This window comes from Corvus hawaiiensis, chromosome 1 (genome assembly GCF_020740725.1).
Source record: "Corvus hawaiiensis isolate bCorHaw1 chromosome 1, bCorHaw1.pri.cur, whole genome shotgun sequence".
NCBI classification, from domain to species: Eukaryota; Metazoa; Chordata; class Aves; order Passeriformes; family Corvidae; genus Corvus; species Corvus hawaiiensis.
This window is the reverse complement of record NC_063213.1, coordinates 53,508,416-53,652,594: the sequence shown is the minus strand read 5'-3', so window position 1 is coordinate 53,652,594 and position 144,179 is coordinate 53,508,416.

The window sequence follows — 144,179 nt, the reverse complement described above, 5'->3', positions numbered from 1 at the left end:
TAGATAATTTTAGAAATCCTTCTCCCAAAAGGCAGAAATTTGCCTCATCAGTGTGCAGGTGAATTAATTTTCTCACTACACAGTCTCTAGCAATTGAAACAGTACTTACCTGTAGATTTAATGATTTACCATTTTGTGTGAAATATTCCTTGCAAAACAGCTGAGTGGTTTTAAAACTTAGTATTCTTTATACATTGAAAGATGTACACACTTTCAAACTGACAGTCCCACTTGTATCTAAAAGAGTTAGATATTTGTCCATCAATATTAGCTCCAAACAAAAAACAGATATGATGCTAAAGAAAGAGCAGCCCATTCACTAGGAAGCCTATGTGTTACAGGCCCTTAGAAGATAAATTTCTGTAAGAGAGGCTTTGTGGACTGATTTCTAGAAGGGCAGACCAGAGTCTAATTACACAAACACAGGAATTGAAAGATCATCAAAATACAGCTATCTACAATTTAATTGTCTAGACTAAGCTTGAGGCCTAGGATGTCTGCATAGACAATGTAGAAACAATAAGGAGAGCTATCTCTATAGATTTTTGAATACAGAAAAAAATCACTAAAAATGGAGGCAAAAAGAGCTGCAGATTGTTGTCTGGAGATGCTGTCTTCCCAGAATGTTTACAGAGATTAAAAGTCTATCATTTAGGTACCTATATTTAAGTAAAGTAAATCCCATCTTCATTGTCTCAAAACTTTGAAATTTCTCCTTTAACACATCTCCAAAATCTCCACTTGAAGTATCACTCTGTTGATAGCCTTTGAAGTCAGTATTCCACAGCACTGAACCTATCACTTTAATTATAAAACTGTACTCTTGAAAGTATATTGGTTTATTACAGTAAAACCCAGTGAGTCGGTGCTAACTTGTTTTGAATGCTCTAAATTTTCCATGGACTCAGAACTTTTAAAATCTTTTTTTAAAATACCTCTGAGGCAAACTGCAAAAACCTCCTCCTACTGAGGAGCTGGTCACTCCTTGGCATTCTAAACTCTGAAAACTGTAAATGATAGTTCTGCTATTGAATGTGTTTGCATTTTCCACAGCAGGATAATACATTTTCCTATTTATAAACTCAAAAATTTCTTCAGTACCTACCATAACCTGCCTACACAAGTGAAAGCTTATTTCTTTGTGCTCACCATGGTGTAGCTCATTTCTTGATGCACAGAGAAGGACATTGTAAATAACATTTTAACACCCACTTCCCATTTCATATCGAACAAACAATGTATGGCTAGCCCATTTAAAGTAGAATAAGGTCAATAAATACATAGGAACTGTTAGTCATGTCTGTAATCTGCCACATACAGCAAAAAGAATCACCATTAAAGAGGTAAAAAAGCTGATGTAACAGGGCTTGCTTTAGCTTCACTAACTCTAAAAAACTGGGCCTGCTGTTATTTCTCCTCCTTTCTATGCTTCCTGCTTTTACCTGCATTAAAAAATCAGCACTGTGATCAACACACTGATTTTGACCAGAGGAGAGCTGAGCTGAAGGCACACAAGATGCAAGCTGTGCCTTTCACTTACTTCTTCTGTGAGCACATATGATTTACTATAGAACATGTTTCACAGCACCAATCACAGGTAACTCTAGAAGAAAAAATTCTAAGTGAATTAGGAGAGGAAGTGAGATGAAGGTTACAGGATCAGACAAAGCAACCACCTCCACTGCTCAGGATTTAAAGGAGAGAGGGGTAAAATGAAAGAATTGTTTTGTGATGATTGAGTATCAATTCCAATACTGAAGATAGCTTTAGTTTCAACTAACATTTTAAACTTTTGCAGTAAAAAAAAGAGGAAAACTACCAGCTGAATTCACATTCTTAATAGCAATTCTCCATGGACTTAAGCAATGGTAGTGTTTAAATGAAATTATGCTTCATATTTAGAAGCTGAGATAATTACTGAAAGCTTAACTTGCGTACTGGCGTTGAGCTTGGTCCAGTTTCCAGGCCTCACGTTTTTTTTTTTGCTGCTGACTTCTTGAAGGAATAACCCATGCTAATTAATTAATATTTATACTCCTCATGTCAACCAATTATCAGGGTAAGTTTTAGTTCCTTTCATTTCCCTTGAACTGAAGAAAATAAAAGCTAAGGCAGTCCACCGATTGGTAAGCACGAAGAAAGAGAATCTTAAAACACACCTGGTCCAGGAACATTATAAATTAACTGCAAGAAGGCAGTTGTAAAAACTTAAAAGTGAAATAAAATCATGGTATTATGTAAGCTTTTCTAACCCTGAGAGAGCTGACTTTTTACAAAATAATTTATTTTTTGATATCAAAGCACTTCAATCTCAACTTTCTTTTAATAGATGGCTTTAGTGACTGTATTTGTGATGGCAGGAACCTTAGAGAACACATTGCACCAATGCTGTAGCTCATGAAGGAACAGACGCAGTGTAGTGTATCATGACAGGCTGAAATGGAATTCCAGCCGTGTGAAGGTAAATTTTCCAGCTGTGCTAGCACAGATTGGAATAACTCACTCATGACTGCTGCAGAAGAAAGTGTCAGTCTATATCTCAAACTATAGCTATCAACCACTTTGTACCACTGCCTTCAGCAGAAAGGGAAAAATTCAAAAGTAACAATGTGAGATTGATCCATTTCTGGGAAGTAACTCACAGTATTATAATATTTTTGCAACCTTTATTTTTCTATTTAAATATTTTCTGCTCTGAGTTTATGAACTTTCAGATATTTTTTAAGTGGGTATACTACTTATAGCCATAATGTTCTTTTTTTCCTTTAGAGTGGCTGCTTTGTTACACATATTCAATGTGCTAGTGAAGATTATTCTACTATCATGAGTAATTAATAAAGTTAGTTATGTCCACACATAACTGTAAAATGGGAATAGAACTACAAGAAGAATATATACATGGAAGATAATGCAGAATGATTGCAGGAGGACCTGGGGCATTACAAAATGGACTCTTAAAAACATCAGTCACTAAATCAAAAATGTATTAGGTTTTCTTTGAAAAAGAATAGGTGAATTTTGAGCAAGTGAACTTGTAGAATCAACAACACTGATTTTAACTAAGCACATTTTTTTCCTATTCAACAGTTCAGAAGTCACACTGAGTCTCTCAGGTCTTATTTCTGTGATTAAAATTCATCAGACATCCAGCTATTTGGCTTGTGCTTACAGGAAATGGGATTTCTAAATTGGTTTCCTATCTAATGCAGGCTTGGAGTAGTTTGGACTTCAAGATCAGACAAATACAAGTCTTTGAACAGGGACATAGGAACCTAAAATGTGCAAAAATAGCAACAGAAGATACATATTAACATCACTGAGTTTAGATAATGCTTCTCTCTCCTTGCTTTATTCCTGGCCTCATGATATGTTACAATACACAGAATGCGAGACAAAACCTTCAAAAGGAAAACACAGCATAAAAACAAACAAGACAACTGAAGATAGGAAGGATGAAGAATGCCAAAATTCTAATGGCAGTTGGTGTCTGGTCTCACTATCACTGATTTCAGACATAAAAAAATCATCAGAAAAAGCAATCCTGTATTAAAATGGTGAGAAAATAGTTGGAATATAGAAATGTTCTCATTAAAAATTTCTTTCTTTTTATATGACAATTTAGTAGCTTCTGTGCCCATAGAAGTGCAAGTATATCAGGGACAGTCTGTAATTATCATCTATACACTTGCTCAGTTGTATATTTCTACCTATAAATCAAAACAGAACATTGTATTGAATGTGAAGGGAAAGGAAAATCTTCCTCTGCTCTTATGCAAGAAATACATAGAGAGCAGACATGACCCTTAGTGCTTCACAGCCACTCACACTTCTCTCCTTATTACATACACATCTGGATGTTTTATGTGACTGAGTGAAAACTTACTGTTCCTTGGTGGTTCATACCTGTCAGTTTGCCTGAAATGAACGGAAAATGCCTCTTCAGGTGATACAGTGCCTTTTGTGCTCTCATCCTTTTTCCAGCACGCATTTCACGTACCACTAATCTCATAATTTCTGACTTTTGTCTTGTCTCATAGTGACTTTCTGTAGGAGTTTAAATCCTCTCAGAAAAACTGTGCAGCCACTCAAAAATATCACTCCTTCCTGAGCCAACCAAACCTTTCAAACACCTAGAAAAGGCCCTAGAACAAGTAACTACTAAACCTCTGAAAACTGGAGTCCATACCTATCTCTGAAATAGCATTTAAAATCGTTGAACTGTGTCTGTTTAAACAACATTTATTTCAGTGAAAATCTTCATTAGCTGTTTGGCAAATTCACTCAACTTCTGCCAGCTGTGGGACTGGATAGAAAATGAACGCTAATTGGACTTTGAGGTAGCAAGTTTGACACTCTACAGAAAAAGAACTATCTGAAAATTTGCAGCTGGGGTTTAGGTTTGTTTTGGTTTGCTTAATTTTGATACTTCTTTCACCACAGATGTCAAAATCTTACAAGGCTTTGAAACAGATGAAAATGATTTATTCCAGACCCAACCAGCTTTTCACCAGCTGTAGAAAAGTCAAACTGGGTGGGAGAGGAGATACTCATTTTAGTATTTCTCTATTTAAATTTGACTCAAGCATCCATGACAAATATTAGGCTCCATTCACAGACTATTTATAAAAAGCAGAAGGGAAATTGTACTGAACTGCCAGAAAGAAGGTTCATGTCTGCAGAACTCAAAGCAGTGATTTAAGAGTGATTTACAGCACCTGGTGACAGCAAAAGTGAATAACCATGTCCTGTCTCACTCCTTTGTACTGCTATGCATTATCATGCGACATGGAAACAAACACCACAGAGAAGGAAACAATTCTTGAAAGCTTAGCCACAGGTTCAGTTACACAGAATTGATGTAACTACTGTGCACCCAGGTTAAAGTAGCCTGGCCGTCTTGGAAGAGGAAACATTAGGAAACCTAATTCCTGATGAGATGCTGCAAACCCACCCCCTAAAGCAAAAAACCCAACCAACCAACCAAAAAACAAGAAAAACAAAAAACCTACAAAAAAAACCCCAAACCAAACCAAACCAAACCCCCTGAAAAGCGAAAACTTATATATGAAAGTAGGAAAACTTGTAGGAAAATGAGCTGGATGTAAATACACATTCTTGCACACAAGACACGTAGAATTTGTACAACAACAAGAAGGAAATAAAACATTTATAAGATTCCCAGGTGCCATGGGTTTCTAGAGCTGAAACACACTTTTGTATACTCCTGATAATCCTTGCTGCTCTATTCCCTGCTTTTTAATGTTTCATCATGACCGTCCTGAAATGGCAGTGGAAGATACAGTATATATATTCAATATATATACTCACTCTAATGTGTAATGTGGTGGCACAATAATGTTTTCCTGGTTTAATTTTTGGCTTTTGTTTATTTTGACAAAATTTATCACTCTTTGAGTGCATTTCAGAGGATTCCCACAGAGATGCCGAGATCTCTTACATGGAAATAACCCATTTGGAAAATAATGCCAAGTATACAGAGTAACCTGGAGATCATTATTCTTTATCTGGCCTACTTTGCCCAGTTTGGTCCTCCTCAGTAGAATACACTGACGTAGTGTGGTGTGAGCGCAGTAAAGGACCACCAAGATGACTAAGACATTGCAGCACATAGCGTCTGAGGAGAGGCTGGGATAACTGGGTTCATTCAGTCTAAAAAAGAGAGGATGAAAAGAGGTCTGGTTACTATCTATGTCTGATGTGAAAACACTGAGAGAACAAAACCAGACTTTTCCTGAAGGTTCACGGTGACAGGACAAAAGACTGTAGACACAAAATCTACTGAAGGAAATTCCAGGCAAATGTTAGGAAAAACTTTTATATTATTGGAATAGGTTCCCCTGAGAGGTTATATAATCTGCATCCTTGGACATATGTTCTAAACACAGCACTGAGAAAAGTCAGCTACCTGGTCCTTCTTTTAGCAGGTCAGTGCACTTAATGACTCTCATATAACCCTCCCAACCAAAATTGTTTTATGACTCTTTGATTGAGGTAAGGGCAATTCTCTGTTTAGCTGTTCTATAATGTTAGGAAATATTCACAGCTTTTTCTATTCATTTTACTGAAGGATGAATTTCAGTGAAATGGAGATAGGGTCACCTTCACAGCAATGTCCAATATAGAATTATTACTGCATTCACTCTGCTAAAGGCAAAGTACAGGGAGAGGTAAAAAGAAGCACAGTTGATTATAAGTATTTTTTAATATATGAAAATGATTTATTTATTTTGCTGTCTTTCTGGAACAAAATAATCTGTTCCGGATGCAGTATGCATGTCAACACATTCACAAGAAAAAATGGTACAGTTTTGTCCATAACGTTTATATTTTTCTAACCCAAACTAACATCATGTATTTGCAATCATGTTGTAACTCCTCTGAACAGTTTTTCTCTCAATGGCTCAGTTCTACCTTTTCACATGTGTCATAACAATGTTTGTATTGTTCTCTAATGAGCCAGATCAAGGAAGCTGAAGACAAATCAAGATGAAAACCCAACAGTTTGCAGCCAGGTTATTTGCATGAACTGGACCACTGCATGGGCACATGAAGAAGGTTTTGGGAGAAAAAACGAGACTCCTTCATGTCTTATTAAAGCAATGACAGAGGTGGTCCTGATGATGTAAACAATGAAGATACCATACATTAGTAATGTCAGAACCTAGCACGATACTTAGTCAGGAGAAAACTTTTTTACTGCTGTATTGTATTTTTTTGCTTCAGAGAGAGGAATAGCTGGAGTTATAATAATCCCTAAGCAATATGGTGGAGGCTAATTTCTGATAAAGAATCTGACTTTTGTACACTGCTCACTTTCTCCTTTCCTTCCTTTTTTTTTTCCTGATGTTTGAATCTTCTCCATGTATTTAGCTTGATTGCACAATCAGCATTCTGAAAAATTCCATTTTCTCTCTCTATTCCCTTTCATCTTTTTACTGTCCATAAATAGAGACAAGCCAGGAAGGGGAGATAAGTATATATCTATAATTGTAGCAGTATAAAAACAACCCTCGAAACATATTAATCACTGACTAATCTTCCATACTAATTTATCCCACTTGTCTGACAGCAGCTCTTTCCTCCTCTGATCTTTCCTATTCTGAGACCAAGACTTCATGATCATATTCCTGGCTAGCGGATGCAGCAAATTGGTATTATCATTTGACTACAGCTTCCTGTTTCCCGTTATATGACAACTGTCAACTTTCTGCACAGTCAGGAAAATAAAAATTCTCATTTGGGAAAAGAGAAGAGAAGAGAAGAGAAGAGAAGAGAAGAGAAGAGAAGAGAAGAGAAGAGAAGAGAAGAGAAGAGAAGAGAAGAGAAGAGAAGAGAAGAGAAGAGAAGAGAGAAGAGAAGAGAAGAGAAGAGAAGAGAAGAGAAGAGAAGAGAAGAGAAGAGAAGAGAAGAGGAGAAGAGAGAAGAGTATTTTTCCTAAATGTGTTAACAATGTGAAAATGAAATTTTTTGCACTGTTATTATATATTTTGAGAAGCATGAGAAAGAGACAAAGGAGACATAAATGAGGTAGGATAGAAAAAGAGCAAGTCTTGAACATGAATATTCTCCCCTTTAAGGCAGCTAAGAACACAAAAGACCAGATCCTAGGACCCCTATGCCCAGTCCTACTTCCTGCAATGAGAGTTTCAGCCACATAAATTTTGGTGGAACTAAGGAAATCAGTACTTGATTGTAAATCCAGAAATGATTTGACATCAAAAAATAAGTTCTATCTGTTGCTTATCCTGAACCTATATTAAGCAAATGAGTCAAGGTTAGCTACTAACAAGTGTTAATAATAGATGCAAGTGCCTGGCATAGCCAGCCCTTAGTTTCTAAGTTACCTTCCTCTTTCTTTACTTTGAAGTCAGGGAAGCATTTCTCCTATATACTTTCTACTTGGTAGCTTCAGAAACAAAAGAAAAGATTGGGTGACCCACTGTTCTCTACAATGGCCTATAAGTCAAATGGTTTTGACCCTTCTCCACTGCTTTTTGGTTTGTTGTTCATTCATCTTGGTTGTCAGGGCTCTGTATTTCTTGGTGATGATGTGAAATGTGAAAATGCCTCCTCTTCTGTGGCTACTTTTTATTTTTTAAAGGATAAAAATAGATTGAATCTCCAGACTCTTCCAGAAGAAAAGAAATAGAAAGAAATAGAACAAAATGATCTGCTGAGCTTTATCAACAGGATATGCCTTTCCCATTGCCTCCCTCCAAAAATGCCTAGAAAAATAGTGGAAAAATAATTTAACAAAAAATTTATGTGTTCCATTTTCTAGTAGTGTGCACTGGTTCAGGTTTTTTTTTTTCTTTAAATTCAGGTTATTAAAATGCTAAAGGAATATATATTACTATACTATATGTATTTTAAAGTAAACTCTTGCCTTTGGTCATTTTGGGTACTACCTTTCCATATTGACTTTTTCAATAATAAATTTGTTCTACTGTGTTATTTCCCTCTTAAAAGTAGTTCATTGAATAGTTTCAGCTCCACTCCAGTAACTCAGGATATTGGCATTGTTTTGTATATTTTTCTGATGAGGAGAAATATGAAATAATAGACATTGTAATTTCTCAGTACTTCCTATCTGGAGGCACAAGTCTGACTTGTTACTTCTGAAACAGTGTTTAACAAAATACAGCATGTGATGTGTTAAATACAGAATGCAATGTGTTAAACACACTTTAGTATGTACTTTAAAAAATAGTTGGCAGATGCTGAAATTTCATTCAGAAGAGTAGCATGAATTTTTTACTCAGAAAAGAAAAATATCTTGGTAGTCAGCTGTACAGAGTTAATAGACCAAATTATAGCCTCATTTAAGCTATTATAAATCCATAGCCACTGCTAGTGAATTTAAATTTAGACTAAGCTTAATGACAGGAAAATTTGGGTAATACAGCAAGGGGAGATGCAGTTCACATCCTAATCAACAGAGCAGGGAGATTTTGATGACAACTGGTTACGTGAAAAAGATGACATCTATAAAGGACTGGAACTGTGGCAGGACAGGCTACCTGCTCAAGATCCAAGGATCTGTGCACATATCCAGCTTTTGAGGGGATACTTATGAACTGCTCATCTGCTCTGGGTGTGAGCTATGGAAGTCTCTTCTTACTCCCTTCTCCCCCAGTTTTATGGTCACATTCCTGGGTAGTTACAATTTTTGAACCATCCAAATTTTCTTGAAATAAAGAAAACAGCTCTCACTCAGTTAACCTACAGACAAAGTGTTGATTAACTTTCCACCTAGTCTTTACTCAAGTGTCTAGTTTTTGCAGCTGATTTTATGCAGACACTTAAGCAGTTGTCCGGACATATCTCACCGTAACATAAATGAGTCTCTCTACTTCATGTCTCATAACATGAAATACATCAAATGCATGTTTCTTGGTTCTGTCATTGCTGATTTTAACACTTTCTTCATAGAAAAAGGGAAGTGTGAAAATAAAGGTAGTCTTTGTAATAGGTTTATCAGATACATATATTCACATCCACATCCAAACTAAAGAATGCAAGAGAGAGAGGTAAAAATTTAAAAATCTCATTTAAACTGTAAAGGCATTGATATTCCTTTTACATGGATATTATTAATTTTCAATGTCTTCTGCGAGTTCAACAGGCACAATGCAAAACCACATCAATCTTTTTTTCTGTCTTTTTCAGTCAGGTGAGTTCACAAGTTTCACAAGCTCATTTTCAGATGGAACAGGTGGGTGTACAAACACTGTGTAAACAACAAATTCTTGGCAAGGCTGTGTGTTACCATTATCTCTTCTAGACACCAGACAGAGAGGACAACCAGCTCCAGCTTCTCTTAGTGCCAGACACCTGTTCATTTTTCTTCCATTGCATCTGCTTCACCTTCTGGTGCTGTATCAATTGCTCTTTGGCTGTGGCATAACTCTCCTCAGCAGAAATTATTCCAGAGGGTCTGGAATGTCTCTGGGTTTGCAATCAAATGTACCTGTGTCATAAGAATGATCTTCAACTAAAGATTCATAATAAGAAGATGCCCAAGGAGAAAAGTCTTACTGGCTTTCTAGGAGCAACACTGCTAATCATATTGTAACAAATCAGAACCCTTAGCCAGACAGAGAGCTGAGAGTACATTCTACTAGTAACAAAAGATTTCACGGAATATTTAGAATTCCATGTAGAGAACAGCTTCTAATTGGACAGAAGGAAAAAGACCCATAAGACAGCTGCGGTAAAGCAATTGTTCTGCCTTGTCACTTGGTTGTTGAGGCAGGCAATGCATACACATTAATGGCAGGAAGTTCTGTGGTTCTGAATTGCTATATATTCCCTTCAATAAAACAGTTCTATTTCTAATTTATCAGTCTGGTAGCAGAATCCCAAATCTTATCTTAGTTAAGATGATTCCAAAAATCTCAGATTTTGAGCAGATGGTGACAACTTGATGAGGCTATGTTGGAGTTAGGGAAAAGGAAGTTAATATTTCAGTTTTGTTCTTTACAAATGTACAACATGACATAATTATGTACTCGACTTATTAAGGAAGACATTCCATCAAGTTGGCATTTTTGCACACTTTTAAAATGGTTGTTTAAATAATTTCAATGAAATTGCCTCAAACACGGAATCAAGATCTCTACTTCAGGTTTACTGATAGTTAATATTTCCCAGCTATGCAACACAGCTATAAAGATTATTTTATTAATCAGTGGGGGGGGGGGGGTGTTCAATCAATGTTAATTATTTTCTACTGATATCTGATGGACAATTACTTCTTGATTTAAGTAAAAAGAACTCCTTCATACAAAAGAAAGACTAATCATGTCATTCTTGAGGTAACTACCATTCACAATATTTAACAATCTCTGGTATGTTATTAGGGTACTTAAAAATGGGTATAAAGCTGGAGATAAATTCAAACTACACTTTATATCATCCTAAAAGCAACCTAATGTGTTCAGTAAAATGCCTTTTCAAAAATTGCTCTACCTGTTTAATAAAGGTATGAAAATTAAACTTGTCTATTTGTTCTATTCTGCAAGAGGAAATGCTTTTATTTCCATGAGATCTTTCATATTTTGGTGTGTTTTAAACTGTTTTAAAACAGTTCTTAACTAATGATTGCATCAGCTCACTAGAGGAAAGAACTTTCATGTAATTTTGTACTTGATATAATGGAAATTTTATCATGCTTGTGGGTTTTTTTTCCTATGCAGAGATGCTCTTTAAAAATCTATCTATTTTTAATTTTCCTTTCTCCTGGGTTCTTGTGGCTGTACAGCTGTTGGACTGATAGCTTCTTTTTTTAAACTGGCTGTTGTTTGATTTTTTTTTTAATAAAAAAAGACCAAAATCTTCCAGCTTAATTTTTCTCATTTAAATTTGCCTAAGTATATTCAAGCCCACCACAGAAAAAAAATGCCACCATAAAATAAAAGCCAATAAAAAAACAGGATGAGTAAAAACCAGCAATCCTTTATAGAGCAAATGGACTCACTCTATCTTGTGCCACAAGAGCCACTATTCCATCTGTAATTGTCCAAGTAGGAGCCACTGCAGCGCCAAGTAAAGACACTGGGCATCATATCCAAATACACAATATTCAGTGTTTATTTGCCCTCCATTCTTTTGCTTTTCTGCCACCTTTCCTAAGCATCTTTACTCTGCAGTGTAGGCAATCTGGAGGAGAGAAAGCTTACTTCTAGTTGTGAGGTACCAAGTACAAGACCCTGGACAGGTGGGCATAGCAGGGCAGGGTGTGAATTCGTTACATGAACATAGAGTGAAAAGCACAAATTGTATAATAGAGCAAAGAAAAGTGAAGCAAAGTAGAACAAAACAAAAATAGCCCAAATTCCCAGAAATATTCCAAGTAGCCTCATTTTTCTCATTTGTAAACCATTTTTCTTTCCTTCTTGCATATGTATCCAACAGGAAAAAAAGTTTTCTGAAGGTAAAATCGATAGTGTTTGTTCAGCATTAGCTGAATTATGAGTTACAACTGTCATAACAATAATTAAGTTCATAAAGGTCCAGTGCTGGGTGGCACAAGGTTCATGAACTGCACAAGGCTTACAAGATGTCTATTTGTGATGCAGGAGGTTTTAGGTAAAAGATATTTATATTTAAAGATAAAGAGTGAATCAAAGATGTAGAACAGCCTTAATCTTGGCATTTCTAAATTTTCAGATTTTTAAATTTCCAAATTTCACAATGTTTTTTAACAAACTTTTGAGTTTTCTGTACAATGCTTAGCAGCTCTAGCATCTCTGGAAATCATTTCATTAACATTGCTCTATCTAAGTGTTGGAACAACAAGATGGTAAAAAATCCTAAACAATAAAAGATATAAAGCTTGGCCTTCATTATAGAAATCTTTTCTTTTCACAGGAATTTCAAAATTTGCAGTAAAATAAGAAAAAACTGATAGTATTTATCAAATTAAAAATATCAATTAAGAAGAGCTGACATAGAGAGCTCCAGTCTTGCTTGTATTCAAAACTTGACTGGCCAAGGCTCAGTGACCTAGTCCATGTTAGTCTGCTTGAAGTCAGAACCTGAACCAGATGAAACATGTTATTCTTTAAGATTGTGAAATAGATTCTTCCCTAACAAGCAACTTGTATCCAGTCACTATTTATAAATACACTCAGGTAGTGAAGACCAACCCTTAAATATTTTACTAGATACCTAAAATATCATGTTGATGGATGTTTCCATAAGTCTTAAAGATAAATCCATGTTTCTAAACCTTCTATTTCATAATTAGTTCATAATTACAATGCAATGATGATTTACATTGATTTTCTTCCCTTTCGATGGAACACAACAGACTAAGAATACTGGACTATGAGGACTGAGCCATTCCACTCTGTTAACAAAGATGTTAAAAATAAACACACAGAGCAAAACACTTCATGTCGAGGACTCCATGTCCATGCTGTACAAACTGTTGGGGATTCTACTTCAGACTACTTCTAGTCTGACCTTGTAAACTGAATGCTCCTTAGCAGTTGCACTGCTTACAGTGCACTTTGAGATCAGACCTTCCCATTTCTTTTCATCCAATACCAGTTCATGCTCACAAAAATACAGTGAGCAGAGGTATCAGGACATTCATTTCAGAAGGACATGCATAGTCTGACCTAACACAGTAACACAGATGTAACCAGAAGCTATGCAAGCATCGTTAGTATGGAACTTTGCCCAAGTAACAGCCCCTACAATCAGGGAGCTTTATTAGTGTAGGTTCTGGCTCAACACTATGCTAATCACATCCTCCTGGCTTCTGGCCAGCACAAAGTGCAGGCAGAGGTCATTTGCCTCTGCCTACAAAGGACCACATACACATTACCTAAATATGCATTTGTCCTTCATAAGGCACAATTATGTTTATTGCATTACTGAATGAAAATTTTGCAAGAGTTTAGTATTGCCTGGAGGATGCTGCTTCAATTTTACAGCAACTTTAAAAGGTTTAAATGTATTCTTTGTCCTGCATTAAAATTGAATTCATTTAAACATCTGTTTCCAGCTTGAAAAGAGGAGATGACAGATCTGAATGATACAGATTATCTGTGGGAGTTAAATCTGGAATGTGGATGTCAAAGGTCCCTGCTCTCTTCTGTGAAGAGCTGCCTTGCTGATTAGGCAGAGACATTTCTTGAACTTGACCCTTCAATACTTCAGCCACATACTCTAAGCTGACAGTAGTTTGTGGGATTTGCTATTTCTCTCTATACCCAAAAATCTTACTAAGAAGTTATTGAAATGTTAAATAGCAGTGAAATTCATAGCATAATTAATGAAAATAATTGGTATAAATTTTCCCAATCAATTTTAAAAGAAGCCGTCCTTAACAGGCAACCTACTGTTTTAATGCACTGTCCAAAACTATCTCCAAAAAGCTGAGTACACTACTGCTCTGTCTTCATTAACAGAGAACATATGTTGGCAGTCAACGTTTTCGTAGCTCCCTTGAGTGGTTCTGTGAGTCAGATTTCACTGATAATTGCTTTAATAAAATCTATTTTAACATAAAGGGCTTGATTTCAGAGGTGGCCTACATTTATTTGTGTTGTGCCTTATACTGGCAAATATATGTACAGGCACTCAAAGCACTAATGGGACTGCCCTCCTGGTTAAACAGATGCGTAAGTGCTTTATTGGGTCAAGGTCCAATATCTAGATATATAGGTAAAAGATCTTAAATGTGTTTCAATTCTGTATGTGAACAAAAGAAGGAATGACTACCTGAATTTTCAGAAAATAACTGTAGTCATGTCTGTCAGTGTACAAGGACTAAGCATGTACCTATAGATAGAGTCTACACTTCAATACTGACATAACCTCTCAGCTCTTTATATTCACCATCTGCAGCAGTCTGGTAGATAAAAAAAATTTAAATGAACTCTGACTGAGCTTCTGATATGTCAGTAACACAAGAATTAACTGTTCCCACATAGACTGTTCACCTCTGTGGCATGCTGAGCTCTCATGAGAAGACAAATGAAGGATTTTAAGTGTCTGTGACTGTTGAGCCTGATGAATAAATAAACTTTTAATCTTTCTTTCTGTTAACAGCTGAAAAAAAAAAAAAAGCTTAAAACACAAGCATAAAAGACTGGTTATTAAATCCATTATCCTAATGTGAATATAATTTTTGTTTAGGAGCCAAGAGGGAATCTTAACAGCAAATTGAAATCTCTCTGTCAGCTGACCTCTTTTTCTGGTGAATTGACCAAAGTTTTCTATTGCTCTTACTTGTCCCCATCATGACTTGTCAAAAAGAAGACAGCCTTCCCATCAAAACCTGCAGTCAACAGGTGGAAGAAAATAGTTTCAGTCCTCTGTCCAAAACCTTTGATATCACGGGATAAAACAGGGAAACTGCATGAAATCAAATGTTCCTGAGACAGTGTACAGAAGAAAAAAGAGAGATATCTCAAGACCCTTACTGAAGTTGGACAGTGCAGGCCCTAATGACTTTCCCTGTAGAGAGCCTGAGGTAAAGAAGTGATCATGGGAGAATGAATCTGGCCAGGAAGGAAGAATCAAGATCGCAGCTAAGATGTGGAAACATGTATTTTCTTTTTGTGATTCAACATACTGCAGGAGCTTTATTGCATTTCAGTGAGGCAATCATAAAGGAACACCCAATGCATCCTCTCTAATCTGCTGTCAGTTGCCTGGGGAGAGAACACACCGTGATTTACAATCCACAGACTTCATGGACAGAATGAAGACCTTGATTTTAAAAATCTCTTTCCTCCAAAAGTATTTTAAAGCCACATACACTTCACATAAACAGGTTTATTCCAGAAGAAAGCTTTCTGTTAATTGCAGAGGCTTTATTTTAATAGTTAAAAAGTGTAAATAGCTCATTTATGTTATTGCTTACTTCATCCCTCCCTGCTGTTCACAGATTACTGCCTTTCCCCTTTTCCTACTCTCCTCTCCTCTCTTGGTGTACTCTTTGCTAGCCAAATAGAGCTAAATAACTTGTTCCATGCCAAGAAACCCCTTTGGTGAGCACATTGTTGGTCTGTAATTTGTTCAGAAGTGGGGGATTGCTGAGTCCCTTTCAAGCAAACTGCATGAAAATCTTCACAAATGAGCCTATGCCATTAGTAACAAGAGCACTAAGGGAGCCATTGTAGTGACTGAATGAATATTATGGATCACTCTCTGTAATTTAATTCTGGAACCGGGAATGTTCTGTAGTGTGTGAAGAGCTGAAGTACTGCCCCACCACCCCCGCCTCTCTTGCTCACACTCACACATGGAAGGAAATCAATGGGACAAATATTCTTGCAGTACTGAATTCATATGCACATTGGTATTTATGATAACTTGTGCTCCCTGTGGGGTGAAGAATGTGTCTTAGAGGAAATTAGAACAGCCTGACACTGGTGCAGTCTCCCACCCTGCCATACAGGTCATAATTGACAAAAATAGAGAATTCAAGGAGGAGGTTTTTCAAATTATATATAAGATGGCTGAAATGACATTTAAAATGCCAATTTAAGCAAGAATGAGTTTTCTGAATTATTCCCTTCATAATGTGTCTTTGCACCTTTGCTGCATTTCCAGGACACTCATTTTAAGCCTCATCCAGTGGCTCATTTAAGAAAATATGGGGAACTATTTAATATGGGGAAGTATTTAATATATATATATATATATATATTAATATATATATAATGGATTTGCATACATAAGAACAGTTATTTACAAAGTACTGAACTGCAAAACAAATGTACATTAATACTGGATTAAATCTTTTCAGAATGCTTTTATATGTAAATGTAACTTGCAAAGTGCAGAGCTACAGTACAAAAGAGAAAATGCCATACCATATAACTATAAAACTGACCTGGAGAACTTCTCAGTGTTGAAATGGAAGGTTTCCTAAACTATGAAATGATAGCAGAAGCAAATAAAAACTATAAGAACAAATGGGATTAATTCCAGCAAAGATGTCAGATATTCTGTGTGAGAAAGTTAATCTCCCCTGGACTGACAACATTTTTGTTTATTGTGTTTGCAGTCAGAGCAAATAAAGCCAATTTTGATTTGTGGTAGAGATCAGTTACCTCATTCATAAGAACAAAAAAAATCCTGCATCCACATTTGCATAGAACACAATGAATCGATATCAAATTTGGAGGGCATATGTTACAGCTTTCATAGCAGTTATGCCTCAAAAGGTGATTTTTCTATTGTGTGCATGTAGATTTAGAATTCTAATGTATCTATCTCAGAGTACAGGTTTCTCTTCACTTGTCCCACTGGACAAACACTTGTTTAAGGGATGCAGACCAGAACTACAGCAATATGGAGACCAGTAATTTTGTTTGGAATAAATTACATATTAGTAAGCCTATTTTTTTTTCTTTTGAAAGAATTGTATTGAATACCTCTTGATAAAATAGCTGTTGGAAGAATTTTTTCCAAATTAGGAGTCTGTTTCATGTTGAAAGACCTTAGATGTTATGGTCTTCAACACAGTGAGTCTAAGACAGGTCCCAATTAAACTTATTTTGCTCATGTCTTTTCCCCTGCAAAATCAATGTGTGTCATGAATGATGTAAGACAGCTCAGATTTAGGTACGTTACTAATAAAGTTATTGGAAAGAAAACATGTAAACTCTGTTTGCAAAATTTGAATGCAGCCCAAAAGAATGTCCTCAGAGCCACCACGGGGCTGGCTGGTCTTCACAACATTTGGTCTGGTCCCTCAGTCCCCGTGATGTGATCTGGACTGTAAGATCCTCCAGAGTTTCTTTCCTGACCTTCTCTCTCTTATTCTTGATGCAGCTGGCATGTTCTGCTCCACAGCTGCTTTTGCTCTGATTCCCCATAGCAAGCTGACACATGCACAGAGTAAAGGGAACAGAAGAAAGTCACTGAAATGAGATGGGCCTGACAGCTTCAGGAGGAACAGCCAAAGAGCATGATTGGAGAGGTTCTTGCCATCTACATCAGGCAAGCAGTTTGGATTCAAAGGCAAGGGGCAGACAGAAGCTGTCAGCTTATACACACAGGCATTTGAGATTAGTAACTCATTTGCTTGCTGTTTTCACTTTAAAAGCACTTCATGTCAAGTTTTGACAGTACTTTTGAAAGCACTTTACAAACCACTTCTGTATTTCAGCCTTCCTACCCTCCTCTCTACAGTGAACAGAAAGATCTGATCCTTATAAAATAAAGACATGGGACAATGTGATCCACTTAAGATATGCAAGAAGAGACTTCCAACTAAGACAAGGTTAGCACAACGCTCTCATGGTTGGTTGGAAGGACTTTTCACTTTACTGTGTGTCTTTTGACCAGGATCAAGGATGCTGTCTGGTATTAAGTCTAATCACTAAAAACAGACATGGCATAAACTGGCTATCTGGAACTAACTCATTTTTTACTTGTTAATATTGCAAGATTCATAAATTAAATCCTGTTTCATTATAAACATATCTATTTTTTGTCTTAATAAAAGCACAATTATCTTTTTGCAACACTTGGAATAATATAAATAAAAGATGATTATAATTATTTGTTTTAGTATTATTCTTGCTTTGGCTGTACTGCACACATTTTTCCAAAGGATTTCTACAGAATACTTTATTGATTGTTATTTTAATCTTAACTTTTTGCCCAGATGCCCAGATTAAGATCATAGATTTCTCATGATAGACATGCTATGATCACATGCGAAAATGTAATTCTTTCCTCAAATGGAACAGTGTAGAGACATAGGTAAGTAAGGGAAAAAAGGGTAATATTCAACCTGCTTTCATGAGCATTTTTTCAGATAATTTTATTTTTCAGATCTTAAAGTAAATATCAACTATTTAATTGATTCCTCTGGATAATATTTATTAGCTGATTTATTTTTCTCATGGGCATTTTTTTCGGGAGGAATCATCCTTTTTCAGAGTAAAGTAAGACCTTTATTTCTCATGGAATTTATCCAGTTACTACTTTATAAGATAAATTCAGTTCCAAGAATAACATCACTTTGTACACTGACTTGGTTCTATAAAAAGCAGATTGGGAAGTGCAAACATATTGTAAATCAAGAATCTACATCCTTTTTTTCCCCAATTGTTTGGAAGCATGAGCCTGAACTTTTTCATTTTGTTGCAGGTAAATGGGGGAAGTGCTAGAAAGTTAAAACGTGTACTTTCTGCTAACATTTATCTGTGGAAAGAAAACTTGTAACAGCTGTGTGTTTTTACTGGCTCAGAATTTCTCTAAGGCAGGGGATGCTAAAAGCAGGAGAAAAATCTGGAAGTGATAGCTCCAAAAAACTGTACTGCAATTGAAGTCGTGTGTAACAAGACAGGCAATACAAGAAACTTGAAGAATGAAATCTAAAATATAAGGGTGGATACAGAAGACTATTGAAGGTGTCATCCTAAGTCTGACAGAATGTGAGCATTTGGGCCAAGTGCTAAGTGAAAAAGGATTTGGAGCTGTGAAAAGGAAGCTGCTCCCTGTTTAACCAGAATGTAATCTGGACTTAGAAAGATCTTTAAAAAAAAATAGAAGTATTTTGAAGATCACATTTAACTGTCCCCAAAATGGCTCACATGTTAACTTCCCCTATCAAGAACGCATAAAAGGACATGAAAGTGTCATAAAGTTATATTTGTGCTCTGTCAAGTTATTTTGATTTATTTCCCATTACAATATAATAGTGGAAATTCCAGTACAATTTGTCATCATAAGATTCTAGAACACTTCAAGTTACAGCATATCATGGCAATGTTTTGCATGTCTTCATCTCAAGAAAGGATTATCTTTATGCTCACTCTTCACTACACTACAAAATAAGATAACTTAAAAAATCCAAAACTGTGTTCCATTTAGATCATTAAACAAAAGCATTGCCTATTGGATAAATACTATAGCCTAATTTACATTTGATGTGTTTGGGCAAAATCTGTGAAAGCTCAATCTATTCCATCTAATTGCTAGTTAAGGTAGTAATTGTATGCTATTTGGCCAAGCCCCACAGACTTGCTTGGTATGCTTTTTAATCACATTTTGGTAACTTACTCACTTACTCTTCCACTGATTTTCTTGATTTCTGCTTTCCTCTTAGGTGGGTGGTTTGTGAAAATTTTTGGACAGCCTGCTAAATTATTTTTCCTGCATTCTTCCACTTGTGCAACAGCTGGTTGTCTTTCCTGGATTCTTCTATTCTTTTTTTTTTTTTCAGTAGGAGAGAGTAATATTGTCTTTCCAGTCTTTTGTCTGAAACATGTTTACTCATTTTTAAATTCTTTTGTAAAAAAGATTTTATAATCTTTTTACAATTTTATAACTGTAGAAGTATTTTATAAGAGCATGGATACAACCATATTTATTCAGAACAAATGCTAACCTACTGCCCTATACCTGCCTGTGGCCAACTACAAAGAGATATGAGAAAAAAAGCGGGGAAACATTGTGCACAATTTATCTCTTCAGCTTCAACACGAGTTCCATAGCTTAAGTGCTTGATTAGGTACACTTTAAATCTACTAACTCCACCTGATGCCCTTTATTTCTTGAATTGTTCCCCTTAATCTTCTTCATGCTCCTTCCTATATTGCAACCTGTTTCATATTCCACTCAGCTGTCTGTTGTTCAAACTAAAGATGATAGGTCAGTTAACCTCTCCACTCATGGAGAGAGATTAAATCAATCTCATCACTTAATTACCTTTGTTGACTTTCCTTTCACCTTTTGCAGTCCTACCACATTTTTTTTTAATTGAGGGAACAATAGTTTTACTGTATTGAGAATGTTTGAATGTTTATGAGACAGTTGAGGTTTTATTTTTGTTCTATAATCTTTCCTTATTAATCCAAATTATATATATATATATATATATATTTAACTGCTATTGAGCAGTGAGAGGAATACAAGGTATCTTTTTGGTGTTTAAATCAGTAAGGAACATTACACTGTGTACTCTAATTGTTCCATGCGATCCACCTAATTTTAGACTTCTCCAGGCCCCACTACCATATGCTCTCTTGGTTCATATTATTTTGTGCTGTTTGCCTTTGTTTTAAAGGTCATTTGTGAAATATTTTATTAGAACCCATGTAAAAGCTACAGAAATCATTGGAATTGAAAATTACTTGGAATTGGGCCCTTATATTTTAATAAGAAAATCAGGTATTTTATCATGACCACATTGAGTGAAGTTGAGGCTGACTTACTTCACCTTGCAGTACTCCAGTTCTGAAAGTCAGATTTGACATACAGGGAAGTAGGACTGCCACAGTGAATACAAAAGATGATAGAAAAATTGCAGTATTGGAAAACTTAAGTTATGACTATAGTATATATATATATATATAAGGAATAGCTACTGAACTACTGCCATAAATGGCTGCAACCCAAAATACTGAAAAACATACTGCATTAAGGAATGTATGATTGGCACTCATTTTTTAAAGCTAAATGCTGGTGGTGCCTTTTTGCTAGCCTCACTGCCGCTGATTGATTTCAAATAAAGCAACAACCTAAAAATATACCATTCTTTAATTTAATTTCCAAGCAATTTGTTTCTTGTTGCTCCAACTTTCACAGTTCAGCTCTGCCAGATTTCTTCATAGTTTTCTGAATCTCAGACGAGTTTCTTAATTCTCATCCAATCTTGCCTACATGTCTCCTAGGTGTTGTTGCCTTATTTATCTTCCTTTTCACTGAAGCAGTGCAACCAGGAACCGTCACACCCACCAATAAATCTAGCCATAATTGTGAAGTGTTAAAACCCCTGGAACATAACTTCTTGCCTAGAAAGAATCTTGGTCCTTCCCTTTTCTTTTTTTTTTTCTTCTCCTTGCCCCTCTTTCTGATAACTTCTTTCCCTTTGGAAAAATTACTGACAAGGATCTCCAGAAAACATTACAAAGATGAGAAACATGCCATTTTTCTCTCAAAACCCACCGAATTCTCAAAAGATTTGCAATGAAGTTTAAGCCTACTTATGACCGTGATTAGAAATTAGAGATTAATAATGATTGACATGAACATGCCACAAAGAATCTGTAATTATGGCTGCACAATTGAACAGGGGAAAAATACAAAGGAACTATGTACTCAGGAAAGGAACAATGCCACTCAGACCTCTCCTTTTTTATAAAATTAATGAAATGTTTGCAATTTCATTTTCTGATCAGAAAAGTATTCTGCTGGAAAGAAACCAAATGATGGCAAGTATGCAGGATTTCTAATAAAATAGTTGCATTTTAACAGTAACATTCTCCATTCTGATTGCATGCATTTTATTTTCTTTTTTTATATAGTTCGGGTCAAAAAGAGATGTCATGAAGCATAAAAAGGCAAAAATGTATGAATAATAGCTACATAATCAGTGCAATTCATCAAGTGAGCAGAAGTAACCTTGACAAGTGTGTGATATAGATACAGAGCACATTTTATGTATATATAAGAAATAAATATTTTTTTAATGTTTTGATAATCTTCATATTCATTGTCCTCCATAAGCTTTCCATGAGATGTTGATTCATCTACAGCTGTTTGAACTCACACATTTACTACAGTCTCAAGACAGTAAACCTCAATGTGAATAGAAATGATCCTTTACAATCCTAATTCGCAACTCTCCATTGCCTGCAAGGATAAGATGCCAGTGAGGATTAGCAATAATAAATAGCATTTTTCCTTACAGAAGACAAAAGAAAGAGAAACTAGACAAAGCTACTCACATTATTTGCTCTAAGCCTCACTGTTTCCAAGTGGGTAAATACAGTTACAGCCTGAGAACTGTGCTTATGATCAAGCTGAACATCTCAGACTGAGTGACTCCAGGTGACTGAATCTCTGCAATCCTTTGGAGTAGAAATCAGTGTGAACCTTTGAGTCCTTTGCCTGGGTTTCCTGACCTGGGGAGAGAGATGACTCGCATCAGTTAGACTCAACATGACAGCAAATGTGTAGATGATGTGGAGACCTGGATAATTGCCTGAAGGATGATCTCAATACCGTCAACTGAAGACTGTCAATATAGTCTTCAATCTCTTCTAAGCAAAAATATCCACCCTGAGTCATTAAATACCCATCTAACCCAAGACAGAACCAAGAACCCAGAACCCCTCTCCCCACAAAAACCTCAAAATTTAGTAATCCTGGGAATAATTTCTTTTGGCCAGTGGAATCTTTCATATCTATATCATTTTGCAAAATCACAAACAAGGAAGTATGCTGGAACTCCAGATACATTGTTATAGAAGAAATGCAGGGACCTCATCTCAAAAACAGAGGAATTAAAACAAATTTCACAAAATGGTTAAAGATTATTTATGTTTTTGTAGCTCTGACAGCAACTGCCATGGAAACTGTAAACATAAATTATATGATTTTTAATGAAGACTCTCTTATCCTCTAGAAAACTATTGTGTATACAAGTACAGAAACACCTGAGCAGTCCTTGAGAGAATGTCTTCATGGTGTTCTATATTACAGTGAATGACAAGTTTGTCACTGATGACAGCAGGTATTCAAACAGGTTCATACAGGAGAGAGAGAGAGAGAATGACATGCACTTTAAGAGGCCTCAGCATTACGTCTGATGTAATTTATATGACATTATTTTTACTGATTAAATGAAAATAACTATCATTTACAATAAATGGACAGACATTCTATTTTATATGCACTTATAATAAATACCTCTAAAAATTATGGCAATCTTTTTTAATGCTTTTAAAAGACTGACATTTTCAGATTTTGCTTTGTTTTGTTAGCGCATTTATAAAAATGCTTAAAAAAGAATTGTTCTTTTTAAAATACAACTTTAAATCACTGGAATATTTGAGTAGCAATAAAAACTTACTGCTGGGTACCCAACTACCTGTGCTGCTTACTGCAGGCCACTGAAATTAATAATGTAATGGCTTATAGGTAATAAAATATTGGTATTGTTAAGAGACAAATTACTGCCAAAAGAAAAATGATTTGTCTTGTAAACATAGCTTGTATAATAGTTTACATATTAGGTAGGGCAAAAACCTATTCAATGCCAAAAGATTTCCACCTTATTATATTTTCTCCTTCAGGACAACTTTAAATGTATTTTCAGCCATTCTTACATGTATTTTTCAAAATAACATCACCACTTTTATTATTTTTATAGTGCCAGAGGGAATTACTCCTTCTTTTGATTGTATGTATTTATTAAACCAGCTTGTTTTTATGATTAGGAGAATTATCTTCTTGATAGCATAGCACAATCTTTAACCAAAGTTACACAGGCAGCCTCCTTGGCTGTGTTACATCTTTTCTCCCTTCCTCTTTTTTTTCTTGTTCTTTGTTTCCTTCACATTTCTTTACCTTTACTGAGACAGCCCCCAAATATGTCTTTTGTGGCTTAAGTTTATGTCATCTCCCCAGTCCAGACATACTGGCAACAACATAGACAGATGTATATTTCTATGATTTTTAGTAATTCTTCCTTCTTCCCTTTCTCTTTTGCATTGTGAGGATGTCAGCCTCTGTAGTCCTGACATCTCCCCACATCCTCATGAGGTGCTTTTTTCATTATTTCCATAATAACGAGATATGATCCATGGCTCAAATGCAAGCTCAAGAGCAAGACATCTTATTTAGAGAATAGCAGGATGAAAGAAGCACCTTTCTCTCTCTAAGCATATGAACACACAATCCTGGAAGTCTTGGGGCTGACCCACTGGTAGTGCATGCCAACCAGAGAGCTCTAAATGCACATGTATGTGCACATGTATCACAAATATATGCATATTTAGGCACACACATAATAGATAAATATAGATGTTTACAAAAACTCTCTTGATGATATGATGTTGTCTAATTTTAATTTGATTTTAATCTGATTGTAATCTGATTCATGTTGATGCTATGTGGATACTCGCATGATAAATAAAGAAACTCAAGAACAATGACTGACAATAAAATCACAAAAAATCAGACAAAACAAACACAAAATACAATATTTAGTCCATAAAATGGAGAATCTGCCAGAGCTTGTCAATATTCTGTTAAGAAATCCTTTAGCATAGTATGTCAGAAGCTCACTGAAATGAAGAGGCCTCTCTGAGGGTTTACCAGTCCATCCATACACTCTACACTGCCCAATCAATAGGTGATGAATTCTTACAAAGTGACACTATCCACAAGGGAAGTGTTTGTATTAATGAAGAAAAAAGGGGACTAAGAGAAGGAAATCCTCACACTGTTGCTTCATATCAGCTTAAAATTCTTAAAGGAACTGAGACTAGACTGTTACTGTGTGGGGAATATTGCATGTGAAAGCTCAAAGGACAAGTTTAGTAAGAAGAAACTTGACAGCATATGCATTCTGGAGCATTCAATGTTATCTCATTAAGAGGGATTTTTGTTAACAGCTTTTATTATTTTTGAAATACCAACCTTTTTTTAGCAGTACAGCACTATCTGGGGACTTTATTCTAGCATAAAGTCTGATTAATTTTGAGACCACACATACACAGAATAAAAAGGACAGATCCTGCACGGAAAACATAAAGCTTAGAAAACTGAACCCAGTAAGTGCTTCAACAGTGTAAGTGCTCAGGCAATCATCTGGGACTGTTACCAAGAAAGCAATACAACTGATTTTACTCACTTGTGGTTGTTATATATTTACTGCATCAAAGTGAAATGTCAAAGCTCCTGTACTGTAAAACTGTAGTGAATAGCAGCATTACAGAGCTGAGCAGCTGCTCTGTGGTGCGCTTGCTGAGGAGACACAGAGAAAAGTACGTCTCCACTCTACCTCTGTAAAGCTTATAACAAAAAGCAGAAGAGAACCTTGAACAGAGGCCCCATATGATTACCTACTGATTTGAATGGACATCTGGGTTTGCAGCTCACTCCCAGTCTTAGGGTTATACTTCATTCCTCAGCTCATCTGCACTTTTTTTTCCTATGGAACCTGAGTGTGGTATTTCTACCTGCATGTCCTGCTGATTTAAACTTGCACTCTAGTATTTAAACATCCACAGTAGAAGCATTCATGGTCATAGCTGGAAATGATTTTCACCTGGAGAAAACTAATCTGTAAAAGTACTTTATGGAGGAATAACTAGAAATATTCAGTGACTTTTTCAGGCAGAACTGACATATATTTATGGTCATTTATTTTAGTTCAGTCATGGATATTTACCCTCATTCTCAGCAGAATGTCGGTTTTTTGTATGGGGTTTTTCTGTGTTGCTTGTAATTATCAGCTGATAATGCCAAGTCAAGAAGCTTGTATCACATAAATTATTTTCAACAAGAACACAAAACTTAGTAGAGCTTCTGGAAGTTAAGTTTATGCAGCTCTAATGCACAATACACTCCTGTTCAAGGTGGCTTACTTATTTTGCACCCACTAAGAAAATGACCTTGGTTAAGAATCTCTGCAATTTTCTTATCCTGGTCATTTGACATTTGCTTTTTGTAGGTGGTTAAAACTGAACTCAGACAAGAATTGACATCAGTTCCAAAACTCTATTTTTCTCTACAGGAAATCTTCTACAAGGTTCTCATGTTCAAAGTGGGTAAAAGCACTATCATTTAAGTAATGGGCAGTACGTTTCTTTTAGTGGAAAATACTTTGGGTGCCTATTGCCTTGGGAAACAAGCAGAGAAGCCACAACTGAGAATCAGACGCTACTGCTGTGAAGAAGAATATGTTTTGTGCTCCTTTTTTTCTTTCTTAAACTACTAGGGAGATGAAGCTTTTAGCAAAAAATGGACATCAGTCTTAGTAAGAGCTACGAGATTTTACTGCAAGCCTCTGTTACCTCAGATGCAAAGAACAATAGTTAACAATCAAGTTCTCCATTAGTCCTTCAAAAAAATGCTAGAAATATAAGCAGACAAAAAGAAAAAACAAACAAACAAAAAAAAGCAATTCTTAAAACAAAAAGGCCTCGTAAAAGATAGGTGACAGGACATAGATAAGTTTATTAAAGAGTCAACTTATTAGCAAATATTAGCAATTTCTTTTTGTATTTCTAAGGTGCAAAACCTGCATTGACTTCTTGACTGACTCTGCAGAAACAGGAGGATCTGAAATCAGAGGATTTCTGAAACTGCTACATGAACCAGATCTATAAAACCACATCAAGAAACATTAAAGGTTAAAATTTTTATATGCTTCGGTATTCTCAACCAGTACATAACTACTTATCTGAACGTAATTTAATGTGTGCACAGTTGCCTAATTTAAAGAATGCAAGACATATTTTAGGGGAGTTGGTTTTTATTTTATCTTTTATGATATCAGGGAAAGAATATGTATTTTTGCTTAAACTAGCCAAAGAGGAAAATTGTTCTTTGCTCTGTTCTTCACTGAATTTTGAACAGTGGCAGTGAGTTACTCAAGTTATCTGGGTTACATGTGTGTCAGGTAAACTTTTGGCTTTGTAAAATAATCTACAGACAGTTTTACACTACTTAGTTTACAGAATTTTACCATATTGTGTATCTTGAATCGAGCACCATAGGTAGTAAAAAAAAAGTTGATGGCTGATCTTCTGTGTAGTCTTCAGTAATTTTTGTAACTTTTTGAAGTTTATAAGGCAAAGATAAACCCCTTTCACTCTGAGTGACATGAAAAATAATAATTACAGTCTTAACTGGTAGACATTGTTTAAAAAATAGCAATTAGTTGTAGTGGTATACTTATGTATCTATAAAAACTTTCAATGCACTCTTCAAATGTGAATTTAAATTGTTTTGTTTTCCTTGTATTTGCCCTTTCTGACAACTGCAGATGTTTTTTTATTTTCTAATTGTGACTGTATCAATTAGCAAACATAAAACCCACTCAATTTTTGACAAATGTTTATTTGTAAGCTAGTAAATGTACAGATTTCTAGCTTTGCAGTTCACTTTGTAACTGCTTATTTAAATCTGAGCCATTTGCTTTTGTGAACTCTGAAATCATGTGAGCAAAACTGTTAAATCAGTGGTTTCCACACAAAATTACCTGGGAGGATAGGTCCTGGGATTTGTGCTTATACAAAAGGTTGTGAAAATATTTCTGTTGCTTTTATGTGCTCTGATGAGCCTTGTTTAAGACAACAATGTACAACTTTTGGAGTGGGCTACTGTCATCTTGGAGAAAAAGTGGTTTCTCTTTTAGTACTCTTTGTTGGGCATATTTAAACTTGTATATTTGTTAGTCATGGTGGTGTGTTTTGCTATATTGATACACCTCCAATCACACATAATTTTTATTACTCAACCTCACTCAAATCAGTAATGAGCAAGAAGTCATTACCCATCCATTCAGTATCTGTCTTTTGTTAGTGGCCCACAATTAAAAGCCTTTTTAAATTTCACTTATCTCAGATATAATGCATTTTGATACACTTTAAAAAGAAGTTATTTATCTTTTTTTTTTTAATTCTTGCGATATTGCTTGGTATTATTAGGAGAATACTCAAACTGTTTTATCTCTGTATGTCATTGGATCATCCTTCACTGTAGTACATCAATATTTTGACACGCAACATGGAGTATGTAGGGAACAAATTAAGGAGGAAAAAGAAAATCCCCCAACAACCCCCAAACAAAATTCTTTCTTCATTTAATTTGTGACCTTTGCAGACTTAAAAAAAGAAGTGGTCTGAACCAACTTGGGCCTTGTTCAGCATTCAGATGTGGCTCTATATCTCTGATTTGAAAAAGCCATTTGGAATCCAATTCATGACTGTGCTATACTGCAGAAATGTCTTTGCCTGAACGATATGCAGGTCTCACTTCACAAAGAGGCCCACACACAAAAGAGCAGTGATTAAAAACATTAAAGATACAGAAGATTCTTGTGAGAGAATTGAATATTTCACATAAAGAAAGCCAGAGCTTGATGAAATACTCAGTTCCTTTGTATCTTTACTCATTCATGTGGCAGAAAATTAAGAACAAAAGGGACTTCTTGATTGATGGCCTTTGTTAATCATTCCAGTAGAATACACAGAGACATTTTTTATTTGATTCCACTACCAAATTAAGTTTGCGTTAATCACAAATGTCACTTGCACAAAAATCACGCATAAATATTCAGAGTGATCTATATTTTATCAGTTATAACAGAATGCTTGGCAGCCAGCATAGGTTTAAACAAGCAATTAGTGAATAAGTTATTAAACATTTTAAACAAATGTGATGCATGAAACCTGAATTAGAGGACTTCAAAGAGACTTAACGGTGTCTTGATTATACAGGTGCCTGAGCTGGAGAGAGATTTACTGAAAAAAAAAGAATATTCATTAGAACCTAAAATGCTACAGAATTTTCTTTCCTTACTTTTTTTTCAATCTCTCTGATAAAGACTTTTGAAAATCCCTTTGGTAAATCCCAGAAAAGCAATTTCCGAGTCTTTTTGTTAGATTTGAATTTGTATAGGTTTTCCTTATGCCTCCTCTCTTTGCTGTAAATTGCCATTTTTCAATCCTGTTTATGACCATAAATTTCATGGAAAACAATGTCCAGAGAAAAATCTCTTAACACAGTATATATATTTTTTAATTATGCTTTTCAGTATTCACAAAAAATCTGCCTTCATGTTAATTTATCAAGGCACAATATAAACAATGGAGGGAATTTTTTCATATTTTGGCTCCCATGGGCTAATTCTTTCCTCTTTTAATAGGATTATTGTTTAGAGATTCCTAATTAGGCTTTGTGGAAATCTGTTGTTACCTAGTGTGAATAAGAGCTACAAAGCTTGATGCTCTGTCATTTATCTGAGCAAACTCCAAAAAAAGGTCATGCACAAATTGATAAAAATTGAGTCTGGAAGAATAAAACAAAAGCAAGAGGTTACCCTGTAGAACCTCACCCCTGAGCTATTAGCAGTTAAGATCAATACAATAGCATACAATAGAGAAAGGCCTTCAATTGTATGCGGAATGAGTGTTCTGGTATTTAACCTGGAGGTGAAATATTGTCTCTTTACACCTGAGAGACTTTGTGTCTGGGACAGGTACTATATATTACTTTTGTGTGTGGGTGTGTTTGTGTGTGTATAACACATGTACATATAAGTTACACTGGATGGTTACATGAGATATCAGGGTTTTAAGGCTTACAAAAAGCCTGTGGGTGGAAGAACTGCAATTGTTTCTGTTAAGAACATCACACATGGTTAAGACTTTTCTTCAATTCTCAGTTAATTTCTCAAAGATTAATATTAATCTCAGACTAGGGCATTTCCTGGGGTTTAATTATTGACTAGGGTTTATAACCCAAAATATAATTTTTATCTATACGCCACTCCCAGGCATTCATTAACCTCCCGACAGTGCCTCAATGTGTGTTGCTTAATTAACATTACGTTAAATATGATAGTTTAGAGACATTTCATTATCAGAATTGAGTAAAAATTTCTCCTTTCACTTTCCTGTATCTGGCACACTTATGGTTTTGTAAAATTGAAAGTCTACAAGCTGTGACATAGTCTGGATCTCATAGGCTGATAGGTACTTTCTTCATATTTGCATTGTACCAAAGTGGTTCCCCTGCTAGCCCAAAGGCTGCAGTGAGGCAACTAGATTCTAAAATATAGACTCTAGACTACAGGGTCTTCAGACCTGCAGCTAACAAGAAATAGGATTCTGAGATTCCACATCGCTGCTCTTATGCCCATCCCTTTAGTAGATGGTCAAGGCAGTCTGTATACTTCTTATCCATTAAGCAAAATTCATTAACAATTTCCCATTCCATTCTTAAAATTAAGATGTAATCAGCAGTGCAAATGAACTTGTGGGATGTTGGTTGGTTTTCAGCTCTGAAACTGCATGAATTTAGCTTCCACTGTTCTCTTTGTTGGTCAAATAAGATTGGTTAAATTTGTTGGTGAACCTCACTCATCCGCAACATTTAGTTTTATATCTCCTATTTTTAAAAAAAAAGTTCACTCATAAATTAAATGAAAACTTTACTGCTTTCTTCCTTGGCTATTCAAATTATTTACAGAAATTGAATGTGTGAATATTCAGTCTTCCATTTATGTTTAATTCAGCCTACAGCCAAGAGGATGAGATAGCATTAAAGCATACTGATTGGGAAGGATTCTAGGAAAAAAAATTGATTTACAAACCTCGACTAGACAAATTTTTATCATTTTAACTCTTTCTGGTTCATACTCAGCTTAGCACTGCTATTTGATAGCCTTAACCTGTGAATTCATATTTTGTCCTGTTATTGTGGTTTTTATTGCATAGTATTTTAGGATACTATGGGTGGGAAGCAGTAGCATGCCAGATACTCACCAGTACAGGGGAAAAAAAAAAAAAGACTCTTACTGCTTTCTACTGCTTTCTAAAATAACCTATGAGATGAGATAAGGCACAAAAATCAATACAGGGGAATACTGAAGAGCTAGTAGTCCACAAAATACCTGACTGTTTAGCTATTATCAATACGTTGTAGGCAGCATTATAAATTCAATTCTTAAAGTGAAGAGAAGATCATGAAATAACCTTTTAAATAAAGAGGAAGTGACACCATGAAAGAAGTAATAAGGTGTTTGGATAATTTAATAGAATAACTATGATAATTGCTTGAAATTTGGTTTATTTATTGTAGTGTTTGTTCAGTTTTAATGTTAATATAAATTCAGATTGTCCATGAAGGAAATCTTGTCCATAACTGTGAGACAACAGGAAAGTTTCTTAGTCTCTTCTTACATATTAATATTGTATATGGTTTGTTATATACCTTGGAAAAACATAATTAATGTTGCTCCTGTCAAAGACCTTGAAAACTGTCTCAATAAGGATGGGGATAATAAAAAGTAATAATATCAGAGCCATAATTAAAATAGTAATTCATTGATATTTCCCTTCATTTATCAGATTAGGATGATGTAATTAAATGCCAGGTAATTGTCTCCTTCATCTACTTATCTTGAAGACTGGAAAATGGCTTATTTGCTTGTTATTTAGTCCATAAAATTTTACCTCTGCCAAAAACTTTTATTCATTCGAAAAAGGAAATTTTAGTGTTCATTAAGTTAAAATTTATATCAAAGAATATTGCCTTCTAGTTCAGACCAAAATTAGAATTAAGTATCTATGAATATTAGAAGAAATGCAAACTTTCATATGGGCAATTCAGGGATCATTTCTCATATTTGTTATTTCACTATAAATAATTCCTCAAAGACTTGCTCTTATAAAGGCCCAATCCACAGAAGACATTGCCTGATTTTCTATAGTGACCATATATATGTTTTTCTGCAGAATATTTTTTTGCAAGTTTCTCTTGTATTTGCAGACCAGACATATCAATAAATAGTCATTCTGAACTATCATGCTAAACTCCGAAAATTTTAAATGCAAAATCTTTGTTGCTACAAGAATACAGAAACACTTCATAATTTTTTCTGTACAGATTTTTCTACCAAAATTACTAATGTGAACTAAAAAATAGGAATACAAAAATGGGGTAGTGTCTCAAATAATTATAAATACCTAAGAGTCTTATTATTTCCTCATGTAAAGTTTATATTTTGCTAGAACTATACCTGACTGACTTAGCTGTGAAAACAAATAAGAAAACCAATAGCATAACCAATGGACTGCATTAAGAATATTGTATTGCAGCACTTCAGCGAACAAGTAGCTGCATTTTTATTATCTGATACATCTAAATTATTAGGTTGAAACGATCAAAATAATTCCTTTGGATTGAAACAATATTTATTTAGAGTTCTGATGTGTGTTGGAAGTTAAAACACACTTTGGTCTAGCTGAATAATACGAAGTGTCATTATATGTGAATTTTGTAAAACATTTACCTCAGGTTTCAATAAAATTATTCTATTCAAAGTTAAAGACTAAGAAGAAGGCATACTGGAAGAATATAGAACTCTATAACTTGTAAAGTATTTCCATTATCTACACCTATTTCAGCATTTTTAGAACCAAATAATGTGTATTCCCAGACTTCAGCTGAAAGCAAGTTTCCCTACCATTCCCAGTCAAGGTAAATTTGGTTCCAGTGTAGTCTCCAGGCAGCACAAACCCACTAGTAGGTGAATGTGCACATATTTTAGCAGAATAAAGAGCAAAACAAAAGCAAGCAAGGCAGTGGATAGATAATCCTGTAATAAAAACAATATGTTACAGAAAAAATAATGTGCAGCTTTTCCTCACTTCATAAAATGATCATTGTTTTCCAACAATTTTTCCAATACATTTTATGGATGCTGCTTACACAAATCTTGGGAAGCTAATCTGGATAAAGTTATAACTAAGCTTTTCTGGCCCTCAGGCACCTAAGCCTTGGCAGTCTCCTGCTGTTTGCTATCAATGCAAAAACCTGCATTACTTCTGTATCCCATGAGAACTATTTAGTATTCAGTATTGTGCCTTTTTATTCTGCCTTCAAAGGTTTTCATTTCATTTTATGTAGTTAGACTGTACTGTAAGGGGCTGATATCACAACTTTGCTCATCTTAGATGTTTTTTTCAACACACAATAAAGCTTCACCCACAAGCAACACCATAGCTAATATCTGCTAATATTGCCATGTTAAGCTCCTACACTCAATATTTAACAACACAGCTGAAAAAATCTCAGGGGTGAAAGCTGACATTGAAAATGAGTTAATAGGCAAGAAAAGTTTGATGGTTTCTCTGAAAATACATTATATCCAATGCCACTCTGCAGGCTTATATGTATTAGTTTTCTGACTGCCTTTTTTGCTGAAGTACATCTGGGAAAGGTTATTTACAACTGTCACTTGAGCTTTATGAGTACTGTAGCCTCCTCTTTTATATTTTTTTGTTATTGTACAGAACTTCTAAATTATATTAAATGTTGATACACCTTATGTATGTGCTTTGTTTCCTAAGTCGAATGAAAAATGATTTGCCATACTAATGATAAATACATAGTTTACGATATTACCTGGTTTTATAAATCAATTAAAACTTAGAATTAGGGTTTTGCTTCTATATAACACACATACACATCCAAAGATGGTTGTCTCCATTAAGAAATTAGCACTTATCAATGGTAGCTGCATCACAGTACCTTAGAAATATAAATTAATATTTTCTATTAGAGCAAAATTCTGCGGAATCTCAGAATTCCTGGGGATAACATTTATCGAACTCTGACTTTTCACTGCTATCTTGTGTTATTGCACACCATCTGGGGAGGACAAACAAAAATCTTTAAAATTGATAATAAAAGAAGATCAGATTTTTTTTCTAGTTTATCCAGACTGAATTACTAGTTGAGGAATGGGAACTCAAAAATGTATTCCACCTCTCTCTTACTTCTGATTATGCATCTAGATTTGCATAGCCTCTTGGAATTTGTGTAAATAAATAATGCTTTGTAATTTAATTCTGTATTTAAGTTAAAACTAGGAGAAACTAAGATACCTTCTTTCCAGCTATGCCTTCCCTTCTTTCTCTGTAAGTTCGAGTTTAAAATTTTTTCAGGTCATCCAAGAGATTAAGGACACAATTCAAAATGAGTCTCCCAAGAGGCTTCATTTTAGTGTTCAATAATTTCACTTTCATCTTAAATTGTTAAGTCAAAACTGACACTAAGTAGGTGGGTGAAATAACCATTAAATTTTGCTGTTTTCAACTTTAAGAAAACCTATCAATTAATTTCGTGTCTGCATGGTGTTGATTTTTAGGGACTAATAAAAGAGAATTAAAAAAGCAGATGTCAAAATGTAAACTAAAGACTTCACACTTCAATTCTTGCCAACTTCACTGCATGTTTTTCATATTCTTTATTCTCAAATAGTGAAGGTTTGACTGAACTCCGGTAAAGTTATCTTTAATAAATATTGGTTAATGATATCACCAGCACATTCTCTCCAGGGGTGTATTTATTTCATTCTGATTCCTTCAGTAATTGCTCAAAGTCATTTCAGCAACTTTATCCTGTAGATGGCAAGAAGTTTTTCCTAATGAATATTTGGTCTTAGTGTTGGAGTTTTAAGATACCACAAACTGCTTTTCTATTTTAGCTGTCAGTTCATGTCATAGCAGGCAGTTACAGAAAGAACCAACTTTGCAAGTCTTCTTTCAGAAAAGAAGTCACTCACAAAATGCTTTACAGTAAAAGCTAAGGTGTTCCAGAGCTTTAGGGCCAGCTTGCAGGCAGGGGTAGTTTTTGTGTCCTTTTCACTGGAGAGCAAAATTGTTGACATGTGGAGTGCTGTGGTTTACCAATTTATCTGCAAGACAAATTCTAGAGGCACAGACTGTTGGACTATATCAAAGTTGGTTTCACTTTACGTTAGTTAAACGTTAGACTGTAAAATAAAGGTAAAGTTGGTAAGGCAAGTTACTGACAGGTTTTCAAAGAGCTGCAGAAAAAATTATTAAAAGCATATGGTCATCATTCTGGTACATATATGAAAATTTCACCTCATTTAAATTGAGTATCATGGCATTGAATATCCAAATGCATCAACTGAATTCTCAGATTTACAAGGTACCAATCATTTTAAGGTAAGTACATTGGGATAGTGAACTATTAAGGACAAAATTTCAAATTTAGTTTTTGATAATTTTAAATGTTTATATGTATAATCAGTAGACTGCTGCCAAGATAAAGGATAAATTCTTTCCTTATGTTGAATGCATAGTCCCAACAGTAAGAATTTTAGACCAGGTGCTGAAATAAGAAGAGTCTATTACATGGCTGCTAGTGTTTCTTAAGCATATTTGTAAAAGAGTCTAAGAATGAAAGAAAAAAAAATTAAGCAGTGCCAAATCTTCAGTCATTCAGCAAAATAGTGGAACTGAGCTGTCAGTTAATGTGTCCTGTTCTTAAAACCATAATTGTTGCTTTCCACGCATGGCTTTGCAGTGCCGGAGCCTGATGCAGCGACCTTCCAAAAGCGTCTCATTAGCAAAGCCGCTCGGCAGGATCAGCCACACACTCACACACGCGTGCACACACACACGCACGGGTCGCTTCAGTAATATGGGTCAACAGCAAAGAGGCAGGAAGGGTCTCTGTATAGAGTTCCATGGACAGAGGTTTATTGCAGCCACAGCTTAAAGGGATGCAGGGACAAAGATAAAAGACAATGAAGGGTCCACGTTTAAGTACGGGAAGGGGGCGACCACTAGGGACCAATGATCTGAGGGCATGAGGGCGGTACAAAGGTGGGACTAGGGAATGGGAGCCAGTGGGGAAGCTCTGGGGGAGAGGTGAGGGGCAAAGGCCAATGGGGTGAACCTGGAATGGAGAACTTTCTAGGGCGTGGGACATATAAGGTAGCAAGTGGGTGGAGGGGCCACGGGCCAACTAGGGGAGCAGAACTGGGGTACATTAACATAGCAGGGCAAAGCATCCTGGAGGAAGCTTTTTCTGTTCACCCTAACTTGGGGAGGATCTCTGATACCAGGAACTGTCTCACCAGGGGACTCTCTTTGTCCCTTATATGGTAGGCTCACCGGCCACCACACATAATATTTTGGAAACCTCTTCCTTTTCAGAGACTACCCAGTAGTTATTTCACTTCACTGGAAGAAACTACTTTTGAGTAGAACTGTGAATATATTGGAAATTCTAATAAATGTTTTATTCCTTTTTCCTGTTATTTTTAGTTTAAGGTTTTGCAGTTTTAACTATTTAATTGTACTTCATAAAAACTGAGATTGTGATCTAATTTCAAAACAAAAGGGAAAACACGAAGGATCTCCTTTAAATACATTTACTTAAAAAAAAAAATTGGATTTATTAATTTCCTTATTGATTTGGTGCAACCAGGGGATTTCACTGCAATTATTTTATTTTATTAGTTTCCTCCAATGAATTTTTGATAAACAAATTATTAATCTAACTCTGGGGGGAGAGGGAGGATGTATCTATGCCCCAAACCTCAATATAAATGGAATGATCTGCCATGAAAAAGAGAATTATTTTATTCTAAAAATGTCAGAGCAGTAAATTTTGACATTAGTGAATTAGTATTTCCACCCATATGTTTCTCTCCAACAACATTCTGGTATGCTGGCATTCACAGCCTATTCTGTTTATGATGTGATCACAGGCTGAGCAAATATGCTTGCTTCAAAGTGTCACTGCCTGGATTCTTTCCAGGTTCAGTGGTTCCAGCAGAGAAGCAGACCCTACAGGGACCCTGAACAGGGCTGCAGCTAAGTGCCAAGCCTTTGCCCAAAGGATAGTGAAGTGTTCTTTTGATCCAATTTCTGCATGAACTTAGAAAAACGGACACGTGATTGACTTAGTGGGTTTCCTGTCATCCACTATGGGATTCACCTTCATGTCGTTTCCTAAATCTTTGATGTAAATAACATAGGGCTAGTTTCAATCTGCGGTTTTGCAAATAGATTTTGAAACTTGATTTCTAATGGCAAAATGAAGTCACATAGTATGAAACAATGGATCCATTTCACATGCACATTTTTATTTTAAGAAAATGGAATGTTTCATTTGTACAAATAGCAATTTGGACTGCTTCTTCACATACTTTTGAATACACTTGTGTTGAAGTTTTTTAAGCTACTGATAAACAGTTGTAAGAAACAAGCATAAGTTAAATGATCACATCCAAAAGGCCAAGGTAATACTAACAGCCTATCAGGAAGTGAAATACATGACAGCTCTGAAAGCAAATGCAAAGCTGCCAATATTATCTGGGGAGCGAGCCAAGAAGCCAGATGCTACCAAAAAAAATATCTTCTGTTGTTTGGCATTATGAGGTCTCATGGGTGCCATCGAAAGACAAAAGGATCCAGTGCATATTATAAAACAATATGGTAGACCTCAAATGCCCCTACTGTTCTTGAGGACAACTTCATGCTGAACAGCAATGGTGTTAAAAAACCACACAAGAATAATATCTCTTAGAACATGGAAAGCATGTGAAAAATAAAAGCAATTTTCAAATTCATCTTCTTTGTTATATTATATTTCGGAGTCAGAGAAGTCCAGGTATAGCTCAGGATCCTGAGGGGAGGATGAGCTAAGCTAAAAGCAGAGTTTCATTAAATCCAGCCTCCAATACTAGCTTTGAATTGGCTTGCTCTTGCATCAGATAAATTTTAAAGACAAAGAATTATATAGAGAAGGGTCCTGCAAATAAAAAGAAATCTAACAAATTTTATTTACCTTTTATTTAGAGCTGAGAGATAAGACCTGGACTAAATATTCTTTTAATCAAAAATTCATAAGATTGACCTTGATTCATGTTATTTATCTGGGGTTTTTTAAAATTTTTTTCTCCCTTCATTTTTAGGATTGATCGTAATAATACATTTATTCTGCTTAATATTCAGTTGCATTAGTAACTTTAGTAGACTATTTCCTGTGCTTTTTATCCAAATATTTATTTCCTTAAAATTAATATCCATGTACTCTTAAAGTGCTGATGCCCTGTATATTAGAGGTGAATTTTGTTCAGAAGTATTAGCAGAATTTACCAGAGAGGTGTTTTAAAAGTTCTTTAAATTTATTCCACTTTTATGGATAAAGAGTGGAATAGAAGAATATAACCTATAGAAAATTATCATAAATATCTGAGACTATTCACACTGTGCTGGAAGAACACTTGGGAGGTATGAACCAGTACAGATAAAAGTGAATTTCTGAGTCTGCATTTTATTTTAACGTATCTTACAACACTATGCCTCCTAGTGTCATATTCTCTCTTGAGGGGCTAATGGAATTTTTCCAATGGTTTTGTGTAAAGATTATTATTGTGATAACTTATTTTCATTTGAATACGTTTTTTGAGGAGTATAAAGATATTTTTAATGGCCTTTTAGAAATTTCTGTATAGTACCCATTCTTTAAAATCAGGGATGTTTTTTGAATTTTAGGTAGATGATGAACAGAATTGAGTAGAAGTGGAAACAGGGAGAGGGCAAATAGTACTGCTCCTTGTTACGTGACACAAAAACACATTTCCAAAGACAAATACTCTCTTAGCAAACTGTGCTTCCTAGAAAACTACCATACTCCTTTGAATACCAAGGTTAGAGTGCAGACAAGATTTCCAGCTAGCAAAGTGTAAGACATTGAAAGAAGCAGTGATGTTTTGAAGGAGAAAGATCTTACTTTTCAGCAAAGGAAATCTCCCTCACCTACACAAGAATTACTCAGTGAGCTTTGTTACAGGAAAATCACATCTTAAACAATGATGCACTTTAAACTTATGCTAATTCTCTGATACAGAGAAAAGTCTTTAAAATGCTTATTTATTCTCAATGCATGAATTATTTTTCTTCAGGGACCAGTGTCTTAAACATCACAGTGATTAATTATTTCATTATCATGAACATCAACAGGGCCATTTTGAATTCTTACAGTTTTAAAACATTATCTTCAGAGACCAGAAGAACTGGTTTACCTCCATTAGTTAAGAAGGGAAATTTTTATGTTTCACCATAATTTTCCACTTTTTTATGTCTCTGTCATCTAAAATAGCGGAAATTAAATAATGCTGGTATCAATTTCAGTAGGGAAGTATGAATCCAGAAAGTGAGTTTATAAGTAGTGGGAAAAACTGGTACAGAAAACTGTAGCACATCCCACTGTGAGTAATGACTTGTGAAAAATATGTTCAGTTACAGTTGAACATCAGCCAGTTACAATTTAAGTCTCTTCATAGTACTGGCCTCTTCTCTTCCTCATTGCATTCTTTCTACCTTGAAAGAAATTGTATGATTTGCTATTGCTTTCCTGAACTGCACAATTTTGCAGTAATGCAAAACCAAGCTCCAAGCCTACATTTTAGTTTAACTTACTGATAGCATTAAACTGGTGCTGGCACTGCTAAAATCTCCCCTTTAAATCAATTTAAAAAAACAGTGTGACTGTGTTGGATGTGTTATGTATAACACTTTATGTACCTGTTAAAGTGATTTTTTCTGTCTGAGAGATGGTCTTCTGATAAAAAGATGCAATTTCAAAAGGATAAGATTTTATGTTTCTTTCCAAAATTTCTAAATCAAATAGTTCAGTCAAGAGCCTCCCTTAGTGTCCACACAGAAGTCAGGACCTGTTGCAGTGGGGATACTGCAACACGCATATATCAAACCAGGAGTCCCGTGGAAAGGAAATATATATGGACAGACAGATTCTTGATAGCTGTTTCAGAGATGTTTATTTCTCCAGCCGCATGGCCGGAGCTCTGCCCAGGAACTGTTCCAGTCACGGGACCAAGGGTCCTTCTGCCCGCGCAGGGAACACAAACCAACCAATGGGAACGAGGCTGAGCAGGGACAGGGAAACCCCGTGTCTGTGCCCTCAGGGCCCCTCTCCCAGGGCTACACGGCGGGGGAGGGACCCCAACACCTCACCCGTTTTATTTTAATAAAAGGAGAATGAAAACAACTGGATAAACATAACAAGAACAGTTTCAAAACAAAACAAGCCACCCTCCTGAGTCTTTAAATGTCCAAACAGATTCTCTGGAACATCTTAGGGCTGACAGAAGGGAGACAGAACTCTGAGCATGCTTTGTGGGGAAACTGAGGCAGGAGAGGATTTAACTTCTTCCCTCCCCCTTTTCATCCCCCACTCGGCATTGGAAAGGGATTTTTGGGGACACAATTGGCAAAAGCATGGTTTTGTGAGGGAAACCATGGATGAAAAAACGGATTGGGAATACACTGGGGGTAATAGGACATAGGGTAAAAGGGAAAGGTGGGATTAGGAAAGGGACACTGTAGGGGGGGCTTACAATGGAGATATTGTCTAACATGACTACGATTTTTTGCATATATACTGCCTTTTACAGAAACACCATCAGGCCCAGTGACCTGCGATGCTTGTAACCCTTTTCTCCCTAGTACAATATTAAATTCCACCACCTCTCCATCTCCCAAGCTTGGGATGCATTTTTCAGGGTTATTCTTTTTAATAGCAGTTCTATGCACGAATATGTCTTGCTGGTTGTCACACCTTGTTATAAAACCATAATTTTGCTTAACATTATACCATTTTACTATCCCTAAGGTCTTAGTTACTATGATCTTTTCCTTTTTCCGAGTGGCTGCTGTTTTCTGTCTCGCTGCGTCTTTGCTCTCTCCTTCGGTCGCTCCCGTGTTGGAATTGTCGGGGCTGCTGGTGCCTGCGCGCTCTTCCCGGGGTCGCGTTCGGGGCTGTGCGGGCCGGGCCGGGCCACGCCGCTCAGTTCTCCGTGTGTCGCCTCCCCTGGTCACAGCTTCGCTGCCGCTGTCGGGCGCTGCACCCACGTCTCGGCCGGGCCCCCGAGCGACGACCCCCCCCGCGCCCCACTCCAGCGCGCGTCTCGGCTGGGCGCGGCTCCGTTCCATCGCCACCGCCGCCAGCCGCCGCCCGCGTGCCGCCCCTCTCGGCCGGGCGTTCCCGGGGCTCGCTCCACCACGCGCTGCGCTGGGCCGGGCGGGCACTGCCGGGTCCCGCCGCTCCCCGCTCCGCCACCGACACTGCGGCTCGTGTGGCTCCGCCCGCGCGCGGGAACTGCCTCGCTGCTGCTCGCAGAGCGCTCGGCGCACGTGGCCTGGGCCGCACGGTCCCTGCGCCAGGATTCCCTTCGCCAGGACACAGCTGACATTGCTCAACAGTCTCGGTAACTAAATAATATTCACGAAAATATTCTTCCATCGGCATATATTTTGACTCCAGTATTAACTGTGTCCAAACGGTTTTCCAAAAGCCCTTGGTAAGAATTAAATCCCAAGAAACATAGAAAAAGTTCTTAAACAACCATGCCAGGAAGTGTTTCAGTTCTTTTTGAGCTTGAATCAAGCTAAAATTTACAAATTGTTGTTCAAGAATCATTTTAAGTTTAAGATAAATGTCCATATGCGGCTCTGAGAGCCAAGAGTCTTCCCACGGTTCCTCCATAGTTTAGATATGGAATAGCAAAGCAAAACCAAGAAGAGGAATCCAAAGTTTCCAGGGTTTACTCACACAAATCAGTCGCTTAGGGATCGGGGATCGTTCTGCTCTCAATTCACCACCATTTGTTGCAGTGGGGATACTGCAACACGCATATATCAAACCAGGAGTCCCGTGGAAAGGAAATATATATGGACAGACAGATTCTTGATAGCTGTTTCAGAGATGTTTATTTCTCCAGCCGCATGGCCGGAGCTCTGCCCAGGAACTGTTCCAGTCACGGGACCAAGGGTCCTTCTGCCCGCGCAGGGAACACAAACCAACCAATGGGAACGAGGCTGAGCAGGGACAGGGAAACCCCGTGTCTGTGCCCTCAGGGCCCCTCTCCCAGGGCTACACGGCGGGGGAGGGACCCCAACAAGGACCTATGAAGATCCACTGTGACACCCATGTCATAGGTTGCAGCTTCTCTGAATGAGTAAGGGAAATGATCAAGAACAAGAGTGGCCACTGACACAACAAAGAGCAAAAAACCCAACAAAAAGAAAACAACCCACGAAAAGAAACCGCAAAAAAGTCTCCTAAAAATATGGGATTATCTTTCCTTTGGAAGAAAGGAGAAACTTGTCTTCTTGTTTTTATCTTGTGAATAGTAAGGGAATATTTCCTCAACTTTGATGGAGACTGAAGCCTTTCTAATAGAATGATATTTCAAAAGGTGCACAGCCATCTCCTGGTTTACCAAGATCTATAGTTGACTGTATTTAATTCATACTTGGAAGTGGCAAGAGAAAAAAACACAAACAGTATGAATGGGCATGCAATCAGTGCTTAATATTGCCTGGACTCTGCTTTAAAGCAACCTTGAGCCTTACAGCTAGTTGCAATGAGTGGAATGGAGAGAGACAAACGTAAGGACAGGAAGATTTAGCAGGGTGTGGAATTTCAAGTAAGTAGGTAATCATAATCAAATAAATATTTATCTAAGAGTTCAAAATCTCAGGAGGTGGTTACTGTTTAACAATTTGGCTTAACAGTGTCTTTGAAGAAGGACTGCTTTCCTGAACTGACTATATATATATATATAAGACCATGGCATTTTAATATTCTCTGAGATTGAAGGAAACACACAGGCTTATTTCAAGTTTTGAAGTGTTAGAAAAGTGTCTATGACCAACATGAGAAAACAGTTTCTTCATGCTTTTCTGTGTTCAAAACATATTCTAATGTAAAAATCCAATAATTTAATTTCAGTAACAAAATCACTGATGCGTGTTTATCTTTCTTTTACACACAGGGATTTGCTAAAAATCACCTTATGGAAAAGTAGTGTTCTGTGCTAAAATCCAAACTCAATGGAGCACTACACATAAAAGTTATTAAAATCAAATGGTTCCTTTAAACTTTAAATTCAAACTCAGAGCAGCAGCTAATCCAAAAGGAAATTAAGTGAAATGCCCCTCTGGGAAATGGTAAAACTAGTGCACTCAGGAAAAGAGTTAAATGATGAATCAAACTAAGAACAATGAAATTCCTTGGAAAATGCACATTTTCACAACACATACGCATGCCTTTGTGCACATATCCAAACATTTAACACTCAAATTGCTTAATTACTGTAAAAAAATACAGTTCTAAAAATCATGTGAGCACCTTCTAGTCTCTTCCTTTGTATTGACTTGTCTAAATTCAAAGACAAATAGCTCTTTTAAACTTTTTGCTTATTGATATTTTCTTTTTGTACAAAATATAAATGTCAAACCTTTAACAATCATATTACCAATATATAATTCTGATTTATGTTTTCTAACCCCAAGGTCAAGTGTTAGGAAAAATCGTCCTGCTTCTGACAACTTTTGTAGAACCCACACTCAATCAAAGCCACTTTCGTAATTTATATGACATGATGATTAGCCCATAGTTTCTCCACAAAATCTGAGAGCAAATCTAGTCTTCACAATGTCCAGTTTTGTTCTTGAAGAGCGACAAATAATAGGCAGATTTTGTTTAATAGGAATAACCCAATACAGGTAAGCACATATGGTGCTCTAAAGGGCTTGGTAGACTTCCTGGCCATCCATAGAAAGCACCCATCGTGTTTTCAGTAGCTATGAAAACTAGGCTATGTCCCAACAGGTTTTGGATACCTGGACATCTGACTATACCTTCAGCTGGTGTGTGGCTTTAGACAGCTATCAGCTACATACATCCCCCACCACACCTGATTCTTCACCTGAGAGCTTGTTTGTTTTTCTTAGGAAAATCAGATGCTCTAAAGAATTTCCTCACCATACAAACCATTTTCTCACTTACTGCTTTAGTCCAGCATAGGTGCAACAGCATTACTTTTACTTAAGATGTTGCTGTTCAGTATGAATGGGCACCTCTCTAAATGCAAGCTTCACTCCAGAAACACAGAGTTGCAATCATATATGTTTTTGCTCTTTCAAAGCTGGATATTTAATAAATTAATCTAGGGGTTTTTTCATTAAGAAATCATATATTCATTGTCCTAAAACAGATTTTACTTTCTGTATGATCTTTTTACATAAAGATATTGTGCTAGAAATTTTGCCAATGAGTAAAGGAAGTGGGTAAATTTAAAGATTCATTTCCTCTTTAAGGGAACTCGTCAAATACTAGTACTTGTAAAGTCCTGCAAAGTACATCTAATGCATCCTATAAAATCAGATCTCCACAATATGTTATTGAGTACTTAGTGCTTAAACCAGAAGTTCTACCTCTTATTAGTCATCTTTATGCTCAGACTGCATAAGCTAAATTGATTGCTTAAGGATCCACAAATACCATAATCACAAATTTTATGGTTTTATGTAGGATATTAGGAAAAAATTGCCTCATTGTCTTCAATGTGAAACAAGATTACTTTTCCCTAAGCAATGCAGTAGAAGGTACATAAAATCAAATATGTGAAATCATTGGTTCCCTAATGCCACTGTTCTCAGTAGAGATAATTGCTTCATTCAGTTCATAAATTCTCTTGCTTGTTTGCATTTGTAGCTCTCCCACAGAACCTCACTCTACTGATCTAATGTTAGATGTTGGTTCAGCTCTGTTATCTCTGATTGAAATACAGTAAATTGACAGCAGCAAAAGATGGATCCAATATCATTATTACTGGCTTTTGCACAGAGATCAATGGAGATCCAACAGGATTTCAGTAATTTATTTGCTCTCTGGTAATTTCTTAATACTCTCTCACCCTTTCAGAGAGCTTGTCTGATTTCTCATTATGTCATAAATGAAATGCCCTGTTTTCCTATGTATATATATTTATTTCTTCTCAAGAGACAGAAGATATTAATTCTGAGGGAAGCTCTGGATAAAAATTGGAAGAATCAGTCATTTCTTCTTATTATTTTATTATATTATGGCTTATATATATGATTATGGCTCAAATATGATTATATATTTGAGAAGCCCCAACCATATAACTGATACAATGGTAGAATTAACAGAAAGAACTTGGAACATTTTGCAAATAAGAATTATGATTACCACCCATTTGTCTAACAGGTATTTAATCATGTTTTGGGGTGACTTTATGATGTGTATCCCCTATCACCACTCTATGCCCAGACATGATTCCTGTGCCTTTCTGCGTCTTTAAAACTGTGTGCGAGAGAAAGAAAAAAAAGCCAGATGAACTTTTCAAAGCAGTTTGTGCTCCAAGGTCACTCTATCTCTCTGTGCACTTCTGTGGCAGCAAGAGCGAAGGAAGCACCCTTTGCTGCTTTTCAGCCAGCTTTCAGCTCTATTTCTCCAGAGAGAAACGGAGAGTTAAACTTTTTTTCTCCCTCGGGTTTTGGCTTTTTCTTCTTCTCTTCTGGAACTGTTCAGAACTTTCCACCGAGGCCCAGAGGGGGCCCAGGCCGACCCAGCTCTGAAGAGGCGAGAGAGAGAGAGAGAGAGACCACACCCAAAGAAAGGACTCTAAAATCTTACCAGGTTCTCCCCACAGGGAGAGGTTGTATTATTTAGCATTATTCTTCTCCCATTGTACATTGTGTCTGTTAAATAAATAATTTTTTTCCCTTTCACTTTCCTCCGAGGAAAATTCTTTCTGAACCTGGTGGGGGAGGGGGGACTGAAACCTGCCTTCTATCAGAGGACATTCATTTTGGACGTTCCTCTGAATTTTGTCTCAAACCAGGACAAATCATTGCCTGCTCCAGCAACAGGACTAGCTCTTACTTTGTAATCAGTCAACTATATATATTTATTTTTTAACTTCAGAATGATTAATAATTTATACTTTGAACTACTTTTTCTTTGGCTTACTAGTAACAAAAAATATCTATCAGCTACTCAGAATTTTGGAGGCCACTTATAAGCTCAGTTGTATTCCTTCTTCATTGCTGCTGTAATTTTCATGCCCATAGAAGAATTTATATATTAGTAAAGGACTTACTTGCTTTCACTAAGCCTTGTATTTGTGAACTTTTCAGAAGCTTGACAAATAATCCCATTTGCCTTTTTGTGATCAAGCTGTCATCAAAATAATGCTTATTACTAATTTATTTTTTTATTTTTTAAATCAATTGAACTGTTTACAGCTTATGCTATCATCCATATATCAAAACCACTTATTTAGCTACAACAAAGAAACTCCTCAGGAATCTCCTTTTATGCTGGGGTTTTATTGGTTTCAGTAAACTTCACCTTTTTTTCACTGTTTTAGAACACACATATATCAAATTTTTGACCTTTGTGATCTGTCTACATTGGAAAAACACTTTAAATTTCTCTGCGTCACAGAGAACTGCTCAGACCATTTGATTCACAATGGAATAAAATGGTCATAGTAGTTCCTCTTTGATCTTTTGATCTTCTTGATATTTTTTCTGGGAAAAGAAAAGTAGAAAGTTTTAGGAACATGAATAGAATACAACTTAAAATATAAGTGTTTAGTTTTCACATCTCTCTTCTAAATAAATTATATTTGGAGGTCTTTCTCAATGGTAAGAAGGATTCAAAATCAATAAAACCTGTTCAGCCAAGTTCTGCAGTCTAAAGAAGAGTTGTCTTTATCACAATAAACAGCAATGTAGCACCTTATTATTTTATAATGCCTGTTAGGTTTCTTTAAATTATTATGTCTTCTGATTTGTTTTCTTCTCCCAAGTTATTAATTTTATGTCAGTAGAACAATTATGCAATTTCATATTTGTAGATTTTAGAGTTTCAGTGATGCTATTATCCCTGTATCACTTTCCGTAATTTCATTTGTATTAATTCAATATAGTTGTTCTTACTTTTCTTCATTTCCTGTTTGATAAATGGTGATATTCAACCAAACTGCAGGGCTCATCATTCACAGGCATAGGTTTTGAGAAGGGCTTCATCAAAGTCAAGTATCTAGTCCAATGTATCAAAAGTGTAAGCATTCGTGATTTTTCTTGTAAGTTTTCTTTTTGCTGCTCTATGACACAAACTAGCCTGCCCGATGGAAGCACAAGAAGCAGCACTTCCCTAAACAGTGCTATTTCACCAAGCTTGCAATGAGCCATCCAGTTTTCTTTGAAGAATGATGTCTACAAATCTGGCTGCTTTTCTAGACAAAATGTTCCTTGCATTACTCAAGAATCTTCCCTAATTTGAAAAAAGACAAATGTTGAACTTGTGGATTGATTTCCAACAGACGCTTTTTATACTTTTGCTCTTTAAATTGAAATGGTTTTTTGCTAATATTGATTTGAATCCAATGCTTCTCTAGATCAAGTTCAAACAAGATAAGAAAAAAAGCCCTCAACTCTAGAAAAACTGAATAAGACATGCTAATTTGGATGAAAAACAAATACCATATTTCATTTAAACTGTTGTGATTTTCTTCTTACTCAGAATATCTTGGGGTTTGTTTTGGTCTGATTTGTGTGTGTTTGTGTGTGTTGGGGGAGTGTGGTTTTTGGAGGTTTTTTCCCAAATTAAAGAAAATAATATTGCTTGGTTTTGTTTTATATTTTCAATAATTATGGAACTAAAGCCCTAATTATTTAAATATCTCTATATGGGTTTCTTTACTTAAATTTAGATTGTTGGTATGTGGAATGAAACTAAAAGTTCTGACATAAACTGCTTCTACTATTTTGCAACTAAGAGGATGATTTTTCACTTGATGGATATTCATCCAACATTCATCACAGACCACTTTTTTGTTTTTCATCAACCCTTATGTGACCATATACACTAAAGATTCTTCAATTTTCTATATCTATTATTCTTCCTTTGATTTTGATATATATTTCCATTTCTTTTCTCTAATTTAAATTAGACTGTCTTTAAAAACTTGCAAAACAAATATCCAAAATAGATTTTTGGAAACGAAACCAAAAATAAAAAAAAAAAATCTAGAATTTTTAATAATTCGAACTGTAATAGAGACTGGTCATCTCATGGAATCTTTCTTCTGGAAAAGGTACAGGAGGTTTTACTAAACTCCTCTGAGAGTGGTGGTGACATGCAGTCAAGAAATAAGAGTATCTCCATTAGGGGTGGCTCCTTTTAAAATTGAGTGTGGTAGGTAACTGAGTGTAGTCCAGGTTTTCTTTCTTTACAGCACCATCTTCAGAGTAATATATCATCTCAGCACCTTGTGATGATGTATTACTCACATACATCATCAGCCTGAACAGTGTTTCAAATGATTTATAGACGTGGTAAATCTTTGAAGTGAGGCACACCGATGTATTATTCAAAGATGGCACCATATGGGTAAGAAGGCTTAAAATGCACAGTCAACACAATAACAGAACACAGCATAAAGAACAAACAAATTCATACCATGTGGAAGGCAACTGTCCTGAGCTTGCAAACGAAGGTTAATACCAAATGAGCTGCAACAATGACACAGGCTTCTTCTCCTCTCCTCTCATGAATCATGACAGGACAAGTGGAAATGGCCTCAAGCCAGGGTAGGTTTGGGTTGGACATCAGGAGGAAGTTTTTCACTGTAAGGGTGGTTAAGTGTTGGAAATCACCATCCCTAGAAGTGTCAAAAAATGACTGGACATGGCACTTGGTGTTATGGTTTAGTTGACAATGGTGGTGTTTGCTTGGAAGTTGAACCTTAATGATTCTATGAATCTGAACACCATTGGATAATGGATCTCTACAGGAAATACTTTGAAATAAGAGAGATACATATGAGAAGTCTCCCAAATGGAATAATGGGCAATGGGATCCCGATACTTATCCTTACTAAAATTTGTGTAGGGAGATGTGCACTTATCTCAATGCAACACATCTTAAATACCCACCTTCAACACAAGGAAAGAGGGAATATGTTTGCGCTTGTGCACAGGTGTAGGTGGGTAGAAGTGTGTGAGGAGTGCAGTAATGAGCTGTGTTCTGTTGATTTCGAACATAGTTCTGGGTCATTCTTTTAAATGGAAGCAGAATCAGCACACTAAAAATTTTCTCACCTCTGCTTGTGGTTACATGAACAAGCCAAAGCCTTTCAGCACTTAGCGCAATATACGAGTCTGAAAAGAATCTTGTCCATAAAACTTGACTGCAGCTGGAAAAACTAGAAGTAATTTTAATAACACATTTTATAGCTTTTTATTTCTTGCTATTGTAAATTACTTCCTACCCTACAACAGGCAGACAATACAGATCTAGTTCTCTTACAAAAAATGCTATCAAAGAAAGAAAAATGAGGAAGCTTGGTATGACTAACACTGACATTTTAGTTACACTTGAATGTAGCAGTTTCTCTATACACAGCTATGCCCTATTAGGTGTTTCATAGCTTCTCTCCTTCACTATCCATCTATATTCTGTGGAAATATTTATTTCCACAGAGTATGTGAGCAGGCCTATTTCCTTCCAATCCTCCAGTTTGACCTTGAAATTTGCTTTCAAGTGATTTGTTGCATCTTTAACAATGGTCCAGCACTGTGTAAAGGTGGTAGAAAATAGCAAGCCAACTCTTTGTGCACATGTATCTCAAACTTCACGGGTGCTTGCACTCATGCAATATTTCTGCAACAAAGACAATAATTAAAAGCAAAGAGAATCGACTTCAAATGTTTTCAATGCCAAAAAGCCCACTGGACTAGGTCAAAAGTTGATGGGAAAGAAACTTCTAGTTCATCAAAAGATAATCACAAAACTAACTTTCCTTCAGTCATCCAGCGGTAGGGCTCCACATTTTTAACACACAAACACAGCAAAAGAAAACCAGTAGTTTGGGGTTTTTTTTTTTATGTTTAGGTTTTGAGAAGAGAAGGTGCCTTTTTAGTTTTGATTATATTTGGGAAATATGTGAATTTTCTCAGTTTATCTTCTCTTTTGTCGTCTCTCTGATGGCACCTTTTAAAATCGATTGATTAGTGATATTCCTCCATTTTAAAAAAATTTGCTTGTCCAAGTATGTGCATTTTGTGTAAAGGAGGTCTAAATACATCTTCAACACACCAGAATCTTTGAGCATGTGCTGCATCATATATGATTATGAATATCTGCCTAGGAAATTTGGGAAAGAGATAAAGGAATCTTAATAAAGGTATTTGGTAGGTCAAATCCATGGTTGCAAGATGAGGTTTTGCAGATGGATTCTCAGATTAAAAGGAGGAAAAAGTAGAAAAAGAGCTGGATAATATGGGTTTCAAACACCTTATATATCACCTGAGCAAACAGTGAGTGCAAAAGTCTTCTAACATAATAAAAAATTCGCATTCAAAGTTTAACTGTGCCAGGTTTTCAATTTCAAAAAGCCAGATATTTAGCATTTGTTGAAATTCGTGATTTCTTTCAGGAAAGACATTTTTTCCCATGAGACCTGTTTTCTGAAGCTACTCTAATTTCTGGTGATATTTCTTATCTCACCCTCAAACTCCCAGCTAATTTAAAGTTCCATCATTTATCTTTGTGAGATAACATCCAAAGCCTTTTAAGCACCCCTTAGCATGACTAATGTATAGATAGCAAATATGTTACTGTAGGAAAATGTGGCTCTGTGGCTCATATTTAATTATATAGAGCTGGCTCTGTGGCTCATATTTAATTATATAGAGCTAATTATTGTAAGAAAAAAAAATAGCTTTCTATTGAACCTTTTACTCATAACATATAGGACATATGGAAATACAGAAATCTTACAAGAAATAATTGAAGCACATATATTTTGTCTCCTGAACATGAACAACTCTATTAAGAGTCCTATTTTAGTGTGGAAAGAAAAGTGAAATAAAGACATATCCTGATATCAATCCATAATTTTCCTATTTTGTTTGAGTTTGGATTAAATTATTTGATTCGTCTAGTCACAAAACAGCAGGAATAACCTGATTTTCTTAAAATCTAACGCTTTTATTTACTTTGCAATAGCAGCACCTTTCAGGACCATTACATTGATGTGTCATTATATAACTAAAAATACCTTAAACTATATTGGTCCCTGACCAGTAATTGCTTTTTTTCTGGAGTTGCTCACATTCTGATTTACAAAACCTGGCTTCTTGTAAACACTGAGACTCTAAAAAATCTATAGGCATATAGATATGTGTTTATATATAAGTGGAACTTTAATCTCAAAGTCTATCACTTTAATCTCAAAGTCTATCTGTTCATATACCTTCGACAGACCTAATGGAAAGAAAAGTATTGTATTTCTACATCAGAAGATTCCCTGTCTTCTGCAGATTCTCAGAGATAAAGGTGATCTCATATTACTTATATAAACTTTTAGAGGGGATTCTGAAAATATCACTATATTTTTAATTGTTTTATTTAGTTTAATTTTTTTATAGCAATAATAGACTATACTGGTGCATAGGAACTCTGATCTACTGAAGATTAAGAGGCAAGAATGTAGAAGATGAAAATCAGAAAAAGTAGTTGGGACAAATTTGAAAAAAAAGTCAGAAGTCAAAATTGTGAAGTATGAGGAACAAAAGGAGTTGCATTTAGCAAATGACAGAATTGTCATGAGAAGAATCACTTTACAAGATGCCTAATTGTTGGAGGAAAACTGCAGGTAGAACTTATCCTTTCCTGAACCAGGAGAACAGAAATGTCAGATGCTTTCCTGCTTAACAGTTCCCTGAAATGGAAAGAGATCATTCGTTAATAAAAACATCAGAGACATGGAACCTTAGCTTAGAATAAATTGCTGTGTGTTTGATGATTTCAGATTTCTCATATTCTAAGAAACTTGAGCTGAGGTGTTTAGACGGCTCTCAGGGCATTTGACAATTATTTCATAGATTCATAGAATATCGCAAGTTGAAAGGGACCTATTATTTTTCTCCGTTTCCAACTCAGTCCTCACACGTTGGGTGCCAATTGTTAATTTTCTCTTTTATTGTTTCTTTTCTTCTTTGCCTTTGTTTTGTGAGTTCTTTTACTCAGAGTTCGAATTAAAATACAGGAGACCGGGAGTTTATCTTTGGACTGATATGTTTATTATATCTTATCTGTAATACAGCTGCACAGAGTGTGCCTCCCAGTTAACAAGGTGAAAATGGTCATGAGTTCTAACTTCCAAGGCCTTTTAAGGTCCAAATTACCCAACTATGGAATGCCAACTAATTTGTTTTTACTTATAATCCAATAACTAACTATTCATGATCCACACTGTGGGTTTTTTGACCCAGTACCAGAACACCCAGATTTGTGAAGAAGGAGAAAAGAAGAGCTAATCCACACCCAAAATCCTCCATATTGTTACATATATCCTATAAACCTAATTTTTCTGCATCTCTACATATTCCACCCAGTGATATAACTTTTAATTAGACAGCAACAACATCAGTATTATCACACAATTTGGGAAGCCTTTCCCAAGGACTCAGGTCAAATGCAGTGTGCTTCTGAGGATCACTGTCTGTCAGCACTGAAAGGCTGAAGTTCTCAGAACTCAGGGTTCCAATAGGGACCCATAAGAATCACCAAATCCAACTCTCAGCTCCTTGCAGGACTACCTAAAACTAAGCACTCCTTGTTTAGACTTGCCCTTGAGACTTTTCACCACCTTGGTTACCATCCAGCCTCTTGTCCCCTCGTTGGTATATATAACCCATATTACCAGGTCTGAGTTGGAGAATCCAGCACTTGCTGGTGTTAAATTTCAAAACACTAGTGGCATACAACTGGCACTATTACAGTTTGAGGAACAGTCTAACATTGAGTCCGTTGTTAAAGAGAATAAAAATGGTTATAATAAAATTCCTAAAAGGGAATTTTAGACTAAAACAGCCTAAGAGTAACTCTTTCAAAATAAATGGCTGACTTTCTCATGGCACAATTTGCTATGAATATAAAGGGAACAGAAGATTCAAGTAACAGCCAATGTGGAATCTTCAGTAAGAAGTCATATTGACTAAATTGGACTAATTTTTATTTCCAATAAGAATAATGAAGCAGTTGTTATATTTCTTGATTTGAGTAAGAGCTGGTTTACTTAGAAGGCACTATTTTTATGGCATTCTATAGCTAAGTGGACAAGACAGCCTAGATGAAACTTTACTTGGATAGGGAAAAACATGTTGGAAAAAGTACTCACAGAGTAAAAGATGCATTGGAAGACGCCTCTGAAAGAATCACTCAGTAGGTTTCTGCAAGGGTATGTCTGTGTTTGATGCTATTCGATGGTTACATCTATAGTGTGTGCACATTGCCTCATTACTATCACCATGAGAAGACAGCATTAAGCTGGAAGAAATATCATGTTTGAGTACACGATTGGATTCAGAATTTTACAAAAAATAAGATGAACCTGAACATAACGAGTGAGAAATTCTGTTAGCGAAATATAACCTGGTTAAACATTTTGATTGCAGGATGCAGAGATAAGAAATCACAGGCAGAGCAGAGCAGAGCATGAGTGAAACCATCACAGAGTTCCGTGAGAGGGCAGACATTACATTGTGAGACTTAAAGGTATTTGTCACTCTCTATGAGCACAGTTTTCACATTTGGGTTTAGAAGTCCAGGGTTCCAAGCCCCTAGACTGAAAGCAAGAACTGATGTTATTTGCCTGCATACAGAATAATTTATGATGAACAATATCCCACTTACTGCAAATATAAAGCTGATTTGCAGATAAACAATCTCACAAGTACTGTCTATCAAGTACAAGCTGCAGCCATGGTCTTCTGAACTCTGACAGCAGCTTATTCTATAAGACACAGAAAGGAATCCTTGAACTGTAAGGGCTCAGCTGGAGTACTTACATTCAAATTCTGGCAGTAAGTTTCATAATCATTTGAAAAGAAAAAAAAGAGTTAGTGGAGGAATAGAAATATTCAAAATGTCAGAAAGAATCATGTAAAAGGAAAATCATAGAGGCTTGGAGTTTATTCAAGAGAGAACAACACTGACAAGAGTCTTAAGTGATTTTTGCAAAGACATTGTCTACTATGCATAGAACAAGACTTAATGGGCTTAAATGTTATCAAGGGAGATTTAAGTTATACATTTAAAAAAAATGCTAATGGGGAGAAGAGATAAGCAGTAAAATAGGTTGCCTAGGGAGATTTTAGAATCTCTATCATTACCCAAATAATTATTGGCAATAACTTAAATATGGTTGGTCCTACCCTGCGGCAAGTTAACAGATGAAATGCTCTCTTCAGGTCCCATCTCATATTTTCTGTGAGTCTGTGCTTCTCTCTACATCCCACAATACATACATTGCTCACTGTATGTCTGTCATACCATCCTTGAATTTCTATCCTGCTCCCAGCTTTATTTATCCTTTTTACACTGCAAGGCTTATCAGAAAGTTTCAATCCATTAATAATAATAAAAAAGAAGTATAAAATAAGGCAAAAAAGAAAAGGATAAAGAACAACACAGTCTTTCAAGAAGGACAAACCACAAGTACTTCCATAGGTTATCTCTACAAATCTTTGGATTCTTTCCAAGAATTAATTTTATTTTCAGGAAAAAAATGAAATAATATTATTACTTACTACTGTTTGTAGAGTGTAAAGACAGAGACATTTGCAATACATAGAATTTTTTTCTTATTTACAAATTAAATATATCAAAACCTACAGGGAAGAGCACATGGTTGGAGCACTGATTTTCTGTAGTTCTCTGTTAACTGTTACTGCGCAGGGTGCATTATATTTATGCAACTTTAAGAAGACCAATTCTACCCAAATTCTCTTTCAAGAGCTTTAGTGAACTGTATTCTTCATATTTCCTGAGTTTATTGCATTTTTTGTGTGATATTTCCTAATGTGGTAATGAATCCAGGCATGATATTTTCTATTGCTCATGCATAAAACCAAAGTACTGATAAAAGAAATTAAAAAAAATCCCACTTTTAAAATTAGCATTTTTAAAAAAGGTATTATTTTTGTCAACATATATAATTCATGTATGCCTCATGTTATTAAAGAGGATCACAGGAACCATCATTTTGGTTTTCTACACACTGACAGTTCTTCCCCCCTCATTTTAAAAAATGAAATATTTTAAAATATATTCATCAAAATTTTATTGAAAAGATGAGAAAATAGCTCATGCATTCAAACTGTTTCTATATAGAAGACAGAAGATATCCTGTATAATAAGAAAAACATATGTTTTTTAAGACAAAATAGAAAGTAATGTGCATTAAAACTGCATATTCCCTTTGTTTTAAAATACTCTTTTCTAGAGACTTCTCTTTGAAAGGCATTTTGACTGTATATGGCTTTGTTAACACATATATTAATGATAAAAAATAATTTTTTTTGTTTATGTTTTTGGATTTTTTGATCTAGTAAGATTGAGTTTTGCTGAAAACTTCATCAATATCAAGATTTCACAGCATGTAAGGCGTTTGTAACATTTTTTGTAACGTTTGTAAGAAGTTTGTAACACTGGCTAATGACTCTTCATCTCAAATGTTCACACCAAGAGATAAAGTTTTGAGGTATGAATTTGATGAACATTTTTTTAGAAGATGCTTTGAAACTTTACAGAAGCTTAGGGAGAATTCTAACCGAATTTGATTAACGAGGGGGAACCAAGATGGGGAAGGAAAAATGTCCCATTTAAACATTTTCTAATGTTTCAATTTTTCAATTTAAATTTTTATTTTTGATTTGAAGATTTCATCTTAAACTTGAAGATATTTTTTAAATGCAAGAAGGCAGTGTTGGGGAAGATGAAACAGGAAAGCCTTGGAAATATGATTGCCTGACAAAAGATTTTGGGAATATGAAAACTACAGGCAACATCGAAATGAAAGCCACTTTTGAAATACCAGGTCTTAGTTACTGAACAACTAGAAAACAATGGTATGGCCACTGAAGTAATCCCCTCTTGATGGAACAATACCCTCTGCTTGCAGGCAGGTCCAAGGGTCAGAGCAGACCCTACTAGCTCAGCAGAAGGGGTCCAAAGAGTAGTTTTTAGAAGTTAAGATGTAACACTCTATGGTAATATAAGAACTCTTATAGGCTGTATGTAAATGCTATAGGATTTGTATCTTGTATTAGATTGGTTAGTGACAATTAGAATATTCAGTACAGAAGATGATTTATTGTATTGTAACCAGGACTTCAGACATTCTCACTTCTATTCATTCTCTCTCTCTTCCACTTCTATTCTTGCTCTTACTTTTGCTCTTACACTCTCTCTCTCACCCGTTTACTCTCTTGCTCTCTTGGGCCTGCTCAGAGCTGAGTCTACCAGCTCTGAGCAGTGCCCCAATACCCACGCCTTTTACAATAAACCGACTGTGTCCCGAGACCTGCCTATAGAGATCTCTCGTCTCCATCCGTCACCGTCTACGTCCGACCGTCCCGACCTGGACTCCGAACCCCGTAACCTACAAGGCAGAAAGACTTCTATTAGTACCCAGCAAAAATTTGACAAATAGAATATAATGGAATATAAGTAAGATATAATTATACTGCATACTCTTTTCCTGAACATTAGTTTTACTCTCTACTTCAATCATGCTTTTGGGGTGGCCATAACGATTTTTAAGAAGAAAAGGTGAAAAGATGAAGCCCTATATTAAAACTTCAAACGTTTTAGAGCCACATTATGACACACCACATTTGCTTCTGGTCTTTTCCAGATTGGGATATTGTACTCAGATAGGTAGATGAAATAATAAAGAGAATAGACAGCTTCACTGAAATGTGAGAGAACATGCAGGTTAGAGGGATATCTGCCTTTAGGGTTATTGATGGAGACGGAGTTTTTATAAATTAGGCCTATTCATTTATTATAAAAGTTATGGTGTACTGAAAGATTACTGAGATTACAAACATGGCCCATAAGGCAAATAAGAAAGTCTTTTAAATTCTGTAATAATTTACTGTAAGTATTAATATATTATTTTGAAAAGATTCATCCTAAAATTAAGAATGCTTTAATGTACTTGTCACTTTGACACATTTTCTGCCAGATTATTATTTAAATTTTGCTTTTTTCCATAACCTCAGTAAGATTTTTATTCTATTGTGAAAAACTGTAAATTCTAGCCATGAGTAACTTCTTCTAGCAGAGACCTATCTAATTTGTCTGTAAAGTCCCATGAATATCCTTCATGTTAATGAAAACATAAATATTCCTCATAAGAAATAACTGAACAAACTCAGGACCTGATGTAAAGGAAACTGTAAATGGTTGGATAGAAAAATGATTGCATGAGCAAAGGCCTATATCTCAGAGGAAAAAAGTAAGGGGACAGTTTCATGAACCTGAAATTAACATCAAATACTAGCACTGAAGGGTAAACATTGCAGGAGACATTGATAGGTTGAATTTTTGGGAAGCTGGAAAATACTTCCAGACCTGCACTGACCAGATATCCTCTTTTATTTTTTGCATGTATAGTTCCCAGAAACTGCTCCTCCACCCAGTTTATAGCTGAATGGATTCCTATTCCCTTACACTGAACATAAAAAGTTTTTCTATTCATAGACAGTTTTATGCATAAATAAATCTGAGCGTATCTTTTCTTTAATTCCAGATTTGTCTCAGTAGCCTAGATATGACTCTATGAATCAGTAGTATTCTTCTGCACACCTTTCTTAAAAAAGATTAGTCTCCAATGACTCATTCCACTTTGAAATGTAATCACCATGGTAGGGATTATGGGGGTTCTTTGCAAAAGAAAATTATTCTCTCTGGTCTACTTTGGTAGTTCAACCATTTAAGTTCCATGGTCTTAAAAAGATGATTTTGTGGTCAAGACAGAGACATGGTCCAAGGACTTGCCACCTTGGGCAACATTTTATTTTATTTTTTTTTCATATTAGATGTCATAATAGTTTTCCTAATATGGGGTACAGAGATGATAGAAAGACATCACTGTAACCTCCAAAACTGCTGCTTTGGGGTCCTTGGAGAGGAAGGAAAAATTTTTACGTATATTTTTTCATCATTTCTGGACCTATGTACACATGTCTGAAGATATGCAATCATATTTGAGTTTAAAAATCCATCAATATGCTCTTTCCTTGAAATAAACTTTACTCAACAGAGGAATTTTGTTTTCCTAACAGAAAGGTTACTCTCACAGTTTACCTGACTTAGTTTCTGAAAATTCATTCCTTCTCTTTCCTCACTGAATAGTGTTTCTTTCTCTCTGATCTGCTTCTTTCACTCAAGCATAGACTGATTTTTTAGTAATGTGCCACAAAAAGCTCATTACCTCTGAAGAGTGATAGTTTTCATTTTATGGTCCCATATTATGGCACACTTTTCCCATTCCCATCTGCTCACCTAAATTTTCTGATAAATTAATGCCTCTGCCAGAGAGAAGTTATTTACCTGATCTTTTGGTTAAGTAATTGTTGCCTCACTAAAGAGTTCACACTGTTTTCTCTCACAAACAGTTTTTCTCAGGAAGTCTGGGTTGCTATTAATTACAGGAGTACTTCCAGGTGTCTATGGAAACTTAAGCTCTGTTTAGAAAACAGCAACTGTTTTATATACCCTGTAAGAAGTTCTCTCTATGGAGCTTGAAAGGAGCTTCTGTACAAGACGTTTTATCTCTTAGCCTTGGTAATGTTCAGCTATCACTTTTCATCAAGATAACCATTTGGAAAAGCTCCTTCTTTTTTGAAATGACCTAGAAAACACCACAATGCACAGCACAGGAAAATGTGCATTTAAACAGCTTGTAGTATTTTTTTCTTTCAGGATAGAGAACAACTAGCAAGGAGAAGTTGGATTACAAAGACAGCCTGTGATTCATATAAGGTACTAAGCAGCACTAAGGACTATGGCACTTGTAGCACAAATCCTGGACTCTCAGAAGTTACATGAAAAATGTAACACTTCTCATAGCAGTGTGCTGTGATCACATCTTTCAGAACTCTTTTGTCTACCATCAATGAAATCCTGGAAACAGAGAACTTGAAGAAATATTCTGTCCTACTCCTGGATTAACCATTTTCTTTTATGAGTTTATTTAGGTGGAGAGCTTTTTCTTCTCTTTTAAGTAATCCTTTCATTCATAAAGCTAACCTGCTAAACACTCCCCAAAAGCTTATTCACTACTGTCCCAGAAGTCTAACAGAATTAGTAAGGTAAAATTGAATCTCAGAGGTGGGAATTCAGGCTGCATCAACTTTTGACTGGAATATGTTAACCTTTTGTGCTTCTGATGAGAAAGAATAAAAATATATTGGTAGCCAATTAAACTCTAAAAATACCAGATTAAAGGTTAAATATTAGTGTTTTCAAAATTAGTCCAAAAGATTCACACCTAAGCAGTGAACTGAAAATCAGGAAAGCATTACAGATTCACTTTGTGTAAACTCTAGCAACATTCTGTGTCTGCGGATTATTGAATGTTTAACCAAGATAAGTTACAGTGACTCTCTTATGTAAGTCAAAATGACAGATTTCTACCAAATTAATTCATTATGATCAGTGAATGAATAGCTAATGAATTTGATATTGAGGATGCCTTAAATTGATAGTAAATCCATAGGGAAATATCCAAGTAGAGTCTTGTAAAGATTTTACTCAAAATGCAAATCAAATAAAAAAGACTAAGCAGGCTAAGCAGACTAAATGCATTGTCAGTTCCTTGAGAGGCAGGGCTAGATATAAGAAAAGGAAGAGGAGAGTCTTTGGAATTCTTTGATACATAAACAACAGAATACAATAACCTTTCTTTATGAGAAGTGAAATGGGAAAGAAAGTGAGCAGCTAATCCGTTTGATTACAAGATATGAAGAAGTATCAAATCAGTTGTAAGCCTTGGCTTTAGTAAAGATTAAATATAAGTAGAAGATCTGTGACCTGGCTCTCAAAGGTCAGAGTTTAACAGTGGAAATCCGGCAAGATTATGCATTAAGGAGCTCAATAACTGTGTTTGTTCAGGTTGGTTGACAGAGATGAAGGTGAAGAATTCAATTTCTTTCTTCAGTAGTGGTGTCAGGACCAAAAATCAGGACTTCCCTTGAAAATGAGACTATAACAAACCATTTAGGCCAACCATTCACATCTGTCAGTCTATGATAAGGAATTTCCTGAAGAGGCAAATTAACAAGCAGCTTTGATAGGCTCACTCAAGAAAAGAATGAACAGACTAAACTCACACTAAATGCCTAAGACAAAGGGAAAATATCTTCTCCAGATACTAAAAACAGAAAAAACCCATAAAATTTGCATGTTTGGTGACCTTGCCCAACCACACACAACAGAAAAGCCTGAAAACAAGTCATTAAGCCTTCCATTCCTGTCTGTGCATCAACTTTCAAGATCATGATTAGATCTTCCTCCAGTGAAAATTGCTAATATATCAGTACTGACCAAACCAATTCAGGGCTCAGTGGAAACAATGGTGATGAAAGTCTTTACACCCCAAAACTAGTGATTATTCAGAAGTAAAAACAAAATGCTATGTCTTGTTAAATTTATCTTCTTTCAAATTTAGAATCCAAATATTATGTTTAAAGAAAAATAAACACAACATATTAATGTTTCTCAAAATCAGACTGTGATTTTCCAGTGCACAGATATAAGAATTTTTACCAATCCAGAATTGTTTGAAATCTCATCTTGAGGAATACTTTTAGTATTTGCTTTCTTTATTTTTTTTCCTTAGGAACATAGGACTTAAAAGAACCTCATAAATAGTAGTCACTTCATCATATGTGAAAAATGCTCCCCAGTAAAACTAGAGAGATTGTTTTTTCCCATTTTTTCAGATTCTGGCAGAATTAGAATATCATTGCTTTGTTCTAAACCTTCTCTTAACTCTTTGGCTAAAGTTTATTCAATATTTATTTGTATCCAGATGCTATTGCACCTGCACCATTATCAGACCATACCTCTGGGGAAACAAAAAAAAGAGCAGGGTTACAAAAAAAAAATTGTATTCAGTATTTTAAAACATATTTAGAATAAAGATAACATATTCTGGAGATGCCAATCAATTAGGAAAGGTAAAAGGACCATATGAAGACCTGAAAGAAAATCTTAAGAAAGAGAAGGTGCCCCTAATGTTTAGCTAAGTGACATTGAATGGTGAAATTTACCATCATCTGCTTTTCACAAGCAAGTTGGTTGTTTTTTTAAGTCTCAATTTATTCTTTCTTTTATTAAAGCAAATAATTACATCTTCCACCATAACTTTCCATGTATCCACAAGCAAGTCTCACAACATTTTTCGTTTTCTGCCTGAGAAGCTCAAACAATAATGTGGGACCCAACAAAACAGCTCATCCATTGCAGGAGTCTCAGATGACCGTGCTGATGGTTGTGGCATTTCTTGGACTGAAATTCATTACATTGTCACAACAGTTCAATAAATCAAAAGAAACATATATACCCCAAAGGGTAGAGAGGTTCTTTTGAATACTGTTCCAACTATGCTCTCTGCATTAGAGCCAAAGGTCAAGTTTTCCTCCTCCTCCCCCAGACTCAAATGGTAAAATGTGCCATTTGAAATGAGGAATGAAAAGCTACAAGCTGTGAGAATGCAGCAAGACACCATACAAATAGAGGGCACAGGGAAAAGTACTTAGCGATACTTTAGCACTGGAAAATCTCCAGCTGAAAATAGAGGCAACTTTGTGATTCACTACATAAAACACAAAGTCCACCAGTGTCCCTGGACTTTACAACGGATCCAGATGCATGGAAATCCACAGAAAACATTTCCTGGAAACCATTTTTCAAGTTTGCTATCTTGTGTCATGCTTCTTCTATAAGGAAACTCAGAGCTGTTAAGAAGCCAAAAATACCAAGTGTATTTAGATCTTTAAGGACTAGGGTATGCTTGGACTGAAATGATAGATTCCTCTCTGCATTTCAAATCTCCAGAAAAGCTTTAATCCAAAACATAAATAAAGGAAAGTAAGCAGAAGTTAGTACACCTGGGGGCAAAACCAAAACATCCTTCTGAAGTAGTTGAATGAAGTATGTAGAATGTAATATATTTTGATCATATTCATTTCAAGAGCTGAAACTTTGAGTCTCTTTTTGGCATAAAATCTAAAATATCTAATACCAGTTAAACACACCAGAATATTCCATCAGCTTGGCACAGATAAGAACATGTATAATGCGGAGAATACTTGGGATGTTGGCTCATGGGAATTTGTAAAAAGATTTTGCAGATTCAGCCAAGAAAGAGCTCTCAGAGGCTTTAGCTGCCTAAGTATAGTAATCATCTATATGAATATGCAGGCTGAAATTTTTAGGGATCTAGTAGTTCTCAGGATTTAGACAGATTTTTAAGATAACTGGATGGTTCATTCTTTACAGTTCTTTCAAGTATATTTCACAAAAAAAAAGGTGGTAGAATTTTGTAACTATAGACTTGTGTGTCTTATACTGACATAATCTCTCTAGTCCTGTATTTGGAAACAATTGACCTATCACAGAGCTTTAAAAAAGAAGAGGAAAAAATAAGCCTGAGGCAAGCACCTGCTGCAACAAATTTCAACACATAGGAGCAAAACTTGACAAAGATATAAGCAACTTAATACCAGATTTTTAATGGGAAGTGTCAGTCAAGTTTAATTTTATGTGTTGTTATCAGGTCCACCTGTAATTAACAGTATTCCACTCTGTTCTTCAGCTACATAATCTTTTCCCACATTTATTTAGAATGACTCATATAGGAAGCATCCTACATCAATATTCTCAAAGAAGAGGATTGATATATGAGGGCAAATGTCTCTCTGTATTTCCCTGTACTGAAAGATCTAATTTTGACTTGCTCAGCAGTCTCTATTCTCATTTGACCCTTACAACTTGTCTGAAATGTATATAACATTTAATGGAAGAATCAAAGTACGTTTCTGAACTTTCCTGGAGAGCATGAAGCAGAACCTTTCGTGTACATATTGTGTTAGACCTGCTGTATATTGGCTAGTACAAACTAATTAAAAAAAAAAAAGAATCATAAATTTCAGCTAGTTGTCTGAACCTTGCATTTAGGAGAGATGCAGGAATTTGTGATTACTGTTGTTGAAGCTCATGAGGTTTCCGTTCCTTATCTCATCAGCATGTTAAAGTCTTCCATGCACACAAGCAAATTAAAACAAGGAGTTAATTCACTCCTTGCCACGTGCAGGCAGGTGTTCAGCCATCCCCAGGAGAGCAGGGCCCCATCACATTTAATGGGTATTTGGAAAGACAAATGCCATCACTCCAAACATCCTCCCAGTTCCTCCTTCTTCCCCCCACTTTGTATACTGAGCATGATGTCACATGGTCTGAAATACCCCTTTGGTCAGATGGGGTCACCTATCCTGCTGTGTCTCCTCCCAACCTCCCATGCACCCCCAGTATCATCACCAATTTGGCACCACAAAAAAGCAAAAAAGACCTTAAGTTTTGTAAGCCCTGCTCAGCAATAACTAAAATATCTCTATATTAATAACCCTGTTTTCAGCAGAAATCCAAAACACAGCCCCATACCAGCCACTATGAAGAAAATTAACTCTACCCCAGCTCAAACCAGCAAGCACACTATCATGAATCCTGTACATGTCCACTCCTCAGTTACCTGGAGACACTGTTGGGCTAGAGAAATGGATTTCCTTCCATAGATTTAGCCTGACCTATGTATGTATTTGCCACTTGCCAACTCATTCATGACTAGGTTGTCTGATGTACAGTACTTTTTCTTGTATGTAATTAAAAACTGTATCACTTAAAGTAATATTCAACTCTCTTTTGCAAAAGATTAAGGAATTGTGTAGGATCTAAGCCACTGCACTATTACTATATTAAACATTCTCCTCCATATTTTTTTCAAGGCTGAATCTAAAACTGAAATGTATGATTAAAAAAAAACAAACCATAAAAAATCATTGGAAGGTACTAACACACTCTGTTTTGAAACTCGTAATTAGATGCTTCTGTGCATACTATCTGTTTCTCCATCATTGCTTGCAGTCAAAATTATGTTGATTTTCTCCATATACATTTGTCTGGAAGCTCTAATTATGCCTTACCATGTTACCTTTGGGGAAAGCATAAATTATCTGCATCATATTCTGTGTTGGAATTATGCTGCTAACTTGGTTATTTAAGAGGACTCAGGACAGCCCTCACTTCAGTGCCTCTTAAAACATAACTAAAGTGTAATAAATTTTGAGTTTCTAGGAATTTTTGTGACATCATCACAAATTGTAATGATGTGATTATTCATCATCTGCTAGAGTCATAATTACGTTCTAATTATGCAAGGAGAAGTATTTATACTAAAACAGGCAATTAGGTGTAATTACACTAATGATGTAAATATGCAAGAATTAACTGAAATTGATTTGAAAAGGAACTAGGGAAATGTATACAAATAAAACACATTTGATAGCTAAAAAAAAAGTAAGCCTCTTTATTATATGTTGAGTCTTAATTATGTACTGGGAACATCATGTAAGGAAATGCCCCAAGGTCATTTTTCCCCCCAGAGCTCCTACTAAATGTTGCTATTCTCAATCCTTTAAGGAGAGTGAGATATTACTCTGGGTTTTTTCCAGATTTTTTGAGACATGGACAGGAATTTCATAGGAATCTCCTATGAAATGCTCTCCAAAAGAAGTATCTGTGGCTATCTATGTGGTTAGTTATTACATAGTGCAATTATATTAATGTATTTAATATTTTGCACTCCAAAAATCAGATTTGCTGAATACAGGTACCCGGAATGTAAATTCTTACTTTGTCAATATTTGCTCTCTAGCCTGACCACTTTCTTATTCTGAGATCCTTGTCTTATGCCCTTCCTTCCTTGTTTACCACAGGGCACTAGCTAAATCAAAATTTCAAGAAAATCCTGGCCTTAACTGCTTCGCCCTGCCATTCCCACATGACCTGTAGTAAACCTTTCAGAATTTGCTTCTACTTGATATTATTTGGATTTACGTGACAAATCATGCATGTTTTCAGCACAGGTTTGTTCGTGTGAATCAGTTTAAACCAAATGTGCTTGTGTGAAGTGCCCCTTAAGAAAGCAAATGAATAATTTCTTAATCATCATAAAAAGAGTCTATAAAAAAGTAAGTTATTTCTGGACAAAGTTTTCAGTGTTCCACACCTATGGGTAAATTGTACATTTAGTGCACACATTGAGAAGTGTATAGCAGCTACATAAGTGTCTGAAAACATGGTGTATATAAATGTACAAATATATTTCATACACATATACATGAACACTCAGAGAGTTCCTACTAAGCAAGTCAGCACTTTCACTCTTATTAAAGTTGTTGATTTCAGGCAGACATGCTCTGCAGAGAGATCTTGACAAATTATAGACCTAGGCAATCACCAATTGTATGAAGTTTAACAAGGGAAAGTGCTGGATTCTGCACCTGGGATGGGGCAACCCTGGATGTACAGACAGACTGGGGAATGAGAGGCTGGAGAGCAGCGCCATGGAAAGGGACCTGGGGGTCTTGGTTGGCAGAAAGTCGAACATGAGTCAGCAGCGTCCTGGCAGCCAGGAGGGCCAATGGTGTCCTGGGGGCATCAGGCATAACATTGCCGGCCGGGCAAGGGAGGGGATTGTCCTGCTCTGCTCTGCACTCACCTCGAGTGCTGGGGGCAGTTTTGGGTGCCACAATATAAGAAAGACATTAAACTGTTAGAAAGGGCCCAAAGGAGAGCTACAAAGATGGTGAAGAGCCTTGAGGAGAAGCCATTTAAGGAGTGGCTGAGGTCACTTGGTCTGTTCAGCCTGGAGAAGAGGACACGGAGGGAAGACCTCATTGCAGTTACAACTTCCTGGTGAAGGGAAGAGGAGGGGCAGGCACTGATCTCTTCTCTGTGGTGACCAGTCATAGAACCAGAGGGAATGGCCTGAAGCTGTGTCAGGGAAGGTTTAAGTTGGATGTCAGGAAAAGTTTCTTCACCCAGAGGATGATCGGACCCTGAAACAGGCTCCCCAGGGCATTGGTCACGCCACCAGACTGACAGAGCTCAAGAAGAGTTAGAAGTGTTTGGACAATGCTCTCAGACACATGACATGATTCTTGGGAATGTTCTGTGCAGGCACAGGAGCTGGTATCAATGATCCTTGTGTGGATACCTTCCAACTCAGCATATTCTGTGGTTCTGTGATTCTGTCAATTATCAAAACTCTTTTTGGCTCACTAGAATGAATGGATTGTCCAGAAATACTGCTTACAAGTATTCTCCTGGAGGAACATAATTTCTATTATTCTTTTGTGCTCTAGGTCAGCTATGGGCCCAATGAAATGCTATTAAATATTGTAAACTATTACAAAGAAAAATAACTTCAAGCTTTTCCATTTTTACATTATTCTAGTCACACAATAAGTTTATGAAGTTGTGACATGATCATCAATTCAAAAACATTTTTAAATCTCAGCATGAATCTTTATCAGTCATTACTCTAGAAAAGGGCAATTACATCTGTCTCTGAGAAGGGTAACACTAAGAGAAATGATCTCTCAGCACAATTTTCAGATCATGACCTGGGCTGTCCTGACACAAAATTGAAAACTTATGCTGCTAGTCCAGCCCTGATCTCCTTTGCTGTCTGTTTCTCAAACGTGAGAAACAACAGATGCATTGTGGTAGACGGATGGCTGACCCCTCTTCTGCACCTTTGTATTTCTCTTGTACGTCTGCACTGCATCATTCTGCTCTATATCTTGTAGCTGTAATACAATCTTTATTCCCACCAGGTACTTTGCTAAATCTCAGGGAAGAACAGGGAGGTTGCTGTCAAAGCTCTTCTCTTGTACTTAAAATACAAGTCTTTTTAAAGTGGTAAATTGATATTTACATAATATAATAGCATCTATTGCAAAAAGCAGCTGAACTTGGGCTCAGCAAGAATTGTTGAATTAGAAGTCCAGTTTCTTAAGGAGGCTGTCTATTCATTGCCCATCTGTGAACCCTTTCTCTCTACCCACCTCTGAGCATAGTAATGAATTTCAGTGATTTGTGAAAATACATAAGTTACAAAGGTAGTTAAATTGTCTCAGAAGGTTTTTCAGCTGGGCTGGTGCAGGACTCAAAACTCACCTCCTTATTGAATTACAGGCAGTAAACTTCTCTATAAGTAATTATTCTCAGGACAGATACCTTACTACTGCCCTTAACAATAAAAGAGAAGGGGGAGGCTAAATGGAAAGAGGCTCAAATCTATAGAAATCCAGGTTTCTTCAGTGCCTGTAGTGTTTCACTGCTGCTTGTGACTCATGGTTTTCAACTTACTGTTACCTATTACCCTTTCCACAGGATTCTACCATTTCAACTGTCAGATATGTAAACCTACATCTTCATGGTAAGGTTTCAATTCCAGGGCAAAAATTTTTCTGCATGCATAAAAATGTTGTGGATAAGTCCACAGCTGAAACATTACAGACTGAAGGAATTTGCTCAATAGTGCAAAGTTAAGACACATAAGGGAATATATATCATGACAGACCAACTATATTCCCAAACCATGTAAAAGTTTAACCTGATACAGAGGGGATTTTTGTTTGGTTGGTTTTTTATATATATATACTGGCTTTCTTTTTCTTTTGCTTTAAAAATTGTGATTACAAAAAAGGGTTCTTATCTACTTCTGCTTTACTAATTACCAGCAGCAAAATTATGTTTCTAAGAAGTTACTCCCTGGGAGAGGAAAAGGGCAAGTATTTTCTAAAGGGTTCCTCTTATTCAAATTTCTTTAATTCAGGAATAATACTTAGCAGTAGAAAAATGAAAAGCAATTTTGATAACAGAAACTAAAGACAAAGAAAATTACTGCATAAATGTAAGTGGATTTGAATTTGAAATAACGCTTCTTATTTCAAAACTGAAAATGTTCTACCTCAAAGGTTTTCTTTTTCAATGTATTATACAGCCAGATTATGGGGAGGTGAAGAATATATGATGGGAAATCAAGGGCACATAGAAGAAGGAATAAAAAAAGTGCTGTATTTTGCCATAGGAGCTTTTTCTTCATGAAGCCAGTAGTGACAAAATTTGCATTTTTAAAAAATATGACAATTCAAATATTAGACTTACTGTTACATTTTTGAAACAACAGGATACAACCAACACAAGCCATCAAATACAAGCCAAGAACCTAAAAATATACATTATTTTCCTCTTTAAATGCCATTAACGTCTCTTAGAGCAAAAAGATACTTAAAACAACATTACTTATGCTTTAATTTTTGATTGGCATACGTGTCTCAGTCTTGCTTATACAGACACAAAATTGACACTGGACTAAAGACCTTGAGGGATGACACTCATGATATGCAAAGCTAGATCATATTACAGATGGATCTCAACAGTTCTGGTTGAAATTGTTTTACCAGTATGTTCCACTTATTTTCTAGTCTTTTCCAAGTCAATGCCCTAAAAGACTTCATTAGAGGAAGAACAAACAGAAAGTAGTTACTTCCTTGAGGCTTTGCAGCAGCTAGGTCTAATGTATCCTGTAGAATTCTTTACTATTTACAATGTTGGCAATCTTTCAACCTTAAGGAATTCACTACTATGATGTTGGCAGGAGATAAGGCGTGGAAACAAAAGGGCAAGAACATCTTCATCAGAACATTTGAACAAAAGCTATTTGGGAGCAGAGTGTGCTTCAATAGCTGATTAGCTAGAATGGCTTCCCAGGAGGTTAGATGATTTGGTTTTCTGTTTTTTAATGCTTGAGCAGACTATAGATTAGCTACAGTGAATGCCAATTTATTGGCTACTGTAATTTCATGACTTCTGTCAAAACCTAATAAATCAATTTGGGAAAAAGCCTGAGTTGAAATCACATCCATCCCAGGAACATTCTATGTGCACTTGAGTTAAAGGAGAAAGAAAAGCAGAAACATTTCTTTCAGAAATTCACTTTCTAAAGAAAGAGTGAAATGCGGAGAGCACCCACAGCTGTGATTCACAAGCAGAAATGGAGTTTCACCTTCTAACCAATCACTTGGAATTATTTTGTGGAATGCAGTTGAAGCATATTTTTTCCTCTGCATTTCTTATGGGGTAACTTATGAAGATTCTTTCTGTCCTCCCAGTGTATGATGTTCCTGGTTTAAGTGGTTTATTTCCTAGTCATGGAGGGACCTCAAAATCTAAATTTGCATCCTGCAAGGTGCTAAGAATATGAAAAGCTGCAAAACAGCATTTTGTCACTTCTTTCTTTTTTTTATGAGCTGAGACCAGGTGTTTAAATGTGATTGATATTATTTTTTTTTTTCACCAGAAACATACCAGCTACAGGGCAACCCTCTCTTTCAACATCTGTTCAGCATATTACTCATATATTCAGAATTTCCTGCTCACTCAGCATGTTACAGCTCATTACAATACATTAAACATTCTTCTGCAATGAGCAGAAGGGGTTCACAGGCCTCAAGTCTGCTGGTTCCAGCTACAGATGATCCTAAATCCAAGACTCAGTTTTGGCCACTGTGACTTCAGTTGTGGTTTCTCTCATATATAGTTTTTCACTGCAGTCTTAGTACCAAGATAAAATGACAAATTGCAAAGGTCCCTTAAATCATGCCACAGTACATGTGGCTCAAGATGAATGAGGTACAAACTCCATGCAAAGCATCATTATTCTGTTGAGATACTCAACATTCAAACTGGCAGGATGATAATTTTTAGACAATCTTTATATCAGTATGAGAACATCAATTCAAAGGATTTTTCAGAAATTATTAGTTTGATTTCATGAGAAGACAAGATCTGTCTCTGTCTAGTCTTTTCTTGCTTCTCCTATATTTTACATAAACTATTGTTCAGTCTTGATCAAATCTTGAAAATAAGAAAGGAGGAATGGTCTGAAAAGTAAGTTCTCGCAATGTAGGTTGTGAAATCTACTTCGAAAGAACTAGCTAGCCAAAAACCTTAGACAGACAGCCATCTCGTTAACATGAGTCACTCAAGACAAAATACATAGCATCTCTTTCCTTTATATCTATTGCAGAGAAATTTTGTAACAGTTTTTTATGCCACAGAAGTTTTTTGTGTGGAAAGCACACTTGAAATTGGAGGAGTTTTGTTCTCATTATTTCTTTTATATGTAGAATGGTTTTATTTCTTCAGTCTCACCTGTACTGCTAATATAGCTCTGGATTCAACATTGCCTACTTGCCGGCATAGTTGAGATGCAAGTGTATTAAAATACTCTAGTGGTAGACTACTATTTGTAGAATTTTGTACTGTTTTTGTCTTTGTAGTAGCTGATAAAAGGCTGTTTTGGATTTGAGTTAAAAACAGTATTGGCAGCACAGGGGTGTTTTAGTTATGGCTGAGCTGCGCTGACAAAACATCAAGAGCTTTCTGCTTCTCACCCCAGCCCAGCAGTGAGTGAGCTGTGGGTGTACAAGGGGACCCAGCTGTCCCCAGCTGACCTAGGGTATATTCTATACAATACGACTTCATTCTCAGCAATAAAAGCTGGGGTATGAGGGGAGGAGATGTTTGGAGGTTTTTTTTTTATCTTCCCAAGTAACAGTTACATGTGAAGGAGCTCTTCTCCGGGGATGACTGAACACCTGTCTGTTTATGGGTAGTGGTGAATTAATTCCTTGCATCACTCAGCGTTTCTTGTGTCTGCAGCTTTTATTTTACCTATTAAATTGTCTGTATCTCAACACAGGAGTTTTCACACTTTAACCTTCCCAGACCTCTCTCAACCCTCATGGGAAGGAGTGAGCAAGAGGCTGTGTGGAGCTGAGCTTCGCCCCCAGGTTAAGCCACAACAAGAATGTCAGTATTTCTATGGTGATATGCACTACTTTCATTTGTTATTCTTCTAACTACAGAGAATCATAGCATTCGTTATGTAATATTTTAAATTTATCTTTCTTTTGGTTTTCTTCCTAGGTAAGTTTTGTTTTCAGATTTTCAAATAATCGTAAGTTAGAATCCATACTATGTTTCATCTGGGTATACGATCTATATTGTAAGTCTGAAGCATACCTTGAACCTTAACACTTTTAAAGATAATTTACACTTTAGTTCAATATCTGTATTCTGCTACAATTCATACTGAAACTATTGCTAGGAAAGGAGCATTGCCCTTCCAAAGTTCCTAGAAATTTATGTTATCATGTCTACCTTGCATGTCTTTCTCTCCATTACCATTTTTGGCCATCTTTTTATTGTCTATAGACATGTTTTTCTCTTGATCACATCCATCAGTATCTAATAATATAGCTAATTAAAAAGGACAGTCTATGAGGTATAATATTTTCTTTGTATTTTGTCATAATTTCTATAATTGATTCTCCATATATGCATTTGCTTCATAAAATATATTATTTAGGAAAAAAAGAGTAAACCATTTGTGTTAAGAAGTCTAAATTGAATATACTAAAAAAAAGTCTTAAGTATCCATTGTGAAACCCATTGACACATGTAAGTTATGTGAGCCACTGAATAACTACATCGCCGAGCACTTGTCCTCCATTACTATTACAAGGAGTTCTGTGTATTCAAAACCATTAGCAGAAAGTGCTAAACTTGGCATATATAACTGAAATGACAGAATATATCAGCCATAATTCCTTCTATATAACCTTTAAATATGAGCCTTAGAGAATACTGTCTGAAAATTAAAAAGTAGTTCTCCTGTGGTTTTCAGGTGATAAATATGCAATTTTATTAGAAACAGTGACAAAAAGACACAAAGTTGGGAAATCTTTCTTTGGCATACAAGACAGTAGAATTGCACATATATGCTGGAATCTATGTACAGTGATTTTTCTTTTAATCTAAGATCCTAAGTAACATACTGTAGAAGTGTGATCTGTGAAAATCACAGAATAGCAGAAAGCTAAAATGGATATTTTTTTTTAATCAGCTCACATAATTTCTCCACTAAGACATAGACTCATATAATGAGGTTACCAGGTATTAAAATCATACAGGCCAAGAATGCTAGCTGTGGTCAAATGATTTTCTCATCAGCATTAGACTACACATGCAAAGGTTTTGGCCATTGTGTTCTCAGCTGGCATCTACCAATAACATCTGGGCCATTAACATCAGAATTAGTAATCTAGAGAATTGTTCCTTCTGTCACTTCCAGCTAATACTGGACTCCAATTAGGACTCTTCCAAGCCCACCTGCAAAAATGTCTATGCGATTCAAATATCCAAATGTCACAGATTGTGGAAGGTTATATGAACAGAAAGTAAGAACACAACTACATGGAATATTCTGTACGTTCTGGGTGTAGGAAGCCTTCCGTTAAACCTTTAGCAAATGACAATGGTGACTATTTCTTTAGAGAGAGATCTCAAAAAACTGTATCACATGGAAGTTTCTTGAGTGCAAGTCTGCAGAGAAAACCAGAAGTTCTTAAAAGTAAAAAAACAAACAAAAAAATAGTCACACCTTTGTTGGATGATTTCCCTCTCCAAGAACCACTTCTGCAACATCTAGCACTTAGACAGCAAATGCAGAGGCCACAGAGAAGTGGTTATTTACATATGGTTTTGCTTTTATTTAGATATTAACAACATAAAAATCTTAAAACTCACAGGTGATTAAGTCAAAACTACATTATCTACAGAACCGTCTTTCTCAAAGGAAGGGGTAATTGTCACTTTTCCTTGTCCTCTTGCCATGCGTTTTGTTTTAAAATAAATGTAGGCATACTGGGACCACTGTTGTGATTTTTATAACATTACAAGGTCTAGAGCCTTCATTTCTCCCAGAAATAGTTAGCAATTAAAATAACAACGTGATACCACACTTGTAACTCTGGCCCATCAGTGGTACCACTGTCCTGCTCTTCTCTGAATGCATTTGCTCAGACAGTAGAGTTTACGTTATAGCTGAACTGGACCTGGTTGTTTGTTTCTTTGAGAAGTTTCATATAAGCACACATTTGTAGATATGTTAAACCTCATGATAAGTGGAGGAGTGAATGAAAAGATTTTCTTCCAGAAGGTTTTGGGTCTGTACTTGTCCTAACTGGGATTTTGAAGCCTTATTCTTCTGACCCAATCCATCTCCTCTTATATCTCCATTCATCTTTGTCTCACAGCTGATGTGCTCTGATTTTTTCTCTATCTCTTTGACTGGCCAATAGGGTCAATGAGGCCTTAGATTGAGGGAGAAAAATCATTGGACTTTTTATGATCTTTTGTTAACTTTTGGGTATCCTGCTGTTGACCCTGATTTCAGTGTTTGCCTATCCCTATCAGGCAATTAATGAGCTCAAGAGAAACTCAGTGCATGTCGCTGATGTAGTCCAGGACAGGATATACTTTTATCTTCAGTGTTTTTGCTTAATAGCCATTTTTTATTATCTCTTTCTCCTCTACTTCAACCCAATTTGAAACATTCCCAGTTGCATAAGGCTCAGACATCTACATAGAAGCTGCAAAGTTGTTTCATTTCACTTAAATAGTGAAGGTACATAACATCTCTTCCTCTGAAATAACAAGATACTTACACTTTGAACTTAAAACTTGAGTGAAGCAGAACATCATGCTGAGAATACAAATTTGTGTAATTTGATTTCAGAACAGTACATTCATTTCATTTGCAAGTCTAGAGAAGAGAGAACACTGCAGCCAATTATGGTCACATGTTTTGGAATTTGTTTTGACTGGTGAAATACATTGTGTGATGATTCCAATGTGCATGACAAACACGTAAAATACCATGTTGCCAGATGTGGTGGAAAAGGAAAAGAAAAAAAAGATTCCAAAAAAAGCGAGAACTTATATGCAGGGAAAAAAAGTACAGTTCTCAGTTGTGAGGAGTCCTGATTTGGACATTCTGGCATCTGCTATAGAATGGGATAAGGAAACTCCTATTGTTCAATAAATCAAATTCCTGAAGGCAGGGTTGGCTGTCAGCCAACAGGGGGAATATTTTTCATTGCTGAAAACTCTTCACGTGCCTAATCAGGGAAAGCAATCTTGTTCAACTTGTCAAACAAATAGTTTTGGACTTTAAACTGGTAGGCAAACTTAAATGGCCTTGTGTTTCTTTGGTTTCACAAATTCAGGTATCTGAGGTGATGCCTGAAGTGGCCACCTGAAAACAGAGACTAGACAGGAATAAGGGAATAAAGGTAGGTATTTATTTGAAGGGCCTTCAAAGGTACCCTGGGCAGGCCAAAGGCTACACCCAAGATGGATGACAGGTCACGGGTTTTTCACACTTTTATAAGTTTGGTTCATTTTCATAGCAGGGTTAATTCTCCGATTAAAACTTCAGTTAATGATGTAACTACCCCAAGTTTGCCCTCCTCTTAGTTTACACATTTTGGGCCTAGGACAATCTGGGTGTCTTTGGAGAGCAGGCTTGGAGAGGCTTTGTTATGTCTAACCAGCACGAGAGAACAGTAGTTAACAGGCTACAAGAAACTTCAGAGTTACACACTAGGCAGTACAGGGTTTGAAAAATATAAAAGTTAAAACCTAAGGCATCAGAGGTAGTTTTTGTTATTTTACTGATGGCTGAAATGTATTATTACAAACAACAACATAACAGTAAAAAGAAATTTCCAACTGAGATAAATAGTGGGAGCTTTACCAAATCCTTACTACATTGATTTGCCAGCTGTTTACCTGGATTTTTATACAAACACCATAAAAGCAATGCAAAAAGATTCATATGAGAAGGACAAGTACTTAAACCAAAGACTGGTTTCTCAGTACGTTGCTTCAATGCTTTGGTACATAAGATTCCCAGGGGAATCAGGGCCCTGTCTTTCTGAAAAAAATTATTTTGAAGGCACAAAATGCAGCATCTCTTAACACTAATTGACTGGTGCTATAATCAGTTAAATTATAGCATAATTGTTCATGTTAATTACAGTGGAGAAAGAGGATCTTTTACCAATGGAACAGGACCTAGAGTTAAGGAAAGTGACATGCTTTTTCCATCTTTGCCACTGATATTTTTGTGACCCCTTGGGCAAGTCACAGGCCCTTAGTGTACCATACATTGTACTTGGGAAACTTATCTATCAAAATTTTCTCTCTCATGTTGCTGCTTCAAAGGAGCAGTGTGAAACTAATTCATCAGCAGCTCTTGGAAACCTTTCATGTAAAGGGACCATAGAACTTTAAGGATTATAATGGTTTATAGGCATGTTGTACTTATGTACCACTGTCTGTGAGAAATAATGTACATCTATCAGTTAATCCATCTCCAAAAAGTTCCTGTGACTGAGGATATTTAAGTGGTGTCTTTGATTCTTTCTCTAGAAAGTAAAAAAGTGAATTACCTGGACTAAAAAACAATGGAGAGAAAAAAAAATTAAAAAGGGAGAAGAAAGTGCGAAACAGGTAAAAATGCTTGAATATTTGATAGATATCTGTCACATTGGAAACTATCAAATACTGTCACTTTGCTGTGTCTTTGGACCAACCATTTGCATCCTCCAGTTTTTATGAGTTGAGGTCTCGCTTTTGTGCAAGTACCAGGATGGGAAATTTAAGGCTTCCTGAGTTCTTCCCCATTTAGTCACACCCTAGTATGTGGCATAATTTTATCTTTTTTATTAAACCTCTACTTGATTTCCTTAATCAGTTTTTCCTTTTTGTTCTAAATGGAAGGAAAGATGGGTGAAAGCCCTCCATTACAGTGGTAATTAACTTCTAATAGCCTTTGTTGTTGAATTCCCTAGCAGCTGAGGAGAGTATTTGTGTTACAGAATTTCAATTAGAATTTTGGACTGTAGAGAGTACATAGCAGAAGCCGTACCTTCTCTATAAGGGTCTATGTATGTCAGGTAGGATGTTACCACTTTGTTGCAAGATGCCTGGTGAGCATGAGTAGAATTACTAGTGTCCCTTGAAAAGGAAGCCCAAATCTCAACAAACCAACACCTGAAAACATCAGGAACAGGCAGCTAAAAATTTAAACTCTTAGCTTGAAATACTTTAATTATCGTGGCGCTTATTATCATTTGTATTTATTGAATAATAATAATTTATATTTATTGAATATTGAATGACTATAAATAACATTAAAATTAGATGCAAAAAAGTGGCTTAAACTTTCCAAATATCTGCATTATGTATTAGAATTCAGAAAATATTTAGTTTTTCAGTGCAGTCATTCTTGAGACATAGCCGAATTATGTCATATAAAAGAAAACATACTTTCTACTATTAATAATATACCAAAAGGAATTGCTACATGGACTCTGAGAATGAAAAAAAAAGCCCTATTTTTAAACAATCTCTTCTTCAGTATGAAATTCTTTGGTCCTGAACCACATGGCTTCACACCCTTTATGAAACATGTAGTTACTGAATGCCTTTAAACATTAATAGGTGATGCCTACATATGATAGTTGGCTTTGGAAATTGATGGAGAATAAATTTATTCTTCAGGGTCAGGGTCAAGACAAATTTCACATGTTAGTAATTACAGTACAGATATTCTTTGAAAACTACTTATTCTTCACCTAGCAGATTTACTGAATGCAATAGCATTGAGTTGTAACTAAATGAATTCAATTCTTATTTTGCTAGAAACTAGAATACTTTGCAAGTGTTGCCTAAATCAAGATGCTTCAGCATGACAAGAAAAAATTTGAAAGATATAAGCAATTAACATAATTAATAAATATGATAAATCTAAATAATTATGGTGAAAATAGATTTCAAGACATAATTTTAGAGGCATAAAAAATTTGAGATTTATCAAACCTACTGCAACAAGCAATCAACCAAAGCAACTGCAACATTTTAGTTATTCCTAACTCTTTCAGATGCATGTCTTTTTGGCGGAAGGTCTCTATGTTTTGCTTCCATTTCAAAGCAAATATGTTTCAAAAACATGAGAGAGAGATGCCTTTACTCTTTTTTTTTTTGAAACATTAACAAAAAACTCAAGGTATACAATGTTCAAAATTTGTGTTTCTGGAGGATATAGCAAAATAACTCCTGAATTCTTGAATTACAGCATGGACTATCCTGTAAAGAACAGGACAACACATGATAAGTTTTGGAAATCTGAATGTAAATGAATAGATATGTCAATATGAAAACCTATGGTCACGATGATAAAAAGTATTCAGTTATTGTGTTGTGATGAGAGTCTTTTGTTGAACTATCACTGCTGCAAGTGGATCTTTTAAAGTTTCTAAACTCTAACATTGCACAATAGTAACCACAGCTAACCACTGCTAGTCTTGGAGTGAAACATTTGGAAAAGGAAGAGTTAATTCATATTTTCTCTTTCAACTTAGAAACACTAAGTCTCATGTATTTCCCAGCAGCATAGGATGTTTGGAATTAGCAGATTTGTAGGTGTCAACAAATACTTAATCTAGTGGGTTTGGTCAAAATATGGTCAAATTCAGATGAATTTAAGTAAATCCTTTGTTTTACTTTAAGTCTTATGAACAAATTGTGGTCTTTTTCACTCCTTTTGCAGAATCAAGATCTTAGAAAAGAACTCTCAGATCATCAAGTTCAACCATTTACAAAACACTGCTAAATCCACCCCTAAACATGACCTTAAGTGCCACATCTACATGTCTTTTAAATATCTCCAGGGATGGTGACTCAGCCACATCCCTGGCAGCCTTTTTCAATGCTTTACAACCCTTTCCATTAAGAAATTTTCCCTAATATCCTGTTAAAAAACGTTCTCTGACATAACCTGAGGCCATTTCTTCTTGTCCAGTTGTTTATTGCTTGGGAGAAGAGGCCAATCCCCACCTGGCTACAACCTCCTTTCAGGCAGTTGTAGACAGTGATAAGGTCTCCTCCCAGCTTCCTTTTCTCCATATGACAGGAAAAGAACACGCTGGATATAGATTTCACCTGCTTGGCACCCAGGAGACCATGAATTTTCTTTGAGGTCAGCAAATTTGCTTGCATCTCTTTCAAATTGCTGTCTTCAAATACTGCTGTTCATTAGATAGTATGAGGAACATGAAATTACCCCACTTCATATTTGCTCTCATAAGGGTTTCAGTACAGATGCCTTTAAACTGAATATTTTCATGGGTTTTGTAATTTTCTATGTCTTTTATAATTTAATTCTTTTTTGTTGTGGCGGTTTTTTTTTGGAAGGATCATCCATGATGGCTTGACAAATAATGACATTGATAATAATTATTTTGCAGCAGTGAATGCATTTTGGCTCTAACACATATTTTCCTTCTTGGGGTCAAGACCCCAAACCTCTTTTCTCATATTTGTAAATTGGATCTAACAGTATTTAACACCAATTGATATGTTCGAAATTTCTTCCAAAGAAAGATGTCACTTTCTTCAAGATAAAAATGTTGATTGGAAAAACCTCAGAGGAACATTTTGCTCAGAGGGTTGGTAAACTATCCATACATTCAGGTATTCAAAACACAACAGGACACAGGCTTGAGCAAGCTGCACTGGTGGACCCTACTCTGATCAGGGGGTTTGAGCTAGAGATCCCCTCTAGACAATTCTCTGAAATGCAAACTTCAAGTTCTTGTAGCAAAAAAGTAAAATAACATCTAACAAGCTACTGGCTGTCAAATAGAAAGCAAGAAAATCTTCTGAAACACTGTCTCAATTAAAATCAAATCTTTTCATTATCAGAAAACTTTTCACGAGAGGAGAAACTTCCCCTTACTGGCAACATTTCTTGAGCTTTTAACATTTCTTCGCTTTTCCTAATTAATCTTGGCCTCAAGGCCAAAGGCATTCACTTACAGTGAAAGCAGTAAATATGCTGTGGTTATGTATTTCATGTTCAGTTCCTTTCCTCTGTTTCTCCAATTAAGTCTTCAAATAATTAACATATATGACTTGCACTTTAAACACTTTCTGTAGCTGAGGGTATACAGTGTCCTGAAAACTTAATTAGATAGGAAAACAAATTGCATGAAAAGTTGCAGAGGTCAGAGAATTTCACATGGTCTACAACCTAATGGGAACACACAGGAGGTCTAACCATATTTTGTAATAATTCATCTTGAAGTTAACTGGAGTTTGATAGAAAATTTTAGCAGCAAGTACAACTAAAGCATAACTTATTTTCTGTCTAAATTTTAAAGGAAGGTGTCCACCTGCCACAGTAGCTGAACTAGATCCGTTTCTATCATTAGAGATGTGCACATTCTCTTTTAATTTCAGCAATACACTTACTTATGATTGGTGTATTAATGCATGAAGCAACTAGCAATGGCAGTAAGTAGAAACAGAGCTTGGGAGGAAAGATATAATCTCTTAAAAAGAAAAGAAACCCAAAGGAGCAGAGATCATAAGCTGCCAAACAGGGTCAATCAATAAATATATTTGTTTGTCCGTATTCAAGATCAAATATTACACAACTAGCAAGAGATACACTGAGTGTCAAGCACCTTACAAAGATATAAGGAAGGAAATATGAACCTGAACATCACCAACACACAAATAAAAAAACCAGAGTTCAGGGCTTAGTACAGCTGAATGTTCAATATAGAATTGACCTGCATTAGAATATAGGGCTATTATCAATTCTAGGTATGATCTTTATTTCACTATATTACAAGCTATTTGCAACAAATCCATTCACTACTCTTTTCACTTGCTTTTTGGTTTTGCTCTGTTCTATAAGTAAATGTACACGTGTATTGCCATATGTGACTTGCTGAGAGGCATTTTTTTTCAAATTAAGTGGAAAACGACAAAGACAAAAAATTTTAATGGACAGGAAAATGTGCAAATAAAAGTAGATATGATGGTGTCTATCTTATCTACTCTTTGATGATACTAGGTATAGGAACACCTCATTCTGGAAGTAGCTTTTGACAGAATCATTTATATTTATTAATAAAGATCTATATTATTAAAAGTAGGGGTTATTTTAGCAGATCTTCCTTTCCTTAAATCTACCTTATTCATCAACGCCACTTAAATGAACTATGGTACTTTGAACAAGTGATGCTCAGCCATGTCTGAAGGAATTATTTGTTCCTTCCAAATTTTACTGTTTTAGTCAATACAAAGGAGGAACACTTCAGCCCCAACACTTTGAAAAAGTTTTGTCTTAGTCCAAATGCAAACTAATTAGAATAATGCAATTTGAGTACTACTGGAAGATTTTCGGTTTTCATTCTCAGCTACTTTTACTTCAAAAAGACACAGGAGATGCAATCTTTAGTAAAAGTTTGTCCTATTTGTTTTTACTGCAGCGTTCACAACGGAACAGAAATGTCCATCAGGATCCATTTTCAAAGCAAACTCCTCCACTGGCTCTTCATTCATGTGAAGTTACAAAACTCACAGTGCCCTCTATTTACTTAGCTTAGTTAATATTATTCCTTCTATATTTGCACATGTGCACCCTGCCAATTAAAAGAGCATACCTTCCTTCTTTTTGTATCACTGCCCTTAATTAGAGGTTTAGATGCTTTCAAGAAAGATCAGAAAACAGCCCATCTGTTTAGGCAGAGGTTTATTTAACACTGCATATGTAAGATCTGGATAACTACAGTCATACTATTACCAAACAGCAATTGCCTTATTCAAATAGCTTTTATGTCCTCAAGTGACTTCAGATGACTGGATTCCTTTTACATAGCCTTTTATTTACCTCAATTCAGGAAAATCCAAGGCTTTCTTTATTCATAACTGATATTATATATGCTAATGCCTCTCAGCTAATTAATAACCAATCTTGCTGCTAATTTAGGTAAATATATGACCAGGGTTACACTGTAAGAATTTTACTTCATGAAAAAGAAAAGCCTTTTCTACCCTTTATTTCACTTACCAACATCAGGAACAGCAGTTATATCATTTTATTATTTTACATATATGTTGCTTTTGTGACAAGCTTTCAGGACTGTACTTCCAATGAGTGAGATACACAGAAATTGTATATCATCTGTGATTCATACACTGCCTTTGAATTCAAGTTCATGTTCTAGAAAAAATCATTGTACTTATAAAAAGAAAAGGGGGGGATAAGAATCGGAACAGTTATTAATTTATTAAGTGGTGTACACTAGCTGAGATGCTGTGTACATCATGCAGTGACAGAGAAAATAAAAGCAAGAAGGTAGATGATCCTAGGTTAATTTCTTTATTCCATTTTTAAAAATTTTTTTCTGCCTTCAGAAAACCCTAACCATAACACAGCAACATACTTTCCAAGATTGTTTTTTGTAAATGAATTCCTAAGAAGTTAATAGTTATGCTAAAAAATGTTCATGTATGAGAGGATCCTATCTAAAAACAGACCTTTAAGTATTTCTATGGATTGGCTATCAGCATAATTCAGTGCCTTCACTTTTTGCGTTTTTCTTACTGTGCATGTTGGTCTAGCATATTCTTATTAAAATACATTTATTTAAAACTGTAACATTATCATACACTTAGCATGCCAAGATATGAAAGGTAAAAGTCGACAAATAAACTTAGGTGTAAATGACAACATAATCTTCAGATATGGATAACTGCAGTCTCATGAATTTTGAATAAACCTGACCATCAAAGCTGAATGTCTGGAATCGTGTGTGCATTTTTGTTAGCGCAAACAAACTCCTTCTGTCTTTGGAAAACAATTCTATATGGACAAAATTGTGTAAACACAGATTTCTACTCCTCCAGATTTTGGGTTAATTAACTTTTCCTCTTGCTCTTTACTGATAATTACCCTCAGCTCCCTTTATGAAAACAAGGGATCTCTGCAAAATACTTCAAGATCATAATGACGATTATGACTGTGTTTGTGGTTTAACAATTATTTAACAACAACAACAAAAATCTGCAAATGCATTTAGGTTGATAATCCAAATTTCTTAATTTTCTGGTATCTTTGCATTTATGTTTGTTTTGTTACTCATAATTGTTATTACAGTTTTCTTCCCATGTGTATTTCTATAATTCAGGGGACTCCTGCTACTTTTTGAAGAATTTTTTTGTGCTATAAGTGGATATATGACAACACGGAGTCATCTAAGATTCCAGTATACTAAAGAGCAATACTTCATTCTGGTTCACCGCATGGTCCAACAACCAACTGTACTAACAAGAATAAGGGAGGCATCACGGTTCCAGAATACATAACTTGGGCTAGAAGAAACTAGTGCTGGCCAGAGATATGCACATCAAAACAAAACCCTGAGGTCAGTGGAGTTGACTCATGACACATGTCAAAGACTTATTTGCTAAAGGATCACTAGAACACCCCACTGATGATCAGAGATAAGTCATAAAATCATATCAAAAGTTAATTACAAATTTTTGTTTTCAGCCTTTGTCAGAGCATTTCTCTACACGGGTAATTTTGGGATTTTAGAGCCCCTCAAGACATGATCAGAACTACAGCACATTTGCTTTAATAGGAACAAATTAAGTGTCTCATTTGGTCACACCTCTTCCATTTCCTTTTTCCTGAAATGATGACCTACTGAAGTAGAGAAGACTGACTTCCACCCAGAACCTGCATTCTTCAATGAAGTTAGAGCAAGAAAGTTCTTCAGTTCCCAGGGTCCAGTCATGGAGCAGACTTCAAGTCCTTTCACTGCAGATTGCAATGTTTTAGGCATTTCCACCAGGAAGATCACTGCTAACTCCTGGTATCCTGATGTTTTGTCAAACACCGTCTAAAGCTTCCAGCTAAGATGTATAAGTGTGGGAATAGAAGGGCAACTATAGCACTACAATAAGAGCCAGGAATAAAAATTAGTCCTATATTAAAAGACATAGGAAGATTAGGGAAACAAAATATTCACAACAAAGCCCGATACATGTGCATGATATTTTTTGTTGGAAAATAAAGGGTTTATATGCTGCACTCAAATTCTATTAATATAGTCTATGAAAGCACAGATAGAATTAGTATTTCAAAAAGACTCTCAGACCTCATAATGGGAAGCTTTAAATGAATGTTCTTCCTGAAATGTACAGCAGTCTGCAGTGTAGACATGATTTTGGACTATTTATACACTCAGACTATAAAATATATATCAGTTCAGGTGTCCTTCTTGTCACTGTTGCTGTAGATACCATTTTCCTTTTCAGAAAGTTGTTCATTTGCTGAAATATTTGTGTTCTTCTATTATCAAATGCATTAACCCCATATTACAAATAAATGTATCAGTTTGATGCATAAAAATATTGTTAAGAGAGATCTTTCATTATTAACTTGTTTATGCTTTGCACTTCAGTTACCTGGCTACTTTTCAGGATGATTCTACTATCAAGAAGCTACATCTTGCCTCCTGTTGCAGAGGTAGTTCCCTACTGCTCCCTCTATATTTCTTCCCTCCTGAAGATAGTGATTGCATTCTCTTTCAATTACCTCAGTACCAGCTTAAAAAGACATCGCTATTTCATCTCCCTTGGAACGAGTTACAATGAAAAACAGAAAAAAGAAACCTACACTGACAAGAAGACCAGGTGTTTCTGTCAAGCAGCTTCTGTGATACATTTCCACTTTCAGCAAAGCAAAAACCTCGTCATTTAAACCGACCTGTTTTTTCCCTACTTATTTTTAAAATGGGTGCCAATAAGGAATTGGTTTGAAAGCTGTCTTGTTATAAAATAATCTCCAGGTTATTAAAAAAGACACCAAAAGAAGAGAAAGAAGGGATACTGTGAAGAAAGGAAAGAAGCAGGGAGACCAAACACAGGTGCATCTTATTTATCTTTTCTATTTGAAATATTTATACTAACTCTAATATAATGTATATATATTCTAGTATAGTGCATGTGTATATATATATGCACACACACATATAAATAAAATATGTATATATAATATGTATATATATATAAAATACATATATATCAAATGTATGCTTATCACATTTGGAATCTCTGAAGACAAGTTTTCTCACATGCCAGGAACATATTTGAATTAATGTAGCTCCACTTCAAACTGATGCAGACAATTCAGAATCTGAGAAGATACTTTACTTTATATTTGATTTTCACTTGGTATGCAATATTTATGTTTTGGCGTGAGTTGGCTATTTTTCCTTCTAGAAATAAATTAACCATGCACCTGAGAGCCTTATCCAAACACTTCTTGAACTCTGGCAGGCTTGGTGCTGTGGCCACTTCCCTGGTCTCCAGGCTCTCATTCCCCAGTCTGTCTGTACATCCAGAGTTGCCTCATCCCAGGTGTAGAATCCAGCACTTTCCCTTGTTGATCTTCATATGGTTGCCCAGCCCTCTGATTTGTCTAGGTCTCTCTGTGGGGCACCCCTGCCTTCAAGGGGTCAACAGGTCCTTCCAGTTCTGTATCATCTGCAAATTTGTTTATTATCCCTTCCAGTCCTGTGTCCACGTGATTTATGAAGATGTTGAAGAGCACAGGGCTGAGGATGGAGCCCTGTGGAACCCCACTATTGACATGTTGTCAGTCTGATGTCACCCCATTTGCTGTAACCCTTTTGCCCATCCTGTGAGCCAGTTGCTCACCCATCACATGATGTGTTTATCCAGCTGTGTGCTGGACATTTTGTCTAGAAGGATGCTGCGTAAAACAGTATTGAAAGCTTTACTGAAATCCAGAAAGATTACATCAACTGGCTTCCCTTCATCAACTCCGTGGGTTACCTTGTCATAAAAGGAAATCAGGTTTGATGAGCAGGGCTTTTCTGTCATGAAGCCATGTTGGCTGTGACCAATGACTTTGCTGTCTTTTAGATGTTTTTCAATACCTCCCAGAATAATCTCTAAAACTTAACCAGGCAATGAAGTGAGATTAATAAAATTGTGAAAGTTTTGCTAGTAGTGGGGACCTGTACCATTGAGAAACTAGTGCAGGAGTGGCTGTCACCAGTCCAATTATAATGTTGAGTAATTAGAATTCAGATACAGGATGATGTATATTTTAGAAAAACTGTAATAGTGAATTTTTAGGGAGATAACATAGTTTACTCCAAATATCATGTTTTCAGAGGCAAGCAGGCAAAGACTTGTTTAAAATAGCTGGGGAAAAAATGGCCAAAACATTTATCCTTATTTCTTGAGATAGCTTAAATGCATGAGTGCATTTATCAAATCCATTTATTTCAGAGTCATTTTTTTTTAAACTGTTATAGCAATGTTTGAAAATGAGCTACTGTTATTGGACAAGAACTTGAACCTTTTGCAACAAAATGCTGTTCAAACATATCACTGTCACCTCCCTTACCTCCTATCCAGAAGGTTGGTTGAAGAAGATGTTAAAGCAAGGAACAATGGGACTGACCTAGACTCAAATCTAGGTTTATGTCTGTTAAATTATAGAAGAGTACCCAAAAAGCGTCTATGAAGATATTTTTCTGAAAGAGACCAGAGCCATCTGAAAGTCAGATAAAAAATGCCATTTTGGAAAGCTTGGATCTACAACAAACAAATGATGGAAAAGCAAAGATTTCAGTGTGGGTGGGTTCTGAGCTTCTGCCATGGTGACAGTGCTGCTGCTATTTTGATTAAACAATAATAAATTATGCAGCTGACTGATGACCAAAGACTACTTGTACTCAATTTGCTATAGTCCTGGGAGTTACAGATGGCCTTTTGGGGTCCTGTATGGGAGACCACCACAAAATTTTAAGTATGAAAGGCAAAAGCCAGGGATCTGGGACTGAAGTCTAGATGACAAAAAGCAGATGAGTAAGGGAGCTGTATTTTCTGTGGCTTTTTGCTACCCATGGAGAAAATTGAAGAACTATCCTACCACATACAATGCATCAGAATGTCAACTGAGGTGTTTGCTCTATATCTGAGGGTAGGGGTGAACCTTGCCATATTTTGATCTTACCCAAAGCCCGAAATCACTGTCTTTATAACAAAAATATGAAAGATGAGCCACAGGAAACACGATTTGACAACACACAGGCAGCCCACTGGGTTTTCAGAATCTCAGCAAAGCTCTGCCTCCTTTGTAAAATGCTGTGGAAAATTATATGCACTAGGTTTATCTGCAGAAAGTTGCCCGTCTAACCTTAAAACATGCAATGAAAGTGGTTGGAACCATAATCCATCCTTGACAGAATTCTGCATCGGTAGCCTGACACAAGAATAATTTTGATTTGCAAGCACTAAGGCTGAAAGTGAAAACAATTTAGATAAAAGCTGCACTATTAAGTTCAAAAATTTAAGAGATGTCCCTTGCACAAAATATATTTAAGCAAATATATACTTGCATGTTATATATATTTATAAATATATATATTTGTTTATATACTTAGCCACATTGTGGCTTGCATTTTCCCATGGTAATAACCTCCTCATTACAGTCATTTCTGGAGCTTTCAACATTGTATCACACAAAATATTGAACTCCTAGTATATGTGTTTTTTCAATTTGTTGTCTTAGACCAATGCCCTCCCATTCTTTTATTTTGTTTTGTTTGTAAATACCAAAGGTAAAATGTTGACTTAAAGCTTGGAGGTGGTTTGGGAGTCATCATTAATATAGAAATCATTAGAAAGCCCAATTATGGTCTACTACTCATTTTTAGTACATATATTTTTTGATTTTTGATCGCAGAGCGTTTGTAAAAAGAGAATAAAAGACCTTTGAATAGGTTTCTTGGTGGTATATTGTAAACTTCAATTATTTGTTCCCAAAAACATTTTTTTTAACAGAGAAGTGAAATATTTTTTAAATGGAACATGATTCAGACACCCCTGCTAGAAAAGCATTAAACATTCTTTCATTAATAACAGTAATCTGTATTCCCAGAGAGCACTGTCGCTTTAAAATGTAAATCTAAAATGTATTTTTTTTGCCCACAGTCCATCATTAAGCTGAAGTAATTTTATACCTGCAATGTTGTAGCTACCACTTCTTCCAGAGAGGGAGGAGGCGATCATGCTGTTAGTGAACAGCTGTCGCTCACAAACCTGCCTGCAAAACAATTGGCCAAAACCATTAGTCTGTAATAGTCAAAATTTCCTTCCCCTGTAATTTTGTGTGGATTTGCTTTTCTTGGCTTCCAAAACACAGTAACCCACCACACCTAGTTCATGGTATAACCATGTCGTGAATAGAAAACCAGGCAATTCTCTTTCAGAGGCCAGAAAACCAATTTTGTTTTTCATCTCAACATTTCCTGTAACACACACAGAGACTGGTGGATTCTCTCTCATACTTAATGATTTTTGACAGCCACTGATCTCAGTGGGAAGAGCTTGATAACAGTTTTCCTCTTTCCAAAAATGCTAGTTTTCTCAGGCAGGCAAAATTTCACAGAGAAGCTGGCGGGGTCCTTCTGCTTTACAATCATATTTTTTAAAGTACAATCATCCAACCTACTTGAGAAAGCTTAACGTCCCCCCTTAGAATATAGTCCTGGTTTTGAGTGTCAGATGGTTTTTGTCCCTTTAAAAAAGAAGCTGATTGTACTTTTTACCAGTAACAGCAGACTGTAAGGAAGAGCAGACTGTAATGTCAACTGATATGTTGACATTTTCCTACACATGTCTGCAACAAAGTTATTCTGATTTGAAAACCAATCCAGATAATTTCTAAATTTCTTCCATATAGAGCTTGGGTTGGGCTTGTTAAAAGGAGCACACTACTGCTATCATACACACACCCACACACACACACCCCCACACCCACACACATGAATTAACTTCTGTAAATACCTTATGAAAATCCTTATTCCTTATTCCATTTTCTTTCTACCACATGTGCATCTCAATTTCTAGCTTCAGTGAAGATATAGTGAGGGGAGAGAGAGAATAAAAATGGAAAGTGGGGGCAGGGGTAGCTTTAGTTTAAAATGCAGACAAATCTGCCTTTTCTGCTTGATGGCCTGTAACATTTCCATGTAGTGTACTTTGCATGGCAGAATAGCTACTAGTAATAGAATTTCTCACAGTGGAGGTTAATTACTTTTCAGCTACAGCAAAATAAATTTCCTGTCAAGCCCAGTGACAGGAATATGCCACTGTCACCATTTTTACCTGCAGTTTTAATTCACTGTTAATATTTGACACCAGCTTGCATTTGGGGGGTTGATCTTCTGAATAGTAGGATTTCCCAAAGGAGTAGGATAGACTGGCAGTAATGTAGTATCAAGATATGTGGAAAAGAGTATACTTTGCCTCTCCTGAGTGCACTTCAAAGAAGATTACCTGACCTGTCTCTCACTTTAAAGAACAAAAGAGAACCTTGCATTTGGTGAAATAAAAATGACATGGCAAGATGCACCTTAAAATCCAGGGCAGAAGAGTGAGGTGACATATCTGGTCTAACCTTATGTTAAGCAAACCTACATAACATACCACTTCCTGTCTCTTTTTAGATGTGATTTTTTTTTATTTTTCTGGCCTTTAAGAGTCCATTTTTTGAGCCTGACAATTTTGCTATAAAAGCTGAGCTCAATGGATGAGACACCTTATGTGGTAATGAATGATAGAACTCATTTCTCCTAATTGCTTTCATAGTCTTCAAATTAGTTTTCACATTTCTTTGTCTTGAAATAAATCTTTTCTGCTACAGAGACAATAATGCCATTTATCAAGTGTTGGTGATGTGCATTGTGTCACTCTTATTATTAACTAGTTAAAAAGTCCTATATGAGGTCATGTTAGTAATCCTTAGGAAAATAAAAAAGTTTTACCTAGGAATTTCCATCTTCTACTCAGACTGGTTAGATCACAAAGGATAGTGCTTGAATAATTTAGCTTCCCTAGTCAAAGTCTTATTTTCCAACATTTTAATGATTTTCATGATTCTGAGGAAACCAATATGCTTTTAAATTTGCTTCATTAGATACCTGACCTGACGAAGTGGGGAGGCTACACCTGAGGCTTATTATTTCACTGCTCAGGAAATATAAGGGAAACAGTGCTTTTACTTTTGCCAAAATTCAAACCAGAAAGCAGAAGATCAGGACTTTCATCATACAGGCTTTTTCCCCATAGTAGTAACCTCAGCTCTTTCTCACTGCCTGTGCTCCTCCTCTTCAGGAGGTGGCCTGTGACAGCACAGAACTGTGAAGGAGCCACGCCAGATGAATATGTGAGGTACATGGGAGCTGTGGGAAACTAAAGGATTTTAGAAGCTACATAAGCAGATGAAAGATAGATGGACCTGGTTAACTTCATCTTGCTGAAACAAGAGTGCTTAATCCTTCCCATAATTTTGCTGAACCATAATGGGCTCTTTGACTGATAAGGTCTTGTAAACCAGTAGAAATACCAAGGGAGATTGCAAGAATGTTTTGTGAACAAAACCTATTGGTAACATTGAGAACTTAAAAGATTTTCAAAAACAAACAGGCTGAAGTTTTCATAAAGGGTGATGTCAAGATTTCATAGGTTTCAAAAGAGTTGTCTCAATTTCTACACCACCAAGTGATTCATGATGCCTTCCAGTGGGACCTGTGCAAGTTCGAGACACTAATCCATGGAAAATTCATAAGGCTCAATAAGACCAAGTGCAAGGTTCCGTGTTTGAGGAACTCCCAGTAAAAACACAAGGTGGGGCATTAAGGTATTTAGAGCAGCCCTGTGGAGAAGGAATTTGGGGTTGTATATGAGCGGCTGGACATGTACTGGCAATGGACAAAACCCAATTGCATCCTGAGCTGCATCCAAAGCAGCATGGCCAGCAGGGAGAGGAAGTGGATTCTTCCCATCTGCTCTGCCCTTGTCATACCCCACCTGGAGTGCTGCATCCAGCTCTGGGGGCCCCAGCACAGGAAAGCCACGGACCTGTTGCAGTGAGTCCAGAGGCCATGAAGATTATTAGAAGGCTGGAGCACCTCACCTACAAGGAAAGACTGAGAGAGCTGGGGTTGTTCAGCCTGGAGAAGAGAAGGCTCTGAGGAGAACCTACAGCAGCCTTCCAGTACCTAAGAGGACGCTGCAGGAAAGATGGGGACCAACTTTTAAATAGGGCCTTTAGCGATAGGACTAGAGGTAGATGCAGACTAGGCATAAAGATGACATTTTTTAAAATAAGGGGAGTAAAAGTCTCACTGCTCACTGCAGAGACAGGGTGAAATAGATGACCTTAAAAGGTCCCTTCCAACCCACAGAATTCTATGAATTTATGAAGTCCAATTAGGATTGCATGAACAGGAGCTTTAAAAATGGACCTGAAAAAGATCAGGGCCTTGTTCAGAAGGTCTGTTGAATGAAGTGACTTGAGTCAGAGTTGGGGAGTGCCTACTGTGTTTAACATTTGGGTCCCCCTGATGACATTGAAGTCAGAATTTATGGGAAAAAAATGGAAAAGGAAATCTGGATCCCTGCTCCATTTTAGGAGCATATAATGTTATAAAAAATTACAAAAGTTGGGTTACAGCTTCTCCTTTAGGAAATATTTAATTTTAACTGCAGAGATTGGTTATAAATAGGGAATCTTTAGATTTAATTGATGTTATTGTTGTTTAAGGAACTGGAATAGAATTTCTGGTTTTTCAAACCACAGGAGACATCAGAGTTTTCCAGAGCTTTAAAAACTCTCAAATCCTGTGTGGCAATGTAGTTAGAACAATTCAGTCTACTGAAATTGCCTTTTTTTCAGAGCGTTAGGTTCAATTCCAACCCTTAAAGCAGAGATGAAATTTTGGCTTAGAAATGAAGATAGCCCAGAAGGGCGCTATTCAGCACGGTTTGAATTTCTGACTCAGTTTCTGAGCTATTTGAAACTGCTTTGTGTTGCTTGACTCATTCATTTCTGTGAAAATCCATATTAGTGAAATGCCAGCTCCTTTATGGCAGCATATGGGGGTTTTTAAGGTGTCTGTAGCTTCATAACAATAACAAACCAGACACTTCTCTTTTAGAAAAAGTTTCCATAGGATGGTTTCAACCTTTCACAAAAAAAAAAAAGCCCCAGGCAGCACAGGGGAGCCCATATTTATTCCACCAAAATGTTCACACTGGTGTCATTCAGCATTTTAGAATATGTCCTTATATGTTTCGGTTTTCACTTAAATACCCACCAACACTCAAAAACTATAAAGAAGGATTTTTAATCTGCATTTTGTGCTCCTTGGTTTTCATTTTGCTGTCAATCACTTCTGTTAGCATTCATATAGAGACAATAATGCAGTGTTTATATTCTAGTGCCTATGTGTCTTGGAACCTCATTTCTTGCGTCTGAAACCTTTGTGAAGCTTTAAACAGAAAGCTTTAACATCACACAGAAAACAAACAACATGACCAGATAAGCTCTAGAGAAATCAAACCTTAACTGTGGAAATACACTGAATTCCATGTGAAATAAATGAGAAGGTATGTAAGCTGCCTACAGATGTAGGTACGTGTTTTTCTTACTTGATATTTTCATTTTGCCTCCTTACACTTCCTTCACAGTAACTGTTCAACATAGGAAACTGCTATAGAAACATGTCTTCTCAACTAGTATTGTGGTAACTTAAATCTTGTCATACTTGGAAGATCAGGCACAGCGGCCCAAGGGATTCTGCTGTTGTTGAAAGTAATTGCCTATGGCTGAAGTAAACTGTTATGAAATCAGATAAATGCATCATGTGGTCATCAAAAGAGAAGTGAGATTTACATTTGTTGCTTTCTTATTTAGCTATTTCCACATATTTTAAATTACTAATATAGCTAATACGTGTAATATCTGTAATGGAATGGGTAGAAGGTACTAAATCCCTTGTTTACCACCACCTTGAGTATCTAAAATCAACAAATGGATAGCAGTTTGTTTAAGAAGAGAGGAAATAACAGACAGAGAATTAGCTTTGGCACCTGTTTTGTAGCTGTGGGACTATAAAGGTAAGAAAAATGGTATTTGTGGCTTAGAAAGCACCTCACAAAGACAGTTGGTTCCTCTATATTTCTTAAACTCTTTTTTCCATTCCACGCATTCTGATTTCTCACATCCTACATAGCATGCTACAAAATTATTAATAAGAAACATTATGTTCTATTTTGGCTGTCTTAAAAACATTAGCAAAAGATGCCATTTATCATCATATTTCTTATTAAAGCTTGGAAGAAAGAGCACACAGCAGTACATCTTGGAAGTCATAGCTGTGAAGAAAAGCACTTTCTGCTATTTTCTCACTGATTGTGGCTAATGTTAAAATAATTACTGGTAAAGGGTCTCCCTACTGTTTGATTGCCAAGTTCCACAGTTGCAAGGACTTCAGGTTCTTCCCTATTTGAAACTTTAGTTGGCTTAGTTCAGGCTATTTTATATGTCTCTTTGCATGTTTTCAAAATCCCTTAACATCTCAAGCTCCTTTCATCAGAGATTTAGCAAAATTGAAGTCTTAATGAAGATGCATTGGGAAGGAGCATGTGTATTTCAGTGATTTTTTTTCTTTCGTTAAATAAAAAATAAAAAGGAAGGATGGTTAATGTTGATTGAAAGTAAAGTAGAAATGTTCTGGCTGTGGACTTTATTCATTGTGCTGGTTTACCACAATCATCCTTGTTACTGGGAGCACTTTAGGAGAAACACTACTTCAGCCAGAAAGAGTGGCCAAAATACTCTTCTAGGAAAACACATATCCACTGGTTTCTGTCTCTGAGAATGTGTGCCTTGAGGGCTTTTTTCAATCCGGCTGACTGTACTGGGATTTTTGCTCTTAAAGTTGGGATTCTTGCTCTTGAAACTGGGGATCTTTTAAAGTTGACTTTCTTTGACACTTATTATATTTGTCGTTACAAGTTAACAACCAGGAAAAGTGCAAAAAAGCTTACCAAAATTAAATAATTAAGCAAAACTACAGTGATAATGTGTGAATCATTAAGCGAAGTCAACAAAGGATGTTTGTATATTTAAGCATCATGCAAAGACTGCATTGAGATTCAGATATGTTTAATAAAGGCATGTGATGCAAACATAATTCTCCTTCCCAGTTCCTCCCAAAACTGTGGTCTTTGTTGGTGATGGTTGCCCAGTTAACTGATGTTTGTTGAACATTTCCTTAATCAGGACTCTGCTGCTGGGACCACATTGCTTCTTACAGGAATTCCTCTTTGAAAACATCAACCATTTTTAAAAACCCCTCACCTTTCCTCTCTCTCTAAATCTGTAGGTATTGGTAAATCTTAGTTACCAATTGTATGCATCTGGACAATATTACCACTGTTTATTCCAACAAGAAACATGACTATGGTTAGCTTGTACTGTCACACACAACTCCTTAGCATTTTGAACTGTGTGGACAACCATGTACTTTGGAATAGCTGTTATTTTTAGGTGAAATACCACCATCTATAGAATGCAATCAGGACTACTAATAAAATGTAAAGCAGAGATATAAAGATGGTTGATTATTTTCCATTAGGTTCAAACATTTCATTCTATCTTCTGTCTTTTTTCATCATCTCCGATGTGATATCCTGGAATGGAGCTCCTGACACGTAATAGAAAGCTGTGTTGAAAACATTAATATGTCCCTCAGTTCAAGCAGTCCATGTTGTCTCAGAAGTAAATGAAAAGTCTCCCGACCTTTTCATTTTCTACTAAGACAAAAGGCTTGAGAGGAAATACTATGCCAGCTGTTTTACTTTTAAATTACAGTGCCCTGATTGGTTTCATTTCTGGGTCACCACTAGCAACCATTACTTGAAACCACAAGAACAGTCCATGCTACATTTAAAATTCCTTTGGGTTAAAGTCCAAGTGCTATAATTTATTTGATTTGCTATTTGGGTTGTTGGTTTTTTTTTTTGTTTTGTTTTTTGTTTTTTGTTTTGTTTTACAGGAATCAAATTCATTGTCTCGAAAAATCCTGTTATTTCACTCCAGCGTCTCTCTCTTTTCAGTACATAATTATGTGAGTACTTGGCACTAAAGTATCAGTTTCTGTATCTAATGAGAGATTAATCACTGCACTGAGGTAATTCATGTCATGTACTTGCAATCAGTGGCCAGAACAGTCCCTTCGGTGCCAATGAGTCTCAGGCCAGTATGGAGATAAACACAATTGAATTCACTTTGGTCCAATGTAGTGAATTTAATTTTATTCCAATTTGAATAGTGTCCATCAAGTAATCCAGATATCCAGACTATTGTTTGTAAGGGAATCTGTCTGAATCGTATCTATGAGGATGTAGAACGGACTCTTAAGTTTCTTGCATCTTCCTATGCAGATAGAATTATCTATGGATGTGCACTAGATTAACCAATGTTGAAATTAGTGTAATGTAGTGTCCTAGAAACAGATGTCTACCTGACTTCTGTAACTACATTTGAACCCTGTCTTTTGTCCTAGAGCCAACTGCCTCTCCCTTACAGAAGACCTGCTCCTGCTGCTTAAGGCCAGTGACATGGCAGAACTGCATGGCTTAATTCCCTTCTGACATGATGTTTTTACATATTGTATGTGGGGATCAGACCCTGGCCTGCACTATTTCTCAAACTATATCCAGGCACTGACAACTGTCCAGATCCTACACTAGTGCTCAAACCTGCATATCGATCTTACCTTATTTGCTAGTGTAGACACAGCCAACCACGCCCTACCTACTCTCTGTAAGAAAAACGAAGATGGTAGGTAGGATTAAAGGAAACACAGAAAGAAATGCAGAGTAAATTTGGTCCTAAATTTCATTTAGTGCTGCATTGTCTAAAAAAGAGGAAATACACTGTCATAGACAACAATTATGTCACTGGACCCTTAATAAATTTTTTTTGGAAACAGAGAAAAAGGTTGGATTTCTCTCACAAAATGACCCTTGATAGAGGATCACAGGAATGATATGACAACTAAGGGAGAAAAAGTAGTTGTTAAAAAAAAAATGATAATATGTCTTAGTGATGTCAAATGAGATGACATGACATGAGAGCATGTGCTAAATGCTGGTTTTAGTTTTTGGTGTCTTCATGAGATCTTTAAATACTTAAAACTTACACATTTCTCTACTTGTCCCAGATTAACCTCCAGTACCATTAATTCTGGCTAATGTCCCCATTATTTCTTACCACTTATGTTGAATTTTCTGAATACTCCAGTGAACTCACTCCCCTTTAGAAGTCCTGTGTGTCTCTAAATAACATAGAGTTTAATCAGCTATAGTGTAATTTTAAATGTCAAGGCCAAGGTCTGTCAGATATAATTTGTTCTTTTACTGAAATTTGGATGCGTGTTTTAGTCAAATTGAGATTGTCCATTTCAAGCAAAACCCCAATTATGGGACACAAAATGAATTCAGTTCTTGCTGAAGAAGTAAAAGATTTAACAATAACATCAAAAAGGAATTGATCAGCAGACCTCAACATAATTTCTCCCATCCCACCAGCTGCCACAGCCGAGCTGTCCTGTACAAACCACTTGACAAAGTCTGTCGCTGCAGTTACTGCACTATTTATAGCTGCACTGTTTATGCCTCTACAGTTTTAGCAGCGTCAGCACTTTAATTATAAACCTTATTATTCAAAGAATTACTACTAAGCAACAAAAAATCATCCTCAGCTGCAAGTTTGGATGTGAAGTGTTCTCAAGTGTAATTTGCACTTAGGTTGTGATAGGCCAGATTCAGTGCCTACTGAATACTGAAGGCAAGGGGAAAAGTTAAAAAACTATCATAGATGTATAATTTTCATCACTGTTTAATGTGAGCAAAGAGTTTTGCATGAAAAAAACCAACAAGTTTTTTTCCCTTATGATTTAGAATTTAATTTTGCAATGATTTTTTTGTAGCAAAAATCTTGATTTAATGTTACTGGAATAGTTGAAATGCAACCATATTGAAAGTATTAATTTAATCTACAGTAATGGACAGATATTGCACTATAAAGATGTACCATACCTTTCACTACAAAACACACATCTTCATATTCCCCATTGCTCAGAACTCTGGACTCTGAACTGAATATTTCAATACCTGTTTTTCTGGGTTTTTTTTTTCCTACTTTTTACCATGTGGGGACATTTACAGGCAGAAACAACATAATATTTGATTTTCTAGCTATATCTAAAACACTGAGGAACTGATCTATTCAGAAGACAAGATCTGTCATTATTTCATTCTTATCAGTGTTTCATGAAGCATTACAAAACCTTCAGAAAAGCCTAAACACAAAGAGACACAAATATAAATTAATAAAGCTAAAAACATTATTAGACATACCTCTTTTAAAAGATCTGCCATGTCTTTACAGCAGAGGTATCAACATTATTTATTTCAAAAATTTATTTGGCTAATTTTGACATTTTTCTTCAATATAATCCCACTAAATTTCCCCCTTCTCTGGATGTCAAAGAACAATAAATGTTTGATTTTTGTCTGCAATTGTTTCATGATTTGTCTAGAAGTGTGTTTCGTTCACCTTGTCCTACACATATAGAATTATTGTCCATTGAAAGACTACTGAAAGGGTGTGCATGTGTTTTCATATGAAATAAAATGTAATTTGGATTAATATTTATCTTATTTTGGTAGGGAACTTGGATTTTGTAAGTATAGCTGGAACTGTTTTTTTCTTTGATGAGTGTCATACTGTGAGATATAATCAGGTACAAACCAAGCAATGAATGAAGCAGATCTCTATACAATTTTTGAACAGCATGGTTCTGTTCAATTATATGAGACAAGATCAGTTGTGTATGACCTACACGTGAAAGTAGATTATGTTTACTTTAGTGGCAAGAGTTATCCCTTGCCAGTTCTCATATTCCCACCTAATGTAGTGCCTCTATGTGGAAGTAAATCAACAAGAGGAATTTGTGAGTTTCCCAAGATAGTATCTCTCAAAATATGACCTCACTGCCAGGGATTCAAAGGCAGTACAGAGTACCCAGTTCTCTTCAGAACTGATCTTGCTCACTTTAACCAAAGATAAAATTTGTGATTTATTTTGCTGGATATGTGGAATGTACTGGAAGCTCGCCTGAAATACCATGAAATATGTGAAAATAAACATATCCATTATATGCCAATTTTAGTGGTCTCCTTGCAGCTTTATTTTCGTTCCAATTAGTGTCTCCATGATATCTTAACACAGAGTATTTTAGCATAAGTGAATTGGAGCTTCATTACCAAGAATTCTGAAAAGCTTCTAGAGAACACTCGGAGTCCTTTCCTGAAAGAGAATTGTATTCAACTGTATGCAGATGAGTCATTGGAAAGATTCACATCGAGATTTCACGTGTTCCATATTTTTTCACGACTGGGAAAGATTTTTCCCTTTCTTTCTCTGCCCTTCACATAACAAAGAAAATTTCTCCAGTAAAAAGTATAATAAGCTTAAAACACTGTTTGGGTCATTGTCCAACTACCAAAAGACATTATGTTGACACAGATTCCTTCAGTCACTGCATTTTCTTTCCTTTATGGCATGCCTCTATGTTTGTTTCCAAACTTCAGCTGTTAGATTCAGATCTTAAGTCGCTTTGTATTACACCATTAGAGTTACCAATTATTACTCTATATGATGACTTTTCTATAATGCTGAACACAAAGAAATGTCTTCGATGTACCTGACAGGACACTTGGAAGACAAATGGTGACCTAGAAAGGTTAAAAGAAAGTAAAAGAGTGTTATGCAAAACAGCTAAGGGTAAAGTAGTTGAATTTGAAACACTGAAATCTATTGAATCATTATGGTGATGGATTGTATGGTGATGGATTGTCTTTGCTGTCTACAAATAATACACCGATCTTCTTGCCTAAAACAGGGAGTTTGCTATATTTAATCAGCCATAGTGAAGAACACTAATTGTTGTAACCACTTGATTTTGCTTAGCAGTCTGTAGCTCCCTGAGAGCTCAGCAGGGGGTTACCTAGGGCAGTGCGACCCAGTCACATCTCACAGTCCATTTCAGATGGCCCCCTGATCTTACTTTGGTCAGCTATCAGCGTTACAACCAGTGATGACAGAGGAGGTGAGAAGGGTCTCTCATGAGGGTTGAGATGGCTTTAATCACATCTTGTCAGCACTATTCCCAGAGGAAGAGAGACCTCCTGGTCTGGGTGTGGGGGGTTTTGTCAGGGGCCCAGGGACAGTCCCTGGGTGGGGTTGGGGTACAGGAACCAATAGGGAGAGCCTGAGGGAGTGGTCAAGGCTAAGGGCAGGGGGGAGCAGGAAGGGGAACGTGGCATCACGAAAGCAGTGGGTTAACAGGCTACCATAACTTATCATTATGTAAATCCAAATTAAGTTTCAGAAAATGTCTTTATAAAAAAAAAAACTGAAAACAAGCTCATGCACAAGAGGATGAAATGACAACTTTTATTTGATGCTTTGCCTTTGAAAATCAGAACATGTAAATTCTTAAGTACTCCATCTTCTCTACATTGATAGGACAGTCATGGTTTTATTTAGCTACTAGATAACATGACAGAGCATTTTTGAAGTCAGAGTAGTTCACACTAACAATAAAATAATAAATAAAAATCTTACTAGTAATGTCTTTAAACATCAAGTGGGAAAATTCTAAAGAGGAGCATAGGAAGGAAAATACAGGGCTGGTCCTCATCTAGGAACATTTCCAAACAGTCAGTTTCTACACTGGGCTCCCCATGGCTCTCTGGTGAAAGGGATATCAGACTGAGATATGACACTGAGAACTCTCATTATTTTATCTCAAAAGAGTTCTGAGTATTAGAAGTGGCACTTTGAAAGAGGATGACCTCTTTTCAGCCCACATCTTATACTTCACAAACAGAATATCCTTTAAAACATGCACTTCTAGCAGGGTGCTCCAGCTGACATGGGGCCTTCAGTACCTTATTTTAGAGGGACCAGTAGTGAAAAATATGCCAAGAAAAACTAATCATTCAGGTCAGGAAAACTGATACCGCAGCCACTAACACCACCCATCTTTCTAACCATTGTGCACAGCAATCCCCATAGAAATATACTGAGTTCTGGTGAAGTTCTGGCCAAACTCATACACTGGAGTACTCACAGCAGCTCCATACCCCAGAAATCTCAAGGAGTTGAAGTGCTTGGGTGTAAATTGGAAAGACCCTTGTACTTAAGTCGTTTCCAGTGAGACATTGTCCAGTTCAAAATTGTTGCAACAGTGATGCATTAGCTTTACATCGCAAAAATGAAAAACTAATTGCTTTGATCCTGCAATATGATACCAGCTATCTATTTGCTTGGAGTGTGAGTAGTGATTGCTGGCAAGTCCTTTGGTTACTCGTAAACCCAAACTAAGCCTTTGGACTATGCAACTGCACAAACACACATGTGAAGACCTAATTTTGGGGGAACCTAAGAGCTCGCATTACAGAGCTTTTGCACAGAGATGCAAAAGATCCTGACTTCCCACAGGCCCGTGAACCCTGCAGCATAAGCTGCACATCGAGAAAAACATTGCCCTGGCCACCGAAAATAGCTCATGTGATTTGTAAGATGCTCAGTGTTCAATTTTATTTTGACAAACTCAATAAAGCTCTTAGATTTTAGCTTTACTAGGAAGACGGTGGTTCCACATGTAAGTTTTCTGATTTAGACACATTTAGGAAGTAACTTTATTACCCACTTTATTAACTAGTCATTAAAATCTATTGGTTTTAATGGTTTTAATTAAAAGCTACCGGGTTTCTCCTGAAGGAAAACAAGCAATTCCTGAAAACTCAATGAATCAGATCTCTGTGTATTATAAATGGAAATTCCACACCTTTCATGTAATAGTGAAATAGATCTTTTAGGGTAACTTTCTACCATGTCACACTTACGCTGCAGAAAATTACATTCCTGAATTAATGTAGTCACTGATAGTTCTGGTTATATGACTGAAAATGCTAAAATATGCATTACAGGAATATAGCAAAACAGTAATTAAAAATCATAATTTTATTATTCTTTAATCATATTTTAAATAATTTTATTTAGGCTTCTGATTCACGATTTCATATTAAGTATAAGTATTAATGTAAATATAAATACTTACAATACTTGCAAAATTAAATGTTTTGCAAAAAGAGGGTGGTAGTGTTTTATTATAAATGAGCATGGTTATAATTCCCATAATACTTTTTTTCCTGTGATCAAAGTAGTTTTTTACTTTTTCAAAAAAATGGCACAGCTTAGTGGTAGATTTTATTTTTTACTTTCTAAAAAATCCCAATTCAGAAAGATCTTCAGCACCTAAGGTAACCTAAATGTTATTGACATATGCTGTGGGCTTTGACAAGTAAAATGATGAGATCTCAAGTAACAGATACATTCTCTCTGAAGAGCACTTTATATGGTTTGGCTAACTTCCAAAGGAAAATCGTGTAGCTTAGTTAACCCATGATACTGACATCTGCCTCTCACAGAAAGCCAAGGGAATCTTGTAAAGGTCACAGTGCTAACTGGCAGGGTAACTGATTAAGACAAGCCTGTTACACACGGTATTGCGCACAACAATATACTGGGGAAAAGGAAGAAAAGCAGAGTAATTTCTCTTTCTGCTGTGTGCACACAGATATGCTGCTTTCAGTAAAGACTAAATGTGAGTCTTAGCAAAAGGTGAGCTCATATTGGCAAAATGAATTTTTGATATAAGCAGTGCTGACTTTTTTTCTAACATAATGTCTGGCAATGAAATGCAAAGTTACATGATATTTACATTGCTCAATATTTAAAAAACCCCTTGATTAAAATTTAATTCTTCAGATTTCTCATAAATTAAGAATAAAAGTCAGGTAAAGCTGATGGAGACCTAAACACCTAGGTGAGGAGTGGGCAAAGCAGGACACAGAGACTTCCTACCCTCTGTTCTGATTCTTCTTCCTCAGCTTCAGAGCCATCACAGATCACTTTCCCCATGCTGTTTTATTATAGCTTAATTTCTGTGGCAGCACCTGTGTCTTACACTGGTACAGGTAAAGACAGCTTCAGGTCAGGCAAATATAAACAGGGTACATCAGCCACCACCTCATGGGTGGCAAGAAACGCAGAGGGAGATGATGAATTGTAGTGAGTGTTTCATCCTGCCCATGCTTAAAATGAAATGGATGACTTGCTATGCCCTGTTACTGCACAACCAGGCATACCCAGTTGCTAAGCCTTGCAAAGAGATAATGAACCTGACAATTCCTTTTGACCAATGACTTTTAGTCAGAGAAACAGAGCAAGTCTTTCATCTCATCAAACTTACAATCACCTCAAGCCACTTTTTTAGACAGCAAAAACAATGAAATCTTGGACCTCACATCCCTCTGTAACCAACAAGTAACATCAAGAGGCATGAAGAATGGCAGATATACAATATTCTGTAGTATTTCTTATTATTCTTCCCTACTCTTTCTTTATCCTATCCACAATGAACCAAAGGTTCAAGTCCTTGAACCAACAGAAAGCCCAGTATTTCAGTTTTAAAACAAAGCACATTGTACAACTTCCATTGACCTCATGGTAACACCAAATAATAACAGCATGAAAAATTTCAGAAAAAAGGTTTTTATCCTTTAATCTTCAAATATTTTATGAGTTCCCATGCTGTAAGGCAAGGATAAGGCAAACTGCATTTGTGCAAAAAGTCTCTGAAGACGCATGTGCATTTTTTTCTACCAACACTGAAAAATTCTTATGAATTGTTTATATTACTATAGTAATAGAAAGCTGTGTGACACCTTCTGAAAAGGGAAGAAACAGTGCTGTCCCTGAGGACAGAACTGCCTGAAAAGAAATTGTTATTACATACAGTAGAATCTCTTTTACAAAGAAAGAAGCTATTTAGTACACTGCAATTTTTGGAAGAAGAAGGAAAACATTGGTTTAATAAAACCTATAGCATTAAATGCTATAATAATATTTTCATCAGTATGGGGCCTTTTTGTATTAACTGCTTCAACTAAGCAAATATTGCTTTGCAGACACATTTTTTCACTAGTTATTTTAATTATATAGTCTGCTGGAAATGTGAGCTGAGGCTGGCAGTTCCATGTGCCAACTTGTTTGTTTTTATAATTCTGCATTTTATAAGAGAATAAAACAAAGATATCGGTTTCTAAGCATTATTTTGCATGACTCACCAGGCACAGTGCAATTTGTAGTAGTCTGGGCTGCTTGACACTGTTAATAGGTGTGGTGGTTCAACCAGTGGGAAAGAAAAAACTATTTTGTCTTGAGAAAATCACAGAAAAATTCACAAGTTTTGGATTTTTGTTGAACTTCAACATTTTGCCATTACTTAGGGATGGAAAAGCTAGGCAGGATTGAAACAACAGAATAAAACAACTTCCCCCTTTTGGTCTCTGACAGAATAGGTGGGATATCTCCAACCCACCTACAACCTGATGCAGACACATAACAAGAATATAAGAAATCTCTATCCAGAATTATTTTAAAGACAATAGTAAGGAGAACAGAAGCATTTTGCCTGCTGTTTGCCTGAGACTGATCCATTGTCTGTCAGGACTGCTAAAGTCCAAAAGTCTGTGGTAAGTTGAGGAAAAGCCAAGACTGCAGTGTCCTGCTATCCACTGAATCCTTTCACTACCAACAAACCTCAAGAAACTGGTTTATGGTCCCTGTCTTTAGGTCACTGACATCAGCTCCAGTCCTTAGACTTTATTACGTTGACATACTTTTTTAACATGCAAAATGAAAGCTGGTCTCTCCAAATGAGTCTAGCTGATCTTAGAGCAGTGATAGTAGGAGTCCAAAAATCACTAAAAATGTTACCTAATTTCCAGAGAAGGCCTCTAACTTATTGTTTGCCATTTGCTACTTTCTAAAAATGTAAGTTGATGATTTTTTAAAGTAATCATCATGGATATTTATAAAACATAGCACTTTACTGACTTGAATTGGACTGAAGGCAAAAGGATAGACCTGTAGTCTGAAAGCTATTAAGCTGTAAAACTTATTTGCTGTTTTGGTCCTGCTTATTAGCTTTCAGTTCTTGACAACAACATTGATTGTATTATATTCTTGGACATACTCTATGAAAATGAAAGAGAAGAAATCCACATACATATGAAAACAGGGATCAACTGTAAGGTTTCCAATAGTTCAGAATAGATACATACAGAGAGCTGTAAAAAATAATATTGTTTGAGTGAAGCCACAAATCTAACATAGTGTGCCTTTTAAGGGTGTAATACTAATGCTAAATGTATGGACTACTATTTACTGAAAAAGGTATAATTCAGTATTTTTCAATAGGGCTAAATTCCCTATGTAGAGAAATGCCCCATTGATTTCAGTAGCATATGAATTAGTAGAGCAAGATTGGTCAGCGATCAAAGGGCAATAGAGCTAAATGGAAAGAAAAACTGAAAAGTGAAATTTTAAATCAAGAAAATTGTACATTCAGTGATCAAGGAAAATAAACTAGAGACATATTTTTTATTATTCAATTTGGGCAAATAACCCTTTTTGATAACTATAAATTAGAATGTTCCTGTTTGGGGATTAAGGTTTCTACCTTAACTTGAGGTTCTGGGTTTCCAGACTTTCACACATAAATTTTCAAAATATGGAGGAATTAATCTCTGGTTTACAAAGCATTTCTAGAGAAAAACTGGAAAATTCTCAGAAAAGTAGATCTGCTAGTGTTGCTCAGTCTTCAGCAGTTAGAGAATATTTGTCCAGAGCTTCACTAATGAAAGGGAGAAAGAACCATGAATAGATTTTGACTTACCCAGGAAGAACTTTTTTGCCCACTGGAATTTTGAGGAGACAAAACTAATAATAAAAAACCAAACCAACCAAACAAAAATAAAATATTCCTCTATGTTTTGGAATGTCAGAAGTGTAAGGCAAAATCTTAAAGATTTCCTTAGGCATCTCAGAGCTGCAGGGGAAGCCTTTAGATGGCCCTACTGGGAAAAGAGGAGTCCTGTACAGAAAAAACATTTATTCATGCTGGGCTTTAAGATTATTGAGCTGAAGATGCTTCTGGTTCTCTTCAAAAGATAGCTTGGCCCTCAAACTAAATCACTTCAGAAATTTTCTGTCTCAAGCAAGAGCACTTCCATTTCAGAAAAACAGAACTTTTCCTACAAACTCTAGAGAGTCTAATAGTGTACATTTCTGAAAAGTCACATATTATTTCTGAAGTCTCATATGAGTCCCCCATTTCAAAGGTCTCTCTACATATCTGCTTAAGTGACCAAAGTCTATTAAATGGCACCAGTTAGAAAGCTTGTATTTTATGGAAATTCAATTCCTGTCTCATAGAACCAAACAACACACGGTGGCAAAAGGATACAGACTTCCAACAGAAGAGCAGAATATGCATTTTTATCTATTCATAGAACAGAATAAGCATTATTATCCTTTCACATTTATATTTTCTCCAAGGACTCCCAAATGTTTCATTCATATCAGTTATATGTTGAATATTTTTTCTCACGCATCTGCCAAAAAGATCAAGCTACAGTATACTACTTTCACCCATTTAATGCAACAGGTATTAAACAATGTGATGATCAATAGTTCCCTTCCCTTCACCTTACTTTTGTCAGAGTGCTCAGTCATGCTCCCTTTAATCTCTGCAGAAGTCCATTAATGAGTGTTCTACAGCTTTTGTGTTGTTTTCTGTGAAGCACTAACGCTTACAGTTTTACAACTCTTATGCAACAAAGGTCAACAGTATCACTCTCTCTTGCTGTGATGTGGAATTAATTTAACTGAAAACTTCTCTAATCTGAAAGAGCTTCTCTTTTCTGAATACAACATCCCTTCACATGTGAACTTGATAGCTATGCTTGTGTGGCAAGGAGTTCCCAAAGGAAAATTGTTTCTGAAAGCGAGAGGGAATATTATTATTGTTATGATACTGGAATTCTGACTCATTTTGGAATATTTTCTGACTGGAGAAAAGGATGAACATGACCTTTTCTTTTTTAGATTTATTCTTTGTGCAAAGTATTCTCCAGTAGAAGTTACTACAGAAATATTTTTCTTTCCCTGAAAATGCTGGCCAACTCCAATTATCAGAATTTACAAAAGAAAATAAACCAGATAAGCCAAATGTGATAGGAATATTGTTATGGGTGTCCAGCTATTTTTTTTTTTTCATTTATTTTCCAAAAGTATCAGGGAAACTTCTCAAAGGAGTTTAATTTCTGTATGCATCACTTAGTCAAGAGGAATTAAGGGGAAATATTTTAATATGGTAAATCTAATGCTACTACTAGAATCTCTGAGAAGTCTTGTTTGACACAATTCATGATAGCTGGAATATATGATCATTACTTTATGAATAATATTGGAGGTAATGGTATGAAGCAGTCAAGACTTAAAGGAGAAGTGTTGTCAGGTGGTGAAACAGCTTTGCTTATACACAATACTACACCTTCTTAACTCCTTCCACAGGTCTTTCGCTTTCTTTCAAATAACTGTACAGCAAAAAATGTAGCAGTGATACACTGCAACTGCATTTGACACAAATGAGAGAAAACAGTTCTGTGCACAAGATTTGGATGTAATTTCTGGATGCAAATACACACTCCAGTTATTGCCAGGTTGCAAGTTAAAATTCAGATCCAAAATATTACTTATGGCATCTACAAAGATGTACAAAAATGTCTGGTTTGGACTTCTTATTTTTCTCTGTACTTTTGCACTCCACCTAAAAATCTCCTTCCAGTTCAGTTCTTAAGGAGAGTATTACTCACCTAACAAAAACAGTAGCAAAATAATTGCATCTGGATGAGCCCTAGCGGAATACTAGCATGAGTCTCTGGCTTCTACTAAAGCAGTGACAACAAATAATCACACTAAGCAGGTTTTTCTTTTGTTTCTCTTGGAATAATTAAATTCTGCTGTGCATTACTTTAAAACTTAACAGAGGGATTTAACCTTGGCATCACTTCCATTGAAACCAAAACCTTGTTATAGTCAACATATATTCCACATATATGTCTACGTATGTAGATATATATGCATGTAGCTAGAAATGGGTATGCATATATGCATATATATTCATATGTAGATACATATGTACACAGAATATATTTATACAACCATATATAGAGATGCATATACATCTAGATATATTCATATCACATATACATCTAGATATATTCATAGTAACATATTCTACAATTATTAGTTTTTAAGAACTATAAGTTCATCTTGTAAATGTATGAGAAATCAAAAGGTGTGCACCTGTAGTTTTAATTTGTCCAAGTGTATTGTAACTTGTGTGCACATTTGCAATCAGATCAGCTTGGTTTCCAACCAGAGATAAATTACAAACTCATCTAAAAGGCTTCAGAACTCATATCTAAACATGTCAAAAAGTCTTGAGAAATCACTTTCCCCATGTAAGCATTACAGGTGCTGTATGCCTCTAAACATAATTTACATTACATAGTACAATGGATGTTCAGCCAGATGTTGTTACAAAGAATAGACAAAGACTTTATTACTAATTACCATTTCTAATGGCATAAAACACTGCAGCAGGTGTCACATTTTTATATCATTTTGCTAGATGACTGTGTGGTCTATGGTTTGGTCCCACACTTTGAATACAAAGCAAACTACAGGTTCCCCTTTCCTTTTCAGGATAAAGAGCATGTTTAGGTTTTGTCTTGCTTTTTCTCAGAACTTTGCTATATGTGTACTTTCATTCCACAATTGCTGCATGTTGACCCTAATCTGGAATCCTCATCCACCAAAAGGGTTTCTGTCACTATTCTCAGGAAAAGGTGTTGCAGTACATAAGCAGATTGACATCAACTTTAGGACATAGTCAGGTTTAATTTGCACACTGATGCAAACCCAGCTAGAGACATTCATAACTTACTGCAGTGTCGCGGGTTCGGTTTGTAACCAGGCAGAAACACCAATTTAGTGTAGTGGTTTGGTCCAAAATACTCATTACTGTTTATCTGCTGTGAGATAAGAATTAGGAGAAATGCAAAGCAGGCACCAAACTTGAAAGAATATAAAGAAGTTTATTAACAGACCTAAAAGAGGGGAAAAAAAAATTATACTACCTTCAGAACTCTCCTCCTCCCCCCACCTTCCTCCCTTCTCCCACTGACAATGTAAAAAGACAACCCTTAAGATGTTCAGTCTGTTTACCACTTCCATAATAACCTTGTTCAGTCCATTTAAAAAGAGAAGTCTCTTCTTGCTCATGCTATGAAAACATTATCACAACGAGACAGCCGCCCACTTCCAAATATTGTTCAGTCCATTTAGGAAGAGGAGTCTCTCTGCCTGCGTGTGAGTCCTTTCCCCCGACTTGCAGCTTTTCCCGCAACTGCTTTCGAGGGTCCACTCTTGAAGTTTTTTGGGGTACAATTTTAAGGTTGAGCCGTTCAGAAACAAAAACAGAGGCCCTTCTCCTTCCCTGGGAGCAAAGGGTCTTCCTCATCTTCATCGTTAGGACTATCTCTGGGAGCATCTCTAGGAACTGAGGTTTTCTCCTTTCCCCTTTGGAGCAAAAGTCCTCATCTGGTTCATCTCTCCCTGTCCAAACTTCTCATGAAATTACAGCTGCGTCAGCATCTGCCTATCTCAGCGCAGGTGCTTTTGCTTACGAGTTGAACACTCCACCCCCCATATCTTCATGAAATTTACAACAGGATACTCTGATATATCATAGCTTCAGAACAGAATTTCAGCTTTAAGCATCTCCTCTCTCTCTTCCCTCAGGTTTTCAGCTCTTCACAGCAATAAAAAGGGTTAATCTCACCTTGGCCTTGCAGCTTTGCAGCTGGAATGTTGAATTTTTCTTACTGCAGTGGAGAGGGGGGAGAGCCGAGCCGCTCCGGCTGCCCACAGCAAGGCAGTGGGGGGGTTCCACGGCTGGAACAGGTCCATCGGCTCCAGGATGGCCGTGGCCTGGCCTGGCCTGGCCCAAGCAGGGCCTGGCCGGGCCCACTGGGCCCTGCTCGGGCCCTGCAGCCACCTGTCCCAGTGCCGGAAACGAGAGAGAGCTTGGAGGGGGAGTTTTCCTATTCTTAAATGTGGATAACAGAGGTGATCACAACTTTAAGTGGCTTAGAGAATTGTCCATATTCAAACTGGCCAGCTGATAGGTTCTATCAGTTCCCAGAGGAAACTGTAAGCACCCCTTAGCAAGGACGTCCCTTCCGGGACTATGCTTGCTAACCTGTGACATGCAGTAAACTGTAGATGTTGCAGCAAAAAAAGACAAACATCTGGAGGAAATAAAATTTACTCAGAGGTGATATGAATAGCATGAACCTGTGCTCAGGTGTAAACTCCTCTACCTATATGATGTATTGTTCTTTTTGCTAGAAGTCACATGGTATAAACTTTTTCACTCTGCCACAACATGCCAGTGTCCATTCATGTTTATGTGCATCAATGTTTTAGGAGCAAAAATAGCCACATTAAAAGATCACGTTCTGAGGAGTAAGTTCTTTTCTTCTAAAATAAGCAATAAAGCATTGGGGTTTTTAAAAAATCTTTTGTGTTTTTTTTTATAGATGATTCAGAAAACACATTTTATTACAGTCTTGAAATACATAACTTGTAGTTCAGTGCAGGTTAGCAGACTAGAGACTAGAAGCCATCTTGCTTTTCTAGACAAGCTTTTAGAATGCATACTTTAATTTCGACAGCATCTTAGAAGGAAAAGAAATCATTTGGGGTGCCCCAAGACTAGCCTGCTCCAAGACAAATTCATTATTGTATTCAAAAAGTGTTCACAGATACTTTGTTGCAGCATTTGATTAAGTTGTAATCATATCACTTCACTATCTGGACTGCAACATAAATTGGAAAATTAACTGAATTTTTATTCTATTCAAAGTAGATATAGTTACTGGGAAAAGCTGCTAGAAATGAAGAATTTGTGTAATACCAAGAAGCATCTAAAAAAAGATGTTCATATTTATCTGAAAATCCCCAGTTCATTAACATTTGTACTAATTACAGTTGAAAGGGCTTTGCAGAAAGAGCTAACAAGATATCATTGCACTTTTAACCACAAAAAGGACAGTGACTAGAATCTTCATGTGTAAGAAAACAGATTTTTTCTTTGGCCATATCTTTTACTACTTTTTAACTTATAAGTTACTTAATATTATCCTGTACATATCGTATATGTGTTCCTTCTATCCAGTCTGAAAAGAGAAAAAAGAAATATGCTTTGCTTTGCTCCTCTCATTTTCTCATCATCCTCTCACTAACCATCTGACAATGTACACTGGGGGAGTGCTAGCATGAAAAGTATCCAGTGGCTCTATGCTCGCATTAAACATGTTTGCATTTAATTTCTTTCCCTGTACAGAGAAGAGGGGATTATTTTTTCAATGTTATAGCTAGATATACACTAGTAAGAGCTCATTGTGTTACAACATTTTTTATTGGTTGTTTCCAAATTGTTTAGCCTAGGAATTTTTAGGAGTATAGGTTACCACATTTTCTCCTGCATTTCAACTGTAGGAGTAGATGTCCTTTTATTGTGCACAGGGGTTTTCGTTATGGTACTTCTGTGTGCTGGAGGTTGTTTGAAAAGTCAAATGTTTTTTGTCTTCCAGAAATTCTACAGTATTATTGTTTTTCCAGTTTTAAGACATTGTTTTATTGGGGCTGTGTAAAGGCTAAGACCAACTGTTTTGAGAAAATCACATAATAACAAAATTAAATAATAACTCAAAAGATTTGTTGCGATTGAAAGAGATAATGCCAATGGATTTTAATGCAATGTTGTTGCTTGGAGATAGGTTTTAATTGCAATAGTGTATTCTTATATCTCTTCAATTTCTATAATCATAAAATGTAGTTATCAGCTCATAAGAATCAAATTCTGATCAAGAGTTTTGACATTGTTAGTTCCACTGTGCAGCCTTACAGCCTCACTTGTCAGACACTTTAGAGGTAACAGAGAGCACATGGCTGCTTCACCACTCTGGAGCAGGGATCCAATTATGCTGCCTCAGAATCAATGAAAACAAGTTTGAAGATAAGGTGACTAAGAAAAAAACTGTCTAACTAAGACTTTAAAAATGCTTTTTAATCTTTTTTTTTTTTGTCTCTTCCGTTCTAATTCTGCATAATACTGTCCCTGAGAGTCTCCTGGCTACTGTGTGAATGGGTGTACTTGTGAGCCTTCCTTTGCCAAGATTATTGTTGTACTGAAAGATCCTGCAAATGGATGAATGTAAGTTCTGTTTCATTTGCCTCTTTTTTGCTGTATTATTGCACTGCTAAGACAATGTCTAGGCATGATCACTAGTATTGTCTAAAATGGACAAGTCACATTTTAAAAAGCAGAGTTATGAATGGCAACATAAGGAAAAGAGAACAGAATAGCTCTTCTAACTACCTCAAAATGATGAGGAAAGGAATGTCCTGTCTTCAGAAACTTTCAAGGTAAAGGGAATTCTGTTCAGTTCAGGGCCTCTGCAACATTCCCCCTTTGTCATATGCAACGAGTCAATCCAACAGAGACGGAAGGAATCACAATGATGAGTGAATGGGGGAAATATTGCTGAACTAGAAAAATTCAATACAAGAGTTAGAGTATGTAAAGATAAGATAGAGGAGGAAACAACAGTTTGTACATTACGTCATTTGTCTTCTACTGTTTGTTGCTTTTTTTTCCTTTCCTTTTACTTGCAGCTGTGTCTGTTTTCCTATTTTTACTCAAGCCTTTCAGTCAATCATAGCACAGTCTCAAGCAGATGTGCAGAGCAATAATATGATAGTAAAATTTTACAAGCATGATTCATTTTTGTTTTGCAATTTTTAGATGAAGAAAAGTCTTGTGTATTTACAGAAAATATGACACACATCTTGTCAAGGAGTATAAAAAGGCATTCTGTTTTGCTTGAAGAAGGATTATGCATAGACTTCACAATTTGCCCATCTCAGTTCACAACAGCTACAGTATTTAAGGTCATTCATACAGAATATCTTTTAATGAGACTATGAGATAAAGAAAGATATTATCAAGTCAAAAATCTGCTGTTGGTTATTCCTCTTCAACAGTATTTTCTCCTGGTACCTATTTGGAAGAGAAATTGAAAGGGAAATTGATATATGCCCTTAACAATAGAAGCGCTTAGAGCTGGCTGAATAGCAGAAATCCCATTTGTAAATAAAAGGGCTGAGTTAGATTTCCTGTGACTCCTGTGGTCATGCCCTGAATGATTTCAAAGATTAGACATGTACATACAATACACTGGTGAAAATGTTTATGGACCTCAAAGACTTCACTGGCATCACTGGAAAAACAGAAGGGCCATGTTGAGTGAGGTCAAGGTCAGGCTAACCATGTACCCTTTATTTAAGCATAAGAAACAGTAAGCATGTATCTGAGGTGATGCCTTGAGAGGCCTCCTAGAAACAGAGACTAGACAGGAGTAAGGTAATAAAGGTAGGTATTGATTTGAAAGGCCTTCAAAGGTACCCCCTGGGGAGCCAGAGGCCAAGATGGACCCCAAGATGGACGACAGGTCACGAGATCTTCACACTTTCATAGGTTTGGTTCATTTGCATATCAGGGTTAATTCTCCAATTAAAGCTTCAGTTAATGATGTAATTTCCCCTCCGTTTGCCCCCCTTAGAGGCTTTTGGTTTTTACTCTTTGGGCCTAGGACAATCTGAGTGTCCTTGAAGAGCAGGCCTGGAGAGGCTTTGTTATCTCTACCTAGCACGAGAGAGCAGAAGTTAACAGGCTACAAGAAACTTCAGAGTTACACACTAGGCAGTACAGGATTTGAAAAATATAAAAGTTAAAACCTAAGGCATCAGAGGAAACATGAAAATGAACCAACCCTATATGATGCTTTTGTCTGCTACTGTTTGAATTCTATTTTGGGATTGGGTATTTTGTGACTTGTTTGTTTCTTCTACACACCTCAAGATCCTGAAAGATTCAAGGATCTTTCTTTGTTTCTACTTGAACTTTCACTGCTTGGCTATGAAGGTAAAGGAACCCCATTCTTCTTGGTTTTTTTGGAACCTGTTTCCTACTGGCTTTGTTTGATAGTCTTTCAGTAGAAGATACAACAACCAAATGTGATTATTTTTCTCTAATTTTACACTTGCCAGTTTTTAGTTAAATAAAAAGAAACAGAAGGAATGCTTAGTGATCCAGGTAGATAATCACATGACACAAATGAACAGTGGAATATTGTGCTAAAAAGATATAAGTGTCTCCAAATTATGTACTTATTCTCTTGTAGATGGCCTTGAACAATTCATATTTTTGAAGAAGAATATAGCTGCTTCAGACATTCTGGAAGAAGGTGACTACACTGTGGTGAACATCTGTGATGAATATTTCAAATGGTTCAGATCAGCAACAAAATTATGATGAACCCTTACATGAACCTCATGCCAGCCTCAATATCGAGATCAGTTAAAAAAGTGAAAGAAACAGAAATGGGATTTAATTACATCGCCTCTTATTCCTCAGTCTTGAACTTCTGTCTTATTGTTGCATGAGCCTATCAACAGCTGCTGTCCATTAAAATAGTCCTTTATAACCACTTAGAATTTAAAAAATGCCAAGGTTCAAATGATGACTAAATAACAAGAAAATACAACCAGTTAGAAATTATGATAGTGTTTTAGCACAGGCATTTTCTTCAAAATGAAAATAATTTTAAACAAGTAATTTTTCAGGAAAATTTAAGGCTAACCAGACCATACAGATATTTCTGAGGAGTTTAAAGCAAATCTCATATCACTGAGATCATATCTGGAATTTACAAATATCTAAAAAGAAAAAAAATCTATTTCTTGTGTTTTGATTTATTGGAAAAAAACCCATGTAATACATTGAACATAGGAAGATTGATAATAATTACCACAGTGCACAGATAAGAAAAGAAAACCAATCCATCATTTGATGTCAGAGTGGATGTATGGATCTCTAGATGGAGTATTCTCTGAAAATACAACAGCAATACAATTATAGAAGTCATGTGATATCACAATGAGTGTGTTGTTAGTAAGGATAATAAACTTTCTTATCTGTTTTGGAAGGTAGCAATATTTTGTATTCATATTTTCAAAAATAATGAAATTATTATTTTAATCAGTAATTAATAAGCAAGAGTTTGTATCCATGAATGTGCAAACAGTACAATAAACCATCAGTAAAAATTTGAATGAAAAATATAACCCCCAAATTATGTTACGAAATAATACCTGTCCATTGCTATTTGAATAGCAGATCACAATGTGAACAAATAAATGAAAAACAGTTAATTAAACACATTTTTTGAGAATTGATGTGTTTGACTAATCCTTTGTGATTTCACAGATTGTTCAAATGTTTCTCTCTTCGAGAAATAATGGTGTGTAATTTTGGTGCCATTTGAGGAGGAAGGAGTGACTCTTCCTAAAAACTGAGCAGGAAGATCCCTTGATCTCTAGTTACCTCCTCATTTTCATCTTGCACTGCCAGCAAAATGCCAGCTGCAAAACCTATTTTGCATCTAGTTGTGATTTCAGAATTAAATGCAATGCAATTAGTTCCTTTTATATGTTTGGTAATCTTGTTAAGACAACTCATTAGGTATCTTGGCAATTGGAAATTACTAGGTTTCAGAACATGTGCATTTCCCTTGTGAATACCAATTATTCCTAAATGAGGCAATTGTTCTTTAAAGGAAAAGGAAAAGTAAGTCCCAAAAAGTTTTCTGAGTTTATATATTGCCCTGACTTTTAAAAAACTTAATCTAGATTTTAGTGTTTTCTCCATAAAATTCTGGGTATGTATAAATACTGTAATCCTATTTTCCTAATTTTTCTATCTAATCATGACAAAAGTCTGGAAAAAATGTATGTTTGTGTGAAACATATTTTTGTCATTGAAACATGCAATAACTGATTAAGTAATATAGGTAGGATTTTTTAAATCCTCCTTTTTTTTAAACAAGAACATATTATTATATTCATCAATTAATAATTTATGTAGTTGCATAAAAAGGCTTTAATGCAAACCAGTTTATAGGAAGTAGCTACAGCTGAAAAAAAATAGACTATATAATATTTTAATATTCAACATACTAAGTTCCAAAGTCTTAGGCAACATCAATGCATTGTCCCCACATTTCCAAACCCTTTCTCACAGCCATGAAGCCAGAAACAAGCTGGAATTCTGACAACTGCTCCAAAGATTCGAGGACTATACTAAATACTGTATTCTGCATATGCATCTTTCCAGGCCTCTTTCCTTGCTAAAAAAGAAGCATGCTGAAAAGAATTTAGCAGAATCAAAATCTTCAGTAAATAAGATGGGAAAACCAGGAAATTCGAGACTTTAAATAATATTTTAATTTTCAGGGTTAATAGAAAACCAATAAAATTTACCAAAAAACCCCATGAAGCTGTCATTTTTGAATTTTAAAATATTTTATTTTGGTTTTTTAAGCATCCTTGTATGAAATAATGAAATAAAATGGGAAGGATAGTGATTGAGCAGCAAAGGAGTTCTCAGGAATATAAACCTAAGTCACACCAGGCCATATATCAATTTGCCTTTCAAAAGAAAGTATTGCTGATTCCATAAAGACTGTATTGTGAATGATGAGGGAACTCAATCTGAAAGCCAGCATTACAGAAAACAGAAAGATATTTTAAGAATATTACTTTTAGAAATGCAAAAAAATTTTCTGGATACCTGTGTGAACCATGACCAATAAACTTTCAAAATTACTACAATGTAAGACCAAGAAAAAAACCCATACATAACCATAAAGGTGGTTCCTAGGAAGCTGTGAAGACAAAAATGCTTTAATACCTAGCACTCATATTAACAGAGCATATGCCACAACCATTGAAACAGGAAGGTTTGCTAAGAGATGCAGAGGGTTTTGATTACATATAGCAAGTGAGCAGGAAAAAAATTTAGAGTTTTGAGGAAGCACACTGCTGTCCTTTTTTCCTGCTTTTGACCTGCTACACGTGTTTTTTCACAAGCCTCATCTCATTTGGCTTTATTTGCTCCTTCCCAGCTCACATTAAGAGCTTGAAGACTGAGATTACTGCCATATTGTAGGAACCCAGAGTGCCGAGAGGATTTCTCTGTCTGTTTTTAAGGGTTCTTACCCCCCTGAACAACACTGTTTTAGCCTCCAACCTTGGAAAAAATTACCAATGATCAGACAAGAACTAGAAAATACAGTGGTGTGAATTAAGTGATAGACTACTATGTAAGATTGTCACAGGGTGAAAAATTTAGAGGTTTTGGGCTTCTTTTTGTAGTAAATAGATAAGAGTAAAAAATATCAAAATGGAGGATTGTTGTTGTTCTCTAAACCTTCTTCTCCTCCTTCTACTACTCCATGTTCTGCAGTAAAAGTAGTTTGGAATGATTGGATAGAGAATTCCGCAGTTCCTGCCTGTGTTACTGAATAATTGGTAGGAAAGTGAAAATAATATATGTTTTTAGTAACCATTGGTTAAATTATCTTTAAAAGGCTGTGTAAATCTTGATAATTAGAGACTTCACTCCTGCTTTCTGTGCTCTATGCTGTACCTGGATCACGCTAGTGGCTCTGTTCCTCTGATAAGACTTAATAAACAGCTATCCGGCAGCATTGAAACTCCAGGAAACTCCTACTCAACACTCATTAGAGTAGACATGGCCTGGAGAAGGGATGGCTTGGGAGGACCTGCACCATTTTATTAGGACGCTAAGTTTTAATTCAGCATTTGGCCGAAATAGTGAACAGACTAAATCTGGTTTAACATAGAAAGCCCAGTATCTCTTTTTCATTTGTCTTCCATTTAACAATTAATAAGTTAGGTTTGGGACCAGAAAAGGAAATTTTAATTTTGAAAGTTCTCTTTAAGTGGTGAGGATCAAATTGGTTCTTGAAAAGAGCACTTTACCCTGGAACCCAAATATCTCGTGGTGTTGGGGTTTTTCTCTGTGGCTAGTCTGCTCTTCAACTAGCAGGGGAATCACAATCTGCTCTGCTTACCATCTACTCAGTGAAAGGTCTTATGTGTTAAAAATTGAGTTTGAAGAAAGAGCAATGTGACTTCTCCAGAAGAGGACGCATCAATGCATTGATAGCCTTGCAAGGAATAGAATATAAAATGCACAAGAAACTCTACCCTTTTTACCTGAGGCACCAGGTTATCGTTTTGCGTTTACTTTCTGTTTCCCTGCAATTCCGGCTGAAGTACCATTTGCCTGTGGGTTACCAGACACAAGCATCTTAAAATTTTGTTTCTAGGGATAAAAATGAGACTTTTTTTCTTTTTTTACGTGTTTGCTATTTCAGTCTCTCCAGTTGAATTCATTATGGCTAAAGCAGCACTGTTCTTGCTTTGGTGACAGAAGTAAGGAGTCTAATGGTTTTTTTTGTTGCATAACAGGAAGTAGTAGCCACAAAACTTCTTAAGATCAAAAGTAATCAGAAATGATGGGTAAAGATACACTACTGAGAACACCAAAATATAGTACAAACTTACATAGCAAAAATTATATATGTGAGCTCTGTTCTTCCTCTCTTCTCTTCTGTTACCTAACCAGCACTCTATTTTCCTTTCTTTTAAAAATAGCTTTTGAGAATCACTACCACTCTGTCACCATTGCAAGGCCATTTTCACAAATACCTGTGAAAGAAACATAACCTTCAAATTTGGGGAATATGTGAACTCCTAAGAAAAAAGCTTTAAGAGTCAAAAAATGGAATTTGGAAGTTACTTGGAGTTTAGGTTAGACATAAATTGCAGAGTCTTAATCCTTTATCAAAGGTTATACTGACATTTTCAGACCGGAATGGATTTTTATATTTAAGCAAATAAAATAGCAAAGACACTGTTCGTTTGCATGCAAAGGAAGTTTGGCCATGTTATGGTACTTCCCATAAATGCTTAAATGAAAAAGCATACAATCATCTGGCCAGGCACTATTATCCCAGTGTCACACAGCTTCACAGCTTTAAATAAGGGTTGATATGTGGTACGTGTCAGCAAATCTCAGTAGATCACTGCTGTCTCATAGATGTATGATATAAATGATTTAATGTGGCTTCAAAGTCTACATTGTTTTGATTTTTTTCAGATTTCTTTCTTCCATAAAGGCTTTTTTGCCATTCATTAAACAGTGCTAACCTCTATTACTGAAGTTTAGCTGGTGAAATACAGTGGCTACAGCGCATTGCTCTAAAACAAAGCTAACGGTTTTCATTCTTATATGGGTGTCAAAACACTTTAATCCATAAAGATAGCAATGTAATACAAAATGTTTCACAAAAAATATACTATTGAACAGTATGGTTTTGTATGAAAATAGTAAAAATTAAAAGAAAATCAGTGGAGTTTTAAAATCATGAATAGAATCTGCCATGAGGAACCATTCTGGACAGGATTGTTCAATTTTTGCTTTCAAAGGTTCAGGTAAAAAAAGCTTGAATAGTTTTGAACAAAGTGAAACCTTTCTATTCATTGTTGAACTGATGAAATTTTGCTTGGTCTCAAGCTGCATAGATCAGTAGGATACATGGCCTATGCCTACTGTGCTTGAAGACAGTTCTCCATGTGTCAAAACATGTCTCCCACATATTTGATCATTTAAAAATGGCGAAGTAAAAGAAAAGGAGGAAGAAGATGGATGTACTTCTCACAGATCTGCTCTGAAAAGCAACACTCTGTACCTTTATGGTACAGAGATATCCAAAATTTTTTATGAATGTGGGGTGGCGGTGTCAAGCTCTGGCTGCGCTGTTGAAGGTACAAATTAATTTATGTTCTATCACTTTGTACTGTCTGCAGTACTGACTGCTTTTATTCTCAGGTGTGCTTGCTTCTGCCAGAACCAGATATACAGTTATGAAAACTTAACACACACCTCCCAATAAGGTGCTCATAAAGCCTCTAATTAAGTCATTCCTACTCTGCAACTTCTACTAGTCTACAACTTGCTGTTTCAATATCATAAGGTTTGGTTTTTTGACTACTCTTTTTTGCAGCCATGTATATTGATGTTAAAAAAATTATCATTAATATGTTTTATTTCTCTCCAGTGTCTTTTGTGAGGCTGGGTCTGAGAAAAAACTTGAAACATTCTTGTGCCAATCTGATTGACCTGAATGCCTCATGCACCACCAACTGGTTAAATCAGCTCATGATGCTACTGGACTTACATATAACGTCTGAGAAAATAAGTAGTAAGTCTTAAATTTACTGATAATTTTGCAAAGATGGTGAAAAGTATGTTGTATGCGACTTTATCCACTGTGGCTCACTGACCTTTAACATGCAATGACCTTTTTTAACCCAGGAAGAAATTGTGTGCTCTATCAGTAGTAGAATGATCCACTCAGTGTAGAATCAGATTAAATGAAATGAGTATGATGCTTATAAACTTTTTAAACTTTTAAGGAATCATCTAAAATTTGCGTCTATACCTGGGAATATACATTCCTGTTATTAAATGTGCTCAGTAGGCTAAGCAAGTTCTTTTATAATTAATAAGCATTTAGTGGCATTGATTTTTATAGCTTGTTTTTTTAACTCCTTATCAGTATTGAGCAGATGGGACATAACTACGAAAAATTGTATTTTAAATGTGATTACTATACTTGAATTATATTTGAAAAATTTTGTTCAGTGAAGCATTTACAAATACAATTTTACTTCCAGATGGAGCTTCAAAGTTAAGGTATTTTTCTGTTTAGCACAGTGATGTTTAAATAATGTCTCTACCACATAAGAGAAAACAGAAAAATAAAAACTATATAAAATAAAATGTCTAGTGTTTTAGAAGAAGCTCTACTTAAAATGTCATTTTACAGTAAAATGTTTGATTGATTCTCTATTTAGTATTTAACAAATCCTTTTCTAATACCAGCCTTAACAATATTGTACAAAGAATGATTTTTGATTGAAATTTTGGATTACAACACAGCAACACAGTTTGTCCATTGTGATTTGTATACTTAGAGCATAATCTTTTCATATTAAATGTCCTTCTGTACTCTTTGATATTTAGTCTGGGGAGGGAATATTCAGGTTTTCTACATAACCTACTTTTGTGAAAAAATCATGCATAAGCAGGAATTGAATCAATAAGACTTGGACCAGAAGTTACGAATGGAAACCTCTGGACATAAACCAACACAGGAGATATCTGCATAAGTGGGACTGAGGTGCTACATTGCAACCAACTTCCAGTTACTTGTCCTTTAAGAACCTATTCTGTTTATTCATAAATCTTTAGGGAAAATTGTTCTTCCCTGAAGAGGAAATCAAGCCCTTGAACACGAATGTAAATAGTAAAAATGAGATTACTGGGACACCTGTGATATGTTTTAGAGCACAAACCATATGTTACTCCATCTTGAATCTCAAATTCACCTACTACCTTGTTAAAATACAAGCTGGTTTGTATTCCCTGGATTTCACTTCTTGTGGTTGCTGAAGCAAGTGTCTGTACATGGATTTAGTGTTCTTGCTTTTTGAGGGACAAGCACTGGCACATATTTAGTTTCTCTCTCCTTTAATCTCTTTTGCTGTTTCTTGAAATGTAAAGCTAAGCTCTAAAGGGCCAATTCATCATTGTCTCACAGTACTGCAGCTGATCACACCTGTGTCTCACAGATATGAACTGTGACCAAATCAAAATAACACTGTTTCACACACTGCATCCGTGTAAGTGGGCAAAAAGGGAAAGATGAATTGTGCCTTGGTAGGATGACAATTTTATAATAATACAGTAGTGAAAAATAAAAGGAGGGAAAAGGAAAAAAAAAAGAAAAAAATTAAAAGGAAAAAGAAGGGAAATAAAAGAAAAGGGAAGCAGGAAAGAAAGAGGAAATGGGGAAGGGAAGGGAAGGGAAGGGAAGGGAAGGGAAGGGAAGGGAAGGGAAGGGAAGGGAAGGGAAGGGAAGGGAAGGGAAGGGAAGGGAAGGGAAGGGAAGGGAAGGGAAGGGAAGGGAAGGGAAGGGAAGGGAAGGGAAGGGAAGGGAAGGGAAGGGAAGGGGAATTTCTGTCTGAGGACATGTAACTATTCTCAGAAAATGAGATCATGAAATTAAGGCTTTGGAAAAACCTGGTAATGGGAGCTATTGCAAAAGCTTTTTCTAGAGACAGTGGCAATTTCTCAAGAAACCCAGAAGGAATTAAATCAAATGGAGGAGGAGAGCAATGAATCTCAACAATTTATTTAATTCTTCCTTAATAAAATGTAATTTCTATCCCTAATTTATATTCACTTTCCTTAGAGAGTATTGAAAATAGCTAAGGTTTGATAAAAGACTGCAGAGGAATGTTACAAGCATATATTTATTTACATTTTTTTAAAATATATTCATATTTATAAGCTAATAAACATATTTGAAGCTAGCAGGTTATATAGACAGGCAGTTAATTTAAAGATTTTTTGTTGCCGATGCATTCATCTGTTTTCCTGTTTTCCTCTCCTTTGTGATTTTTAGACAAGTCTCTTCTTAAATTAGGCCTCAAATCTATGCAGAGCCCCACAACAATTTAGGGGTTTGGGTTTTTGGTGGCAGAGTTTGGGTTTTTGTTTGGTTGTTTGGGGTTTTTTTCTTTCTAGTAATTTGTTAGTGTACCAGTGTCCAAATTGAAAGATCCATGCAAATGGAGAGTGCCAAACCCCTACATGCAAATGCATTTTCTGTCTTTCTGCATAAGAAATGCTAGATTGATTTTCATGGGAGTAAAGATAGGGATAGTTCTGAGCTCAGCAGAAGGCTGTCAGGCTGCAGCTGAACACATACAGACTTGTTGTCTTTAGGCCTGCTGCTGTTTATACAGTGAGGAAAGATCCGATAGCCTTTTCTGTGATTTGTAGCATCATGATCATTCACTGCAAAGTTACTTCTATGAATTACCAAGTAGACTACCAATGACTTGCATCAGGATCTCATTAGTGCCCATTTCCTCATTCTTCATTCAAGGAGAGATTTCTGTGTCAACATTTCAGAGGGCTCAGCCAAAATGATAAATCATCTCTGTATTACCTGACCCACCTGCATTGCTTTTGAGGAGGGGAAAAATGCTGTGTTGTACTGTTGGGCACTATATCTCAACAAAACTACAGTAAAAAATATCTTTCAAAGTATTTCTGTTTCTCTTTATGGGAAAACCTGTGTTCCAGAGCCCTCCCAAGATGTAATTCTTCACCATAAACAAAGCCTCCAATCTGCTGTGCCACTGCAGTTCTGCTTATTTTCAAAAATACAGATTTCACCAACACTGAAAGAGTTTCTGGTGGAGAGGAGACATAAGGAGTCAGAGTCTGGATGTCATTTCACAGCAAAACCCCCATCTTCCGTGCTTCTTTGGAGAGCCCTTAACACTGCCATGGTGTATTTATGAGGGGTTAAGATAGAGCTCAATTTTTATGTATAGAGCTATTCAGAACAGCAAAAGGAGGAGGTTGCTACACAATACCAAATGTGTCTAATCTTGCAGAGAAAATGAAGCACCAGCAAGGTTGTTTTAATAGAAGTACGTGCAGCACATCTGACTCTTTGCCATTGCTCAGCAAAGAAAACCCACTGTAAATGAGAGCAATAGAGACTCTCCTTTGGCAGCTTTTTCAGCTGCTACTTCTGCTGAAATGCTGAAAAATGGAAATGAGGAAAAAAGTATCTGAGTTACCCAGGAATACCAAGGTATTTGAAAACATGAAAGCTATATTCATGTGTGATCTTTTAAACAGCAAAGCTATTCTTCTAGGGCTGGTGGAGATACTTAAGAGACTGTTTCTTTGGCACATTTTGAAAATAAGTTCAAAAGGTTTTATACATGCCGGTACTAAAACTCTGCAATATGCTTGACTACAAAAATTGTTGGACACAGGGTACTCTTCTATATCTTTAAAATAATTTAAGGAGTAAAAATCAAGAAATAAACAGTGAGTTTTTATTTAGCTTTAAGAAACTGGTATGGAGTTGAGAAGATTAACTGGCATGTCCTGACAAAGCTGATTGACTACCAGCAGCTCCTTCCTACAGCTTCAGCAGTCTGGTGAGCTCCTAAGCAAGTGATAAACTGGCATCAAGGGGATTTGCCCAGGTGTACTATAGGCAAATGGAGTCTATACCCTTTTAATAACGGTCTGGTTAGCAGCTTATAAGTAACAGGTCAAACAAAAAAAACTTAGGTGCCTTGCAAAAGTTACAGCCTAAAAGTAGCTAAAGCATAATAAAAGAAAATGTAGTGAAAAGCTGAAAGTCACACAACAAAGTCCAGCCGCACATTCAGTGAGATGAACACGGGGAAACAGCTTCTTACGGTTCAGCTGTTCATGTTCTACCAGCAGATGCTTATCTCTTCTTCTTTATGGTTTACTACACAGTGACTCAACTCAGAACAGCATTTGACTCAAACTCTGGATGAAAGATTAGACTCTAACCCAATAAAATTTTCTTCTGAAGACACAGTTTACTGGTGCAGTGTCTATAAAGAGGCTTTTCTGCCTTACATTTTTCTGGTCCAATAGGAAAAATCGTTTTTGCTAAGAGTTTAAACTTCCATGTTGCCCTTTAAGCCATTTGGCTCAGTGATACCCTGTAATGCGAATTTTTTTTCTGTCTATCCATTATAAATTCCAGTAGTATTATTTTAAAACTATTTTTAAAACATTGTTTTACATTCTTTGTTTTACAGCAGCTTTCATAGATGTCAATCCAATGGCCTCAAAATTTGGTTTACAAACCAAGCAGATAAATGGAAAACAGAAATAATTAAAAATCCAGATTATAACCTTTTTTTGAATGTTTATTTTAAATGGTTTCAAAAACATTGCTCTAGTCATAAACAAGGTATTAGTTAATGTGCAAATCTGTGCTAAAGCCCAAAGTTATATTTCATTTAGGTCTTAAGAAACTACTTTGTCTTTTTATTCAGTGTCTTCCTTACAGTGTAATGACTTACTAAATGTCAGCGTAGACGGAATCAGGGAATATCTCAGTCAGCAGCTTCTAAATCAACAACTAATTAGAAAATTTAGAATGCATCTTATTTGCATGTGCAAATTTCAGCTACTGCAAATGTATTGGGGCTGTTCCAAAATCCTTTAAGCAGCAGTTACTGTGGTTACAATCATTGGACGATTAATCTTCCATTATTGCTTTAATATTTAAATATCTAAAATCTAAATTTAAACATATGGTAAAAAATCTTTAATAAAATGTATTTTAAAAAATCTTTCCTATTAAAGTTTTTAATATTATATGTCTCTTAATATTGATGATGTCATAATATTCTCAAATTTTTGAGTTTGGTAACAGAAACAGGGTTGCTACTTCTACAAGATAAAGCAAGATAATGAAATATTCTTTCCTCACTGAATATTCCATATTCTTAGAGAATTCTTGTGATTTTTCTGCATTTTACATCATATATTAGATTACATACAAATGTACTTAACATCACTGAAGTCAATTAATAGAATTGCTCCTTTGTCAGTGGACCCATACATAAAACAATTACCAGCTTGATCCATTTGTCAATGCAAATACAAAAAAAGTGTCTTGTGAAGAGCTAGCCCAGATATCATTCATGGAGAGGATGGAACTTGATAAAGGTTCTTCTCTGCCTGCTGAATCTCATCACTTTTTTGACTTCCTTGCTCTATCTACCCAGAATATTTTCTCTAAACTTGGCATGTATCTCTTCTTCCACGTGTTCAAGGACTTAACCTCCACCCTTCCAATTCCCTCTCATTCCCACACAATTACCCGGAGGCAAACATCCTTTCTTTCTTCATCCATACTTCTCCAGCAATGCTTGCAAGAAGTCAAATCCTTCCCTTTGCTACTGCAGCAACTGTAGGAAAAGCTTCATGTGGAATTTTGGGAAAATTAAAAAAAAAAAAAAGAGATAAATGTCTTAGAGAGGATCCTCACTGAAAATCATTTTATAAAAGAGTCCAATATTTTTACATGACATGTACTCTTCCAAAAATCCCAGCTTTTCCATTCCAAAGAATATTTCCCATTTAAAATCAACTTGCATTTTAAAAAAGTCAAACTGTTCTGTTTCCAAAGAATCAAGTTAAATTAAGTTCACTATTTATCACTCCTGTCACCCTCATTAATAGCAAGTTTACCAACAAGCAAGCTCCAAAGAACAATCTTTCTGGCTTGTAGCCTTTTTTAGGTCACGTCTTGGCATGATCCATGTGCTAAACTTTTCAGTCACCACTCACAATCAGACAGTTGAACAACTTCCCAACACAGTTTCCTTCTGTTTCTCATCCTTGTTAGCCACCTCTATACCCCTTTTCTTTAAACTACATCCTTACCTGATGTATGCACAAAGTGCACTGGTTTTGGCCAAGTACAGAAGAACTGAAGCCCTAGGTTGATTTCTTATAAAGTGTTTGAGTTTCTGCTTGTATAATATAAAAACATGACGTTCTTTCCATTTGTGAGAAGAATGTAAAAAACCCAATAGACTCAATCTACTTCCTTACTAACTCTTTTGTGTTCCTACTTTAATAGACTACCAAAGTTTTGTCTGAACATACATCCTGCATTATCAGCATTTGATACAATTTTTAAGATATTGTGATATTAATAGGTTCTTTTGTTGTTTTAAGTGCTAATATAAGATTAAAAAAGGTTAAATTTTCTTTCTAAAGACATAACTTTCTATGGTGCTAGGGGTGTCATTTTTTCTAATTAGCAGATGCTGAATTTTTTCTATTGAATTGCTTTGTAATACACCTTATGCTTTAACAAGGAACCATTTATGTATTTCAGTGATAATAAATAAAACAATATCTCCTTGGTAATTTCTCCAGCTCCTAGTGGGGTTCCACAGGGCTCCATTTTAAGCCAAGTTCTCTCCAACATCATAAACAGCTTGGACACAGGACTTGAAGGTTTAGTAAGTTTGCCAGTGATACTAAATTGGGAGGAGCTGTTAATTCCCTCGAGGGCAGGGAGGCCCTGCAGGGAGATCATGGCAAATTAGATGACCGAGGAATCACCAACTGTATGAACTTTAACACAGAAAGTGCCAGGTTCTGCACCTGAGATGAGGCAGCTCTGGATATATGGAGAGAGTGCGGAGCAAGAAGCTGGAGGCCAGTCCCACAGAAAGGGACCTGGGGCTCCTGGCCGATCGTGAATTGAACATGAGTCAGCAGTGCCCTGCCAGGAGGGCCAATGGTGTCCTGGGAGGCATCAGGCACAGCATCGCCACCCGGGCAAGGGAGGGGATTGTCCCGCTCTGCTCTGCACTGGGGCGGCCTCACCTCAAGTCCTGTGTGCAGTTTTGGGTGCCACAATATAAAAAAGACATTAAACTATTTGAAAATGTCCGAAGGAGAGCTACAAGGATGGTGAAAGATCTAGAGGGGACACTGTATGGGGAGAAGCTGAGGTCACTTGGTCTGTTCAGCCTAGAAGAGACTGAGGGGAGACCTCCTTGCAGTCTACAGCTTCCTCATGAGGGGAAGAGGAGGGGAAGGCACTGATCTCTTCTCTGTGGTGACCAGTGACAGGACCAAGGGAATGGCCTGAAGTTGTGCCAGGGGAGGTTCAAGTTATATATCAAGGATATTAGGAAAAGGTTCTTCACCTGAATAGTGGTCGGGCACTAGAACAGAATCCCCAGGGAAGGGGTTACCTCTTTTTTGTTCCCCCAGAATATACAGTAAGATACAGCACTGTGGCTATGTAGGTTGAAGTGCTTTCAAATGAGAAAAACAACTGAACATAGATTCCTTACTTTGGGCTTTTACTAGTTAAGAGAGGAATATTATCTCCACCAACCTTTTATATATTTGTCTTGCCTTTGTTTTGGGACATCAAGTGTCCCAAAAATATTTTATGCCTGTGGCAAACTGCTTGCTTTTAGGGTTTTTACTTTCAATTTTATTTTTAATTTAAGTAGTCCAAATAACCTATTTTTATTTAGAATTGATCAAAACCTGTTCCTTATTTTGAATCATACTTTTCAACATAGACTCCTTAGTTACCTTAGAAATTTTGGACACCATCTGACCCTATTTCTCGTTAGTTTTGTTCATCCTCCAGCCCTGTTATTTTTTTAATCCCTCACTCTGCACCAGGTATAACTTTAACGCATGTTTTTGGCTTTCCCTGACCATAGTATCTATCTCTGTTCCCCACACTTGACTCCATCCTTGCTTTAATCATTGAGCCTAACCATCCACAACCTAGTCCTTTAGAGCTTTAGTTCCACCTCCAATAAAGTGAGAAAAAGATTGTTATCTCTATCTATTCTAAGGGAATGTGCACAGAGTTAGAATTTGGTCTGGATGCAGGTACACTGTGAACTTTTAAACATTTAATTAAGACTTCAAACAGTTTCATTTTATTTAATTCCTCATTCATTTTTCCTTTAGATTCTTACCCCAATAAGATAATATCACCCCTTACTGTGATAACCAAATCATGGAAACAGTAACATATCTTTCCACATTGTCCTTCAAATCCGGGGAACAGTAACAAGGATAATCATTTTTGTGGTAAAATCTACTGGAATAGATACTGCTGTTTACAGTGACACCAGTTTAGCCAAGAGATGCTTTGATCTGCTTAACTTCCAGCAAATTAGAAAGGCAAAGAAAATAAATGATCAAAATTAGGATCCTAATATTTATATTTGGACAGGATTATTGCTTATTATCTTTGTTATTAGCTCTAATGAACTGTTATATATTTATAAATATATAATAAAGAAATAATAAATAAATAAATTTAAATAAAAGTTTCTGAGATATCCCAGCATAGAGGATTAGAGTTAGCACGAGGAATAAACAGAGTCAGTGAGATAATTTTTTATTCAAAACTGATCAAATTATTTGAACTTTCTGGTGAGGGGTAATTACATTAACAACTCAGTCCTAGAATAGACCATGGAAAAAAAATGCTAGATTCAAAGCAATGGTTGGCAATGAGACTTCAAGGTCTTCTTTGAGAAATTACACTGAAACGCAGTAAGTGAGTATGGAAAGCAGCAAGTCTTGCAATAACATCTTAGTACTTCTTGGACGCATTTCTCATATCTTCAGAATCTTCAGTGTCATGCTTAACATCAGGTCCAGCTTTTAATCCAGCACAACCAAGTCTACCACTAAACTATATCCCCGAGTCCCACATCTACACATCATTTAAATATATCCTGGGATTGTGATTCCACCTCTTCTCTAGGCAGCCTGTTCCAACACTTTTGTGGTAGGCTGGCCTTGGCTGGACACCGGTGCCTATATGCTGCTTTATCATTCCTGTCCTCAGCAGGACAGGGTGAGGGAAAATAAGGTGATAAAAAAAACAAAAGACTGGGTCAAGATAAAGGCAATTTAATAAAAAAAAAAGCAAAATACATGCACAGAAGCAAAGGAAAAAAAAAAATTTATTCTCTCCTTCCCATCAGCAGCAATTTCCAGGCACTTCCCAGGGAGCAGGGCTCCAGCACATGCAAAGGTTGCACCGGAAAACAAACTGTCTGTTAGCTTTTATTGTTCAGCAGACATCATATGGTATGGAATACCCCTTTGGACTGCTTGGGTCAGCTGTTCTGGCTATGTTGCCTCCCAGGTTCTTGAGCATCCTCAGCCTACTGGTGAGAGAGGAATGTGCTGATGCTCTGGTGGCACTGCTCAGCAGTAGCCAAAACACTGGTGTGTTTTCAATTCCTCGCTAGCTACCAATATAAACCAATACAATCTCCTTTCAGGTGGTTGTAGAGAGTGATAAGGTCTCCCCTGAGCTTCCTTTTCTCCAGGCTAAACAACACCATTGCCCTAAGCTGCACCTTGTAAGACTTGTGTTTAAGACCTTTCACCATCTTCATTGACCTTTTTTGGATATCTTCTCAGTTAGTTTATCTTCCTTTTTCTTTCAAGGTGCTGGCACTCTGCCTTTCCCTGCTCTGACAGCCAGTGTCCCTCTGGGATCTGGGGGATGCTCACAGCATCTTTAGCAAAATATCCTGGACAGCCACAGTTGCTGAGACAGGAACTTGAGTGTGCACTGTAGATCCCAATGGGACACCCAAAACTGTCCATGAGGCTGTTGGTCCAAAATAAAGATTGAAGAAAAATTATCACACTGAAGAGAAAGATGGCCACCACCCAGGTTAGACCTGGGAATTGCAAAGAGGATTTTTTAAACAGAGAAGGAGTCAGATTGAAAGAAATATAAGGGAAAATATCGGTAATATCAGTAGCAGTGCAGAGAAACCTTGCAGTGGGAATGACAGCAGTCAATGCCGGGCTCACCACTGCCAGAAATTGTCCTGGGGTATCACAACCACTCCCAAGGCCAGACAGAGCAGCCTCTCTGTTGTATGTCATGAGCAGCCTGTGGGGTGGATGACAGTATGAGGTACAGTGTCCAAGGTCCTGCCACATAAGTGCAGGTATGATCCTTGCTGCATGGGTGTAGCAGTTGAAGAGGGCAGCATAGATGCACTTAAAACTTCCCACAGAAGGGATGTGCAGCTTGGAAGGGTGGTACTTGTCACTGACATTTTGCCCTCTGGGATGGGAGTACATTAAACTTGGGGAAGGGGATGTGGATGAAGTTTCAACTTTCTAGAATCAACCACAGAAAACTGTTCAGAAATGTGCAGATTAGTAAGTGACAATCACAGTGGTCTATCTGTTGAGTTCTTGGTATTGGTTCTTGTTGAGGTCCTAAACGCACAGATCACTAATTGCTGCTAAATTACATGATGCTAACAAATTAAATCACTTTTATCCTGATTTGGTTTAGTCTATGCAAGCTTAGTCTGCAAGAAATTCCAAAAGAAATATTTTTTTTAATGATTTGCATAGAAGAAAGTTACCAGAACTATAGAGAGGACTTTTTGCATCATCTGGTCACTGATTGCTGAATACCTGTTAAATGCCCTTAAAGAGAACACAAAACTCAAATCCATCAAACTTCCAAAATCAATTTAAAAAACTACCAAAATGAAAATAGTCCTTGTTGCTCAAAATTGCAGCCGGATAGAAGTTACAAAATGAGTAAGGTAAACAAAGAAAAACAGTAATCAAAAGTATTGGTAAAAGGAACAAAGGATAGAAAGTATGTGGGTAGAAGATTTCCATTATTTAGGTACTGCTGTAGATGTTTCTTTTTTTAAAATTTCTTAACTAAGTTTCCTGTAACAGCTATATTATTTCCTATTAATTGGGAGAGGGGAGAGGGAGGCCATTTCATATCCATGACAGGCCACTTACATAAAGCTTGACAAAAATGTTATTCCCAGATTACCTAAATATGAAAACAATAAATACAGTTACACCTTTACTATATGCTACTGAAAAGAGACTTATCCAAAGATCATATTAATGATTGTTCTCATTTTTTTTGAGTTACTCAGATAACTGAGCCAAGGCAGTTTTGGTCAATGTTTGCTGTGAGAATTCTCAAGGAGCTGAGGAAAAGGAAAAAAAAAACCCTGAATTACGGTCTTCTGTCCTGTATGGCAAACATGATTCATAAGTATTTTTAATTAGAAAAAAAAAGAGATCATTTTTCCATAATTCATTCTTCTGTAAAATCAATTGTCTGTTAAATAACAAAAAAAATCAATCCTAAAAATATAACACAAAATGAATATGAGGTTGTGGACTTGTGGCAAAAAAAAAAAATTCAGAGGTGGTTGGGGCTTTTGTCTCCATTTTCTTTTTTTTTTTCTGCATTTAATCTGGCAATTAGTCAAAACCAATTTAGAGTAAGGAATTAAGCTGCTGGTGGGGTTAATTCTTTCTGTGTCTAGCCAATGATATCTGCATTCCAGTTAAATAGCCTCAACCATTGACAAAGTGATACAGGTGAAGGTATTTGTATTTTGTTGATGGTGCATATTTGAAAGCTAGCTCACCATTCAGACAGGAGGAGTATAATTACTTTCAGATCAACAGCGCAAGAAATATGGAAAGTTATCTGGATACAGGGGAAAATTTGTGAGGAAAGTTTTTCTATAATTATCTAAACATAAGAAACATATAACGTGGCTTGTTTGAGGTTATTTATTTTCTTGGAGTTTTAATTTTTCTAAATAACAGGCACTTTTTTTTCCTTCCACAATTATTTGCACCCCAATTTAAGCTATTTAGATGTCAAGGGATCTGACACAAATACACAATTGCTACTTAGATGTTTAAATTAGCTAAATTGAGCCTGAAGTTAATTGTACTTGTAAATTGCTTGCCCAGTAAAGGCCAGTTTGTCAACCCAGGTACACAAAATATTTGCATGTACATCCCTTCCAACATTCACAATTCCTAATACCTCCCTACAACATATGCTGCCTTCCCCATTATAACTTCTATGTATATGACTACTAGAAATCCTGTTCACCAATGGAAATTATGCATTTATCCTTTAGTCCTTTAAAAACTCAATCCCTTGTCACCTTGTCCATTATTTCACCCACAACTCACAGCAGACAAACTGCTTTGTGGTTATCCAGATGATCCTGTTCATTCCTTTGCACACTGGCACACTCTAAAACTTCTCTCATATTTTTTGAGTTCTCTTGGTGTACTAAAACCTACTTGTAGTTAATAGACATCATTTTCAAAATAATCAATAGATAATATCTTTCAAACTAATTCTTTTACCACTTTGGGTTGAATAATGTAGTTATTGATATAAAATTTCCCAAAGCAAAACATTACAGTTCGCATCTGCCCTTTTATACTACTACATTGTAACAACAGAAATAACATATTGTGAAATCCAAGATAGAATGCCATAATTTTGAAATACTCGATGTTTATGTAGGGGGAAAATTGGTGAAAATAGTACCTAATAACTTTGTTGCAAAACAATTTTTATTATTTTTTATCAAAATGAAGTATTGAAAAGTAATTTCCAATCTATGCATGAATGATTTTCAACAAAATATCATCCTTCTGAGAAAATGGTTTCATCTGATTCAGACATAGTTCCACCATAATTATAATTTTTTAAGAAATCCAGGACTAAACAATGAAATTCAGTTATAGGTTGACTCAGCTCTCATTAAAAAAGGTGGATCTTTTCCCACTGTAATGTCTTTTTTTACATCTGTCCTAAGGTCTTCTGGTGGCAATCACCATATTGTTAAATACACAGTGAGCAACTAGAGCTGTTGATTTTAAAAACTGTGTCAAGTGTATTATGAAGTGTCCCAAGATACTCAGTTTTCACCATGAAAAATTAAATTGATGCTGTTGAAGACAGATGACAGGCTGGTGATCTCAGAGTTTGGGGGATTTCTTCTAGTTCCTTAGCTTTACTCTTTTTAATTGGTTATCCCAAGGCATGGAAAGATAGAATGGCCCAATTTCAAAAAATGAGTTGTAATCACTAGGGATTTTTTTTTTTTTTGTAAGATACATTTCAAAACATAGTCTGAAATCCTGATGGAAATAACAGTGAATAGCTCATCAGCCTTCAGGAGGGTGTATCTGAAACATTTTCTCATACAAAGACAAATCAGGTATGTGAAAACTTGCACTGAGCTGACATACCTTCTAGGCAAAATGTCTCTTATCTCTAACTGTGAAGTTTCAATTCTGAACTTCATATACTTGATGTAAGAGTTTAGGAGGGGTGAGATATAAAATGGATCTGAGGTTCCTGGTATCTTTAAGATTAGGAAATAGGTTGTAAAGACATCTTGTTCAGATAGTATTAACACAAAAATATCGTTCTATTTTCCACTACAGACTTCATCCTGAAGAAACTCTCAGATGAAAAGAAGTGATACAGCTACTGTCAAAGAAAAAGTAGAAATCTACAGCAAAATTCATCTTGATATAGGTAGATAAACAAACTGAAATGATGAACACAAATGCTTTCTTTTGGTATCTATTTCTCTCCAGGATTTCAACTTTAAAAAATGAAATCTTTCATGGTATAAGAAATCTCAGGTGTTACACAAGTGCACCAGTATTTCTTTTTAATCTCAAGAGATACTATCTTATTACCTAATGTTTATACTCTTTTTTTCCTAGCACCTAATTCCAAAAGGAAATAGAAAGAAATTTTGACAGTTTATATATACTGCTCAGTTATCTTTGTATTTTACAAAAATTATGAAAATTAGAAAAAAACATAGAAAAAATATTTATACTTCGCAGGAGCAGTTGATAACCAGGAGTCACAGACATCAGGGTGAAAGAAGATGGGCAGTTTTCATACACAATAGCAGTAACTGAAATACAGCAGCAGCCACAGCAAGAAACAGAACATTGATCCCACACTGGAGGTAACAGAAAAATTTATAAACTCATAGCAAGTGATGAATAAATACATCTGCTCATTCTACAAATTTGCTGTCACATGTATTAAATGTACTGCATCTTATGAAGCAACAACATCCAGTAATACCCTACTGCTGTGGATAGAATTAATATCATGTCAGGTACAGGAGGGCTGTTGAGGGACAAAATTAGGACTTTGTCTCTAGACAGTTTGTCTGGAGGCCTGAAAGGCAGAAGATGCTTTTTTAACATAGAGTTACCATACATCTTTTGTATTTGAACCTAGTATGGGCTTTTGAAGGATTCTGAACCCCTTACCCAATTCCTTGAGAACTAGACTCCTTCCAGATGAAACTAAACTGCCAGACACAGTTCAGCCACTTTTGGTATCCATCTGTATATGTTGCTATTAACCACTCTTGGAGCTATGCTTTCAGTATTTACTCAGCAATATATTGTATCAGGAAAGTGGTCTTACCTTAGTGGACTGAAATGACTGCTGCTTCTAAGCACTGATAATTAATCTCAGTTCTTTATTTGGCTTTGTTATTTACTAAATTTGTTAGTTATATTGCTAATGGTTAAACAAAAACCACCTGCTAACATCTCCACAGACCTCAAAAGATCAAATAAATAAAGTTGGTTCCATGGGATAATTCTTATCGTTTAGTTGCCAGGTTAGAATGTGATTGTGCTGTATCTGCTGAGCAGGCAACTTTTGGGCCTAAAGTAGAGAGTTACTATCCCTGTGGTTTCTTTATAGCTTCTAGGAGGAAACTTCAGGCTTTCCTGCTCTGAATATCTTTCCAAAGGCTCCTTCCATTATCTATACACATAGCCCAGGCAAAGTCGCTCCCTAAATATATCAGGTGTGCAAAGTGAACGCCCCTCAGAAGGTCATCCTGGTACTAGAAAGTCATCACTCACACTGGTAGTGAAAGGGCAGTGAAGACATGCAAGACCATAGATCATGCTTCCATGCTGAAAGCCAATTCCTGCCAACAGACAGGAATTTCCAGTCTTGAGGCTGTCAAGGGCTCAACCCAGCTTGGGCCAACCAGGACTCATATAAGGAATGTAGCCAGCAGCAAGTTAGAACAACAGAACTTTTCACACAGGCAAATGCTGCCAAAACAGGTCCTAAACTGAAGAGGTGAAACACAGTGATTGTATGTAGAATATCACACAAGGAAAATACCTGGTATGGATTACCTGACAGTTCTAAATGGAGAGGGCTTTTTCATTAGTTTGTAGCTTTTCTTCACTGCAGAAAGTTCTGCGTTAAACTATTACTGTATCTCGCAGCCATAGGGAGGAGAGGAGAGAGATCCAGCAAACAGGAATTGTGCAGCAAGATTGATTTGTTTAATTATTTTACAAACTCTTTTATAGACTTTTTTCTTCACAGTCTAATTGGACAAAGGATCAGCCACCCCCTGGGGTGATTGGCTAAAATCCTAAAACATCCACTGTCAAAATATTTTTCTACTGTACCATAAACAAGGCTTTGTGAGGTCACAGGTGTTCATAGCTTATAGAATTCTGCTACTATCTTCATGAGAGAGAAAAGTATTTCATGGGCTTAGAAAGAAGCAGGAAAATTTCTTGCTAACAGCATTTTTTTATCCACATTAAACTATGCTTACCCAGCATGAGTAAGACTAATGTCATCTGTCTTGAGCTGTCAAAGTCAGAACTCCAGCTGCACATGGCTTCCCTGGACAGACAGGGATAAGAGATGGATCCCTGAAGAGGATTATCTGGCCTGTAAAATAGATCTTATTTGTCTGGAGATTCCTCCAGAGCTTTCTCTGATGATATTATCAGGCACTAATGTTAACTGTGTTCCTAAATGACAAATCTGGTAGGTATGACAAATCCAGGAGTAGATAGTAGTTTACTCTTCACAGTTATTGTAATAAACATACCCAGATTCATTGAAGAGAACTAGAAATTTTTCTGAAGTACAGGAAGTTTTCTTCTGCTTACCTGCAATATTGTTGAAATTCCAATTGCCACTCCAGGTGAAATGGGATCCAATGTCCAAGCCTGTTAAACTGCAATGCTGACATTGAAATCTCTAAGAATTTCCTACACCTGGCAACTCTGTGTTCTCCTTATCATGTTTCTTAGCATCTGGGATCCAAATACAATAAATCACAGAAGCACTTCAGCCTTTATCTAGAACAATATAAGCAATTGGATAAACAATCCTGTCTTTTTCCAATCATGAAAATCTTTTCAAATTCCTTCCTTCCTTCCTTTCTTCCTGACTACAGAGAGGACCAGGTACAAATAAATAGAATATCTGTGGTTTATGTTTGTGAATTGTCTCATCAATTTTGCTTTATAGTGCTCTAGTCTATGAATATTGTCACATAATTACATATCACACACTGTTGCTACACTTTTTCTTATGGATCTGCATTTCAAAGAGAAAGTTTCATGTTTCATTTATTGCTCTACCTCCTTTTTTCAATATTTTTAGATCACTGTTTTTGAAAATTTGCTCTGAGATCACTGGTTTTTTACTACACAGCTGAATCAGCAATTAATGTTGCTTCCAAACCATCTAAGTTTTCATGATGAAGCATTTACAACTGAAATAGCACAAGTTCAGTCAAAGTCAGTTAGCATAGCAACCGCTATTCATAGTTTTTTCCTTCCCTTCCCTTCCCTTCCCTTCCCTTCCCTTCCCTTCCCTTCCCTTCCCTTCCCTTCCCTTCCCTTCCCTTCCCTTCCCTTCCCTTCCCTTCCCTTCCCTTCCCTTCCCTTCCCTTCCCTTCCCTTCCCTTCCCTTCCCTTCCCTTCCCTTCCCTGTTTCCTTCCTTTCCCTGTTTCCTTCCCTTCCCCATTTCCTTCCTCATTTCCTTCCCTTCCCTTCCCGTGTCCTGAAATGACATCTTGATGTACTTTCTTTTTTTTGGGGAGAGCTGGGAGGGATTGTCAATGTGCTATTTTTTCTTTTAACATATGTATCTCAACAAACTGGAATTCAATTTAAAATATAATCCTGCAGACTTGTTCTTTTACCACACTTCTCATTTTATACTAAAAATCAGCTTTGTCAACTCATTTTCACCGAGCAACATCTAACAGAAATGTATCTCCTGAAAGAGTAAGGAAAAAACAAAGGCACTTTAGGGAGTTATAATTACACAGTCTTGTACAAAATTAATAGAGTACCTAATTTAGGTAAGACTTATTCTCAAAGAAAAGTTTCTGAATTTGAATTCTGAGTTAGGACAGAGCTCTACCCACACATATTTGCATTAAAGTGGTAACGCAAGGGGCTGTAGATCACTATTTCAGTTTATAACTGCCAGACCTTCAACCAGTCAGGTGAATTTCAGTCCTTCAATTACATTTTATTTTTTTGCACTACATCAACAGTTCATAACCATAATCCTTACTCTTGGCAGCTCCACGACAACTGCAGGACCACAGGAGGTCATATACTGGTACAACTTTTATTTCAGGGTTTTTGCCGTTTTCATCTTATGGAATGAATACCATTTTGGAAGTGATAAACAAAAAGAAACAAGAGTAACAAGCTAAAAGAGATCCAGATAAACATTTTGGACAGCTGTTAAAATACAGTTTCTCAGGGCAGACCTGCTTTTGAGGCAGTCAGTGGAAATACCAAAACTACATGATTCCTTAACTTCTCTGTCCGTACTTTCAAGCTGGCCAATATATTTTGAATAGATTTGAATTGCAACTGGATATTATTAGATTGAAAAATAGTCAGATGAACTATATAAAAAGGGTGTAAGTAACTGAGATACCTGGAGGTCCAGGGGAAAAAAAATTGCCTTATTTATTTTCAGCATATTGGAAAAATTTCAGAGCTTCTTCTGTATATTCTGCATAATCTTTTATGATTATTCTCAACTGTATCTTAGAAATATGAATTAGAGAAACTTCTTCAGGCATCTAAAATAATCCCTGTATATTATGCTCTTGTCTCTATGAGATAAAGGTCACCATGTTCTTTTTTCTAAGCTTGGTAGGGTATTGCAGCTTTACTAGTCTTGTAATACAGAGGTACAGCCTCCCCTACATCCAGCTATCAGTTTCTGGCACTACAATACAGTGAGATCTGCTCAAGCCAGAACAAAACTTTACAAGAAGAGATAATGTTTCTTAGAGTTTCTTGTGACACTGAAATACTATTGGGCTGTAATGGTATAATGTAGTTATCAATAAAAGGAACAGTGGCATTATACCAGTCTCTGACAAAATCCCATCTAGCTGAATCCTCCCAGTATGTGATGGGGGGAAAAAGAGGAATGGGTTGTTGAAGTAGGATGGGTACCACAACCTTCCTTCCCATGTGCCTGGTTTAATTGACTGGTTCCAATAAAAGTAGAATAGCTGATTTCACAACATATATATCATTTGGTTGAGGTGAAAATGTAATCCCAAATTGTGTTAAATTGCTCCAAATATCACTGACAGTAGGGAAAAAAAAATAAAACCAGAAACTTGGCAATCATCTGGAAGATTGCAACAAAATATATGTTGCTGCACAAGCTTTGAAAAAGGCCTAGAGTGATGCAGAGTCTAGTCAAAGTTAGGCTGTTAAAATACCTGTAGCACTTTGGTGAATGGTACTGTACAGAGCAGGTGAAAAATGAAAAAAATTAATGCATACAGGATCAAAGGGAATGACTATACACAAAAGCTAATATTTTCTAATAAGGTTGAAAATTAGTAGTCCTGGCAGTTGTTTTTTATTCTCATGATAATCTCAAGCAAACCATAATTTATGGTGTTTGTTCCCACTGCTGGCCATATTATCAGAACAACTAGCTTTTTTTTTCTTTTTCTCCTTCTTCACTACTTTGAATGAAGCATTTGAATGACTGTTTCCATTTATATCTGGTAAGTACTGTTTCACATAGAGCTTTTTCCCCCTGCTTTGTAATTCACCCACATCAAACTAAAAATACAATAAAGGCATGCTGTTCTTTTAAAACACATTGCGACACTGGGCTAGCTCCCATTGCCATTTCTCTTTAACACAAGTAATTATGCTCTTCAACTGCCCTTTGACTCTCTGTGGACCAAGGGCTGTCCTGAATGGAAATGAATTTAATTAATTCGGTTCACTGGAGTGGAGTCTCTTAACCATAGGAAGGCAGCTTGTTTCCATAGGTTTACGCCGTTAGCTCTTAAGCAGCTGGATCTGTTTTTCCTTTCTATGTTGCTCCTGGTAGCCCTGATATCTTGTCTTTGCAAATGGCATGTTCAGTGTGAAGAGTGAGTGCAAATCTTCATACAGAACTGACTTTCCACAAGGAACCTGGCAGACTGAGCAGGTAAAAATTCTAAAATCTTTTGAATCAACGTATGCAAATGGTAAGACCAGGTCCTGAGGCACAAGTGTTACCAAAGTACTGAAGCACATGCTTATTTAAGCATATTATTGTGACTAGCTACATTCTTTTCAGTGTTTTAGCGAAGAATGCAATTCATTAAATTAATTGTGAATGACCAAAGATGGAAATTATTTGCAACAAATTGTATTAGCTAAGTATAGAATTAAAAACAAAAGCAAACCACTAAAACAAAGCCCAAAAGTTGTTTGGAATCTGATAAATAGAAATATTATTTTATCCAAGCTTGATCTCCTGATACAATCCGATATGATACAAACATGGTTATATTGTTTTAATACATGTTAATTCTGTGCTTTCACAAAAGGACGGGGATAAACTCTTCCATGTCTGTTTATCCTTGATTGTTGTTTCAGGTTTTCTGATTCAAAACTGGAATTCAACCCCTGAATATGTTTAAAACACTGCTAATATAAAGGCATTTTGAATTGAAGCTGCTATATTTTGCATTCAATCACTCAGTGTTTGCTGAGGGTTGAAATGGCTCCAAATCCTAAGGCTCAAGTTCTAAACCCTGCTCCAGTGAATATTACATATTTTATATATACAGTTTTTAAATAGTGAATGTAATGTACACACAGGTGAGGCCAGCCACTATGTTAGGCACTCTTACAAGGCATCTCCAGCCTTAACTTATATACTTGACAAAGATTTGAGAAAGCATTTCATTTAGTCTTCCTCATGTATACTCAGTGCCAAATATATGTTTTCTTCTGCATTTGGCTGCTTTCTTTATTTTTTAAATTATCTTTTTAAATCAGGTTCTACCTTTTTATGGAAAAACAAATTAGAGGTGATACTACTGGACATGGTAGTCAGAAACTCCAGAAATAAGATATTTTAAGGTAGAGAATGCATTGCCTAATCTTTCAGTAATGTCTAAAATCATGAAATATTTTTAGAGTGAGAATAAGTTCGATCATTTTCACATTTTTTCATGCCTAGCTGCACTTTGGGATTCAGAGAGGAATAGAAAACATAAATCCCAATTTAAAGCTTGAGTGATTGTTCTCATAGTATTTCAAATCCAGACAGAAGTAGAAAGTACTGGAGATCCCCCTGGGGAAGCCAGTTCTCAGGAGATTTCAGTCAAGATCTGAACTTGTACCAGTTGGATATCTGCAATTTTTTTTTAATTACCTGAAAGGTGTCAAACCTCTTCAGATTCCCTATCTAATATACGGTTTCATTTAGATAATAACTTTCTGATTTCTCTAGCTATACTCTGTGGGACTCTAAAAGAATTAGGACTTACTCTGCTGGAGTTTTTATGGTATATCTATAAGCATGATGTACGTTTAGGTGGAAGTGCCATCATGCAGATTATGACATCTTAGTAGGCCATATAACTCAGTTATGTTAGGAGAGGTGGTTCTCAGGTCCAGCTATAATCAGGCTTCTGTTCTATTGCAGAATAATTAATGAAACAGAGAGACACAAAAAAATTAAATTTCCACTAAATTAAGTATTTAAAAGAAAGCTTTCTTATGGAAGACTTCTTTGTAAAAAGCCAACTTTCAGTACCACCCATTTAAGACAAGGGCAGTGAAAAGCAAGTAGCACTCAACACTGGAATTCAAGCTTCAAAGGGTTATCCTGAATTGGTTCACTGACAGAAAATTATCCAAGCAAAGGTCAGGCACTCATTAAACCTTATCTGAAGCCAAAGTTATATGTTATGGTTTATTGCCTCAAGTACCAATTAATAAAGAATTAAAGAAATGAAAAACCAGTGATTCATACCTTTGCTGGGAGAATACTCATACTTCAGCATAATGTGAAAATATTAATAGTCATTTTAGTCATGTACTATTTTATTAGGCACTTAACTCTGTAGGCTTTATCAAAAGATATATGACATTCATTTTTAACAAAATGCTGAGGAGATTTGGAGAACATTTACTCAAAATCTAATAAAGTAGATTTGAGAGATATTTTCAAATAGAAGACTTAAACACAGGCATCAATTATTAATGAAGAAAAAATGCTTAAGAATAAGGGTCTGGATATAAAGAAGAGTTGAAATATCACCGTGATATCAAAGGCAATTGTCTTCTGCAAAAGCTGCAACAGAAAACATTAAGTGCTGTGGCAGTATGCAAGAGCACTAATGCAGTTAGAGGACTTCTAGCAGGCTTATTTTTATCATAACAGGTATTTCATTAGTTTGAGTCTAGACATTTCTTCTCAGTGTTCAGAGATTTAAATGCTCCACACACTTGCTCCTACAACTGTGTTCCAAAGAGTCTTATTTCTTATTATTTTCAGCAGCAGCATATGCTCCTAACCACCTAAGGCTCTGAACTGATGCCCTTTAGCATGCTAAACTGAAAATATGTTTGCACCTTCAGATGCCAACAAGGTTACATCTGTCGCAGAGTGCTTTCCATTGTCCTTGTTATCTGTCACGTTAAGAGCTGGAAAACACAAGTCACTGGTGATTCTGAATGAAAAAGAGTAGGCAAAACTAATGTCCAACCAGAGACAGAAACTTGAGAGTGCAGGTAATCTCCTAGGTCAAATAACAATAACAGTAAATGCCTGGCCTCAGTGAAGACAGAATGAATCTCTGTAGAAAAATAAATCCTGAAAACTGACTCTTCAGGCCTGAGCATGCATAACCTGATTTCTTAATCTGGTAACAGGACTCTTACACCACTTAAAAATCTTCCATTCTCTGTCTATCCAAAGACTGAATTTTCCATCATTGTTGTGCTAGCTGAGCTCATCATGGAAAAGCCTGTCTCCATTATTCCATGTGTTCTGAGTGCCTAACATATAGTCAACCATTGTTGATTCTTTCTGCTTCCAATCTGCAGACACACAGCACTTTGCAAAATATTCTGCACATTTACATGAGAATTCAGCTATTTTTGCTTATTCCATTATATCCTTCTAGCCATGATCTACGGAGATTTGAGGGATGAGCTCTCAGAAATTTCATACATTCTTTCCTGGCCTGTTCCATACAGGAATTCTTGTACAGGAAAAATTACACTAAATGCTGACAAATCAAATGGTGCATATCCAAAGTTCCTTGAACTCAACAGGGGAATTTTTCAACCACTTTTAAATCAGGTTCCTGAATTTTATTTAGATGGAGATCATTGTTCTGTATAGTGTCAAAGCTGCACTGGATAAAAAAAAATTAGATAATAGAAACAATAATGTATTACATAATCCAATCTCAGAACACACTTCTGTTGGTAAGATCACTGAGTACACTGCAAGATTATGATTCCTCTTTCTCTGAAACACATGAATTGGTTTCTCACTCAGGGTTTGACTTTTTGTCTAAGTATCCTGTAGACAGAATAGGTCTGCAGCAAATCAGTCATCTGTCCAGGTAAGTGCTGGTGAACTCTGGCTGATCTGAGACCGGGATTCAGAATAATATATGTATATATGTATAACCACTACATTACAGTGCTTGCTTTACGTTGCTTGAGGTGGTGAGGTGTGGCACAACTTTTCACCACTAAGTCTAACTACCAAATGGAAAGCCTGCCATCTTCTCACATGCAGCATCACAGTGCTTAAAAGCCAAGTGCCACAGACACCTGTTTCACATGACCAAACACTGGCACACTGGAGTACAACTTTGCATTGCCGAAAGGAGAATGAGAGGCATCATTGATGGATGCATATCTAACCCTGTGTTTATGTGTTGGAAAGATTCACAGGGCTGAGGACCAGACAAGACAGTTACATAAGCTCATCTGACCTGTAAAAAAAGACCACTGGAATGTTGGGGTCCCTCCCCTGCCGTGTAGCCCTGGGAGAGGGGCCCTGAGGGCACAGACACGGGGCTTCCCTGTCCCTGCTCAGCCTCGTTCCCATTGGTTGGTTTGTGTTCCCTGCGCGGGCAGAAGGACCCTTGGTCCCGTGACTGGGACAGTTCCTCGGCAGAGCTCCGGCCATGCGGCTGGAGAAATAAACATCTCTGAAACAGCTAGCAAGAATCTGTCTGTCCATATATATTTCCTTTCCACGGGACTCCTGGTTTGAGATATGCGTGTTGCAGGATCCCCACTGCAACAAATGGTGGAGATTTGTGAGCAGAACGATCCCCGATCCCTAAGCGACTGATTTGTGTGAGTAAACCCTGGAAACTTTGGATTCCTCTTCTTGGTTTTGCTTTGCTATTCCGTATCTAAACTATGGAGGAACCGTGGGAAGACTCTTGGCTCTCAGAGCCGCATATGGACATTTATCTTAAACTTAAAATGATTCTTGAACAACGATTTGTGAATTTTAGCTTGATTCAAGCTCAAAAAGAACTGAAACACTTCCTGGCATGGTTGTTTAAGAACTTTTTCTATGTTTCTTGGGATTTAATTCTTACCAAGGGCTTTTGGAAAACCGTTTGGACACAGTTAATACTGGAGTCAAAATATATGCCGATGGAAGAATATTTTCGTGAATATTATTTAGTTACCGAGACTGTTGAGCAATGTCAGCTGTGTCCTGGCGAAGGGAAGCCTGGCGCAGGGACCGTGCGGCCCAGGCCACGTGCACCGAGCGCTCTGAGAGCAGCAGCGAGGCAGTTCCCGCGCGCGGGCGGAGCCACGCGAGCCGCAGTGTCGGTGGCGGAGCGAGGCGCGGTGGGAGCGGCGGGACCCGGCAGGACCCGCACGGCCGCGTGCAGCGCGTGGTGGAGCGAGCCCCGTGAACGCCCGACCGAGAGGGGCGGCACGCGGGCGGCGGCTGGAGGCGGTGGCGGTGGAACGGAGCCGCGCCCAGCCGAGACGCGCGCTGGAGCGGAGCGCGGGGGGGTCATCGCTCGGGGGCCTGGCCGAGACGTGAGTGCAGCGCCCGGCAGCGGCAGCGAAGCTGCGACCAGAGGAGGCGACACACGGAGAACTGAGCGGCGTGGCCCGGCCCGGCCCGCACAGCCCCGAACGCGACCCCGGGAAGAGCGCGCAGGCACGAGCAGCCCCGACAATTCCAACACGGGAGCGACCGAAGGAGAGAGCAAAGACGCAGCGAGACAGAAAACAGCAGCCACTCGGAAAAAGGAAAAGATCATAGCAACTAAGACCTTAGGGATAGTAAAATGGTATAATGTTAAGCAAAATTATGGTTTTATAACAAGGTGTGACAACCAGCAAGACATATTTGTGCATAGAACTGCTATTAAAAAGAATAACCCTGAAAAATGCATCCCAAGCTTGGGAGATGGAGAGGTGGTGGAATTTAATATTGTACTAGGGAGAAAAGGGTTACAAGCATCGCAGGTCACTGGGCCTGATGGTGTTTCTGTAAAAGGCAGTATATATGCAAAAAATCGTAGTCATGTTAGACAATATCTCCATTGTAAGCCCCCCCTACAGTTTCCCTTTCCTAATCCCACCTTTCCCTTTTACCCTATGTCCTATTACCCCCAGTGTATTCCCAATCCGTTTTTTCACCCATGGTTTCCCTCACAAAACCATGCTTTTGCCAATTGTTTCCCCAAAAATCCCTTTCCAATGCCGAGTGGGGGATGAAAAGGGGGAGGGAAGATGTTAAACCCTCTCCTGCCTCAGTCTCCCCACAAAGCATGCTCAGAGAATTCTGTCTCCCTTCTGTCAGCCCTAAGATGTTCCACAGAATCTGTTTGGACATTTAAAGGCTCAGGAGGGTGGCTTGTTTTGTTTTGAAACTGTTCTTGTTATGTTTATCCAGTTGTTTTCATTCTCCTTTTATTAAAATAAAACGGGTGAGGTGTTGGGGTCCCTCCCCTGCCATGGAGCCCTGGGAGAGGGGCCCTGAGGGCACAGACACGGGGCTTCCCTGTCCCTGCTCAGCCTCGTTCCCATTGGTTGGTTTGTGCTCCCTGCGCGGGCAGAAGGACCCTTGGTCCCGTGACTGGGACAGTTCCTCAGCAGAGCTCCGGCCATGCGGCTGGAGAAATAAACATCTCTCTGAAACAGCTATCAAGAATCTGTCTGTCCGTATATATTTCCTTTCCACGGGACTCCTGGTTTGATATATGCGTGTTGCAGTATCCCCACTGCAACACTGGAATCCCTACATCAATCCTGTACTAAGCCCTAAAATCTCTTGCTGAGATAGAAAGCATTATTTCAACAGATAAGCAAACTTGGTTTGGACTCCAAATAGCTCTGTACCGCTGTCAAATAACTGCCCCTCGCTGGTAGAAAAGCCCACCCTGTTTTCTGTTGTCCAGCTTCAGTTGCCAAATCTTGCTCTGGTGCTTGTTGCTGGATGTCATTGACAGCAGCTTTATAACTAGTAAGTATGCATAACCTCAACAGCCTCTGCACTCAGTGCCATCAGTATTCTATAAACTTGGAGTAATAACTGGAATAAAACTTCCATTTTCAGCAATTCCTGCAAGTTGGAATTCACATCTTAACATGGAGATGGAGTGGTTCCATGTCTCTGAGAAGGAAAAGGCATAGAGATATGATTTACACTTTCAGGCACTGGGTACAGTCTGTTCCTTCAGAAAACTTTTAGGTTTTTTAATGAAATTAGAAACGTTTCCAGATCTCTTGTGATTTGTATTTTTATGGATTTCAAATAATAGGAAACAAATGTGCTTTTAAAGGAGTAACTAATTGTTATAAATTAGACTCTGAAATATGTTTAAATATTTCCCTTTTAATTTGTGCAATAAGGGAACAATTTAAAAGGTATAGCAGGGTGCCTGCCACTTCTCTCCTCTGTAGGAGGAAAACACATAGTAGCATATGCCAAGCCTTATTCTCTTCCAAATGCTAACATGAGTGGATGTCAAATCAAATCTCTCATAGAAACAGAAATGCAGCTGCAGGTATTTTGTTTCTCAAAATCCTTCTGTTACTGATCTTTTTGTTTCTATGTTTAATTTATTTCCTCAAAATAATTAAATTTTCAGCCCAAGATATAATATGGGAATATGCATATGGGTGCACAGGCATTCCTGTGCGCAGACATTTTTTAATCCCGTTATTATAGCATTTGAATATTTTACCAAAAGTGTCTCTGTGAATATAATTTTTTTTTTAAAAAGGTAGAAAAAAATGCATCTGACCGTTGATATTTTTAAACATGTCTCATTTTTCTTTCTGTATATACATGCATTCTCAAGTAAGGAGGAAAAAAAGAATATTGTTATAACCTGGTAAAAAAAGAAAAGAGAATA